At 32.5% G+C, this 110,956-nt stretch overlaps 9 protein-coding genes and 1 pseudogene across 23 annotated transcripts; 3 read left to right on the forward strand and 7 right to left on the reverse strand.

Annotated features, from left to right (window-relative positions):
- Window positions 1-19,531: 19,531 nt before the first annotated feature.
- Window positions 19,532-25,651, forward strand: LOC121231837 (ethylene-responsive transcription factor-like protein At4g13040). 2 transcript variants are annotated; one of them, XM_041116665.1, is made up of 7 exons: window positions 19,532-19,955; window positions 20,995-21,108; window positions 21,307-21,437; window positions 22,746-22,830; window positions 24,276-24,456; window positions 25,026-25,147; window positions 25,239-25,651. In XM_041116665.1, exons 2-7 carry the CDS (start codon window positions 21,066-21,068, stop codon window positions 25,304-25,306), a joined length of 630 nt encoding a protein of 209 aa, XP_040972599.1. In that variant the 5' UTR covers window positions 19,532-19,955; window positions 20,995-21,065; the 3' UTR covers window positions 25,307-25,651. The 2 variants fall into 2 exon arrangements, with proteins under 2 accessions (XP_040972599.1, XP_040972600.1); XM_041116666.1 differs by having other exon boundaries at window positions 19,534-19,955; window positions 21,002-21,108.
- Window positions 25,652-29,401: 3,750 nt separating this feature from the next.
- On the reverse strand, window positions 29,402-31,359 carry LOC121231838 (NAC domain-containing protein 4). Its single transcript, XM_041116667.1, has 5 exons — window positions 31,051-31,359; window positions 30,673-30,959; window positions 30,377-30,589; window positions 30,067-30,300; window positions 29,402-29,983 (listed from the first exon to the last, which is right to left on the reverse strand). The coding sequence occupies exons 1-5, from the start codon at window positions 31,202-31,204 to the stop codon at window positions 29,660-29,662; spliced, it is 1,212 nt and encodes a 403-aa protein (XP_040972601.1). The 5' UTR covers window positions 31,205-31,359; the 3' UTR covers window positions 29,402-29,659.
- A 1,257-nt stretch (window positions 31,360-32,616) lies between these two features.
- Window positions 32,617-36,238, reverse strand: LOC107925759 (FHA domain-containing protein FHA2). The gene is made up of 3 exons (XM_041116668.1): window positions 35,397-36,238; window positions 33,806-33,972; window positions 32,617-33,046 (listed from the first exon to the last, which is right to left on the reverse strand). The coding sequence occupies exons 1-3, from the start codon at window positions 36,058-36,060 to the stop codon at window positions 32,837-32,839; spliced, it is 1,041 nt and encodes a 346-aa protein (XP_040972602.1). The 5' UTR covers window positions 36,061-36,238; the 3' UTR covers window positions 32,617-32,836.
- A 4,245-nt stretch (window positions 36,239-40,483) lies between these two features.
- LOC121203052 (uncharacterized) lies at window positions 40,484-43,441 on the reverse strand. Of its 10 annotated transcripts, none has more exons than XR_005929922.1 (5): window positions 42,873-43,438; window positions 42,677-42,786; window positions 42,251-42,308; window positions 40,966-41,829; window positions 40,484-40,737 (listed from the first exon to the last, which is right to left on the reverse strand). XR_005929922.1 is itself a non-coding variant. In XM_041116671.1 (5 exons), the coding sequence occupies exons 2-5, from the start codon at window positions 42,991-42,993 to the stop codon at window positions 41,693-41,695; spliced, it is 426 nt and encodes a 141-aa protein (XP_040972605.1). In that variant the 5' UTR covers window positions 42,994-43,003; window positions 43,076-43,431; the 3' UTR covers window positions 40,914-41,692. The 10 variants fall into 10 exon arrangements, 7 of the variants coding, with proteins under 7 accessions (XP_040972605.1, XP_040972609.1, XP_040972608.1 ...); XR_005929925.1 differs by lacking the exon at window positions 40,484-40,737 and adding an exon at window positions 42,092-42,187 and having other exon boundaries at window positions 40,914-41,230; XR_005929924.1 differs by lacking the exon at window positions 40,484-40,737 and adding an exon at window positions 42,092-42,187 and having other exon boundaries at window positions 40,914-41,829.
- Window positions 43,442-46,294: 2,853 nt separating this feature from the next.
- Window positions 46,295-48,581, forward strand: LOC121231839 (dolichol-phosphate mannose synthase subunit 3). 2 transcript variants are annotated; one of them, XM_041116677.1, is made up of 4 exons: window positions 46,295-46,479; window positions 47,552-47,684; window positions 47,776-47,883; window positions 48,167-48,581. In XM_041116677.1, the coding sequence occupies exons 2-4, from the start codon at window positions 47,583-47,585 to the stop codon at window positions 48,224-48,226; spliced, it is 270 nt and encodes an 89-aa protein (XP_040972611.1). In that variant the 5' UTR covers window positions 46,295-46,479; window positions 47,552-47,582; the 3' UTR covers window positions 48,227-48,581. The 2 variants fall into 2 exon arrangements, with proteins under 2 accessions (XP_040972611.1, XP_040972612.1); XM_041116678.1 differs by having other exon boundaries at window positions 46,302-46,479; window positions 47,496-47,684.
- Window positions 48,582-53,454: 4,873 nt separating this feature from the next.
- On the forward strand, window positions 53,455-57,365 carry LOC107925906 (uncharacterized). Its single transcript, XM_016856651.2, has 2 exons — window positions 53,455-54,205; window positions 55,686-57,365. The coding sequence occupies exons 1-2, from the start codon at window positions 53,946-53,948 to the stop codon at window positions 57,079-57,081; spliced, it is 1,656 nt and encodes a 551-aa protein (XP_016712140.2). The 5' UTR covers window positions 53,455-53,945; the 3' UTR covers window positions 57,082-57,365.
- A 298-nt stretch (window positions 57,366-57,663) lies between these two features.
- Window positions 57,664-61,071, reverse strand: LOC107925907 (E3 ubiquitin-protein ligase RNF4). Of its 4 annotated transcripts, none has more exons than XM_041116679.1 (7): window positions 60,875-61,064; window positions 59,905-60,187; window positions 59,733-59,787; window positions 58,695-58,810; window positions 58,545-58,631; window positions 58,248-58,480; window positions 57,664-57,902 (listed from the first exon to the last, which is right to left on the reverse strand). In XM_041116679.1, exons 2-6 carry the CDS (start codon window positions 60,133-60,135, stop codon window positions 58,268-58,270), a joined length of 702 nt encoding a protein of 233 aa, XP_040972613.1. In that variant the 5' UTR covers window positions 60,136-60,187; window positions 60,875-61,064; the 3' UTR covers window positions 57,664-57,902; window positions 58,248-58,267. The 4 variants fall into 4 exon arrangements, with proteins under 4 accessions (XP_040972613.1, XP_040972615.1, XP_016712142.2 ...); XM_041116681.1 differs by having other exon boundaries at window positions 59,905-60,198; window positions 60,875-61,056; XM_016856653.2 differs by lacking the exon at window positions 58,545-58,631 and having other exon boundaries at window positions 60,875-61,071.
- A 7,517-nt stretch (window positions 61,072-68,588) lies between these two features.
- LOC107925715 (cell division control protein 45 homolog) lies at window positions 68,589-70,714 on the reverse strand (annotated as a pseudogene).
- A 23,192-nt stretch (window positions 70,715-93,906) lies between these two features.
- LOC107925704 (cell division control protein 45 homolog) lies at window positions 93,907-96,384 on the reverse strand. Its single transcript, XM_041116682.1, has 2 exons — window positions 96,136-96,384; window positions 93,907-95,819 (listed from the first exon to the last, which is right to left on the reverse strand). Exon 2 carries the CDS (start codon window positions 95,790-95,792, stop codon window positions 93,987-93,989), a length of 1,806 nt encoding a protein of 601 aa, XP_040972616.1. The 5' UTR covers window positions 95,793-95,819; window positions 96,136-96,384; the 3' UTR covers window positions 93,907-93,986.
- Window positions 96,385-98,360: 1,976 nt separating this feature from the next.
- LOC107944972 (RPM1-interacting protein 4) lies at window positions 98,361-101,059 on the reverse strand. Its single transcript, XM_016878785.2, has 4 exons — window positions 100,580-101,059; window positions 99,269-99,832; window positions 98,865-99,059; window positions 98,361-98,767 (listed from the first exon to the last, which is right to left on the reverse strand). Exons 1-4 carry the CDS (start codon window positions 100,583-100,585, stop codon window positions 98,738-98,740), a joined length of 795 nt encoding a protein of 264 aa, XP_016734274.2. The 5' UTR covers window positions 100,586-101,059; the 3' UTR covers window positions 98,361-98,737.
- Between the last annotated feature and the right edge of the window lie 9,897 nt (window positions 101,060-110,956).

The following is a 110,956-nucleotide window of genomic DNA, read 5'->3' on the forward strand; positions in this document are numbered from 1 at the left end:
TGCATAACTATTTCATGCTACATGTGACCTTTGTTCTTGTTTTTGTTTTTTCTTTTTTAATGTCATCAAACTCTACATTTCCTATTTAAATTCCTACTTAAGTGATTACCTAAAAAATAAAATGATTTAATTGTTATAAAATTAAGGACCACTTAAATATGTGAAAGATTTTTCTGTCGTAATTAAGATATTTACGGTCTAAAATATTCGATGATTTTATTTATAATTTATTAATAGTTTAAGGGTAGGTTTGGATGGGCGATTGAGTGCGGTGTGGTGCGTTTAGCTTATTTTTTGTATCATGTTACAGTATCACTATAATATCTTTCGCATTTGTTTTATGGTTTATGAAAATTAAATTTTTCGAGATTCATAATTATCTCTCCCAACAATATTATATTTAGAGGTTCAAACGAATTCTCAAAACATAAGTCTTATAACTATGAATAGTATTAAGTATAGATGTGATTGGGTGAGATCCACATGTAAAACATTTTAAAAAAAATAAACTTTGATAATCATACAAGATGAGATATTTCAGGTGACAAATTTCCTTAATTAAATTAGTTGATTTGATAAGATGTTCAGTATAATGTAAAACTATACCATATATGACATGATAGGATAACATCAACTCATATTTTTTAACCAATTTTATGAATATTTTGAATTTGGTATCTTTTAATGTGATATTTATATTAATGCCATCATCAAGTCTTACTTAAACTTTAAAAGTGAATGACTTAAATCAAAAGACAAGGTTTTCATAATTATATTGATCGAACCAACCAAGTCACATGTTCATTGATCTAATTAGTCTGATCAGTCGATCTAATTAATCATTAAATTTTTTATAAAAATAAAAAAATATATATTAAAAATTTCACTTCAACTGAATTTTTAGCTCAATTCAACTGGTTAGTATCGATTCCCAGGTCAATTGATCTTATATTTCTCTTTGGATTAATAATTCAATTGATTTTTGATCCAATCGGTCCAATCAAATAAGATCTAGTTCAAACAACTAAGAGAAAACCTCCGTGATATAAAAATAAAAGGGTAAACTACTTAGTTGGTCATCCAACTTATAGGGCACTTTCATTTTAGTCACTCAAGCATTAAATCTCTAATGGCGGTTAATTGTACACGTTACATCATGTTTAGACTTTCATTTTGGTCACCCAACTCTTAAGTTGCTTTTATTTTGATTACCCAAAAAATATTTTTTTTTAAGTATTGATTAGGGTAAAAAAAATTAAGGATTAAAGTGAAAAAGCAATAGAAACTAAAATAATAATAAAAAATCAAATTGTACTTGTTTATCCATTGTCAAAATTTTAAGTTGTAATTAATTAATTTTTTTTAATATTAAAATTTTAAATTTTAAATTTTAATATTAAATTAATTGCTTGTTATTTGTTCGGGTAAAGAAGTGATGAAAATTTATGAGTTTTGTTTGGAACGGAAGATAAAATTAATTAATTGCATGAATTTTTCTTTGGTTTTAGTTTAGTATGGAAGATTATAATCAAAAGAAATTTGGGTCTCGTACACAACTATTAAAGATAATAATGTTCATTAATGGTTTTTGAAAATAATATCAAAATAAAATAAATAAATTGTTGAAAAAAATTTATCCATTGATGAAAGTCAACCGATTTGCTATTATAATTTTAAATTTTAATATTTAAAAATTTATATTTCAAAAATCTAAATTAAGAATTTTCGGGATAAACAAATACAATTTGACAATATTTGTGTATTATTTTTAGTTTCTATAATTTTTCACTTTAATCTTTAAATTTTTTTACCCTAATCAATACTTAAAAAAGATATTTTTTGGATAACCAAAATGAAAACGACTTAAAAATTAGATGAATAAAATGAAAGTGCAAACATAATGTGATGTTTACAATTAACTGCTATTATGAATTTAACATTTGGGGACTAAAATGAAAACGCCCTAAATATTAGATAATCAAATTACAATAATTTTATTTTCAATGGCCAAAATGAAAATTGATATAAGTACTTTACCTAAAAAAGAAATTGGGAATTCAAAGAAGTTTTTGTCAGTTTTTTTTTTTTTTTGAAATGGAAGTTTTTGTAGTTATTCTGGCATTCACCAATTTTAATTTACAATCGACCTGTTATTTGATAATAGCCGTCCGATGCATTTCTAAAAAATTAAATCACGTGCCTGTCACCACAGAAGACCCCACAAATTCAATTTTGATTTTGACCACCAATCAAGTTAAGACTTTCAAAAAGTCAAATCATCGTGCGGTCCATTTAAACACATAAAACGACATATTTGTAAGTAGACTGGATTATAATCCCCCACTTGGAACTGGGTTTTGACTTTTGCTTAATATATCCTCTTGTAATGAAATTTAATGTCCTAATAATTAATAATAAGTTTTAATGAAATTTATATATATATCTGTAGTATTTTTATTAAATTAAAAATTGAAAATTAATATATTTTTATCTGCGATACACGTAATTTTATGTGTTTATTTTTGAATTTATTGAATAATATTTTTTACTATCTCAATAAATATATTTACTAATTAAATGGGGGATTTGTTTAATTTTTTAAAATTATTTAGAAAACAAAAATATTATTTTAAAAGTAATGAAAAAAAAGGACTAATTAATAATAAAATAGTAAGTAATTAGATAAAATAATTTAAATCAAACATAAAACCAATATTTAACAAAAAAAAGCAATTAAACATTGAATTAAGAAATAAATCTATTAAAAAATTGAAATATATAATAAAATAAATTATAATATTAAATTGAAGAAATAAATTAGCAAAGCAACATGCAACAATTATGGCAATAGTTAATGACAAATATGAAAAAGAATTAAGCAAACTTTATTGATTGTTTCGAGGACTAAAATGTAATAATTACTAGTAGACGAAATAACTCTTAAATAATTATATACTCACTACACAGCTAGAAATTTCTAGGGTCGGCAGGAACATTGCGGCTATTTGATTTCCTAAACTTGACAATTTACTATTGTTGTATCTATGAAGGCTTTATTCACGTTTTAGCCCTCAAATTATAACTTTTTTTTATATTGGTACTTCAATTTTATTTTTATTTTTTTACCTTTTTAAAGGTAAATTCATTAATTCATTTAATGAATGGAACCATACAATTCGAGAAAAAAAGAAAGAAAAGCAAACACTCGTTGTAGACGGTAAAGGATAAGCTCCATAAACACAATAAAGATTTTAGTATCAGCATTAATAGAACATTATGACACGTTGACAATTTGCTTTGTCATAACTGAAGCGCGACATATCTAGAATGATTGCAAGCACTTAATACAATAAGGAAATCAACCCCGAATGGTTTAAAGTAGCGAGCAAAAATTGATAAAAGAATCGAATATTCACCAAACTAGAGAGAACGCTAACAAAATCATATCTAAAATCACTTGCAAAACTAAGATTACATGCATAAATAAGAGTAAAAAACATGCTACAAGAGTAGATAAAAACTTCTAAAAACCGAAGACTTATTAAACAATGGAAAAATAAACAAAAAAAATATAAAGCTTAAGATAACATGGGTCCAAATCGACAAGTGAAATCATTTATTATTATAAAATTATCTCAAAACAAAAATAGATTAAGAAGTTAACGAAGAATCACCTACTTTCTAAGAAAAACTACTGGCAGCTGGTGAAGTTTTAGCGAACGACATACAAACTGGAAAGAGAAAAAATATATATAATGAATAAGAAGAAGAAAAAAAGAAAGAGTTGCTGGGAGAGAAAAATTGTGAGCGATAATAAACTCGGAAATTGATATTACCGTTGAACAAAACAAAATATAAAAAGTAAAATACATGGAAAAAAATGTTTTTAGGGTTTTCTCATTTATTTTGGTTACTTTACTTCTATTAATAGTTTTAGTTCAAAAGTCATACGGCGTTTAGAAAAAAAGGAAGGCCAATTAGATTTGGCCACGCGTTTCATATTTTCCAAGTCTATGTAGGATAAATGCTTTTATAAAAAATGAAATTATTTAATTTATAATATATATTTTTTTATCTCTTCTGTTTCTCCCTTTCTTTCTGTAGAATCAAACCAAAATCTGTAAAACCAGAATCACCATACCGCCGTGCCTACTGCCATGCCAACCACCGTCTTCGGTGGCCGACGAAGCCCAAAACTCATCTCACAACTCTTTTTTTCATGCTCTTTCTGAATATTTCATCAATATCAACATCGATTTTCCTAGATCTAAAATAAAATTTGCCATCTCTCTCCGATCTCCCTCTTCCACCGTCGGATCAACCCTCATTTTCGGCTTATTACTCGTCCACCATTAAACTTCCATTCCCCAGTTGGGATCTTCCAACCAAGACCCCAATCTGTCTTGACTCAAAAGAATCGAAACTAAACTCATTAAACCCATTTAAAATGTTTTTGGTTCTGCTGTATTTGGAAATGTATGGGTTGGCTTCGGTTTGCTGTAGTTGTTGAAGGAGTAATAAAATGATAATGGTGATGAGATGAAGTGAAAAATGTTGGGAATGGTGGGTCTGTACTTTATGATGGAATAAATGATGAGCTTGTGAGAGTGTCAGAAAGTTGTTAGGGTGAGCGAGAAAGAGAGAGAGAGAGACCAAATTGATAGGTTTTTAGTAGATGATGGTTTTGCATGAGAATGAATGAGGGATACGGAGCTGCTAAGGTTGAGGGAGATTGGAAATAGCAAATGATGGTTGTGATGATGATGGGAGGCAAGAGTTGAGGGAGTGAGGGGATTTGATTAAGAAATGATAAAAAAAAATTAAAATAATTTTTATTTGTTCTTTATCATAAAATACACATGTCAAAATCTGATTCGTCTTCCTTTTTTTGAAATGCGATTTGGGTTTTTTTCAGAAATTAGATCAATCTTACCTTTAACGTGTAATTTGAGATTTGAATTTTAATTTTGTATAATTATACAAATAAAATTTTGACTGTGATTTAATATATACATAAAACTTTAATTTTGATTCAATCACATACATTTATATAAATAAATATATCAATTTATTTTTATATTAGATAAATATAATAATTTGTGTATGCAAATATATAAACCTAAAATAAAGTTATATCAATAATTGTGTAAATAATTTGTGAGAATTTGATCAAATCAAAATTTCATTTATGAAATTGGACAAAATTAGAGTTCATGTATAAAATTACACATTAGACCAAAGTTGATTTATAATTTTGATATTTATCCCCCAAAAAATTAACAGAGACAAAGTTAAATTACATGCATTATGCAAGTGCAACATAAGAAAGTCTTCTTTTTTGTTGTTTATGCTTGTAATGATAGTGTTTCTCGTTGAGAGCTATGGTCTTACTTGTGTTTTATGAATGGCCAGGTTGGTGTTGCTTCATGGTTCTTGGGTGGTGACTTTAATGTCATGCTTTCGCCTGAGGAGAGTTCTTCTTTTAATAGTTCTCAGTTTTTTACTGTTGATATGAAGGATTTTCAAGCTTTGGTTAGGGAGATTGAAGTATTTGATCATGCTTATTTTGGTCATGTTTTCACTTGGTCTAATTATTAATTGAATAGGCCGATTGTGAAGAAAGCTTGACAGAATTCTTGTTAATGCAACTTGGTTGTGGTTTTTGCCTCTTTCACAGGATAAGTTTGCTGTGCCTGGTTGTTCGGATCATTGTCCTTCGATTGTCTGGTTGGAGCAGCCTATGTAATCCTTACCAAAGCCTTTTCGATTCTTTAATTTTTAGGTTAAGCATGATAGGTATTTACTACTATGTTCAAGTTATTTAGCAAGCTTAAAAGACTTAAGCATGTTTTGAAGATGCTCAATACTGAGGCTTTTGGTAATATTTGTGCTTGAGTTAAGGCCAAGGCTGAAAAGCTGAAAAGCTTGTAGCTTATTTGGTTGCGGGGTGATCTAGTTAGAAATTGTCATATTGATCATGTGAGAACTAATCTTTTAGTTTTGCAAGAGGTCGAAGCATGTTTTTATCGACAAAAAGCTCGGGTGCAGTGGATCAAGGAGGGGGGATCAGAACACTAATTTTTTTCATAGTACTGTTGTAGTTAAGAGGAATAAGCACATTGTTACTTCTTTTTTTGATGCAGCTCGTAATCAATTGGAACCTTTTGATCAAATTTCTGCAGAGATTTTAGGTTTTATCAAAATCTTCTTGGTGTAGTTGATTCTAATATTGTTGAGTGCCCAAATTCTTTACTTCAGGATTTACTGCTTAAACTGTCTAACGATGCTTACTGTGTGTTGACTAGCCCTATTACTAGTGAGGAGTTAAAGACAACTATTTTTGGGTAGGGGAATGAGAAAACCCCTAGTCCTAACGGTTTCACAGCTTTCTTCTTCAAATTTGCATGGGGTATAGTGGGGCTTGATTTTCTAGAGACTGTTTAGTATTTTTTTGCATCATCCACTCTCTTGGCTGCCTTTAATGCTACTTCAATTTCTTTGGTTCCCAAGTGTGATAATCCTGGCTATGCAAAGGATTTTTGGCTTATTTTTTGTTGCAACGCAGTTTATAAGTGCATAACCAATGTTTAGGTTAATAGAATGACTCTTTTTCTACCTGCTTTGATTTCTAATAGTCAGAGTGTCTTTATTAGATGGCGTAGTATCATTGATAATATCATGTTGGCTTATATGATAATGCAAGGGTATGGTAGAAGACATATTTCTCCTAGATGTGCCTTTTGCACTAAGGCTTTTTGCTTTGAGTACTTAGAGTTCAAGGGTTTTCTTGAAAAGTTCTTAAAGTGGATTGAAGTTTGCTTAACTATTCCTCCGTTCTCTATCTTCCTTAATAAAAGCCTTGTGGGGTTTTTTCGAGGGATGAGAAGTATTAAGCAGGGAGATCCTGTCTCTCCTTACCTCTTTGTGCATGCAATGGATGAATTATCAATGTTATGAGATGTTGATACCATAAATGCTCTTTTCAAGTATCATCCTAAGTGCCTTCGAGTGCAATTGACTCATCTTATGTTTGTCGATAATCTTCTTATTTTTTCTAAGGGTATTGCTGATTCGGTGGCTGGTGTTTATTATGTTCTTCTGCAATTTTACTTTCTTTTTGGGTTACAACTCAATGCCTCCAAAAGTGAATTATTTGTTGTTGGGGTGCCTCAATAGGAGTTGGCTCTCATTACTACTTGCACAGGGTTTAAAGTTGGTAGGTTGCTAGTGAGGTACCTTGGTGTTCCTCTTGTTTCTCGAAAGTTGTCTTGGTCTGGCTATGTTACTTTAACCAATAAGATTCTGGACAGGATTCAAGGGTAGTCTACTAAGCACTTGAGCTATGCTAGTAGATTGCAACTCATTAAGGTTGTGATATTTATTGTGCAAACTTATTGGAGTTGTCAATTTCTAATGCTTAAGAGTGTTCTCAAGAATGTTTGTCAATTTTGTCTTAGCTTCTTTTGGAAATGGGAGGTTGGCTCGGGTCGAGGGGCTTGTGTTTGTTGGAAGGTGATTTGCTTACCTAAATTTGGGAGGGGCTTAAGACTAAAAAATATGATAGAATGGAATCAAGCTTGTATTTTGCAGCTTACTTTACTTGCAGGAGAGGGGTTTCTTTGGATCGCTTGGGTTAGTGAATATGTATTAAAGGGTAGGAGTTTTCTAGATGTGACTCATATTTCAATGAGTAGTTGGAATTGGTGAAGGATGCTTAAGTTGAAGCCTTTGGTTACTGCCACTTATCAACAGTTTGCTAATGCAAAAGTGAGTGATTTTTTATTGTGGAAGGCAATTAGAACTCGTGGTATGAAGGTAGAATGACACTATTTGCTATGGTTTCGTTTACATATTCCCAAGCATTCTCTTATTGCATGGATGGTCATTCTTAATAGGCTCCCAACCTGGGATCGCATACTTGGTTTTGGGATTTCAATTTATACTTGTTGCTTTTTCTATATGGACGGTGCAGAGAGAAGTGATCACATTTTATTTGAGTGCAATTTTTCAAGGAAGGTGTGACAGTCAATTTTATACCATTGCTCTATTCTGGGGCTATGGGAACTTGGAGGCAAGAGTTAGCTTGGGCGATATTAAAACTTAATGGAAAGTCCTTGCTTGTTACTATACTCAAGCTTGCTTGAAGTGCACATTTGTATGTGATATAGAGATAGAGGAACAAGAGGTATTTTGGTGCACTTTCTTGACTGAAGATGCTATCTTAGTGCAGGTTAAAGAGATTGTGCGGGCTCGAATAGGAGGAAGACCAATCAATAGAACTGATCCTGTTAATGCTTCATTTTGTGCTTATTAAGGTATCATTGGTTAATTTGTTTGTATAGCTTAAAGTTATTATATAGTTTTTTTTTCTTTTTTCTTTTTTTTTTGTAGCAGTTTAACTGCATTCTTGTATTAATGAATTTCATTATTCATCCAAAAAAAAAGCTATAATTAAATGAGTAAAACCATCTATGGATCAAGCCAATGTGAAGTAAAAATAAGCTCAAAGTTTAAAGAAAATTTAAGTCTGGGAAGTCGATTTGTCTAATTGTCAATTAAGAAATCAAGTAGTTAAATATACCATAAGTCTTAATACTCTTCAAAAATTTAGAATTTAGTTCATATACTTACATTTCCAAGAATTTATCTCTCTATTTTTCAGAGTTAAAAATTTGAGTTCAACTATTAGCAATATTAAATATTTTTTTGTTAAATTCAATCCCATAACAATGCCATTTTTAATTACATAACTATCAAGTGATTATTCTTTGTTTATTTCAAAATGTCACACCAAAAAAATTAATAATATTAACAAATTGACCTAAATTTTGAAATTTGAAAATAGAGACTAAATTCCTGAAAATGAAAGTGTAATGGCTAAATTTTAAATTTTGAAAAGTACAAAGACCTATGACATATTTTAACTTTTATTTTTTCTTATATCCAAGATTACATATTGTAATGCCCCCACGCCCGAGACCGTCGCCGGAGTCGAGTATGAGGTGTTACTAAGCTTAATTTAACATATTTAGAACTTTGGATTATTTATTTCTACATTCACAGCTTTTAAGCTACTTGCATCACAGTCACAAGAAAAATCATATCTCGAGTTACGAAACTCGAAATCAAGATCTGTAAATTTTCCCTAAATCTAGACTCATACACCTATCTACTAATTTTTTTTCTATAATTTTTGGTTGGGCCAATTAGTACAGTTTATTAGTTAAAGTTACCCCTGTTTCAGGACTTGACTGGTCTGACCTCTGTTTACTACGAACCACATTTCTCTCTGTAAAAAATCCATATGACTATGAGGTTTGTTTCTAATGAAACTAGACTCAATAAGGATTCTGAGAATATAAAATAAACTACCTAATTATATCTTTACAATTTATGGTGAATTTCTAAAGTTGGAACAGGGGATTCAGAAACTGCTATGACCCTGTTTCACTAAAATTCAAATATCTTGTAACATATAATTCCTTTACCGGTTTCATTTGTTTCATGTGAAACTAGACATAATAAGCTTCAATTTGATATGTATTCCATCACCAAGTTCAATTTCTATGATTTTTAGTAAATTTTTAAACTCGCGTTAGTGTTGCTGCTGTATTCTGTTTATGGCAAATTTCATCCCTTTTATGAGTTTTTATGCACTAAGTATCTTAATAATTTTCCTTAACATCAAATATAATCTAAACTAAATATTTTCATAATTTATCATTATCAAGCATTTCCTCAACCATTCCATCACCATACCATAAGATCATTTACACAAAAAAAGTATATTACTATACATGCCATACTTAAATTTACAAGCTATTACCAAAAGTCTTCCGGATAGTGTGACTGAGCCTTCGACCTATCCCGACTCCTGAGCTGACTTGTCCAAAACTACAATGAGTAAGAAGGAGGGAGTAAGCATAAATGCTTAGTAAGTTCATATGCAAATAATAAGTAACATAACAAACAGTCATACCAATCAACATTAGCATGTATCACTAAAACATATATCACATTTTTAATCATTTTTCATCATCTTATTACCTTATCGTGGTTGTATCAATACTCAACCCGAGGGTTAAATACATACCTGTCCAAAATAACCATTTCACATCACTCACCAATACTTCTCTTTACATCTCGAATATTCCTCCATTGAGTAGAACTTTACCCGTTGAACACATTGGAATATAATTCGGATACATGGATAACTTGCACATAAGTGCCATATATGCAATCAAGCAATCATGTAACCCGCCCATAAGCGAACTCGGACTCAACTCAACGAGCTCAGGCGTTCGCATCCATAAGTGAACTCGGACTCAACTCAACGAGTTCGGATGCCTAGTTACATCTCACGAACTCGGACTCAACTCAACGAGTTCGGACATTCGCATCCATAAGTGAACTCGGACTCAACTCAACGAGTTCGGATGCTCAATCATCCTAGTGACATGTCACTTGTATCCTAATCTATTCCTAAGGTTCAAACGGGATTTTTCCTCGAACACTTATCCTTGCCGTCTTCCGTAGAATGCCGAAATCAATACTCGGTAACAATTATATTTAACAAGTAGTTCACATAATTTACATATTATTTGAAATTAACCACAAAGCATACATTTCATAATAAAATTCAGCATAACATATAATTAACATCAATAACTTAAAAATAACCATGATGATACATTATTTACACATGAACTTACCTTGGTACCAAAATACAAAGATTTTGCAATTTAGTCCACAATCTTTTCTTTTCCTCGATTGAGGTCGATTCCACGTCTTTCTTGATCTAAAATAACACATTTAGCTTATTTAATACTCACATTATCAAATTAATCCTTAACTCAAATTTTGGCAAAATTACAATTTTACCCCTAAACTTTTGCATATTTACATTTTTGCCTCTAGGCTCGGGATTAAAATTTATTCCTTATTCTTATGTTTTACAACATGCTGATCACTTTTCTCTTCTATGGCAACATCAAATTCTCACTCTAACATGTACTTGTGACTATTAGGTATTTTTACCGATTAAGCCCTTTTACTCGTTTTTGCTTAAAATCGAGTAGTACAAGTTGTCTAACATAATTTAAAACTTCATATTCTATCATAAAACATCAAAATACACAAATTTCACCTATGGGTATTTTTCCAAATATAAACCCTAGGTTAAATTATTGCTAACATAAGCTTTATCGAGTTACCGGGATCTCAAAATCATAAAAATCATTAAAAATGGGGCTTGGAATCACTTACTATGGAGCTTGGAAGCTTGAAACAAACCCTAGCTATGGAGAACCCTTGAAATTTCGACCTAATGAAGAAGATGGACAAAAATTGGCTTTTAATTTTGTTTTTAATTCATTTTGATAACTAAATGACCAAAATACCCTTACTACTAAACTTTCCAAAAATTCCTTCCATGTCCTAATTTTGTCCATGAACTTAAAATTGGTCAAATTGCTATTTAAGACCTCCTCATTAATATTCCAAAACAATTTCATACTAAAAACTTCTAGAATGCAAGTTTTGCAACTTATTCGATTTAGTCCCTACTTTCAATTTAAGCACTTTAGGCATAGAATTTCATCACGAAATTTCACACAATCATGCAATCATATCATAAACCTAAAAATAATTATAAAATAATTATTTCTATCTCGGATTTATGGTCACGAAACCACTATTCCGATTAGGCCCTAATTCGGGATATTACACATATTTTCCAAAACTAATAAGATAATATAGTAGCACTCTCATTATGAAACCATCTGCCCCATAATAAAATTCTTAATGCTGTCCCAACTTCAAATTACTTTTACCTCACTCTTATAACGTGAGTCTTATTTTTAGAGTTAAAATAAAATAGAAAAGAAAAAAATGTGAAATATGAATAGATATGTTTGGTTTGCAAAAAAAAAAGAAAAAAAAAGAGAAGATTAATATACATGTTTAATAATATAAAAATAATAAACGAATATTTGATATATTGTTACTGCATAATTTTCATGTACTGTTAGTAAATAATAGCACAATATTTCATCATTGGTGAAATAAGAAATAGTAGAAGACATAAAAATAAATACTAAAACTGAAACTCGAAATCTAAATTTTGAAACCTAAAACATGATATAAACCCTAAATTTTAAATCATAAACTCTAAATTATAACCCAAGAAAAATATAATAATTATAAACCCTAAATCTTAAATATTAAATCATTAAGCCTTTTTTAGATTTGTTACTTTCGCTATATAAATTGGTGCATTGGAGGAATTCTTTGTGAATTCTCAACTCTTTGGTCATGTTTGAAAGGAAAGTATAGCCTAAGACCATACAGATTGCGAGATTAAAGTTCTAGCCCCGTGACGTCAGTATCAGAGCTTAGGTTGCGAAGGCTGTTGGGAAATGTACCCATATTGTAGTAAGCATGTAATTGTTTTTTATGTATTTGAACGATGAATAGATAAATTTCACATTTCACTGGAATGTCTTTTATATTTTTATCTTTCATATTTTGCATGTATAGCTAAATTGTAACAAGCAAATATTAGCTCATTGATTGCCTAAGTTCAAACTGACAATAAGTGGCATTGTAAAAGCGTTTACATTGCGAGAAAGAAAACTTACTTCAGTAGATAATCTAAACGAGTCCGTAATCCTGTAAAAGAATTAAAGTGAGCATTTGATTTAAATACTGAAAATGATTATTATGTCATCTACAATTCCAATTGAGGAGATGACTAGTCTTGGTCATCGGAGCAGTTGACTCTATAGGTAGGGACATATATGTATTCATTGGCAAAATGAAACATTGGATTGGATCCAAGATGAATTAATTTTGAATCCATTTGTGAATTAATTCACTTATGACATTCATGGTGTGATTTCTACCAATTCAGTTTGGGACAGTGACAGATCAATCGGTTCGGTCTAGCCACCGATTGGACTGTCAGCCCGGTTTCATATACCAGGCCCGGTTAAACCAATTTTTGAGTTTTGGTCTCGGTTTTGGGCTCCCAGACCCAATTTATGATCTCAGGTCCAATTTTCAAGTTCAATTATCCATTAAGTTAATTGTCTAACTTGAAAATTAATTTTTAAAAATATCATATTAATTTTAATTAATTTGATTACTTTAATTTTACATGATCAAAATTAATTTTCCCAAAAATCACTTAGATTTTCCAGATTCATTTTTCAAGAAAATTCTTTAATCAAATTCCGTAGTTGAACAATTCTTACGACTGCTCAATTTAATTCCACATCGAATAAATCGACTAAATTAAATTATTTCCAAAGTCGTAGCATTTTCTTCTAATTCAAATGTAGTTCGATCTAGCTTTTGTTGAGCTAGCTGAGGGACCAATTGAACATATACAATTAGGCTTTAGTAATTGCAATTATGTCCAGAAGCATTGTTCCGATACTTCACAATTACTTAATCATGGAGTCAGTCTACAATAAGTACTATGATTAAAAACTCATTATTTCATACTCTTTACGAAAGCAATGAATCCAATTATTTTGTCCAATAACTCCATGTGTGTGTTACCCTCATATGATATCCTTAATTCCTTTAAGTTAAATCCGTTAACTCAATACAATCCTATTTTATCTCATTGTCACCATTGTGTATTCTTAATGATTAATATGATCATTGTCAACTAATGACTCTATTAAATTGCTCGTTCAAGAACAAATAATCCGTGGCCACGTTCCATATTTACCAATCCACACAATGCTAATAAGAAGATATCGTTAAATCTTTAATTGAGCTTTAAATTCCACTGTTGCTAGTAAAATCATGCCATAGACAAGTCATGAACCCAACATACCAACTATTAGCTCGATCATTTTTAGAGCATAAGCCTCCACTTATATCAAAGCACATGAGTTACATACGCATGTCAGTGACTAACTAGGATTTAGGTAAATCACACCATGAATGTTATAAGTGAATTAATTCATAGACGGATTTAGAATTAATTCGTCTTGAGTCCAGTCTATTGTATCATTCTACCAATGAATACATCTATGTCTCTACCCGTGGAGTCAACTACTCCGATAGCCAAGACTAGCCATCTCCTCAATTGGAATTGTAGACGACATAATGATCCTTTTAAATTTTTGAATCAAATGCTCACTTTGATTCTTTTACGGGACTACGGACTCGTTTAGATTATCTACTGAAGTAAGTTGTCTTTCTCGTAATGTAAACATTTTTACAATGCGACTTATCATCAGTTTGAACTTAGGCAATCAATGAGCTAATATTTGCTTGTCACAATTTCGCTATGTATACAAAATATGAAAGATAGAAATACAAAAGACATAATATGAATTTATTTATTCATCGTTCAAATATATAGAAAATAATTATATGTTTACTATAGTATGGGCACATTTCCCAACAGAAATGAGAAATTTAAGGGTTGGTTAGGGACATCCAAAAAATGATTTTTAGGGTTGGAAAAAATAAGTTTCCTTGGCTGTAAATACAGCCTCAAAATCAACACCAAAAAGAGAAAGAAAAAAAGGAGAAAAAGAGTATTTACCGGCACCACCATGAGTGGAGCAGTGGGGGTGACAATAGGTAGTAAACAGGGTTGATATGAACGGCAATAATGAGGGTTAGGGGTAGAAATAAGGACCGTTTAAGAGGTTAAAATACTCAGCAAGGTGGCTAGAAATTAGTAGCAAAGTATTTGACACGAAAATGGTGAAAATCACCATAGTTTAGACATCACAAGGAAGAGAAAGAAGAAATTTTGAGAAATGAGGAGTGGAACGACTAGGGTTGAGAAAAGATGAATAAATTCTAAAAAATGAACAAAAAATGTATTTATACCTAGGTTAACTAGGCTTGGGTGGCAAAAATAAGAGAGGGGGAAACTTTTAGCAAAAATTAAGCTAATTTGCATGGGAATGGAATCAAACTCGAGTTCCTAAGCAAATTGCACTATCTCATTGTTTCCTTTTAACCACTAAGCCAACCACTCAACCTTGATACAATTTTACAAACTTTAAGCCAAAAATTTGAGATGTTACAGCTTGCTCATTTTTGGTTAGATTAAAGACATGTTTAGGTTCATCTACTAATACAAGTTGTTCAAAAAATACAAGTATACTTGACAAAAATAATACACTAAGGGCACTAGATCCCAACACTGCTTCTATGATTTGAAGTCAGAGTGATTTTTCATGGAAGTAAGTTAATTCTAATAGTGATATTGATAGGAGTAGCAATAGTTATGCGAAGCCAAACAAAACAAACTCACATGCGATTTCAAATACAAACAACAGATTAATAAATTTGAATAATGGTAAATCTTATCTTAAAATATTGGACATTTCATTAAATATTTTCTTTTTATACAAAATATTAGTTTATAAGTAATATATTAATGTAATAATCAAATATATATTTGATATAAAAATATAAGGAATAATAAATATTGTTTTTACACATTTCATTACTCACATGTAAACCAAAATATTAAGGCATGTTTGTTTACATAGGTGCTCCAAAAATGCTCATCTAGATTTTCTTTCTTTCAAATATACTTTCTTTCACTCATCGAATTTCTTTTAAAATTAGGTGTCATATATTTACCATTTAAACCACAAAATAGCTTGAAAGAAAAGTTAATGGTCCATAGGCCCCGCATAGACCTATCCATGGCCAAGCTTTGGACAGAATAACTTTTTTTCCATTGGTTGGATGTAAATTCAAATTAAAAATTAAGATATATATATTTGTAAAATTGTATAAATTTTAATATTTTATAACATTTGAGCTCATGAACGTTTTAGTCTTTTGGGGTTAAAATCATAAAAAATACATAAAATTGAAAAATAAAAAGGAAAATTAGAACTGTGAGAATTTTAAAAATAAAAAAATAAGGTTCCTGAAGTCGTTGTCATCGTTGTTTAATCCAAAAATTAGAAAAAAAAATGTAATGTATTATGAAATACATTTATTTATTTTTATATTTTTTTACATAAATTATTATTTTTTAGGGTAAATTATCAAAATAGTCACTTATATTTGAATTATTACGTTTTAGCCACTTTCATTATCGTGTTGTAACATTTTAGTTACTAAGTTATTAATTGTTGTTAAGGGTGTAACGGTAAGTTGACGTGGCATGTTAAATTATCATTTCAAATAAAAATTTTAGGTTAAATTATACAATTGGTCGTCATATTTTTCATTTTGAGCAATTTAATTTTTTCTTTTATGTTCTTTTAACCTTCTGTTTTTTCTTTATTTTTCATTCTTTTCTGCTTCTCCCTCTATTTTCCTCATTTCTCCATCTCTTTTTATGTTATTTTTCTTTTTTTACATTCCCTTCTCCTATCCCCATATTCCAATGGAGGTTTCAAGAGCTGCCTCAAATGATTTTCGTGTAACTAGGCCATTAATCCATCATATGGTTAAATGCTACACATTAATAAATAACCTTGAGTTGACTGTTTGACATAATTTGCAGATGCTTCATGTTTGAAATCCCATTTCTTTGAATTAATTATGTGAAAAATAGAGATGGAGAAGGGAAAACAAAGGGAGAAGCAAAATAAAATAAAAAATAAAGAGAAAAAAATTAAATTAAAAGAAAAAATTAAATTGCTCAAAATGAAAAAATATGGGGACCGATTATATAATTTAACCTAAATTTTATTTTGAAATGATGATTTAGCGTGCCACGTCAACTTACCGTTGTACTATTAACGCCAATTGTGACTAAAATATTGCCACACGTTAACGTAAGTGATTAAAACATAACATTTCAAACATAAGTGACTAAAATATAACCTGAGATAAATAAAAGTGACAATTTAAGTAGTTTACCCTTTTTTATTTTCTTTAACAAATTTTTAATTTTAAAGTTGCAATTAATTTTAAATTTATCTCTGAAATAAAAACAAGATATTGAATTCACATTAAAACCCAATCTACAAATTCCATTATTAAGAATAAAAATATAAAAAAGAACATATATAGTTTTATTTTTAAATGAAAACTTATCGTCTTGTTTTTTCCGAATGGAGGTTTTTTTATCAATTGACTAATGTGAAAATGGAAAGATTTAAGCGTTCAAGATAGTTGAGTGACTCAAAAAAGATAAAATTGAATTATTGAGTGACCATTTAGCAACTTTTCATAGTTAAATAATTAAAAAAGAAATTTACTAATAATTCAATGACTATTTTATAATTTTTTAGATAATAAAAAAAACTCGTGGCTACTTTTTCAATAAAGAAAAAACAGATTTAACTAATAAAAAATAATGATTTGCAACTTTAAAAACCAAATTAAACTAAAAAATCCTTCAAATTTCAATATTTAGACTTTGGATCCAATAGGGGTGTGCCTGCCCTCAGATAATAAGTAATAAAGATGTATAGGTTGACGTTGGCGGGACATTATCCACACAACACCTGCTGCTTATATGGCGTGGCATTGACAGACCGCTCCACCAATCACCGCATCGTCGGTGGCCTTCGCTCACTACCAACCAGCCCACTTTTAATTATTTCTCTATCCCTTTTCTTTTCTTTCCTTTTAGTTTATTTTTTTACCCACCCTTAGCTTATAGATTTATAATAGTCACTACTTTTAGTACTTTGAATGTACTTGTTATGCTTAACAAATAACAACGTGACATGTGTACTTTGCTTTTCAAACTTATCCAAATAATAATATCTTGTTTTATATAAAAAATATTTAATAAAATTAATAATAGTTTGATTAATCTATTGTGTTTTGAAGAATGTTCGTCTTTGAATTTCACACAGACTAATAATGTAGTCTTGCTGATTGAGTCTTAACTCGATTAACATGAATATTAATGTCAATGCAGGAGGACGTAAATTTGAGTGCGTTAAAGCACATTGTCATCTTATTTATAGACTGGAAAGAGATTCAAAGTTTGATACTCATGTAACTGTGTTCTCTCCATTATTTAATAACAATTTTGAACTTGATTTTTAAATAATTTTTATTATTTAAAAAAATTATAATGATAAAATTAGCTTTTTAGTTTTATCTATTTTGTTAATTTGATTTTTTAAAGTTAGATTTGACTTTTAAATTGATCATCAACAGAGTCGAATCCAGGGGTTGGGACCCTACCAGCCCCCTCTAAAATGAAAATTATTGTTTTGACCATTTAGAAAAATTTAAAAATTTAAATAATAAAAGTAAAATTACACTTTGACCCCCTAAAATTATAAAAATTTAATTTAATTATTTAAAAATTATAAAGATATAGACTATTAAAAATTAAAATTTCATTTCAGCCCCTCTAAAAAAATTTTCTGGCTTAGCCCCTAATAACCAATCTTTCAAAAAAAAATTTAAAATTGTTATTTTTAATAGAAATATTAACTAAAATATTAAATGTTTAAACATAACAGCTTGTATAGTAATTCACGTGTATTTCGTGTTATTTATTTTTTTAATTTTATGAACTTTTTATATTTTTTGACTTTTGACTTTTTTTTATAATTTTTAAATTTTTTATTGATGTGATGTATAAGACAAATAATTCCGTATCAGCATGAAGTGCACGCAGACCGCTATGTCAATTGTCAAGATAGCATTGTTAAAAAAATATATTTTTAAAAAAAGATTTAACTCTTTTTGTAAAGTTAACGAGTAAATTTAACTCTAAAAAAATAATAGTCAAATTGACAAAAGATATAAATATTAGTAACTTTAAAAAATTTTAATAAAATATTATCACATAGATTGTATGGAGTAGGGCCTTTAAAATTTTTAAAATTTTAAATTAGTAAAGGTAAAATTATATTTTACCCCTTAAAAATAATAAAATTTTAATTTAATCATTTAAAAATTACATTTTTAGTATCGTAAAATTTTAATTTAATTTCGGCTTCCAAAAAATTTTCTGGATTCGCACTCTGTGTGAGTGATTGCATTGAAAAAAAATAGAATTATATTTGAAAATTATAAATCTAAGTATAATAAATAATAAAATCAATTAATGAGATCAAAATATTCAAACAAGAAACGAGCGAATTTCCAAATTTAAAAGATAATTGGTAGTATAAAAAAAGTTTAAATAATGAAAAAAACCTATAAATTTTATCATTTTATTTAGATAAATTTTATACTTCAAAATAAATTTTAAAATTATAATTTTAAACCCCAAAATATTATCCTTTAATTTATATTTAAAATTTTAAATAAAATTTATTTGAATGTAAATAAAAGATAAAACTTTACTTGAAAATTAATTAATGTTTATATTAATTTTTTTTATTATGTTGGTATTATAAATTAACTTGAAAAATATAATTTTTTAAAAATTAAATAATTTAAACTAAATCTAATAATAAAAAATTTAGATAATTAAAATTTTTTAAATACATGTTGGTTCTTTTTATATATATAAAATATTAATCTAGTAATAAGGCTAGGCTAAAGAAAAGAGGGGCAAAATAGGAAAGATAAAGTTTCACAAAATACAAGTAAACGTTCCCCTTCGCAAGTTCTTATTCATATTCTACATTCTCTCTCTATTTTCCCATAAAGACTTGGCCTTTGCCTTGGCTGTTGGCTTTGTTTGATTTTGATTTTGATTTTTATCTTTAATTTATCTCTCTACACCATAAAGCATCACCAGCAGCCTCACGACCCTTTCAGAAATATGAGCTTTCACTGAAAACTCGGAAAGATTTAACAAAAACAAACAAACAAAAGGTGGTAGATGCATGCGCCACTACCACAATACCAACTTCTTCAAATCACTCTTCTACTTCTTTCACCATCTTTCCCTTCATTCCCTTTTAGCAACAATGAATCTTGAATTTTCTTTTACCTGATTTTGGTTTTTAATCCTTTTTTTCTCTCTCTCTATCTGTTTCTCCTCGGTTTCTACGCTGTCTCAACCACCACCTTTGCTTTCCCTTTCTCAGGTACCAAACGATTGATACGAACAATGACTTTTTCTTTCTTTCTTTTCATTTTTTTTTGTTTATTTATGTTCTTCGCTGTAATGGATTGTTTTTGCTTTTCCTGGTTATGGAGTCATGACCAGTTTTTTTTTTTAGGCATAAAGGCTTTGGCTTTGTGTGGGTTTCTTTTTTTAACTTTGATTTTTATGTGTTTTGGGGGTTGGGTTTTTTGTGTTTTTCTTGTTTTTCAACTGCCTTCACTTCCATGAAAGGTGGTAGGTTGGTGGGTTTGACTTGTTTTTCAGGGAGAGATAATTGGGATTTTTATTGGGCAGACTCATTGGACATCTTTGTTAGCTTCAAATGATGAATGTTTTGGCATGAAAGTTTTGGCTTTACTTTATGCAAATTATGATGAATTTATCTTTTCATTTCTTGATTAAAAACTTCATGTCATCCTGCCCCCTTATCCGAAGCCTTGTTAACTTTAAGAACTGAATACATTCCATCTTAATAAGGGTTGACTGGAAACGTTTCGTCCGATTTGCATTGGTTTGTTCATATTTTTCTCTAATTTCATTTATGACTGATTCAACCTTCTTGTTTTTTCTTAGATGACTAATCCGTGCATGGGATTTAGATTTAACCCCCTGCTTTTCTATGTAGCATTACTGAAATCAAAATCTAACGTACGTGTAATGACAAACTAGTTGGTTTTCAGCCAAACGATTTCTGTAAGGAGTATGAGTGGTTGATATTAGTATTTTATAACAAAAGAGGATCAACATTTAGGAGTTTCACCAGGCACTTCTATTTTGCTTAGGTTCATTATCAGATTACTTGCTTTGACTCATAGTTCTGATGGCGTTCCTTGCATCTCTTGACCTTTTTTTCTTATTTTGCTATATAAGTGACTACAATAGGTGATATCTTAGATCCACTTATCTTACGAAGCTGTTTCCTATAGCCTTCTGTTTTTACCTGTCATCTTGTTTATTTTCTAACAGGTTCTTTCTTCTTTAATGCTCATCATTTTCTAATTGTTTAATCCACTTATAAGGCCACAGGCACAAGGATAGATGCAAAGGACGATCAATTAAGCCATCGTTCACTGAGTAAAAGGTTGCCAACATGGTGAGCTTACGCAGACGCAAGCTTTTGGGACTCTGCTCTGGTAAACTTTAGTTGATACGTACTTTATCGTGTATAACTAATTATATCCATTGATAGCAATGAGTAGGAAAATTACTATATTGTGTTACATAAAGTGTGCCCTTCAATCGGCCTTTTTGTTTAGCTATGATTGAATTGTAATCAAGTTCTAAATTATGATTGAATAATTTCATTCACCAAATTTAGTGACCTTTTGTAGGGAAGAATTCTGTTTTGACTCCACTTCATAGATTTTTTGGTAATGGAAATGCCCTTGAAACTTCAAGCCAGAATGCAAAATCAGTTAGTGTGCATCCTATTCCCTTAGATTCCATCAACCATGTGCATGGGGTAAGAGTGCATTATGAATCAATTGATCAAGTTTAGTATTAAATGGTTTCACTGTTTTAATTTCTCTTCTTACTTCTTAGTTGTGTTTGCATGTATTGTTTGTATTCCTGTTTCTTCTATCATATTGTATGAACTTGGCAGCTTGCTGATCCCACCCTCCCCCCTTCTTCTGGGGCTAGGGATGCTTCCCTAAATAATGTCTCACTAGTATTCTTGAAAAATGAAAAGAAAAAAAAAAAAAGAAAGAGAATATATTGGTATGGATCATGAATCATAGTTCTTTTCTCCAATCTTTTAAAGCTTTACTAATCTTAAACTGGTGTTGTAACTTAGCCTTGTCGACAATTATATATTTTCTTTATTTTTCCCCACTATATTATAATTCTAGGAATGATTCATTTCATCAGTCATCGTCCAAATTAAGAGAAGAAAAGAATCATCGGCCAAATTAAGAGAAGAAAAGAAAGACCATCCATCATTTTGGAAGAATTTTTCTTCCCCGTGTTGAACCTTCTTTATTTCCATATTTTAGGAAGGCTTGGTAATATGCAATTAAGCTGTGTTCGTAGTTGATGATTACTGATAGAGATTACATTTTACCTTCACCATTGCTTTTCTATCTATACTTGCATTGTAGGTGGTCACAACTTCAGCTTTTCATGTGATCGGTTGATATCCATGGTAGGGTTAGTAAATTTTAGTTATATGAACATCCAAGCCATTTATTTGGTGGCATGTGTGGTCATGTCTTACAGTAGTGAGCTAAAGGTTTTTCTATGAGAAAACATAGGACATGGTATGTGGCTATGTGCTACTTGTTTTGACTTCTTTAACAGAGCTGTATGAGAACCACTGAATAGAATGAATTATTTCTTTACTCATGATTGATAGGAAATATGCAATTGGTTGTATAGTATCTTTTCCTGTGTGTTTGCAGCTTTTCCATATATGTGATCCTAAGGAGTCCGGGGTTCCTCTGCCATTTTGGAGAAATAAAAAGAATATGATGAATCCGTTAACTGATAATGCCTGACCAGTTGAATGCATCTTGGGGCATTATTCTTACTAAATAGTCATTTAATGCCTCATGTTTCCTTGTTGATCTAGACTCACAGGATAAAATACTTGGCTGTCAATTTAAATGATATTTAAGTGCCCCCATATTTATTTAATTGGCATGCATTACATGCAACTTCATAATAAATATACTAAGTGATATAGATTCTTAATTTAATGATAGATAAATACTAAGTGACGTGTGCTGTCCAATTCTTACACTTAAAATGCAACTATTTGATACTCTCTCAGAAAAGCATTCCTATGGTTAGCTGTGGATCCCCAAATGTTTCTGGCTCTGGATCATCAAAAGAGCATCATAATCAACCTTTTCCAGGTTTGTCTCTCAGGAAACACGTTCCACATGTTTAGTTAATATTGTTAAGACTAGAAAATTTTACTTGTTTACGGCTTGGTCTTGGTCTTCCCTTCCTTTCTCCACCCCCTCCTCTCATTCTTTTTTCTTAACTCTTTTCTCTTTCATAGAGAATGAACAATAAAATTGTGCCTCTCTCTGACTTCTGTTTAATATACATGTGTACAAGCACATATAAATTAGATAATAAAATGATGGGATATTGTATTCTACAAGGAACTCAGGCATATGTGGAAGTACTAACATAAAAAGATGCTATTACAACATAAAGAATGAGGAGTCAAATAATGTTAAATCAATCACATTTTGCATGATCTTTGTTTGGGACCTTTTCTTTGCCTACTCCGATCCTATGGGAAAAGCTATTTTTGCTGGCTGTGTTGTATTCAAGTTTTGGGTTGTGAAGTGCAACTAATAGTTCGGTTGGAAGTTTCTTTCTGGTGTTTACCTATGAACTGAAGTTTCCTCGTTCTTATTCCACAAGAAAGCATAACTTGGAATTTGTTCAATGAGGATTACAGTGAAAATTCATGTGTTTTAAAATGATATTGGTGGGTTTACAGCCAAGTCCATACGCAGCTGTTTAAAAAGATAGTTTGGCTGGCAATACGTGCTCTTTGGGATTAATGGAACCAAAGCATTTTGAGATACTAGCTTCTAATCACTTATGTCAGACTTGTTTACTGTTCCTCCATATCAGATTTAAGTGGCTAGAAACAGGTACCTTCAGATTTAAATGGCTTGAAATATTTATTTCCTTGCTGTATTTGCATTTATGGTGGAAGTCTAAATTAACCTTGCAATGGTCCTTGTTCCACTGATTAGGCTAAAACTCTCCTAAGATCAAAAGCTTCCTTCTCTCATTCCCCTTTACTCCTGCATACCGTTCTTGCCTCTCACTTGTTGTGAACCCCAGATTTGACACCAGCACAGAAGCTTCTTTATGCCAAAGAAGAAAAATAAGATTATTTCACAATTCATTCGTCAAAGTTTGGTAGTATGGACAACTATTTCCAGTATTGCAGATTCGGAAATTACTGTATAGTGAATTCACATTATGAAATGATGTTATAAAATGCTTTGTTCTGCCAATGTTTAATGTCCAAAATTGGTACTGTTTTGTATTATATAGTAGAATCCTTGTGACAAGCAAGTTTTGGACTTTTATCTCCCTTTGGGCTCTCTCAGGGTGCTGCTTCTGACAAATGGCATGTTTGATATAAATAGAGAAGTATTGTGAGGAAGTGTCGGTGTTTTAACTTTTACCCCTTTTGTTAGTTAGAATAAAGAAGAAATTACATATCTCAGAACTGAGTCCATGCCATGCTGCTTCCATATTAAACATGTAATTACTTCTTAACATCTTCGTTACGACTGATGTCTGTGGACAATGTTATCGTCTGTAGGGCAACTGATCAAACGGAGAAAGCGGCACCGAAGGAAGCATGTTCAAAACCAAGAACCTTGTCTGATGAGGGGTGTATACTTCAAAAATATGAAATGGCAAGCTGCAATAAAAGTCGACAAGAAACAGATTCACTTAGGCACTGTTGGTTCACAAGAAGAAGCTGCCCGCTTATATGACAGGTAATAATTTGGCTTTTATCTTGCTTGTAATGACTACTACTAGAATTACTTCAAAAATTCTTATCACTACCTATACAAATATTGTTTTTCAGTAGCACACAGTAAGAAGGTTGGATAGTTTGATATGGATGCAAAATAACCTTTAAGCTTTATATATCAATGTCTGATATGAAGAAGCCATATTCATTTGTTTTCACTCTTAACTTGGTGGTATGAAGGATAATTGTACGTTCTCATTGGTATTAATGAATTTCTTTGAAAGTATTCATGTATAGTGATGATAAATACAAAGAAGCGCTATTCATATGCAAGTTCCACAAGAATATGGGATGGAATGTATGAAAAAGCGTTGAAGTCGTATGCAGTTCCTAGCGTCTTTATATTAAGGATTAGTAAAGTGTTCTCATTTGTTTGTTTTTTCTTTTATGTTTCTTCATCGACTATAAGTAAACAATGCCTGGTTTCTACCATTTCGTATTTTACTGAGACGGTTTCCTAGTGTTGATTTTTAGGTGATATAACTTACTTACTGAGTAGTTATGTTGATAGATAATATTTTTTATATGTAGAGCTGCTTTCATGTGTGGAAGGGAGCCTAACTTCGAGCTTTCAGAGGAGGAAAAACAAGAGCTTAGGAATTTCAAGTGGGATGAGTTTTTGGCATATACTCGCCATTCAATTACCAATAAAAGTAAACCCTCAGTGTATTGCTTTTCTATTTTTATTACCTCAGCTGCTATAAATTAAATATTCGATGTGTTTATTTTGAATGTTGATTACAGAATCCAAGCGAAGGCTCGGCATCAGACCACAGAAAAGCTCTGAACCAGCAATAGAGAATGGTCAGTGACAGGGCAAAGCAGACAAAAGAGTCAATAGTTTCTCAGCTTCAAAACAGGCGGCACTAGACTCTTGAGCCTCATGAAAAGATGATGGTTCCAGAGGAAGGCTGAATAATCTGGTTTTAGTTATTAAACTCTAGTTGCTGAGTCTCCATTTTTGGGTGTATAAAGGGCCCCTATTAGGGCAAGAAGCAATGATAAATCCCATTATTATCATTTTCTGGTAAGCAGATATCAATAGTTTTAAACTTAAACCGAAATAAGTGGTAAATATTAGTTACATCATCAGCCTGACAACGAATCACCATTGTTATTAAGACAGATGAAAGGCATGCATAAAGATAATTGCAGAACTCCGAACTTGTTTTCATGTCATTTGTTCTGCCCATGTAGAGGAAAAAATGCAGAATTTGCTCAAAATGCCTTTACTAGCATTGATCCTTAGTCACATACAGTTAAGCCAATTGCATATGCTTAGGGATGCCAAAAAAGCCTGAAACCTATGGTTCCGAGCTGATCCAACCCGATAAGGTCAGTTTTTTCTCTTGAAATCAGGTTTCAGGGCGGGGCGGTTTAGCTTTAGAGAATGGTCGGGTTGGGGTCAGGTTTAGCGTGAGACCGCCCTGCCCCAAGATATTTATGAAATTACCCTTTTATGTTTTATTAAATATTAATTAGGTTAAAAAGTCCATAAAATTTATCACTTAATATCATTTTGCTAACTTTACTCATTACACGCTAGTTTCTTTCCTCTCATTTTAATTTATTTTTTCAAGTCTCCCTTCTCATTTCCCTTCCTTTTTTATCTATGATGTAATTTTAGTCATCTCAAGCATGGTTTTTTTTATTATTAATTTTTGGGTTCGGGGTAAGTTAAATTTTTTTAAAGTCAAGGTTGGGTTGGTGTCGAGGCATCTTATCCGCTATTCGGGGTGAGTATAGGATACAAGTATTTGTTGTACATAGATGTTTTCAATTGTCTATGCATATGTACTATTGGAGAAAATTTCTTTTCTTTTTTCTCCCAAGTTTTCTCCTGCCTTTTATCAGTTGAATTAGTTCTTGTCCAGTTCAAGTAAAAAGGACTACGATTTTTGGCTGAACAAAGCTAACTTGATGAAGACTGGGTTTTCATCTATAAGCATCAGTCTTTACTATATCAACTTGATGAACACCGTCTCCAACAGATCTTGCTTGCAATGGTCTGGTTTTTTATTGCATGTGTTTTACATTTTAAGGCTTTGGTAATTGGCATCAACATCACCATATTTATTGTGAACTGATTACTTGAATTGGGAACTGTAAATAATGCCTTTGATAATCTGGCAGGGAGTGGCACTGCAATCTGCATTGCCACTCCAGGTGTTGTTTAAGCACTTAAAAGTGCATAACTTGCTTGATTGTCTCCTTTATTATCCCTCATGCTAATTTGGTGCTTATCACCATTCACTCATTTGCTCTTACTGGGACTACAGTTGATTTTGCTGCACTTAAAGTGAGACCAAAATTTGGTTCTTTATCACTATTCACTCATGGTTGCTCTCAAAATCAAGAGGATTGAATATTGCTGTACTTATATCTTGCAAATCCACTTTCCGTGCCTATAACCTGGTAGGTCAACACCTTTGACTAAGGAGCATCATCTTGCGACTTGAAGCACCGACGAGCCTGTCCATTGAGACCACATACCTAACTTAAATAAGAAATCTATTACTTACACGTCATATATATTCATTCCCTAGAGACAGCCCGGACATTAAAACTTATCTAAGATAACTTGATGATAAGATATTAGTAGACTAAATAATTTGGAGGGAGTCTAAAAGCAATATGAGAACCACACGTGGCATCTTATGAGCTATCAAAGAAAACCCATTTAAAAGCCTTTGGATTTTGAGAAAAGGGGGCAAGGCATCTCTCCTAATTAAACTTCAACTCACCCCTATTCTTGTCTTCTCTCTAATATTCTCTCGATACTCATGTTCTAGTTGTTCTAACTTATCTATAGTTCTCCGCTCTCTTGGTAAACCATCACAAACCATCACAAATTAATTCTTATATCAACAATTAGTATCATGAGTATGGGGCTCATTCTCGACCTTAAAATTTAGTCGAATGATGGCTTCTCCCAACATCAACTTTCCCAATAACAAACTTTCTAAACAACCTCAACAACCAAAATTTTTCAAGCTTTCCTAGCAACTAAAACTTTCCCAACTTTCAAAACCAAGCGGACCAGAAAGGTCAAGTCCCCTGGGGAAACAACAATCTTAGCCAACAATACCATTATCCCTATAGTATGTTCAATCAACAACAGTATTACCCTCAGTACAACCATTCCCTAGGATATTATGGTCTTGCCCTAAGTAATCTAGCTTCGGGACACCGAGTCCCAAACTAGAACTCTATCCCACCACAATTCTAAGAGCTATATATACATCCATTTTTGTTCGGGGCAAAGGGCGTACAACACCAAGAATCTAGCCCACTCTTCATTTGGCCCATGAAAATCCTCTTCACCGTATCATCTTTGTCAAAATAGTTTGGCCACATGCTATTTCGTGTAGGCTCTAAGTCTCCTCTCCAAGTTCTTATCTATATAACCATCGGGACTCTTTCACCACAAGCAATGCATATAAGCATTCCTTAAGGTAATCACCTTCTCCATCTCCAAATGGCTACCTTAGCGCAGCTTGTAAAATTGCCTCATCACAAATTCATCAGTCAAAGGCAGTATGTGATCGTAGGTATCATTGTCCGGGAGTTTATATCTCATAGGAAAAGGGAACTCTTCGGAAAATTGGTGGCGAATTAAAATAAACTTCTTCTTGTCTAAGCAAAGATTGGATGTATGGGTATTTAGGATATGTTTGACCAACATCCCATCCTTACCCTACTTTGTGAAATACAACATCTCTTGCATACTTCGATCTTTCCTTTGATTTGTCAATGTAAGTTTAAAAAGGTTTAGAAAAGTGGACAAGCATGGAGACTTCTTATGAGCATGTGGCAAAAGCTATCAAATAAGTCACCTCTCAGACTAATAAAAGAGTGACACGTAACCCACCACTTAGTACAATCTCCTCTCATATTAATTATGTCAACTGTAGTGCACATCGCCCCTTAAATCGCTCTTATCAAAATAGCATTTATTTTAAATATTTTTAAAACTTGAAAGCTCCTAAAATGTCCTTGAAATATTTCTAACTCCAAATACCCATAATCCTTATGAGCATGTGGCCTCCCAATAGAAAGTTCACCTCACACCAACAAGTACCTCACAACAGTGCAAGTCACCATTCAATACCCAAACAGGTTGTAAAAGCTTAATGTCTCAGGGAATGCGAATTTATAACCTCCCTATCGACCAAGGACAATTGTTATGCTTATACCTCGTGAGTTCACTTCGAGTTCCTATCATCTAGTGGGTTAATGTCTTTAACTAAAGAGGACTATCTTGCAAGCTTAAAACCTCACGAGCCTATCTATTAGGACTACATACTTGAATGATATGGACAAGACACTTGTCATTCATATGTTACGTATATTTATTCTGCAAATATAACAATCTAAATATTAACATGTTCAAAACAACCTACAATAATGAGACAATAAACCAACTAATTTGCAAGAAATCTGGAACCAATATGAGGGCAACAAGTGACACCTTAGGAATTATAAGAGAAAACACCCTTTAAAGGCCTTGGACCCAAAGAAAAGAGGTCAAGACCCCTCTAATAACTAAACCTTCAACTATCCATACTCGTCCTTTCTGTTATCTTCTTTTGATACTCATATTTAGATCATTTTAACTTACCTACAACTTTTTAAATTTCGAGTAAATTGTCTCAAACCACTACAACCTAATTCTTGTATCAACAAATATATATATGCATATATTTATGTGATTTATTTCGCTTAATTCTTGTATCAGCAAATATATATATGTATGTATTTACATATATGGCTCATTTAGCTTAATCTTTAGTGCTTATCTAATTATCAAACATGGTAAAGCTTTTGGATAATGTTAGTTCAGCTTCTTGGCAGCTAATATTTCATCCGCGAAGTCTAAAGGACAGACAGCAGCAACATAGTTTGAATTCAAGCTGTAATATTTCAGACAACTTTCTCCATTAAGTTAAGCTGTAATTTGGAATGGCATCATTCAAGTAGATGATGGTCAACCCTTCATACACTATCTTACATTAGGTTACATATAGCATCACTTGTAATTCTTATTTTACAGTCCAAAAACCCTTCAAACATCAAAAATGCAAAATAGCAATACAAAAAAAACAGGAATATTCTTTACTGTCTGCAATATATGCTAATAACATTTGAGCATCTCTTGCTCTTTGCTACTGCTGGTAGCTGATACTTCCTCCAGCTCGAGCCTCTGTGGTCTCTACATGATCGTCATGTGAAAGACGCGGCCTTTTACTAGGTTTCTCCATCGAATCAGATGATCCCACTGCACCTAAGACTTCATTATCAGCAGCAGATGGATACGGTCTGTTTTCTTCTAGGAGGTAGGCTTCATCATTGTCAACAAAACTTGAATTCAAGAACTCAACATCATCTGGGTTGGTGATAGATTGATCTTGAATCCAATTAGAGTTATTAGTTGCCTGTGGTACTTCTAATAACTCATCAAACGATAACCCCTCATTGTAGAAAAATTCCTGAAACGTATGCAAAAACAGCTTTACTTTTTATCTTCATCATAATCTGCAGGAATAAATAACTAAGAGAAACAGATTTTTACCGCCGGAATTAAAACCTCATCGCCAAGATACTCGAAACTAGAAGGTATTCCTAATCCCTCAATTGCAACAACTACATTATTTTGATCGCTTCTTTCGACGGTGATGGTTTCATCACCATTAGTAAGAACCGAACTACAGGACTTATCATCCTTTTCAATGATGCTATTCAGTTTTTGAACCCCACTGTTGCCTTCGGGTTCATTGCATTCTTTTGACCTCTCGTGTAAATTTCCCTGAATCAAAGAAATGAGCATTTAGTCATCATCTAAACAGATAAATGATTAAGAAATTCTGCATTAAGCATCTTACCTTCGAAATCGCATCATCCAGATCATGAGACGATAAATTAGAGACTACATCATCATTGGCTATATTATGTTGACTACTTATTTCTCCGGCATAACTCTCAATGCCGGATTGATTATGAACAACATCATCACAGTCCTTATGCTGACTTGATTGCCCAGCATCAGTGCAGGAAATATCAACCCTTTTCTTCAATTTACAAAGGTTGAATGTTTTCTACAACAAATCAAAGCAAATAAACAAAAAATCGAACATAATAAAAGCTAAAATATATTAATTCAAATGAAATAGTGACTTACCCGATCAGTGTCAGTGGAGTTAGGGGCAGCCACGAGTTCATACTCATGCATAACCCAGCAAGTCTTGATTTTGTCTTTATCATTACATTGGCCTTTATAGTAAACCAAGGTCTTCTTGGTGCCAATCACCTTCCCTGTTTTAGGGTCTATAATTTTCCGAGCATTGCCCGTAGGTTTCCAATAACCTTCCCGGGTGGTCCGGTTAATTCGTTTACTATTCCGGTACTTATATGTCGGTGTATATATGAAGTACCATAATCGATCCCCAGTTTGCAATTTGGAACTCTCTGAAACACCAAAACATACATACATATATTTCACCAAAATGGATATAAAAAAAAGTCCCAACAAGTTCACCATACATATATAAAAGATTACCAGCTAGTTGCCAAGGCTCCCACTGGCAGATGTCCGGTACTTGATCAATAACTTGGACGAGAGAATCACGGTCGACGCAGAAGGTTACGAGGAGCAGATACTCGATGAGTTCTTCGTCGGTTGGGTGAAATCTGAAACCTTTAACTGTGTTCATTTTGTTTCAAAAAGATTGCTAAAGGAAACTAGAAGTAAAAAAAAAATGGCTGAAGGAGTTGAAATGAACCAAGAGAGCATAGGAAAGTTTGTGCCAAAATATTAACATCCTCTCCATGTATATAAATATACAGAGAGTGGAAGACTGAGGCAGTAATTACACTCTCCTTGCTTACTAAGTTGTAGTACAAATACTTCAAGTGGATCCCACTATACGTGTCAGTTCCTCTTCGGATCACTATTATTCTTTTTCTTTGCTACAAGGACCACTATAATTCTTGGCCTTCCTGGCTAAGTTTGTAATTTCAATAATCTTTTATATTTTTCTATTTTTAATTTTAAAATTTCATTCTGTAACCCAAATAGATAAAATTCATGGCCTATATTATTTTATTGTGCTAATCTAATAATTATCAATATTATTTTTCTTAATAGTTTTAATTTATATAGATTTTTCTCATTTATGTATTTGACACACATTTAAATAGTGCTTTGAAATAATACAAATCCAAACCCTATCTTCCAGTATCCATCAATATTTTCCTTGCATTTGCTAGGAACTTGACGTCGACCCCTTCCGAAAGTGCTTGACTCAAAGCTCCCTTTGTTTGCTTGGAATCAAGCCAAGGAATTATCAATTCACTTGGTCACCAAGGAAACACTTTTGGTCAACTTTTTACCGGTTGAATTTTATTATAGGTGTAATCATTAGATTCTCCATCTCATCTAAACAAATTGCTTTTAGTTAAAATTTTTGATTTTTTACAAGTACTTTTAAAAAATATTAAAAATTAAAATTTTTAATTTTTTTCTCCCAAAACTATTTTTGATGCTTAATTACTTTTTCACTCTTCAATAATGTAGTATTTTCTTTTTTTTTTCTTAGTACTTAACTACAAATGTGTTTAAATCATTAATTAAAAATAAAAAAATATTTTTAAAATAATAATTACACATATTTAATGGTTATATTTAAATATTTAAAATATAGTTTATATATTTTAATTAAATTTTATAAATAATTAATATTTATTGCTTAAAAATATTTAGAATTTATATTTCATATATTAAAATATTAACAATAAATTATAATAATTTTTTTTATTCTTACTAAAATATAATAATATTAACTAATTTAAATATTATTTAAATGTATATTTGTTACTTAATAATAACATTCTAAAATGAATATTTTATTTCTCAAAAATATTTTTTAACAGCAATACTAAACACTCAAATTTTAAACTAATCTTTTCAAAATCATTTTTACACAGTACTTTTCAAAAGTATTGCTAAACTAGCCCTAAATCTTGCAAAAACTGCTACTATATTTCAAGTAGATATCCTGGAAAGGGAAGTTTCATTCCCAGCATAAAATGTGCAGAGCAATTCATCTAAATAAAAGCAAAATAATAAATGAAAATTGATGTCAATATATCTTAAAATCCATAAAATCCAGGTGCATTTAGCCAGCAAAGCCAGTTCAGAGCTCAAAGTGGGTGGATCTAAAAGATAAGAACAACATTAGTATCATGATATTCTACACTTTGCAACTTCTTTGTCTTCCCAAACATGGCATATGTAAGATGACCATGCAAGGGGAAGTGTCATTTGGTGCTTCATTAGCATTCTTCTACGAAAGCAAAGATACAAGAGAGACGAACTCCAATGTTATCCGACCCTTGGATCTTGTGTTAATGACAAAGTGTTCAGGATATTTTCTCAACAACATAAGCAGACCGTACCATGGTTTCCCCTTGGATTCAGGACCGGGCCAGTCCTCGGATGTAAGGTATCTTCTAACTCTGCTGTGATGCCAGACGCTACTAAACTGTTCAACTAACTGTAACAAGAAAGGCAAGGAAAGTAAGCAATCTTGTAAACTATTAAGGTTCAAGAATCACAAGAATGGGATAAACCAAATGAGAGGAGAAAAAATGCAGGCAAGAGAAATCAGAACTCTTTAAGCAAACATTAGCCAATGGACTTTGTTCTTTCCTAAATTTCTGTAAACTTTCCAGACATCAAATACAAATATGCTAAGGAGATCTTACAACCACGAATTCATTGAATTTGTAGCCACTTTAAACAAAGGAAAGTTAGGAGCGGAAATAATCTGTGAAATTTGAAATCAATAAATCAGAATTACAAACTGACTAGATCTTGTTCGCCCCTCTAAATTGCAGGAGCTAAAAAGAAAGGCGCGCGAGGAGAAGGAAAATAAGTAGCACTACTAGCGTGGGTTGTTGTCATTATCATTCGCTTACAAGGACTCTTCCTTTTTCTTTCTCCAATACATGTACATTGATTTTGTGGCCTTTTTGATAGCGTGACATCACAATCGAGCAAGAAAAGTCTTAGCTCCTAATTACACTCCTACTCTATCAAAATTTCGGAGCAAATTATAGAAGAACCATTTCCATGCCAAAATCTAAAAAGCATGGTAAAGCACATTAATAAAGGGAGAATCAAAATAAAGCATCAGTGCTACTGTCAACTGGTCAGGGATGTCATCAGCAAAAAATAATTATATTTATGCAAATGTCAAAAGCCCAAACTGGAACTAACATAAGATTTAGATCACTATAAGCTTAAAACTAACCTCAGCGTGGAGTTTCTCCATGGCCATCCATTCTCCAGGACCACAAAGATCTGAAAGCACAGTAGCTACAGAAGAAACCACATCCTTCTCTTCCAACTGCATAAGTTGTTGATTATCAGATTCTCGGTCAACTCTAGATCTTCCCTCTCCCTTCTTCTCTACAGGAACTGCAGATGATACCATGGCAATCAAACAGAATTTATTGTCCATCAAGTAAATAAAGGAGGAACTTTTAGTTCCTGTTCGGGTAAAATATTGAAAGAAAAATATTGATGAATTGAATGAGAACAGCATTAAGGAACGAAAGTTCATGCTCAAGGATGTAAAACTGGTTGATGAAATCCTAGATATCATTTTGGTGCCATAAAAATCAAAAGTAACTTTTTGAAATGATAGAGTCAGTAATTCGTGGCTGACTTATCATAAATTATATACCTAAAACATCATAGATAACATGGAAACTGGAAAATATACTTAGGCTACTAGAGGATTGCTTATTTCCAGGTTGAGAGAGCAGGACATGTTACCTAGACATAATCTGATGGATACCAAGTAATAGGCTTAATAACGAAGAGTCAGATGAAAAGGAAGAAGAAACGGCCAATAGTAGTCTGAGACAGGGAAATGAACGCTGAGCATGCAAGTCCTGGTTGAGCAAATGCAGAAAAGAACAAGAAGTGCCACAAAACCAAAATTACGCCCATCCATGACTAACCAATTATGGCAAATTTTAACATCTATAAAGTATTAAACTAGTGTCAATTAGTACTTCCAAACATCATCCTTCATCTTCTCTCTTCAACAAGGCTTTGTCACTAGTTTCATTAAAGGCTTCAAGATGACTACATTGGATGTTCTTCTGAAAATGCAGAGGGGAATCCCCAACAACTACCAAAGAAATAAAGGTAAGTCAAAGCCAGGATAATCCAATGAATTGGGGTGGTTCTCCAAAACCAGATCAGATTCGCTAGATGAGGCAGAATGAGGAAAAATGGTAAGGACCGGTGATGAATTATGGAATGCAATGGGAAACTCCTTGAACAGGAAATCGACAAGAACAAAGCTATGCAAGCAAAATACCACCAGGAAAAAAGGATCCAGGTTCAATTTAGCAAAGTATTTTGAATGCTGCATGCGTGCAACCACAATTAATTAACAAAGTGAGTTTCTAATTGCCAGAAAAACCACGACAAATAGCATTGGAAAGAATGAACCAAGGAGCTAAATAGTTCAGGCAAGTGTAGCAAACTCAAACATAGCTATTCTCAGAAAACAAGATCTATCATTCTTCTCAACTAGACAGATAAATGTCGTTTGCAATCTAACAAATGTCACAATATTCTAAATACAAAAAGGGTAGAAATAATCCCAAAACATCAGTATCCTAAAACATCAAGCAAATTCAATTCTACATCATCAAAAACTAAATATTTACAAAACAATGAACTTTAAAAAGCAATGGTTGAAGAATGACAAATTTTCTTCCTACAATTCCATAATAACTAGGAACAAATAACAACAGACAAAAATTGATCAAACGATCGAATAAATGATAAATTTTAATAAAAAACCAATAGTCATTTATACTAACCTAATGCTCCGGCCAACCCCACCTTCCCTCCGGAACCGGCCTCGGTTCCACTATACCAATCTTCCCTTCTAACCTTCTTCCCACCACTCCCAACATCCTCTTCCTCCCCGTACTCATCCTCATAATACTCTCTTCCTCTCCCTTTCTTTGCTCCCGCTGCCACCACAGCAGAACCCGCCACGGACCCCACCGTCCTCCCCATCTCCGCCCCGCCATGGTGACCATAGTGCGGTACACCTCCAGCCGCTGACCCAGCACCCGCGGTCTGGTAAATCGAAACATGGTGCCTAGGCGCAAGGGCTCCCCCGAGAATACTCCTCACGGGGAGAAGAAAGTAAAATTGTTTATCTCCAATTTGGAGGAGGTCTTGTGAATCCAGCTTGACGGGAGGGTTACCAGGAAGGTGGAGGACGCCTTCGACGAGGCAGCCGTTTTTTCCGAGGACTTCAAGGGCGAAACGACGTCGGGTGAAGTCGTAGAAGATGCGAGCATGGTGGCGGGAAATGTTCATACCGCCGCCGAGGCTGGCTAAGTCGACGTCGACGGTGGATTTCTTGGAGTTGCGGCCGAGCATTATGGAGTAGGTTTGCATGTAGTATTCGAAGTCTTCGCCTTGTAGCTTGGCGAATCCCGCCTCCACGTCGCTCCCACCCGTCGTGCCCATTGCCGATTTCGGTTTCGATTGAATTATTGATTGATCCAATGCCTTGTTCCAATAATCAAAAGGGTGTCGGAGTTTCCAGGATGGTTTCCCCTTCCCGCTTTAGCCCCTTCCTATTCTCTCATTTTTTTCCTTGATACCCTTTTCTAACTTTGGTCTAAATCTGATTTTAGTCCCTTTACTGTGCTAAAATTCATATATAGATCCTTCTACTTTAATATGATCAAATTTAGTCCTTTGCTTTTATAATGTAATTAGTAGGATGGTTAATTGTTGTAGATAAAGTGATTAGATTGATTTTTCTTTAAACATTATTTAATCATATAAGTAGCGATACCTACAAAAATAATTAATCATGTTAAATTAATAATATTTCTATATATAAGTAAATATATAAAAATATTTTTTTAATAAATTTTACATTATCATTTTAAAGACAACGACTAAGGGTGAGTTTGGATGGACAGTGTGTTTACATGCGGTTAGTGTAAAAACAGCGGTGGCGGTGAGATTAAATACTGTAGCGATATTGTAGCGTGAGATAAAAAGTAAGCTAAATGCACCGCACCGCACTGCATTGCACCGCCGCCCCAAACGAAGCCTAAAAGAGTCGTCAAAAGATATGCTAATAAAATTATAAAAATAAATCATCAAATCATGTCAAATTTAGAATAAAAAGATTAAATCTTTAATTTTAACACAAAAGACTAAAACCTAATTTAGATTTTTTATTTTCCAAAACAACTGAAATAGCAAGATTGAAGTTGAAATCTTGATGTTCCAAGTTCTAAGTGTTATCGTATGTATTATCTCTGGGTTCTTTTTTAGCTTTGTTCTAGTTTTAAGTCTTATTAAATATAAATTCAGATATATTTTAATTTTTAGTTTGATTATGCTTTTTACACTAACCTAATTCTTATGTCACAGGTTGCAGATTAAAGCTTATGATGAATGCACACAAAACGTTCTATGAAAGTCAATTGATTAAGTGGAGCTCATTTGACCCATTTGAACTGGCCCGTTTTGTGAAACATATGAAGAAGCTCATATACTTAAAGCTTTAGTGGTCTAATGGAACACTCCATTCAGAGTTATTAGATATACTTTGAGAGCATTTACTCAAACACTTGACATGTTATTGTTTTCTTATGGCTTTTTTGTTCAATTCGAGTTCTTTTGTCTTGAGTTGCTTCCGCTTTATCTTGATGCCTTTGAGAATTTCCTTTATGAATTCTCATCTTTCGAGAATTAGGCAGATTCGAAGCAAAGGAAACTCCTAAGGTTGCACGGTTTGCCAAACTAAAGTTTTAGCATTGTGACAGTTGATATTAAAGCCAGTGTTTGAAAGTGGCAATTGAGATGACAAAAATAGTAGACAAGCAGAATGTCCCGGGGGAGACCCGTAGAAGGGGTAGGAAAAATAATAGATCAAGGGATATTGTGTCAGTTTTGGAAAGTTAAGTGGTCAACCTGTAGGAATCCATGGGTGGTGTGAAAGAAACACTCAAGGTAGTTGAGGGACGCATCAATGAAAGAGCAGTTCAAAAACTATGTGTCAAAGGCTCTCAATACCAATTTGGATGCGATGAAAAGGGCCTTCAATGCCGCCGTGTATGATCAAATGTAGAAAAATAATGCTCTCAAAGCCATGGTAACAACTTTGAAGGATCAAGTTGTGGAGCTTACTATCCACATGGTTGTTTTAGGTAATAGGATGTTGGTTTTAGTTCCTAAACAGAGTAAAATGAATGTTCCCAAATCGAAAGAGTTTAAGAGGATGAGGACCACAAGGGACGTGGACAATTTTCTATGGGGGATGGAACAGTACTTTTGTGCAATTGGCATTGAGGATAATGTCACTAAGGTAAACATTGGTCCAGTTTATTTTACTGATGTCGCTCTTTTATGGTGGCGTTGTAGATCCACAGATGAGAGACGATGTGTTACTGCTATTGAGACTTGGAAACAATTTTACCTACAGTATGCCGATAAGGAGGCTCGAGCTAAGTTGTGTCAGCTTATGCAACAAGGCACAGTTCAAGAGTATTGTTGTAAAAAATTCGGTTCGAAAACGATTTTCTTATACAGTGAAAAATAAAAAATTTGAAAATCGGGTCAATTTGTTATATTTATAGCAACAAACCTTTTCCCGAAATAATATATGTGCTTTGAGCGAGACAAATCCTAAACATTCCTGCTTTCGACAAAATGGTCTTCTCCACTATTCTCGTATCACAAATTGCTTCAAGTGTGAGCTCAAAAAATTTCGAATCAAACATAGAACCAAAAATAAATTTATTGCTTTCAGTAGGGAAGTGAATCTCTCTCTTATAGAAATTGATAAAATTGTCATTCCCGAAAAGTAGAATTTATACCTAAAAATAAATACTTACTATTTTCGAGCAAAATAATAATATTTCAAAGTTGTGTATTTAATACATATTAAATAGATAAACAACTCCCTAATTAAACTAGGAGAGTGAGACAGCTAATAAGATGTGTTTCCCCACATATGTATTATGATGGGGATTCGAGTTTTTCTTAAATTTGATCCAATTATATAAATTTAAACAAATAAGGGCTATGCCTTGAAATTACCCCTCCAAATTAGTTTTGTTGATTTATATTTTGAAAAATAACATATGAATTAATAATGTTTTTTCTTACTATCGGTATTTTCTTTTTTTGAGAAAAGTTTGGCCTGCTTTTATTAAGTAAATAAAAATCCACATACAAAGAAAAACAAATCAAATAAAAGAGAATAAGGCCGAGGCCCAAAAGCATAAAACAGAACTCATAAACAATAATCAAAATGCCTAACAAACCCTAAATATCAACTGCCAATCTTCATTCATTTGATGAATCCCTTTCTTCTTTCACACTTTCTGCATTTCATATCTAGATAGATTCGTTAACAAACCAAGAAAGCAATGACTCAAATATCCCTTCAAAGAGCGAATTTATTCGCTAAATAGTTACTCTGGTGTAAGAGCAAATTGAGCCAGATATTATCACTGTCAAAACATTCCTTTTCCCCAATATTCAAAGGACTCAATATAGGCATTCTTGTTTTACCATTTTCATGTCATATCGTCGATGATTCTTTATCCCCAACTTGAACTCGTTGATTATGTTCTCCTTCCATCACGTTTAATTATGTAATTTTGTATTAAAAATGAATTAAATATATATTTTCTAGAAATGATGTAATTTTGTATTATTTTAATGAATAACATGCGGATGTAGGAGTTGATAGACTATATTAAGATGAAAATTAAACTCATCACGAGTTCGTCGTTTAGCCTGATTGAAGGTTGATTCGAAAAATTGGAGGGTTTAAATAAAAATTTAGGTTTGAAAATAGATTTTGACGAAAAATAAGACTCGTTTTCTAGACGGGTCGGACCTCAGGTAAGAATTTTTCAACCCAAGTTGAATGAATTAACTATTTTTTAATAAAAATTTATATTGCTGTTTTTTTTTGTTCTTAGGCCACGTTTGGTTCAGTGTAATGGAATAGGGTTGTAATGGAATAGAACTGTAATGGAATAGAGTTGTAATAGAATAGAACTGTAATAACAATTCAATTGTTTGGTTGAATGGAATGGAATAGTACTGTAATAATATTCTTGTGTTTGGTTGAATGGAATAAAGTTGTAATAGCATAAGAAAAGAAGCTGAAATGACCAGCGTACCCTTAGCAGAAATTTTGTTAAAAGGATGATTATTGTTATTAAATTTAATAGGATTATTATTAGATATAATTTAATAAAAATAATAATACATAATTTAACCCTATTTTAATAAATTTATTATTAATTATAATTTAACAATAATAATATATAATTTAATAATATTCTTAATATAGCAATTATTAAAATATAAATTAATAAAAATAATATATAATATTACAAAAAATAATATACAACCTACTTTATTATTTTTAAAATATAATGCATATTTAATGTGTTAGAATATTATTAGCAAAACAAATAATTTAGCATATATATCATAATATCTATGTTACTTAAAGAATAATTTAAAAGAATAATTTAAAAAATATATTGTTTCAAATATTTTTACTCATAGACAGATATTGATATACAGCAAAAGAACTAATGAAATTGTTATATTGTGTATATATATTTTTAACATATTTTCGTTAATTTATTTATGCTGCTAGACGTGTATAATATAAAAATTTCATGTAAAAGTAAAAATGAACAATATAGATTTAAATTTGTAATCACAAACTCTCATGCAACTTCATTTTTACATGTGCCAAACTTCACAAAGAACATTGATTGAAAGTATCTATTCACAAAGAATAGCATTAAGGTTCCTTTAAAATATTGACCGTGAGTATTCTATAGAATCAAATATGATAATACAAGACTATTTTAATATAATATATATTAATAGAAAATTATTAAACATATAAAGCTTCCCTGCATCAATGACTGAATGTATTTTAGAAGCTGGAAAATACAAAGCAAGAATACCAATAGACTGAATATACTTGAATAACATGCAACCATTGGCTCCTCTTCTTGAAAATTTGTAAAACTTTGCAGTTGCAATCAATGGAAACTCGGTATCCTAAGCTACCCATTTGTTAAATCCAATAAATTAGTTACAGCAATTGGAAAAGAACCAACGATGGCTACTGCATACACTTCCCTCTAAAAGAAAATAGTAATAATAACAACTCAAGGTCAGGGTCAATACAAGCCAACATAATAACATACAATAGTGAATCTAGGCAGAAAAGTAGTCACTTGAATATCTTTCAAGTAGCCTCTAAAATGAGATAAGATACAAATCAAAAAAAGAAAAAGAAAAGAAAAGAACATATATAATGATAAACCAAAAAGTGTTTGAATTCAATCATGGCAGAACAGTATTCACCTTGGCATCTTTCCCCCAATCCGTAATGTAAGATATAACATAAATGTGAATGAAACATAGAATGTTGAATCAATAGTGAAATACATCTGCATTGTTCATTAGATAAACAAAGGCATTAGAATTCAATCATGGCAGAGCGGTATTCATGTCGGCATCTTCCCCCCAAACCGTAACATAAGATATAGATACAAGTTGGCTAAAAGAGTGTCCAAATAGTAAAAGATGCGAGACAAGTTAAGTACGGCCATTGCAAACCAATCTGTTACTGCATCAACAGAGAGCTCAATCTCAAACCCATACAATAGTGTCAATTTAATATATCAGCAGTACAGAAAAAAATTGTAACAAGTACAGAAGACATTTAATTACAGTAATTGGAGATATAGAAAAATGTATAATGTAAACATAAAAACAAAGATATTGCTTTTCACTATATAAAAAAACCAGTGCTTCATGTATTTTACTTATCCTTTATTAGTACTTATCCTTTTTCTCTTTTGAATTCAAACCTCAAATGTATCTTACTGGATAAGACAGTCTGAAGTTTTACAACCACTGAAGGAAGACTTATATACATTATTATTAAGTTAAACTGAAGGTAGAAGTGCTTGGTCATGCTGAAGTTAAAGTTTCAAAAGGATAAATGAAAAAACAGCAGTTTCCAGTTGTGAGTGGTATAGCATCTACTTGGGGGAGAAGAAAGTATGCCGAAGAGAACTTAGCTAGTTCATACAGAAAGAAACATAAATTGCTTCCATTCAGAGAATACAATCTGAATTCCTCCATCATTTGGCTGCTTCATGGCACCAACATTTCGCTCAATAATTGGCATAATTGGCAGCACAATAGTGGGGATTATATCATCTTCATCACAAAACCATGACTTTGTCATTCAAGATTGCTAGGTATAAGGCATACACACTGCTGATATTAATGCAACTGACAACTTTAATATAAATAAGTTCAGTCTTCATCGAAGAAAATCAAGCGAAGTTATGTTCATCTAACAATTTCTACCAATCAGGGAACTCCCTCTATATTCCAGTAAACTGTCTTAAAAATTAACACTAAAAACAGTAATAGGGAGCAAAGTTATATTTTAGCAGGTTATAAGAGTACCACTAACCATTCCTGAAGAAGAACCAGCCCACTGGTTTTCTCTCAGAAAGGTAGGCCGGAACTTGAACCTCACCATGTCATAGATAACTAAGAACTGTCACATCTACATTGTAATGAGCAAATAAATATTCTTACTAGATCTCAAACTTTCAGCAAAAGAGCATACCAATTCTTTTCCACGAATTAGCAAATTGAGCAGATTGACTGCTGCCAGATGAATACACCTAAATGTAAATATCATTAGAATTTATTATGATTTAGTAAATCATTATGGGGGGGTTGAACCGCAGATAATCCATGATAAAATTGCATAAGCAGTAACTGGTAATAGTAAATCTAAAATCCATAACCAAAAGCAAACAGAACATGCATATTCACCAGTGTAAAGGCTCCACAAGAATTCAAGCTAAATGAGTAGTGTGTTAATTCACAACTGTAAAATCTACTGCATATCTGCTCATATAATTCACAACTGATACAATACTTGAGTTTAGAAATTCAATTGAGAGAACTTTACTCATTCAAATTGCACCTCTGCATGCATGTATTTCCTCATGAGTCGAATAATAGATGAGGTGAATTTGGCAAATACCTGGCATTCCTTGTGTGGCTTGGCTTTTGAAATAACCCTAAAAATAATAATTTTCTTAAGATTTGGGCATCGTTTTAGCAGCTCCTCTACCTTCCTCCCTTTTCCTTCTCCTAAAAAATACGAAAAGGTATACATATACAAAAAAAAACCGGTAGGGGAAAATATGTGCAGAATCGATTAGCTTCAGGTACTGTACCTGAAGGAGAATCAAATTGGATGACTTGATTCAATTTGTCTATGATTTTAGCCGAATCTTTGAGAGGAGGAGTTGACTCGAATAATGAATCGATCTCCTCGTGAACAGTTGCAGAATCCATTTCAATTCCCCTTGGACAAATCATCAGAAACAAAAAAAAATCAATCAAAATGCAAAACAAACCCTAGTTGAATTGAACTTACAACAAAATCTAGTTGATTTGGCCTTCAAGTTGATCTGCTTCCTTTTAGATTGATTTGAGCTTGAGATTGTCGAATGACCAAAAGAAAACAAAAGTTGAAACCGTTAGAGAAAATTTAATCTAAGAAAGGGTATTTTTGGAGGAGAAAAAAAGGGTCATTCGATGGAGAGGTTGGAATAGCCATTCGGCACCTCCTCCCCGGAATGGCTATTCGGCGATTTTTAGAATGAACCTGTAATCTCCATTCGACGTTTTGAGCATTCAGCCAACCAAATGGCTGTTTTCCTTTAAAGTTTTGAACCGTGTCGTAATGGAATAGCAATTCCATTGAACCAAACATAGTGTTAGTGTTTTGGTGCTGTTTTTTCCATTATTTTTAATGTCGTTTTTGTTGTTATTTTTAATGTCGTTTTTGTTGTTTGGGTGTTGTTTTTTGTGCACTTTTACTATTGTTTCACTGCTATTTTTAATGTTGTTTCGTTATCTTTTTTAATATTAATTGCATATTGTAGAACTTATGATTTATTGTTACTTTTGCCACTATTTTAGTTGCAACTATATGAGTATAAAGAATTTTTAATGTATTTTCAATTTGTTTGTTGCTTTAATATTTATTTTAATATTTTTAGGTGTATTTGATATATTATATATTTTTTAAATTTGTTATATGTAATAAAATAATCTAAAAAAATTAATACGAGCCAATCTCGGGTTTGACTTTTATAATTCGGGTCGAGTCTGGATAAAATTTTAGACACATTTTTTAGGCCGAACTAGGCCCAAACCTGAAAAACAAGCCTAAAAATTTGTTGAAGCCCGACTTGGCCCACCATCAACTTTAATGCAAATCATAATATTTAATTTATTGCTTAATATATAAACATATTTGTTCATTAATTTTTTAGGTTAATCTTTTTGTAATTTCTTTTAGATTGTTATAATTTTTAAAATAAAATAATAAATATAATCAACTCATGCATCCCATAGAACAAAAATTAGAATAAATTATAATTTCATTTCAGCAAAAAATAATAATACTAAAAAATTGTATCATTCATAATATATTATGTAATATTAATAATATATTAAGCTATCAGTGTTAACTTAAAGCTTCTACTTGATTTTAGCATCATGAGTTAATTGAATATCAACTTATTAAAAAAATAAAAAATTTAAAAATATATATTACCATGGTAATTAATATTACTTTGTTACTGTCACATGATTATCGATTAATATACTAATAAATTATTTTTAATGTCAATTTAATAATATGGTGAAAAGTAAAATGTATACTCCTTACTTCAAAAGTTTTTTTAAACTCGTGTTTTATATTGGGAGAATATTTAGTACACTGCGAGTGTGTTTTTTTATTCCACAAGTCTTTAAAAAATTTGTATGTGTCTTTTTTTTTTAAATATTTATTTTTTTAATATTTTATTATACTCCTATAAGACACTTGTCAACCTCCTAACCATGATCGTGGAGTTTAAAAATCCTATTGGCAATGTATTAAATATTTTCTCTTTTATATACGTTGTAAATATAAATTTATTATACATTTATTTTTCGCATATAGTAAGTTTACCATAATTTAAATTTATATTATTTGTTTTTACTCGTGTAGTGATTGTGCACATTAAGAAAATAGATGAGGTTAGCCTCGAGACATATCATACCTTAAGACACAAGTTATAGTGTCTCAAGACATTAACTTCGAAGCAAAATTTTTCTAGATTAAAATGAGGCATGTCTTGAGACACGAAGTTCCCTATCTTGAGACATAACATTAAAAATTGATAATTGAAATTGGATTCGAGTTCTAACTCTGAATTTAACTTTGCATAACCATGTAACTTGATGAATTAGAATCATTGACATTATGAGTGTAAGTGTGTGAATATGATGGATGATTAATTGGATCTTAATGATAATGAGGAAACTAAATTTATGAACATGTATCAAGTTAGTTTGAGTTGTTTTGACAACGTAAAGTGACATCACACATTTGAATCCAACGACCAAATCGAATGTGAAATGTTACAGAAAAAATGTTGTCATTACAATTGTTGAAAAATATGGATATCACATATGTAATAATAGTAATTACATATTATTTATTATTATAAAAGATTAGCCTAAATTAAAAGTGATCGGTTAAGGTTTATTAGTATGAGTCAAATATATATAGATACTTTAATAATTAATTTCTAATTAATGATGAGCTGATTAGAAATTAGAGGTAATGTGCAAAAGTTATATATTAGTATTATGATCTTCAAATTACATATACCTAAATTTTTTTCCTAATATCCCATCTTTAGAAAAGAGAGAGTCACTTTCTCAGAATTACTTGTGTTCTAATTTGGAAGATCAAAACCATAACATTCGAAGATTTCAAGAAATTGATGAATTCAAATACGCTTTCGCATCTAGTTTTGTTCTTAACTTATTCTAGATGATTTGACATGATATATCTTAATTTATGATTTGTTAGGTTTTATATCAAATCTTGTTTTATGATTCTTACAACAATAACGTTTGGTCAAGCCAAAAATCGAGTTTAGAATAGAGAGAAAATTAATTTCTAAAGTGAAGGAAGAGAAAATTAATGAGGCTACCATGTTTATATGAACAATGTATAAAAAGAAGTATAGCATCATGCTTGGCTATATAATTTCTAAGATTTATCAATTAACCATTGTTTTTGATTTAGATAAACTCATAATTAAATATTGTGGATAAAGGAAAACCCAATTTTTGCTTCTTTAAATTAAAATTAAAGCTCTGATAAAAAAATTTAATATTAAATTAAAGCTTTAAATATTAATATTTAATATTTTTAATAATTTTATTTTTTTCTATTTTTCTAATATTTTTACATTTTTATAATAATGTTATTAATTTCAACTATTTTTTCAATTATCTTATTTTTTAAAATTTATATATATTTATAATTTTTTTTCTAGATTATAAATATGATTTTTTTTATATATTTCTTTATTTTTTTATTTTTACACATATTTATAAAAAATCTTATTTTTTATAAAAATATGCCACATGGGTCATCAATTTTTTTTTTAACTCAGTTAAAAAATGGGAAAAACTAGTCAACTTCATATATCAAATTGGACAAAAAAAATTTAAGTACCAAAATGAAAAAATAGGTATAGTTTAGTGGGCACATCGTAAATTAAGCGTTCTTCATTTGACAAAAGCCCAACTTTATCCATTTGCCTTCTTCAAAATCTGGAAGCAGCCCAAATGACCCAAGTTTCGTGGCTGAACATACCAGGTAACCAGACCAGTCGAAACCACTTCTCTCTCTCTCTCTCTCTGCTTTTGTTCTTGCTTTCCTGTTTGATTTTCTTCGGCTGCCGTCCCGTCTTGACTCTTCCCCTCAAGGTATATATATTATTTCTTCACTCGATTTACTCCTTTTTTTCATCTGATTGTTCAATTCCTTGCGGATAAAAGAAATCTTAAATTGAAACTGCCAAGTTATTTTTTGATTGGGAAAATTTTCGCTAGGCTTTCAGTTCATCTGATGCGAAAATCAGATTTTGACTTTGAAATTAACGAAGGATTTTTCAATTAGGTATTCTATCTAATGGCAGTTTATAGTTGGTGATCTGTTTGAGTTCCTTTTTCTTTTCTTCTCTTTTGTCTGTGTTTATTTTTTTCATCAATTCAATTGTTTTGAGGCGTTTAGCTAAGTAACTTATATCTGAGAAATGGCTGATTCCTTAACTTATTTTTTGGGCTAGGGCTTTGAGTTCCTTGATCTTGGAACAATAATTAGCATATAATATCAGCACCATCTCTTTCAATGGCAATAAAACTTCATTTGTTTTTCTTTATATGTCTGTGTTTCTAGTTTTGCTGGATTTGCCATGTCAAACAGTTTTTTTTTTTCTTTTTGTGTGTGTGCGTATGTCTGTGTTCTCTTCAGCTTTGAAGGATGGACCTAATAATTGTACAAAGGGACAATCTAAACTCTATTACTGCTGATTTTTTGTTAGATTAGAGTGAAGTAGATATTAAAGACGGGTTTGCTAACGAGTCCCCTTAAGGGACTCTTTAGACTTAGTTAATATACTAGTTATAGTCATAACATTATATTGAATGTAGTCGTTGATAACTTACCATTTCCAATGCATTGTATGAATGTCAGTAGGGCACTTGTTAGCACAATCTGTTAAAGATTTCAGTAAGACCTTCTTTGTTTATTTCTTAAGCATGTTAGTTGTTGCCTTCTGTACTTGTGTTTTTCGGTTTTTTTTTTTTTTTCCGACTGATAGTGAAGAGTTGACAAAACGGATTGTTGTTTCTGTTTATATCTAGAATCCCTTTCTTGGTGATTTTTTTCTACTTCATTTTGCAGTTTAATCTTCTCATTGCTTATACATTTTGTTTTTCAGCTACAAGCCATTTTCCTTATTTGTTTAAAGATTTAAGTGGTTTGATATAAAATCAGGACTTCTGAGTTAATTAGCATTGCCAATCCGATGAAGCATGTTTTAAAGCTTTTCTCTCTGTTGGTGGTCATCTCTGCACTTTGGATTGGCCTTTTGCAGGCATCCATAATACCACGAAGCCATACTTGGTTGGTGAGTTTCTTTCTTTGCTTTGATGTTCTGTTATTCATGTCCAATTATTCTAATGCATTGTCACTAAATGTTGTGCTATAAAAATTTTCAGCTGCCAATTTATTTTATTGTGTCACTTGGATGCTATGGCTTATTAATGGTTGGAGTTGGACTAATGCGATTCCCTACTTGCCCTCGAGAAGCATTGCTGCTGCAGAAGGTATTTTATTTCTCTCTCACTCTCTCATTTTTCTCATGGACGTTTTAAATTGTTCATAAGCATTGAAATCATATATGACTAATTAGTGATGAATCTCTTCCCCTTTTCCTTTCCTTTTGTTTTTCCACCATGTGCTTAAGCAGTGTGGTAATATCTACTGTGGTTGGGACATGAGTTTTCTTCTTAACATCTTTTGAGAAGTTTGAACAAGTTCGATTGTGACACTTATTATAATTTACTGGTCTGATTTGTTTTTTCGGCTCCATATGCTGTATGTTTATAGGACATTGCTGAAGCCAAGGATTTTCTGAAACAAAAGGGGGTTGATGTTGGTTCCGATTGATGGTTGCTCCATAACATCTCTTCGTGGAACCAAGTGAGAACAAATTTCTGCAAGCTTTACCAATGGACCTGTCTTGGACCAGAGAGAAAAAGGTACAGATTGGGAACTAACTTCCAAGTCCGGAAAACTTTCATAGAAGAATCATATTGCCTTTGTGTCTAACATTGAGGAGTACTTTTGGTAAAAGAATTGAGTTACCATTTTTTTCAGCTCTCATAGATTGTCTACATACGACATTTTTTTATCATACTTCTTGATTAAAATTTTCCCTCACTATAACACATTGAAAGTCTGGAACAAAGCTTCAGTGTCCTTCATACTTTGGCATATATCTTATTTCAAGGGTTTAGTTTCATGATCTCAGAAGTGCTTAATGTCTCTATGAATTGGGGTTTTGGGTCTTCATCAGTGTCTTTATGATTACGGGTTACACTAGATTTCAGGTACAAAAATGGTGAGATTAAAGCAGTGAATTTGTAGAGGCACTGAACTTTAAGTTACATTTTGATACATTGATAACTTCATTTTCTCTTGAACTCGTATTTGTTGATTTAGAAACCGAAACCCATCTTGAAGTACCAACTTCGATAGTCTGCTTTTCCTCACAAATTTCTAACTTCTCGTTTCACCATCAAGAATATTCTTCCTCGTCAACTAGCCACTAGTGTAGCGACAAATGACTTGGAATGCTTAAGTTCTTATTGACATTAAGTCTCGGGTTCAAACCTAGACAACCCCTTCGCTATCCATGATAAGAGGAGGAATATCCTTCCTCATTGTTTATTTTATTACAATCTTTGTTATGGTTCTTTGACCTTCAATCCTCAAAGAAATGATTTGATTTTAGCCATTTCCTTGCCCATCATGAGGTGGAAAATGTGTTGCTTTGAGGTGCATAAGTTTTGAAGAAAGGTCATTGTCTTTAGCTGCAAGTCAAAATTTCTAGGTTTTTATGGCCCATTTCCATGTTACTTGCCATTGGCTTTGTTCAATTTGTGATAAATCTCATTTGTTTATGGGGGAAAAAAAAGGAAAATAAATTGTTTTCATGGTTTATTTTTCTTAGTGCATAAATATTAAAAAATGGATATGCAAACATCTTTGTTCTTTGGTACAGCAATTGTATATATACCCCAACATATTTCCATGCAATTATTACATATCACATGTTTTGTTCCACTGACAGCTTATTCATGCCTGAGAAAATAATATATATATATATATATATATAAAAGAAAGGAAAATCTCTTTCATGGTACATGTTCTTTCATGTGCTTAATAAAATAGAATTAAATATCTTCAGCAAGCCGATCGATTCCGTGAAGGTATTTCACTTTTCTGGCAACAAAGTAATCATAGCTACCATTTTCTCTTAGGAATTTACACATTCATGAGGCATTCATATGATACAAAATTTGAAATATTTCATATATTTGTTTTATTTTTACATTAACATTTAAGCGGAATGTTGTTTTAGCGAATAATATTTATTTAAAATAAAAAAAGTATTCATAACATTAAAAACTAATATCAATGTCGTACAAATAAACTAAATGTTAAAAACATTTTGTGTTGAGGAAAATATTACTAAGATTATTTAAAAGTTAAATTAGATTCGGGTTCTCTATATATATAAATAATTAAATTTATATTTATAATTTTTTTAAAATATATAAACAGATAATGAAATTTTTTTAGTAATAAATTATAAGAAATGTCATTAAAAAGTTAAAATTAATATTTATGAAAATTTATATGCAATATCATTAAAAAAATTACCATATATCATCACAATAGGTATATCAAGTAGCAAGACAATAGGTTATTCATGTGAATTGAATATAAAAATTACCATGCGTTAACTTTTATTTTACTTTTACTATTGCTAACTAATATAAAAACCTTTTAATGATGAGTATTGAATATATTAAAAAAAATTCACTTGCTAATCATAAATGTGTTTATTTAATTTGTAATTTTGATCAAAATGCTTTATAATAAATATGTATACTTGAATGTCTATGGTTATATTTATTGACTATTTAATAATTTTTTTAAAATCTTATTATACTTCATAAATATGCATTCTAAAAATGTACACTTTAAAAGTTTAATAAAGTAAAGATTGTTGGCTAGTTTCAGATTAATTGGTATTGATATTGTTGTTAGTGTAGGAAGGCGTGGGTTTTAGTACGCTAAAGCGCATTATCTTTCTATTTAAAAGTTGGGGAGAAACTGAGTATTGTATAAAAAAAACAGATATGATAAGAAATTATAATGAAATTAATATTAAAAAAACTTAATAAATATTAATTCATTTTATTTTCGATGGAAGTGCCGAACCAAAAGAAAAAAAAAGAAAGAAAAGATTAATAATGATGCTATTTTTGAAGATAAAATTTAAATAGTCTAAGAATTACTTCACTATGTGGAAGTATTTGATAAAAAGTTCAAATGAATGTTATACTGATAGATAGTGATTTTTTTTAATTATATATTGTGCATGTTTGTTGTGTTATTCATATTTTGGGTTTGTAGTTGTCTCTTTTAACAATATTATTTTTAAGATTCAAACCTATTTGTTCTCTTTAGGAATGTAATGTGCCTTAAAAATTAATGTGCCCATGTTCATGGAATACGATTCACTTTCAAGATGCCTTGGTGGTGAAATGGTAGACATGCGAGACTCAAAATCTTGTGCTAAAGAGCGTGGAGGTTCAAGTCCTCTTCAAGGCATAATATTGAGAATGCTCATTGAATTGGAATAAGTTCGACAACGGATCATGAGATCTTGGTGATCTTCTCTATTTAATGAGTGAGGAGTTCGCTTTGAAATCGTTCGCCTTATACCCACCCCCGAGTATATGCTTCAACAGGAATCATGCACACAAGGATAGATTGAAACAATAAATCACGAACACAAGGGTAGATTGATACAATATAAACCTTTGGTAAAATGTCCCCTGGTAACCCAGCAGATAAAGTACATTACATAGTCCATTTTAGAGATTGACGACTAACCCATTCCATGACTTTGGCCCTAGGATCCTCTAATATTTTTTCGTTAAAAAACAATATATATTTAAATTTTTGTTAATCATAAATCTTTAGAATTTAATGGATAATAAATATTATAGAAAAATTATTTTATAGAACTGAAAAATTCATAATTTTTTTATAAAATTATAATATGGTTTTTTAAATACCTAAGAAAAGAGCAAACGGAATAAAACAAAAAAAATTGAAAAACTTGAAAATATTGGTGGAGATTAAGTTCTAATTACCATTAGCATCTTTTATTATGATAATTAAAAGTTAGTATTATTAGATAAAAAAGTCCAAATTGCAATTTTATTACTCCTATCTATATATATTAGATAAAAATAAAAAAATTGAAGATACCGTCGCTTGACGCAAATATAAAGTATGTACTCTGTTATATTAACTATATATATGATTTTAAACACAACAAATAAACACGAAAATAATATAATAAATTGGATACAATATATATATATATTTGAATATGATTAAACCATAAAATTAATGTAAAAGAATATGGGAGTGAACAAATGCGCTGATACATTAGTACGGTTAAAGAATAATTTTCAATCTAGTTCTCTATCGAATGGTTTTTTTTTTCTATTTTATTTATTGTTTGTAGCACTTCTTTTTTAAGGATGTTCAAACGAATAATCGAATTCAACTAGTATTAATTGAATTAATCGAGTTGTATAATTTTTTAACCGTTAATTAAATTAAAAATTTTTCAAAAAAATTAATCGAACCGAAACATTTATATGTTTTTGTCTTTTGGTTAAAACAAGTATGAAACATATAAAAAAATACATTGATAATGTTCATTTGTCTTGAAAGTTAATCGAATTAATTGAAAATTTAAGTCTTGAAACACTACATAAATTATTAAGTTTGGTTAATTTAGTTAATTACTCGATTTGAAATTGAATTAATCAATAATTGAAATTCTAAAAAACCATTAATCGACCTCCAACCGAACTAAGTTCGACCATCTACTAATTAACCAAATTAGATTGATTCGGTTAGTTAATTCAGTTTTAACCAAAATTTAAACATCTGTAACTCCTTCTAGTAGCTTGGAGCTTTTATTATTAACTGATAAATAATGATGTATTATGTATCGAACTTAACTCTTTTGAAGTGATTTGAATTTAAATTCCTTTTTCACAAAAAAAATATTGGAGGGTGGAAATCAAATGAGCCTTTCAAACTCTGTTTTTTTTTTTAAAAAAAGATCTATTTTTAAATTTAAAATTGTGTTATATAAATCAATCAATATATATTAAATTTTATCATACCTATAATATGAGTGAAAAATGTCCGAAATAAAAATTTTAAAAATAACATAATAAGAAAAAATCGTTTTGGTTGAAATGGTAAAATTAAAAGATATATCACCATGTTTTGAGTTCAAACCTAATTATATGCAAATTTTTTATGAAAAGATAAAATTATCCTCAAAATAATATCTATTATTTAGTAAAAGTGAGGAGCATTTAGTAAATTCATTATTGAATCGATTAAATGTGATATCAACCCATTAAAACACTTAAATATGGTAATATATTTTAAAATCCAAGGCACGTCGTGATGGTTGCTTACCACGTCCCTTAATTAAACGGATTCGATCCTACTTATAAAAATGGATTATATTTTGTGACTGATTTCTTTTTTCGTTCGAGAAAAATTAAAAATATTCAAATAAAATGTTTTTCTCGTTAAATTTTGTTAAATTTATGAAACAACGCAAACATCAATTTCCTTTACAATTCCCCCCTAAAAAAAAGAAAAAGAAAAACAAAGAAACTAGTACTAAAATGAATTGTCCGAAAAAGACTGAATGGTCCACTAGCAAGCAGCTGTCATTTGCATAATCTTAATTGTCTTTTTCATATTTTTCCTTTGGAAAAATTATACTAGCGGTCACTCAATTTTGGTTAAAATAACATTTCAGTCACTAAATTTTTAAAAAAGACAATCCAGTCATTAAATTTTATGAAAATTCAAGGTTTAAGTTGTAACAATAAATTGTTTAGGGTTGTAAGTTTAGTGACCGAGTTATCACTTTTGAAAGTTTTGTGACTGAAATATTATTTTAACCAAAGTTAAGTGACTACCGCAGGAATTTTCCCTTTTCTTTTTTATCATTACAACATAAACCTTGAATCGTAGCTTTGTTACGGCGATATTTGTCTCTACATATTTGTTTTAAGTAAGAACAAATTAGCTTGTGATTAAAATTGATAATAATAATGTTAAAGCTTTAAACACAAGTCATTAATATTTAAGTAAAATATTAAGCTCGAATTTTGTGAACCATCGGCGTTAATGCAAAAACTTACGACACAAGTCAAAAAATTCAACATTCCAGCTCTCCATTTGCCTTCAAATTTTCATTTTCTTTAGCCCGACAGTACAGAGATTCCAGCTAAAAGAAGAGAGCCCCCTTTTCCCTTTACTAATTTCACGACCATCTCGTCTCTCCCTTCACTTCCTCCCGCTCTATTTTTATCTTTTATTTTATGTTTCTCAGTGAAGCATACTTTCAAACAGTTTACATTCTTCAATAGTTTCAATGTCACTCATTCTAGATCCAGCCCTTTGATAAAAAAAAAAAACAGAAGAACCCAAATCCAATTTCTCTGGACTAGTGAGAATTTAAAACACGAACAAAAGAAAAATGGGTGGTTTAAGAGAGTCATGGTGTTTTTGCAAAGGAGTAAGCAAGACGGAAAGAATGAAGGGCACCATTTTCTCAAGTAAAGCTCCAGCAATGGCCAGAATCACCGGCGCCGCCGCTGATGGAATCTCTGTTACCGGATTCCTCATCCACCGGAATCTTCTCTTAACTACTCACGTTAACCTCCCTTCCGTAGCTGCTGCTGAGAGCTCCGAGATCCGGCTCCAAAATGGCGTTGCTGCCACTCTCGTACCTCAAAGGTATGTTTTTTTTGGTTTATAATAAGGGAAAAAACGAGGGATTATAATGCTGTTTACTTTATGTTGCTATGAATTACTATTATGGAAATGGTATTGAATTATGATAAATTGATTAAAGAAACGTGGGTCAAGATTGATAGCTCTAGAATTGGTACAATTCTCAACTTTGAGATTTGATTGAGGAAATTAATTTGGCTTTGCCTTTTGTGCTTATATTTCATGACATGTCAAAACTTCTTAGTTGTAAAGTTTACATTATTAAAAGAACATTCTTTGTTAATCTTTATTATCATTTTCAAGCTTTTTCTTTATTTCTTTCTTTCTTTTTTTGACATTTCACCGACATAATTTTACTTTGATTCTCTAGACAGTGCTATTTATGCTTCATTTCACCTAGTAGTTAAATTTTTAGCTCTTTAAAGTGTCATAATACTTCACCTTAACTAGAAGATATGCAGCCTAGGCTTCATTATTGGATTTTGATGGATTAGTATAAGGTGCTGATGGTTTTGTTTAATTTATTTAATTTTGAAAATTTTATCCCTGTGGGTACAAAGGTGTGATAACTCTTTGAGTATCTCGATCCCACAACGTGGGTATGGGGTGAACGCCCTTGGCCAATAGACAATGGGGTTTCAGTGCTGTAGCTCATCAGCATCATTAGGTGTCACTCCCAAGCTAGTCCTAAAGCCTTACTCTTTCTTTTCAATATGTGTCACACATGACACGACATTATCCTTTGATTTGTTCACCTATATGTTAGATAATATATAAAAAGGTATTACAAGTATTCAGTGATAACATGTTTTTCTTCAGAGGAAATATAAATGTATGTGTATATATGTATATATAGTCATCTGTGCGTCTTGATACTGTGATCAATAATATACTGTTAAATAGCATTTTCATTGTCTCAATGCAGTGGTGATATTTCTTAATTTATCAATCCTAGCTAAAATGGAAGTTTATTTATTTTTTTGATAAATAAAATGGAAGTTTATTGATAATGGTCTGTGGGACTATTCTCTCCTTGACTTTTAACACCTAATGATGAAACAAGCATCTTGGATTGGGTGTATTATTGATTTCCTTTGCATATGGTGTCTTGCCTTTGAACTCCATGTTTCATTATTGAAGGCAAGTTCTTTCCCTTTGGAAGTCGTCAGGTAGTGGTGACTATAGGTGATATGCTCGTTAGTTCACTCAGTCGCAGAGATGTTGGAAACTCTTGAAAATTGATTAGAAATTGGAAAGATAGTCTAATGCCTTCGGTCTAATTGGCTTGTCCTAGTTAAGTTGATGTTATGATTGTTCTCTAGGCTGACCCGTTTTGTGGTTTAAGAGTTTCACGATTGAGATTCCTCTTCTAATTTACTGATTTTATGTATGGTTTAAGGACAAGGTCGCAGAACTCCTGAAATATTTCTTTCTTTTATTTAGCATGCTTCGAGTTTAATTCCTGTCTTTAATCTGGTTGCAGGTTTTTCATTACCAGTTCTGTTTTAGATCTAACAATAGTGGGCTTAGATGCCGTGGATGGAGAATCAAATACCCAGGGGCACCAACCTCATTACTTGAAGACGTGTTCTAAACCAAATTTATATCTAGGAAGTGCCGTTTACCTTCTAGGTTACACCGAGAAACAAGAAGTGATAGTAGGTGAAGGAAAGGTGGTGATTGCCACGGACAATCTCATAAAACTGTCAACCGATGGAATAACATGGAACCCTGGCTCTGCCGGATTTGATTCACATGGGAACCTTGCATTCATGATCTGTGATCCTATGAAGCTAGCTACCTCTCCTAATACCAAGTCATCTGGGACTTCTTCTTCATCCTCATCATCATGGAAGAAAGATACACCTATGCAGTTTGGTATTCCCATACCCGTCATTTGCGATTGGTTAAACCAACATTGGGAAGGAAGTCTTGATGAAGTTACCAAACCCAAGCTACCAATTATTAGATTGATGTCTTCAGGCCAGAAGAGTGAGCATTCTTCTGCATCCTTTACAATGCGCCAGGTTTTCAAGTCAACAGGAGACGATAATGACATAACACCATCTTCATCAAATGTAATCACAAAAACTAGGGATCAACCAGGACCCAGCTCTTCTGCTGCAGTGAACACTATCGAAGAAGAGACGCTATGTTCTCATCCACATACTGCGCATGTGCAAGGAATTCCAACTCCTGAAATATATGAATCCCCAAAGCTGACATCAGTCCCTCTTAGGAAGAAAGAGACCACCCCAGTTCAGCTTTTGAATATAAATTTTCCTCCCAGGCTTGTGAAAACTGCTATAGTTTTGGAGCCTGCCAAACAACAGCTTCTGAATTCAGATGAGAATGCTTTGAAGGAGCTTCCATCAGAAAGCCCATTGATTGAAGATCATATCAAGAATAGAGTACAGATAAGTCCTAGTGAGGATGCTGATGTTGCCTCGATGGCATCTGTAAATGGGGCCCAGAGTGAGGTTCAGTCTAGTTCATCTCTGGTTGAACAACATCCGGAGATGTATAATGGGTACAGTAGTGAGGGGGAGACCATGTACTCTGCCGAAACTGCTGAGAGTAGAAACTACACAAGTCCTAGAGAAGGGAAGTTTCAGCAAGTGGGAAGGAGCCAGAGCTGTGTGGGTTACACAAGGTGGGGAGCAGTTCAAAGAAATCCGGTGGCTCGCAGGGCATTGCTAGAAAAGCAGAGGAGCTTTATACATGGAAAGAAGACTTACTCACAAGGGGCAACTTCTCAAAGAAGTAACGACTACTTCAGCCCAACAGTTTCCTCAATCATGAAGAAAAGAAACAACCCAGAGCAGCCACCAAGCAAACCACGTCAAAGCATCGTTCATTCATCCCCAAGATGGCATTGATGAGTATGATACGGAAATGAGGCCACCAAGCTAACAACAAATATATAGATGTTTACACTCCTCTATAAAAGAAAATGCCTTTTATTATTTGCATATAGTGCAAACTAATTTGTCATGACACTGTGCAGACTGATTCAAGATGAAAAGAAAAGATTCGGCTACCGTACCATGTAGTTCTTATCATTGATCCAAGTAACCACATTGCTTATTCAATTGCATTTTCAGGGTAAGTAGCTTTGACAACAACTATTTTAAGCATAAATGGAGACTGCATTTTCCCTGGAGTTATTGCCTCATAAATCAATGATAAGTTGGATGGGTTATGCGGTTATAGGATTCATTATAGAACTTCTTGGACTGTAAATTAGGGGGACTGATCTCTAGTTAAGTGAATTTGGACTTGACTGTTCCTCCTTTCCCTTATATCCATCTCCAGGATTTCAAATGGTCAAAGCAGGTCTCTTTAAGTAGCATCCTTACAATTTGAAGTCCTGTTGTTAAAGTTGGAGTATTTTCATGTCATGTTAGATTAGAATTTAGGATTAGGGCTTAGGGGTAAAAAACAAAAAAGGCCTGCTGAGGTAACTAATCAAAAAAATTATCCACTCAAATATACTATAAAACTACAAGTCAAGTTCCAATATTCAGAAACGGATTTGCTTAACCCGTGCCTCTAGGCATTAATCAAGGTTTTTTTTTAATCTTTTTTTGGTTAGGCCATGTGCAAATTAAGCACTAGTTAACATTCACTTTAAGAAATTGTTCCATTGACATGCAAACTCCATTGATTCTGCTTCTTTTCAAGGCAGTTTGTACTATCCCTGAAATAAAACAACAATCATATCATCAGAACATAATTTAAAAGAACAAATAATAGCAGTCACAAAGCTGCCGTATATCAACAGAATACAATGAATACCATCAAAGTTCATACCACTACAGTGAGTAAAATGCTTTAGGAAAATAGCAGAGCAACATATCAGACATTGATTTGTACACAACCCTCATTCAAGAAAATACAGCATCTAATTCCAAGCACATGAGAAAGAATAAAAATGCACATATTTGTTGTACAAACAACATTAAGTTTTAACAACCTACGATTTCATTTTCTTTCGCTAATGGAAATTTAACATTAAAATAAAGATATGTAATAGTGAACTTACAGTTTGAGCGGAGCTCATATTTAACTAGCAGAAGGAAGGAAGACCCTAAATAGTTCCTTCACAGTGACTTTTTTCCTGCAAGTTGGGCATTTTCTCTGGACAGCTATTGCAGCTTTAATGCATGCCTTGCAGAATATGTGTCCACACCTTGTCGACATCTCCTCGGTTAATGGACCCATACAAATTGGACAATTGAAGGTTGGAGGTGGTTGCGGCTTTAGAATTTCCTTGACCTTCCAATAGAATAGTTAATGAGACTTAAAACATTCATAGATATAACAAAACACAGAGATGCACCTGCGTGAAAACACTGTATGGACAAAATAACAAGAAATGTCCAATCACAATGTCTTTAGATCTGATGACCAGCCAAACATGTCTTTCCTGAAAAATATTTTAAATTACCTCTTCTGAATTTGACTAATGAACTAGTGCAAGAGCTCTTACAATAAATTGCGGCGTGCTTTCCAAATTAATGTAATGATCACAATTGATAACTGTTTGGCTCGGAGGAGGTCTTCTATGTTTGTTCTGATTATTATTAGTTGACCTAGTCAGCCATCCTGGAAGGACAGAGTTGTGAGATACACCAACTTCAGACATATGGAGTAATCTAGGGTTTGAAAGATAAATGAAGTAAACAAACAACCACCATTTCCTAAACTGGTTGACCTGGGCAATGACATAAGTAACATAAGATGGACCAGACGCCAAGCAATAGCATCTACTTCAGTTAAGGTCGTATTTGTTTTATTCTACTGCTTAAGCCATCGACTATCAGTAAACCCCACTTTAGAAGCCCCGGATAAGGGCAAGCAGCTAGCTGCAAAAACCAGAAAAATGCGTATATCTACTATAATCCCCTCAATAAACTAGTACAGACCACAGAGTTATCAACTACATCAGTAGACTACCAGAGTTTAAAGCTCAGTGCTCACTAGTTCTTAGTACAAACCATCAGTTCCAAACAGAGGATATCATAACACAAATTAAATTCAACAGTGCTTGCAGTTTTATTTGCATTTTCTTAGTGCAATTCAAATATGTACATAATTTTGATCCATCAGCTTCTTCTAATCACTTACACGGCAGATGATTTCACCTAGATTTTGCCTGGGTTAAGTGTGTTTGGTTAATTGATTATTCTGTTTCTAATTTGTAACCTTCCAGAAATTCATTTGCAGAAAGTGCACACAGGTTCCTTTCCTACTCTTGTAAATCATTTGATAACTAAACAATACAAGGTACCTGAACCTAGCCAGGGATTGAAATGAACAGGACATATACCTCCATATTCTCAAGTTAACAAACAAGTCAACAATGTAATTAACAAGGAATATTTTGACTTCATGCAGATAAATGGAATGAATTTACAAGGTGGTGCATCAACATAAGCTTTGTCATGCAACAAGCATATAGCAATCTAGGTAGCACGACATAGAAAAGGAAATATTATAAATGTCTTTCGCCAATAAATAAAACTACCTGAATCTACATCAACAACAGTCCTTCCACTGCTCCTCCTTGAGTTGTTTTTAGCCTGACATAAAATCCCAAGAAAATTAGTGACACTCGTGATTGAAATGAATCTACAAAACAGATTTCACGAGCTGTAAACGTGAAGAAAGAAAAAAATTATTGAACAAGAGAAGCACACCTCTGCAAATGCTGTAGCAGAAGTTTCAGTTACATCATCATCAATAACTTCAACATCAATAGTAGCAGGTGATGCAGGATGTACGGGTTGGCAGGCCACTTCCTTGAGGCCAACCTGTTCTGAAGTACCCTCCTGTTCTATGATTTCACAGGGAGGAGCATTTAGATCTAGCACTACCTTCCTCCATTGATATCCTCTAAGAGAAGGACCCCTCGATCCAATAGTGTTCATGTCTGTTTATGGTTTCCTATGCACTACCTAAATATCACAGCCTCACTAAAACCTAAAAGACAGCTAAAAAACAACTTTCTCAGATATGTTTCACCATATATATATAATAAAATTTTCACTAAACACATATCAATTTTTTTTCTCGGTTGTTTCACGAGAAAAATAACAATGGACGGTCTAAGAAACTTGCTAGCATTTACACATAAAGAGTTCAATCTGAATAATAACACCTCCAAAGTAACCAAAAGAAAAAAAATCCAGAAAATGCACAGGCTGGCACTTCATTCTTCAATTTAAAAAAATAAAAAATAAAAAAAGGGACAGAGATATTTTAGCCCCAAAAGAACCACAAACTTTGCTACCCTCAAAGTCTAAATAGCAACAAATGAGTTGAGCTATTGATTGACATGTTTCCAGTTGAATTTTGTTTATTAAAAGAAATATGAAAAACTACAGGATATAATGAACAAACACTTGACATGAAAGCCATTATTCTAAAACGGGGTTAAATCTAATCAAAATTCAAACTCGAACCACTGGCAAGAAAGAAAAAAAAAACAGCAACATTAAAAAACAGATAGAACACAGATCAATCGAATAGGCAAAATGCAAGCTTTAAGAAACCCTAAAAACAATGGAACATGAATCGATAGTACTTCCGATCCTTAAATCAAAGCTAATAGGAATAAGAAAACAATTGATAAGAGAAAGAAAGAGAGTTGAGAGGTCAAAATCTTACCTTGAAATCCAGGGCGAATACAATCGCTTTCAAAATTTTCCAGTCAAAACAAACAAAAATGAAAATCTCAGAAAACGAGTTTATCTCAGAAAACTTCGGAAGGTCTCCCTGTTGAAGTTGTTAATCTCAAGTAAATTTGAGAGAAACCGCAACGCACGAACAGAGGTCACATCATGTTTGTATCCCAGGGATAAACTTCACAGTTTAATTATTTAAATAAAAAGGTAAACTAAACTGTTAGTCACTCAACTTTCATAAATTTTCATTTTGGGTACCAAAAATAAAAAAATTGCAAATTAAGCATTACCATTAACAACAGTTTTCATTTTAGTCACCCAACTTTAATAAGTTTTAAATTTTGTCACCCGTCGTTAATTCAATGTTATTGTACACTTATTTTAGTTACCCAAATTTAATAAATTTTTATTTTGGTTTCTCATTAATTTTTATTTTGGTTTCTCATGTTATCTTTTCAAAAAATTAATATTATTATTATTTTTAAAATTAATTTTAGGCTATTCTGTAAAAGAGAAAAACTTGAGGTTTTATAGGGAATTTCCTGAGTTTTATAGGGATTTTTTATCTTTTTAATTTTCTTTATTTTTTCCCCTTTTTTAGAATTAACTTTATGAGTTTTTATAGGAAAAATCAATTTTTATTTTTACTTTTTTAGAATTAATTTTAGTTTTTTCCCAATAAGAGAGAAAAGTTAGGGTTTTATAGAAAATTACTTGGGGTTTTTATATGAAAATAGTATTTTATCTTTTTAAAAAATTATTAAAGTTGGGTGACCAATTGTATAGTTTACCTTAAATAAAAAAATATTTTTTTTCCATTTAAAAAATATAAATCATTTTTAAAAGTAATAAAAAACTAAATATGGCAAAAATAATTATATAATAAATTTATAAAATATTAATAAAAACCTTAAAAATCATCTTGGATGAGATGGTGAGGAGGTAGGAGTAAAAAATATATATATATTTTGCGTTCAAATCCATTCATTAATTATATAAGAATGTTTATATTGCGAGAAAGACACCTTACTTCAGTAGATAATTTAAATGAGTCTATAATCTTGTAAAAGAATCAAAGTGAGCATTTGATTCAAATACTTAGAAGGATTTTTATCTCGCCTACAATTTCAATTAGAGAGATGGCTAGTTTTTGCTATCGGAGTAGTTCACTTCATGGGTAGAGACATAGATGTACTCATTAAAAGAATGATAATACATTGGACTGGACCTAAGTTGAATTAATTCTAAATTCGTTTGTGAATTTATTCACTTGTGACGTTTATGGTGTGATTTACCTAAATCTTGAGTTAGTCACTAATCATGTATATGTAACTCATGTGCTTTGATATAAGTGGAGGCTTATACTCTAAAGATAATCGAGTCCATGCCGGTATGTTGGGTATATGACTTGTGTATAACATGGTTTTAGTAGCAACAATGGAATTCATAACTCGATTAAAGAGTTAACGATATCCTCTCATAGGCATTTTGTGGATTGATAAATATGAAATGTGGCCACGGGTTGCTCGTTCTTGAACAAGCAATTTATCACAATCATTTGTTGAAAGTGGTCATATTAATCATTAAAAAGACACAATGGTGACAATAAGATAAAATATGATTGTATTGAATGAACAAATTTAACTCAAAAGAATCAAATATATTATATGAGGGTAACACACACATTGGATAAAATAGTTGGATGAATTGCTTTCGTAAAGAGTATACAATAAGAAATTTTCAATCATGGTACTTTTTGTGGATTGACTTCATGATTAAGTAAATTGCAAATTACTAGAACGATACTTTTGGACATAATTGCAATTACTAGAGCCTAATTATATATGTTTAATTGGTCCCTCTGCTAGCTCAACAAAAGCTTGATCGGACTACATTTGAATTAGAAGAAAATTCTATAACTTTAAAAATAATTTAATTGAGTCAATTTATTCAATGTGGAATTAAATTGGGGTGTTGTGAGAATAATTAGAGAATTTGATTAAAGAATTTTATTGAAAAATTAATTTTGGAAATTCTCAATATTTTTGAAAAAATTAATTTTGATCAAGCAAATTTAAATTAATCAAATTAATTAAAATAAATATAATATTTTGAAAATTAATTTTCAAGTCAGATAATTGGTTCAATGGGTAATTGAATTTAAAAATTGGACCTGAGATCGAAAGTTGAAACTAAGAACCCAAAAATCGAGATCAAGACCCAAAATTGGTCGAATTGGGCCTGGTATGTAAAATCGGGCAGATGGTCCAATCGATGGCTGGATCGAACCAGTTGGGCCGTTAGTGGCTCGGACCGAATTGGCAACAATCGAACTAGCTCGAGGTGCTGTGAGGATGTCGCACTTGCAATGCCACCATCAGATACAACGGTGTCGACAACGGCGTTGATGACGACATTCCGATGGCTAAGTTCTTCGGTGGTTGAACAGTGGAAGAATTATACTTCTACTGAGACTCTACCAGATAATTTGATTTCAGATTAACTATTTCAAAAATAATATTATTTTAATAGTTTTACTATTAAATTTAATTTAATAATTTTCTTAATAGTATTTTAGTAATTTAATATTAAAGTGATTATCTTAATGTTAAATTTAATTTAATATTTATCCTGTAGATAAATATTCTATTAATTTAATAAATTTAATATTAAAATGATTAAGTTTAATTATAGTTGAACTCTCTAAGCTCTCCTTATATAAAGAGAGTCATGAATCATTATTTTTTACATACTTGAATTCAAGATAAAGTTGTAGAGAAAAAATTCGCTGAAAAAATTATTTCAATAGATTTCTAGAGATATTTTTTCTTATGAAGTTTAGAGAAATTATGAAATTACTCCATTGGTAATTTTGTGGAAAAATTTTTATTTGAAGTGAGCCCATATTCGGTAGAAGTGAGCTTGAGGATAGTAGAGAAGATTACTCGGTTGAAGCGTTCATCCTAGACGAATCAAAAAAGTATAGTTTTGGCTATGTATTTATTATTTTAGATATCACAACCAAGTTCTAGTTTTGGAAAAAAAATTAAAACTTTGTTTTTTCCTTCTTTTTTTTTTAATTTTTCGTTGCATTTTCCAAACTTGATTTTTCAATAATTTCATCATTACATTCCATATCAATTATCAATAAGCAAAGTGTATGTTTTATAATCCCTATTAACTAGACACAGACTCAAGATGGATACATGGATCATCAAGCCATCATATCCGACACTCAGTGCCTCATCGTACGTCCGAAGTATAATATGTGCTCCACACCTCATTGGTATAAACCGAAGTATATAAATATGCCTAACATCTAGACTTGATCATGGATCAGGCCACCTACCCAGGCCTAAAGGCTCGCCCATAAAGTGAGAGGGTTTGGGAAAAAATATAGGCCCGAAAAATGGGTTTAGACAAAAAATAAGGCCCATTTTCTAAATGAGTCGAGCATTGAGCAAATTTTTTTTGGCCTAGGCCTGATTTTAACTTTTTTTTTCTACTACTGTTTGGTTTTTATTGTATGGATATTATACAACTCTTGTTTTATTGTTAATTTTGCTACTATTTTAGAGGCATTTGTTTGCTAAGTTGTTATTTAAGTATAAAGACTTTTTTAAATGTATTTTCAATTTGTTGGAGAACATTTATTTTAATGTTTTTAGTGGATTTGATGTTTTATATGTTCTTAATTTATTTTTATATAAAAAATCTAAAAAAATTAATACAGGCGAGTCTTGCCGGATTCGGGTTTAGCCTTTTTTATCTAGGTCGGGATTGGGCAAAATTTTAGACCCATTTTTTGGATTGGGCTTAAGCCTAGAAAATGGGCCTAAAATTTTACATTAGCTCGGCTTGAACTCAACCTGGCTCGACCCATGACCAGGTCTACTAGCACTTTTTCAGTACATCCAAAGTATAATATGCTCTCTACACTTCATCGATATAAATCGAAGTAAAATCTCGTACACTAATCCTATGGTATGCCAACTATACCCGACTCTATTTGAGACCGCTAATAAGGTATTCGATGTTTCAAAGCATATAAGATTCACATGTCACAAGCCATTACATAGTAAATTCATTTCATACTCAATCATTTGTTTAGCATTTCATATCATTACTATATTTCTATTTCATGTACAATCTACATGGTAATCTTACACATTAATATTTTAGTTGATCTTCTATATGCCATTTACATATGAGTCCATATTTTTAATTTCAATTACCTCATGTATCTGATGATCATATGTTGACATATTTATATCAAGTCATCATATTCATATAATCATTTATGTTATCATAACATCTTTCATCAAGTAACAATTTCAATTAAATAACAAACCATAGGTAAAACTTATTTTTTATGAGACAAAGCACCAAATTCATCTTACTCAATTTAATACTTAGTCAAACTATGAACTAAACAAGTCATGAAAGCATAAATCGGGATAGGCTACTCGTCTATGGCCTTCGCTATTCCTTTATTCTACAATGTCTCGACGTTATCTTTAACTACATACGATAATTCGATTATAAAAAACAATATTAGCTTTCATACAATCACATGTAACTACATTAATTAAACATAGTTTTTATTTTATTCATTTTAATCCCTATATCCAAAATGTTCATATCATTTGATATTTAGTATCGAATCAAAATTCAATTTTATATTCTTTCACTAGAGACCTTGTATTTTTAATCTATAGTATAATTTTTTTAATAAGTTTCAATTTATTCAATTTAGTCTCTAATGTCATAACATTAACTATTTAACTTAACTTTAAATTGAAGCTAAATTCACTACTTTCTAACATTTTTCTAACATGATCTAAGCTTATCACTCATCAACCTATTATTACGATGCTTGATTTCGCCGACATCCATTAATGGTAACTTAACCTAATGGCTATGGTAGCTTCACCAAATTTCTTTCTTTATTTTATAATGTTGGACCGTAATGTACGAAAGAAAGAAGATGATCTTTTACTCCCCCCCCACACTCTCTCTATATATATTTATCTTTTTTTATGAAAAAAAACACTAGATAAGTACAATTATCTAGTAATATCCAAAGGATTCTCTGTAAATAGTTGTAAACCTTTATTTCTTACAAATGCCATCTTGGTAATGGAGTCAGCTTCTAAGTTCTTTTCTCTGGGAATATAGTCAAGCTCCCAATGTCCTACTTCCTGCAATAGCTTGTGAATATGTCTGATAAGAGCTGAAAAATATGTCAATGAGAATGCTCCATGGATGGCCTGAAGAACCTCCATATTGTCCGTCCGGATCAACACTTTATCACAATGTCTATTTTGTAATAGAAGCAGACTATCTAGAATACCCCATAAATCAGCATTGAAAACAGAGCATTGACCTAACCTTCTGTTAAATCCAGGAATCCACATCCCTTGATCGTCCCTAATCACTCCCCCAGCAGCAACATCTCCCGAGTCAACCATAATCGCACCATCTAAATAGAGGTGTGTCAAATTTTCTGTCCTATGTAAGGACCTCTATGAACTAGGCATTTTGTTTATATTAATTAAATACTTAACATGTTTCTTATGTGGTCAAATATCAATATAGTCCTTGGTCAAATTGCCAAGTAAACCTATTTGCATTTTTAAATTAAAACTCAATAATGATTAAACTTTTATAATTTAGTCCATGTACTATAATTAATTGTTTTCTCAATTTAATTACTAGACCAACCGCTAATACATTTTCAAGTTAAACACGTAAATTCTTCTATTTATCATTTCAATAACTCAATTTACAAAATTGAATCTCAAAATTACATTTTTCAACACTAGCTAAATTTGAGTCACTATAGTGAAGATCAAAACAAATAAAACATACCTCTAAATGAGAAAATTGAGGATGTGGAAGATGCCCTACATTTAGTTGTATCCTATTGAGGTTTGTACTCAAGGGATTTATGAATAATGCAAGTTGTCTTATGAAGACCTCACATAAATACTTGAGGAAGACTTACAACTCTGTAAAAGACTTCCAATAACACTAAAGTTGAGTTGTGAGTCTAAAGGTGATGTATGGGTATGAAGATGATCTATGTCGTGATTTGTGTAATAACAAAAAGATACTTACGGCCTTAAGTCTAAATTATTTTAAAATATAAGCTCAAAAGAGTCAGGCCAATGGGGTAGGCTAGGTTACATAGCCCATAAACACTTTTTTTAACCATTTAAGGAGTAAATAACATTTTTTTTTGAAAATTAGAACATTTTTGCATTTTTTATTTTTTTCATAATTTTTTATTCTTTTTAAAAGAATTTTTATATAAAATATGAATTTTTTTATTTTTAAACTTTTTTATGTTGTTTTAAAGCATAGGATCAAATTAATAAAATTTATAAACATTGAAGGCTAAAAAATTATTTTATCATTTGTAAATGTTAAATTAATAATTTTAACGGAAAATTTAGGAAAAGGGTCAATATTTTCAAATCAGAAAAAGTAGAGGGAATCAATGTGTTGAAATTTAATTATAGGGACTAAATTTTAAATTTCAAAAGAATAGAGGGGTCTCTAGCAAATTTAAACCAAAAAAAGGGCGCCATTCGATTCTCTTCAAGTCGGTTTAACTAAAGAGCCGTTGGGGGGCGGGGGACGTTTATAAAAGCAGAAGAGTTCGTTCTTGAATTCCCTGTCTGCGTTTCACTTCCCTCGTTGAAATTGAGATCACCCACACTCATACTTGCTTCCAAAGTTTTTCTTCAATGGCTTCACTCTACGTTAGATCCCATCGTGTTTATTTAGTCAACATCATATCCCAAGCCCGGCGCCGTACAGTACCTCCCCGTTTGATGGAAATCGTGTTAACCATCAACGTTGGCTACTGTTCCAATTTGACCCCCACTCATCCTTTCTTCTCACAACGAACCCTTTGTTTCCGTCTTACCCATCTGCAACACCGCGGCATGCTTCGCCAAGTTCTTGCTCCCACGCTCGCGGAACTCGGAATCAACCCATCCTCTACAGATTGTCAAAGGGTCCTTCAACAAATCATGGAAAGTGGACTCAGATTTGTGAATGGAACGTTGAGCAGGGGATATCACTGTAAAGCCTTGCATCTTCAGTCTATGATACTTGTGGGACCCAGGACGACCAACCAGGAGTCTTTGATGACCGCAGCTGCTTTGGCCATATCTGAGTCGGAGTTCGAAAGCAATAACTACGGCATGGTAGCCGCTACTGAGTCCTCTGTAAAAGAGATGCTGAAGAGGTTCAAAGTAGAAGATGGTGAGCAACAAGACTGCATGGTGTGCTTGGAGGAACTAGGGGTTGGATTTGAAGCGTCTCGGATGCCTTGTTCTCATATTTTCCATGGCGATTGCATCGGAAAATGGTTGCAGCAAAGCCATTACTGCCCTATTTGTCGATTTGAGATGCCGACTCATTAAACAGATAGATGACGACTCTGTTTAGTGCCTAACTTCTTTATTCATTCGTTCATTTGTTTCTTGTAGAAGCTCGTATTTAGTTTGTAAGTTGATATACCAAATTCTTTTTACCCACAAAAGGGTTAGTAATATAAATAGACAGAAATATTCATTCTCAATGTTGACAGTGTTAGTCAACATTTCCAACAAATTTGCATTTGCAGCAAATTAGATTTTTATTTATGAATCATTTTAAACAAGCTAAAAAATATTACTTCAAAGTAATCAGCAAATGTTTTCATTTAAAAAGAAAAGAAAAAAACAAAGTTACAATTACCGTCACTCATAATCCAAAGCTTTACATCAAAGCCTTTCAGTTAGTTTGATCATGAAGGAATTAACAACGCCAGCATCCAACACAATCCATGAAGTTTCAAAAAACTCATGGAAGAATTGAGCTCTGGTTTCCTCGGCAGCTTTCCAGAATGCAAGACCGAACGCATTCCCTTGAAGTGCTCCAAGACGAGGCTTTCCGCAGACCCCAACAATCAACACCTTAGATGGCTCTTGCAACATGCATGCACAAAGCAAAGGCTTCAACTCAGCTCCGTTCTCCTTCAAGGCATCCATTAGAAAGTAACAGAACTTGGTGCGGGACTTGGGGTGACCCAACAGCTTTGTATCTACTGAATCTTCAAGCTTCACCCACCTAAACTTTCACCCACTATTTGTTATTGCAGCACTCCCTTGTCTAAGAATAGCCCTTTGTATCTTGATCGCCTGTTGCATTCCGGATTTCATCTTATCAAGATTGCTTAGGGACAGCGCATCATATGCCACCCCAAACTGCTTCAATGCACACAAGCCATCTGATTGCACGAACGATTCAAGCAGTGCAGTGACCCCATATACCATGTCTGCAGCTGAAACCCTCGAAGTATAACCATGAAGACGCAAGAAACTTTTGTAGTAGAAATCATTAAGCCCATATTCAGGCAAAATTTGCTCGAATTGATTTTTCATCCTCTGTTTTACTACATGATTCATGTACTGAAACTTCCGCTGGCAATCCACAAGTGCAAATCCCAGCCTTGCAAGGAGAAGCTTAAGCTTTTTCATGCCATTATCACTCCAGGTCTTCAACTTTGGGGCAATGTATGAGGAACACAGCATTGAATCAAATAAATTCCACTCTCTTAACGGCATTAGTCTTGGTTCTTCTTCATCGGCAATTCTTGAGGAATCAGGTGCTCGAACCTTGGTACCGTCTTTAAGTGTCACCGAAGTAACGCATCTAGATTCCCTAAACTGTTGCTGAAGCTCCATAACCCCTCACATCTGTTAGCCTCTCATGAACAGACTGATCCGCAAGTGAAACACAAACCAGCCACAGCAACTCATTTGTGTTTTTCCTCAAACAATGCGACAAATCATACATCAAACACCCTGATGGCTTCCCATGGAATGTTCCCATCCGATAATACTCCCTTTTCAGTTTCTTAAAATGCCGGGCCGGTGGCTCTTCTTCACCTTCTGAAGACAGTCTTCTTCTTTTCCTAGAACCATCCCTGGCTTTCCCTTCCACCTCTTCATCCTCATCATCACTTTCACTATCTTCATCTTCTTCGCTATCCAACTCTGAATTCTGCAAACAATAGCTAGCATTTGCCAACGCCATAACTTCAAAATCATAGGCGAGATCAGCCAACCGCTCATCATCATTAGTATAAAGAACAACCAAATTTGCAAATGAATCGGCCTATGGCTATCAACAACAAAAACCCTGGCAGCTGACCCTAACTTAAGATCCTCCTGGAGGTCACGGTGGCACCCCCAGTTTACCAAAAGCATAGTAACGGGCTCCTCAGATGAAGAGCTCAATTCAGACGCAGCTTATTCTCTGATTTCTTGAAAAGAAGACACCGGATAACACGAGTACCGGACTGAATCAGATTCAAGAATGTGGAAAATGATTTTGAGAGCACATAGAGAGTCAACATCAGATGTTGACGGGAATATGAGTAAAGGCGAGAGAGACGATGCCCTAAGCCTTGCGCAAAATGACCCCGCTCTTTCCTCCCTCACCATTTTCTTTCGTTCCCCTCAATTTCGGTACTGAGATTGGATGAAAATATTGAAATTTTTCTCTAGAAAGTAACAAAAACTGAGGCTTTGTTGGGGAAAAAAAACCCTTAAGAACCACAAAGAAAATTCCCTCTATTTTTTCACGTAATTTCGCTAGATTGCATCCTAAATCCATGATCTAAAACAAACAACTCGAAGTATAATTTGATACATACTAAAAAAATTAGATTTTTGTTTATGAATCAATTTAAACAAACTAAAAAAAATTACTTCTTCGTTTAAAAAGAAAAGAAAAAACAAAGTTACAATTTCCTATTTTACAATTATATCATGTATACATCATTCTATCATATCATAATTTGTTCACAAATACCATTTATATTTCTTATTTTACAATTAGTATGAGTGAAACATTTTTTACTTTTTAGTAACTAAAATCAAATTAGTATAACGCGAGAAAGATTGTATGAAACTGTGATTTTAGGTCAGCATTATCTATTTATAATAGGAGAATAACAAATTAGAATAACAATTTTGAAACCGAAGGTACAGTTTAACTAAATCGAGTTACAACGATTTTAAAAACTTAAAATTTAGGAAAAACCGACCTAGAAATCACTTACATTCATGGGATGAATGCTTGAAGATAAAAAATGGCTTCCCTTGGTTCTTTTATGCAAATAGTGAAGATAAAAATAAAAATGGAATATGACTATAACAACCCGTTTTTCAATGGTGTCAAAAATAGTGGTTTTGCGGCCATAAAAAATTTCGACGAGTGAGCCCGTACATATTATTATTTAATATTTATGAGTTAACTATAGTATTATATTAAATTTTAATTTGATAATTTTTTCTATTTGAGTGAATAGTCAAGTTCAAGTGGTTTGTCCGTAAAGTCAAGTGGTTTTATAAAATGAGGTGTTGGGACCTCGCTTCTATAAAATGAGCCCGTAAATATTTTATTAAATATTTGCAGAGTGATTATATAGGGCTATTGAAATTTGGTTTAAAAATTTTGACGTTTGGATAACTAATTAAGGAAAAATGACTCGTAAAAGTTACAAAATTTATATTCTATTGATTTCTATTAACTAAAAAGCATAATTAAAGATTTCTGAAAGTTTTAAACGGTAAATAAACCATTTTTAAAAGTGTTGGATGGGATTATTTAGTTAAAAAGTAATGTTTATTATAATATAAAACATTATATTATATGTTATAGGAGTTAATAAAACAAGAAAAGAAATAAAAAAAGATAATCCATTCATCTTCTTCACCTTATAATCGAATCAAAAAGGGGAGAAGTAGACCAAGCTCATATCTACCTTCAAGCTTCAATTGGTAAGCTGTTTTTTATTGGTTTTTTTTTATAATTTTTATGTTTTTGAGATCGTTGTAACTAGGTCCAGTTAATCCATATCTATCAATTGGTAAGTTGATAGAGAAAATAAAATAAAATAATATGTAATGTAATAAAATGAAAACATATTCGAAATTGCAAAAATAAATTTAAGCAAATAAAATAAATGAGTAAATAAATATTTTAAAGTTTAGCCTTATCCTCGGTACACCCTGAACTTGAACCGATCCTTAAATGAAGGTTTTTCTTTCCAACCGATAAGGTGGTTATAGCAATCAAAGACGTCTCAAACCACCAAATTTTCCTCTTGTAGTCAGTTTCGACACAACTTGAAAATCGACCCTTGTCGAATTTCTAACCACGTGACACGTGCCCATAATTTAAAACTTCGACAGCCTTGCAATCTGAAAAGCCCAACTCGAATCAATGGTCTCAACCGTGTGGGTCATTTAAATCTGATCACTATCTCATTTGACAGAATCCAACTAGCCTTTCCCACTTGGACACGCCAATTTGTTCATAGGATTTTGAATACAGCACAGTCGACTCAACTTCCCAACTGTATGCCAAATGATTCCAACTCAACGCGCGCTTTTTGAATTGAAATTGAATCAACTTTAAGGGATGAATTTGTACTATCACATATTATACCAGAGAGATAGTGAATACCGAATTGCAAAGTATTTAGTGTGGGTTTATATCTCACGATTACTTTGTCGGAGCGATAATCGGACTAAGGCTAAAAAGGACATAATTAATCATAAAATAAATCATGCTAGATGGAGTATAGAAGCGGCTTTTAATAGAAATTGTGGAAAGGGGAAAGGGCTTGGAAGGCAAATTAACCAAATTATTGAAATTTGGAAAAAAAAATTGGCAGAATGCCAAATGCTTACTAATGCCGAAATTGAAAAGGCCAAGTCTGCTCAGTGGTTATAGCCGCCAGGTATTTTTACATACTTCTAATGCTAAAACTTACCTGGATTTTTCCTAAACATTATCACTAGATAAATCAAATTTTAAAAATCAAATTTAAACTAATTACAAATTTTTAACAATATCAAAAATAATTTGATCTTTATCCAGCCAATTTTTTTAATCTTTAGCCCTTCAATTTTTATCCAACCAACTTTAAATCTTCAACCTTTCAATCTAGCATTCTTCTTTGCTTTTTGTTCCAATTAGCCCTTTTTTTATGTATGAATTTGAATTTTGGTACACTAATTTCATTCTTGATAAGAAAAATCCAAGTTTAGTAGCTTCTTATTCAATAATTAGCCAAAAGTAAATGTATTAAAAATACGAATTTATCTTACTATCAATGGTTTAGTCACTTTATGTTCGATAAGTTTACGTTTAATATTTATACGATCTTATTAAACATTATTGTTTATGTTAGTTTTTTTTTCTTTTCTTGTAGATTATCCAAAAGCTTGATCGGTTGGAATCGCGTTGAAGCACAATCACACTATCCATTCGTCATATCGGTAGTTTTGATTTACGGTTATAAATGGCATGTAATAGGAGTTTTTATGTTATTTATCAATGTGATGTGGTTTAAACTTATTTACCTATATGCCTTTAATGTTCGCTTATAAATATAAATATGTAAGCATATATTTTGGTCACTTGTGAATGCCTTGAGATTTAGATGGCTTTTGGTTCATTGAAGTGTGAATGAACTGGTTAAATGGCAGGTGTGTGATGTGTAATAGCCCGTTTTTTAGTGGTGTCGGAACAACGGTTTTGAGACCATAAATTTTGACATGTCGATCCATAAATATTAGTTGTTTAATATTTACGAGGTCATTAGTGTCACATTAAATTTTGGTCTAGTAATTTTAATATTTAAATAATCAATTAAGTAAAAATGATTAAGTTGTAAGAGTTACGAAAGTTAGTATTTATTAATTAAAAGTGTTAAATAGCTATTAAACTTTGAAATTGTGGCTTTAAATGGTAATTATACCTATTCTAATTGTAGTGGACGACTAAGGACAAGATGTTTGTTAAATTTGCATGTTTTATTAAAGGACAAATAAATAATCTATTAAATAAAACTTAAATTTAATATATGCAAGGATAGTATCATCTTCCTTAGTGGAATTCTCCACCTAAAAATCAGAATAGAACCATCAACGAAGGTGCTTGGTTTTGGCTTGACTAAAATCTAATTGCATGGTATGTAAATTCTTGCCAATTTCTTGTAATTTTTATATTTTTGTGATCGTTGTATTGATATCTAACTAGTTTAGGAACTAATTTATGAAGTTATTAAAGTTTAGAAAAATTACCATTGATTTTCTTGAGTTATTCTTGATGTTTGTTCTTAAGCATGAAGCTTGATGATAATTTTTATTTAATTTGTAAAGTGATTTTTAAAAAATTTCATGATTAGGGATTAAATTGAAAATAAATTAAAATAAACATGGTTTTTCTTGATAAACTCAAAATCATAGGGCTGTTTTAGAATGTTTAAAATTGGGTTCAATGGGTTTAAAGTTTAATTATGTAAAATAAGATAGTTTTGGTCTTAAGGGCCAAATTGAATAAAATGTAAATGTTTGGGGTCTAATGTGAAAATTATAAATAGAAAGTTATATGTATTAAATTGAATAGTATATGAAATTGAGGCTAATAATTGAAATAAATTATATCATAGATCAAGAACAAGTAGATAACCAAGGAAAATGAAACGTTTAATAGTCCCTGAATCTTTGTCGTTACTGCAATTTAGTCGTGGTAAGTTCGTTCTGTTTATTTTGATATAAATTGAAATATAAATTTAATGAGGTATTGAATGTTGAATTTTGAAATGAATGTTTTAATGTTAATTTAATATGAATTGAGGTAATAAATTTCTTTGATCTGTGTTTTACAAAAATAACTACTGAGCCGGATGAACGTAGGATAGAGTACGATTGGTATGCCAATAGGTTATAGTGCGCGTTGTTCGGGATTGGTTTGAGATGAGATGATGATTCTTGTTTATTTCCTATTCACTGAATATACTAAACTCCAGCATTTTTTGCAGACTATCGTGTTATATTTACAGTGTTTCTGGTGTGTTACTGGAGGCGGATGTAAAGCCTTTGGGCTTGTCACTTGGTGTCGAGGCGTGTTATCAGTTGGATTGGCTCGTTTGAGCGTTTAGTGTGTTTTGGATGGATAATTGTATACTCATTTAACACCCTTAACCTATATCCGTTGCCAGAACAAGGTTATGGAGCATTACCAGACTTTACAGATTAATTACGAACATTTCATAATCTTTAATACATATATCATAACTCATTCATAAAACACTCATATGGTCCCTTATATGGGCCCTCGAAGCCCAAGATAGGCGTTAAAAGTAAATCAGGACTCGACTGGAGACTTCAAGAATTTTTCGCAAAATGTCAAAAATTTTCTTAGAAACAGGGGACACACGGCCGTGTGGCTCACACAACCGTGTCCTAGCCCATGTTCTTACCCGTGTAACTCTCTGACTTGTGCCACACGACCAACCACACGCCAGTGTCCTAGGCCGTCTGCAAAAACCTAGACAATTTGTTTTGAAATTTCAAAATACGGGGGACACACGGCAAGACCACATGCTCATGTGCCAGGCCGTCTGCCACACACGGCTGAGACATACGCTTGTGTGGACGAAAATAGGTCATTTTAATGTCACTTTTCTGACCCTTTATAATATCAACCTGCACACAACACTTTCATATACAAATATATCTCAACCAGACAACCAATACAAGCCAAAACATATTCTCAATATGACATAACATCACCAACACTTCATTTACTTATACTTACATATTTAACTCCATTCATTGATTTATTAAATGCCACTACTAATTGCATGCATACAAATATATATATGTATCATTCACAATCATATTTCAAGTTTAACTCTTTTCTAACTTAACCTTATACATGCCATATAACCATAGGTTGTATTACAAAATCTACCGGAGAAATCTGGATAGTGTGGCCCGATATGTTGATCCGATCATCCAATCTTACGTTAATCTACAAGAAACACTAAACAACACGAGTAAGCTTAATGAAGCTTAGTAAGTTCATTAGTTTTAAAGTTAAATCTTACCGAACATACTATAACAAATCATAAAACATGCAATTCACTAACACTTCCTGGCAATCACAATTTCAAATGATGTCCAATCATTGTCAAATTAGAGACTGTATTACGGAATTGAGTGCATCATTTTCTTGATACCGTAGTCTAACTATGGTCTTACACGTATATTACCATGGCCCTGCCATAGTCTTACACTTGTAATGCCATAACCCAGTTATGGTCTTATCATCAGGATGTCATAGCCCAGTTATGGTCTTACATATATACATATACCACCATGGTCCAACCATGGTCTTACGTTTACGGTGTCATAACCCAATTATGGTCTTTTCACTAAAATGCCATAACCCAGTTATGATATTTTCACTAAAATGTCATAGCCCAGTTCTGGTCTTACCTTTAAACATTATCATAGTCTAACCATGGTCTTATCCATCAATTCATCTTCTATCACTTACCGAAGTGAGTGAAACACAAGTACTTAAGGAATATAAACCACCAATTTCATATCCGGTAAAGTTGAAGAAAGACTGTATGGATTCTCAATTTGGTAAATTTCTTGAAGTTTTTAAACAATTGCATATTAACTTGCCTTTTGTTGAAGCTATTTCTCAGATGCCTACATATGCAAAATTTTTGAAAGAGCTATTAACAAATAAAAGGAAGTTTGAAGAGCTATCCACTGTAGAACTCAACGAGGAATGTTCAGCTATTCTTCAAAATAAACTACCAATCAAACTAAAAAATCCAATAAGTTTTACTATTCCCTGTTTAATTGGTAGTTTAAATATTGAGAAATCATTAGCTGATTTAGGTGCTAGCATTAATCTGATGCCTTATAAAATGTTCAAACAACTTGTTCTTGGGGAACCAAAACCCACTAGGATGAGTATTTAATTAGCGGATAGATATGTTAAATATCCTAAGGGTATTATTGAAGATGTGCTTGTAAAAGTATATAAATTCATATTCCTTGTTGATTTTGTTGTGCTTGACATGAATGAGGATGTTGAGGTACCTTTAATTTTAGGTCGCCCATTTTTAGCCATTGTTAGGGTTGTTATTGATGTAGGTGACAGTAAACTTGTGCTTAGGGTAGGTGACGAAGAGATTATTTTTAAAATCTATGATGCCATGAGATTCTCTAGAGAACAAGATGACTCCTGTTATTTTATCGATTTTATTGATCATGTTATTCAAGATTCTTTACAGGAAATTGTTCATAAGAACACATTGGAACTGTATCTTGTTTAAGAATAAGAGGTGGATAACGATGATGCTGTGATAGGTAAGACAAGAGTTGATTTAGATTTTAATGAGTCTTCACTGAGACAAAAGAATTATGAGGGCATTGAGGTAAACAATTATTTGAAATTAAAAACCTCTATTAAAGAACCCCCAAGTTGGAACTGAAACAATTACCAAATCACTTAGAATATGCGTTTCTTGGAATTAATTCTACATTACTAGTGATTATTGCTTCAGATTTGCAGTCAAATGAGAAGGATGAGTTATTACAGGTATTAAAGGAGCATAAAAGGGTCATAGCTTGGAAGATTTCTGACATTAAAGGGATTAGTCCTTCTTTTTGCACCCATAAAATTTTAATAGAGGATGAATAGAAACCATGTGTGCAAGCTCAAAGACGATTGAATCCTAACATGAAAGAAGTCATTAAGGCTGAGGTAATTAAACTTCTAGATGCTGGAGTTATTTATCCTATTTCTGACAATACTTGGGTGAGTCCTGTACAGGTTGTTACTAAGAAGGGAGGCATGACTATTGTAGCGAATGATAAGAATAAGTTGATTCTAACAAGAATAGTCACGGAATGGAGAGTTTGCATTGACTATAGGAAGTTGAACAATGCCACAAGAAAAGTTCACTTTCTTTTGCTATTCATTGATCAAATGTTAGAAAGATTATCTGGACATATGTATTATTGTTTCCTAGATGGACTCTCTGGCTACTTTAAAATCTCGATAGCTCCCAAAGACCAAGAAAAAATGACATTTACATGTCTATATGGCACGTTTGCTTACCGAAGAATGCTTTTTGGATTATGTAATGCTTATGCTACTTTTCAGCGCTGCATGTTGGCCATCTTTTACGAACTCGTAGAAGACATTATAAAGGTTTTTATGGACAACTTCTCGCTATTCGGTAATTCTTATTATCTTTGTCTTAAAATTTTAAAACGAGTTCTAATGAGATGTGAGGAAATGAACCTTATACTTAATTAGGAAAAATGTCACTTCATGGTTCGAGAAGGGATTGTGTTAGGTCATAAAGTTTCTAGTAAAAGGATTAAGGTTGATAGAGCGAAAATTGAAACCATTGAAAAATTACCTCCCCCTAGCTCAGTTAAGGTGATTCGAAGCTTTTTAGGACATGCTGAATTTTAGAGAAGATTTATCAAAATTTTTCTAAAATAGCTAAGCCTTTAACGAATTTGCTAGAAAAAGATATGTCTTTCAATTTTAGTCAAAAATGTTTAGAAGCATTTAATACTCTTAAAGGAAAATTAATTAATGCTTCATAGTTGCACCTGATTGGAATTTACCCTTTGAACTAATGTATGATGCGAGTGATTTTGCAATAGGTGCAGTTCTTGTACAGCAAACAAACAAGCATTTTCAAACGGTTTATTTATGCTAGCAGGACATTGATAGCTGCACAAGAAAACTACACTACTATAGAAAAAGAATTGCTAGTTGTGGTCTTTGCATTCGATAAATTTAGGCTATATTTGATATTATCTAAAGTTTTCGTTTACACTGACCAATTGGCTCTTCGTTATCTCACCACTAAATCAGATACAAAACCTCGACTTATAAGATGGATTTTATTATTGCAGAAATTCTATTTAGAAATTTAAGACAGGAAAGGAGCTAAAAATCTTGCAGCGGATCACCTTTCCAGGTTAGAGAATTCACATATCAAGGAGCTTGATGAAAATGAGATAAATGACTCGTTTCCTGAGGAACAACTCTTGGTTATAACTGACTCTGAAGTTCATTGGTTTGCGGATATTGTGAATTACCTAGCTGCTAACATCCTACCAAAAGGGTTGACACATCATCAAAAGAAGTAATTCTTTGCCGATGTGAAACATTATTTTTGGAAAGATCTTTTTCTTTTTCATGAATGTGCAGATTAAGTAATTCGGAGATGTGCTACAAAATTAGAAGCGAGTAAAATCTTGGAACACTGTCACTTAGGACCAACAAGAGGACATTACAGTGAGACTAAGATAGCACATAAAACGCTTGAATCAGGTTTTTTTGGCCCACACTGTTCAAAGACCCTAACAGGTATGTTACTTCTTGTGATAGATGCCAGAGAGTAAGTAATATCTCTAAACGTGATGAAATGCCTTAAAATTATATCCTCTCATGTGAAATATTTGATGTCTGGGGCATTGATTTTATGGGCCCATTTCTTAGCTCGTTTGGTAATAAATACATCCTAGTAGCAGTCGATTATATGTCAAAATGAGTAGAAGCTCAGGCTTTACCCACTAATGATGCTAAAGTGATAGTTAGATTTCTCAAGAAGCTCTTTTCTCAATTCGGAACACCTAGAGCAATTATTAGTGATAGGGGTACACATTTTTGTAACGCTCAATTTGATAAAGTTTTTAAGAAGTATAGAGTACATCATAGGACAGCTACCCCTTATCACCCTCAAACCAGTGGACAAGTTGAAGTCGCAAATAGAGAGCTTAAAAGCATCCTAGAGAAAATAGTAAAATAAAATAGGAGGGATTGAGCGATGAAAGTAGATGATGCTTTATGGGCCTATAGAACTGCTTTTAAAACACCCATAGAAACATCTCCTTACAAACTTGTTTACAGAAAAAGTTGTCATTTACCATTTGAATTAGAGCACACAGCATTCTGGGCTATAAAATTCCTAAACTATGATCTCAAACCTTTTAATCCTCAACCTTTATTTAATTTTCATTTTTTTGTCTTCTTCTTCACCTATTTTTCCCCTTAGCCGCCCTCCTATTTCCGTTACCTTCTCTAATCGCAGTTCCTCCGAGTAAGACCAATGTCTCATTTTTGTCTCACCTTTGCTTCCCCCTCACACCCTCATTTTCCCTTCCCCTCCCTCCGTGCGCCCCATCCTCGTCCGGCCTCCCCTTCTCTTTCCCTTTCTCACGCCCCCATCGCACACCCCCTAACTTGCGCATGACCCACTCCACCTCCGCAACCTATCGGACCTTGTAACCCACCCCTAACCCTCACCCTTCCCCTTGTCGCATGCCAACCCCGAACCACCTCCCTCCCTTCTTCCTCTCATCCTTCCTTCCACTCCCCCCATTCTCTTATCCCTTCACCCACACTTTTTACCCGATTGACTAGCTACCTCACACACGTTCAGTTTCGAACCACTTCACCCCTTCACTCAGACCACCATTCCTACCGCCATCGGTCCCCATCTTCCCGCTTATGCTATTTTTTTATTATTCTTATATTTCTTTAAGAATGTTATTATTATTATTCTTTTATTTTTATTAGTTTTAATAATTTTATTTAGTTCTTTATGTATTCTTATTTCTTCAGTTCCTTTACTGTTGATTCTTTGTTTCTTCTTGAAGTTCTAAACATTTTTTATATTGGTTTAGATTTGATTTTATTTTTTTTATTCGACAATATTGTACATGTCTTTTGATTTAGTTTATTTGAGTTGTGTTTTGATTTTGTTCTTACTAGTCTGCTTCTTCATGTTTATTCTTTCTCATTATCAGCTCTTTAATTGATCCATTATGATGAACACACGCGACAAGACTAAAACTATCGTCTCCGCTTCGAAAAAGTGGACGCCATCTCTATCTCCAATTTACGATGAGGCCCCAAGAGGATTTATATCAGCTCTTTTGAGTACATCCACTCGCCCTAGGCCGCTGCATTGATTGGGTCGTATTGGAACAGGTCCAACTCACTAATGACGTATGCGCCATTATCACCACAGCTTCGTGAGATATATTCTTTGCTATCATCGAGCTAACCTACATGGAGCTGACGTTGGAATTTTGCTCCACGTTTCCTGGTACAGCAGGTCATGACAGTTCATGATGAGCCAGGCACCATCAGTTTTTTTCTTGGTAGTTTGGTGCGCCACATGAGCATCCCCGAGTTCGGTGCGGCCATAGGACTCTACACAGACGACTTTATGAGCACCGAGGACTTCTTTTGACTTCATCGACACATCCATTACTCTCCATCTCATTATTGGATTGAGCTTATAGGGAGTTTGACACCATATAACATGAGTCACTCTAAGGCGACTTCTCTCTTCGGCCTTACGGTACATTCACGCCCTTTTAGCTCACACTCTGATAGGTCGGAGAGAGAGCATCAAAGTCGTTAGCACTCACGACACTTACTTTCTATGGAGCATGGCGCACGGACACATATTTGACTTGGCATACTTCATCGCTTTAGCATTCCGCCATTAGACTGGTCGCTATAAGAAAGGCCCTATCTACTTAGGCCCTTACGTGACTTGCCTAGCTCGACACTTCGATCCCCTTGACACACCAGAGCAGTCCTCTACACTCACACTAGTCGGCCAGATGTCCCCTCAAAGCATCTCAAGCATGATACATATGAGGATGGTCGAGCAGCGTCGTGGAGTATATCCTCATCAGTACAGATTGTTTCACTGTGACGCTTAGAATGAACCCGAGGACTTCATTGATGATGTTCCTCCCCATCATGAGGACCCACCGCAGCATCCACCTCGAGTCACCGACCTGTTCCTTTTGCTGCTAACTTCTGAGGAATATCCACCGAGGAGTTCACTAGCTTTCGTCAGTACTACGTTCAGAGGTTCAACCGTATTGATGCAACATTGCAGCAGATTTGTCAGCATTTCCATATTGCTCCTCCAACACTGATGACTCACGATGCTGATGCATCTAATGATGAGGACCATTGAGTCCATTTAATTTTATTTTCTTTTATTTTTAATTTTATTTTCCTGTTTATTTGTTTTTTCCCAAACTTGTTCGCTTTTATATTTTGAACTATGTTTTATCTATTATGGTTGTTTCTAATCGAGTAACCCTTTAATCTTCTTTAGCATTGTGTTTATTTTCTTATCAGTTGCTCAGAATCATGCTCTACATCTACATTTATCTACAATTTCGCTTTTCACTATTTTGGGAATTTCATCCAATTTTCAGGGCAGTTTCAATTCTCTCCCTTTCTTATGATATTTTTGTTTCTACTATGACTATCTATTTTTGTACATTGAGGATAATGTATATCTTAAGTGTGGGGAGGTTATTTATACGATTATTAAAAATTCCTTGAATTATGTCTTGTGTTCAAGTAATTTTCTCATTTTACTATTAAAATGAATTCTTATCGATTTGTGATTTTTATTGATATGTTTTACATTAAATTCATAGGTAATTGTGCATTGATTGTTAAACTTTAAGGCATGAAAGAACTAAGCATGATAAGTCTATTTTCAGAATAAAAAAATTGCTATGTTGTTTCCCTAAATTGATGTATTACCTTAAAGTTTGAGATTTGCAAGATTGATATCAAAAACCATAATTTTTGTGAGATTTTCAGCCTTTAGAGCATACACATTTCTTTCTCACATTATTATTGGTTATGAGTGTGTCAATACTGATTGGTTATTCTAGAACTTGCTTCGATTATACATGTCAAAACCATACCTTTGATTTGATATACTGAGATGATAAAAGCACCTAGGTTTTAAGCCACTTATCTCAAAAAGCCTACCTTCATAATTAACCCTTAATGAACCCCTTTGAGCCTAATAGACCGTTTCTTGATCTACCCTTAATATTAACCCATAACTCATTCTTTTTGATTCATTGAGAATTTTCCCTATTTTATTGACTCTCTTTTTGTCGAGATTTGATTTGATCAGTTGCCTAATTATGTTCTTTTGTTTCATTTATTAAATTATCTCTTATTATCCATAATTCAAAAAAAAAGTGAAAAACAATGTATATTTGTTTTTATTATTACTAGTTCTATGTTATTTGAGCTTAAACGGTTAATTTCACATTTTTAAAAGAAGTTCATGTTATTATTGATAATTTCGATTGATGTAATTATTCAACATTAATTTATTTTTCTAGTTAGGTGATTTATCAATTCAATCTCGATTCTAACCCTCTTTTTCAGCCTTTATCCACACCTTTAACCCAAGCCCCATTACAACCCTTTAAAGACTTTTTGATTTGTGTATCATCTTATTTTATAGTGGTAGAGATTTGATTTTCATGCAAGCCTATGGTAATGACTTTTCATATATGACTTTTGAGTGCTTATTTTTGAACCTTAAACAACTTGAGTGATTTGAGTGAATCTTTAGTGAGGATGACAATTCTCGTCGGTTTTGAATTAAAGGTAATTACTTAGATAAGGGGAAATACCTATGTTTTCATGCTTTAAAAATGGGTGACTTGGATTGTTTGAATCTTTAGTGCTCTTTTAGTTGATTTATCAATGTATGATTATTTTTGAATTATGACAAAACATTATTGATGAGAATTATGAATTGAGAAAGTTTAATTTTTAATTGTGAGTTGAGGATTTTGCTTGAGGACAAGCAAACACTTAAGTGTGGAGATATTTGATAAGCCATCAAAGTAACATATTTTAATCCCATTCTTGATACGTTTTTGGATGATTTATTATTTAATTTAGTGAATTTGATGCTCTTAATCCTTTAATTTAATGAATTATGACAAAAGTATGAAACCTATGATGGATCTTGTTATTTAATTATTCTGAATTACATGATAAATACTTGATTTCTTGATCTCAATTATGTGTACTTATTCTATGTTTTAATGTTTTCAGGATATTAATTCATGATTGATGTGCTTAATTCAGTAGAGCAAAAGTCCTTGTTTAAGAGTAGATCTGGTATAATTGAGTGGAGTTGCATGCAATCCTAGAAATAGGACGACATAAATCTATCGGATTAGAGTCAAATCTAATAAGGGAATCCATAGATCGAGTTAATGTGACAATAGGGGTTTTAATTAGAGAGAGATTTCAATTAATCAACCTAGAGTTAGTTATTTTTACTCTCGAAAGAGATATTACTATAATTTAAGGATTTCTACGGATCAAGGCAAGTGAATAAATCCTTTAATTCAGATTTAGAATAATAAGTGAAGTCTAGGTGGATTCTTTCCTGGGTATTGTCTCTCATATTTGTTTATTCGCTTATTTTCTTACTTTATTCTCTGTCGAGTTCTTAATACTTAGTTTAGATAATTTTAGATTAAAAACAAACTTCTTCAATTTACTGGCTACATAATAGAAAGATAGTAAGTACTAGTACTTTTAGTCCCAGTGGATACGAAATTCCCAACTCACCATAACTATACTATTAGTCGATAGGTGCGCTTGCCTTTGTCGTGATTTTAGTTAGTTAAGTGAATCATCATCAATTAATTTGTTAAATTTTCGAACTTACTCGTCAGATTTAGTGATCTCGAATCCCTGTTTTCGACCGCTGAAAATTGGAATGTTACAACTCATATCCGTATATCATTATTGGGCAATGTTTCTTGTGTTAAATGTCTTATTATTGAATTGTTGACCGATTATTCATGAATCTCCTAATAACATTGTGGTTTGATAGTGAATGATCTCATACTTGTTTATGTATAAACTCACTTGTTGTGGATTGGTGATTGACAGGAGACTCTAACTTTTAATGTTGTTATTAAAATTGTTATATTTAATTTGGTAAGCTTTATTGTTTTAACCATTAAACTTACTAAGCTCTAGTGAAGCTTACTCGTGCTCTTTTCTGTTCCTTATAGATAACATTTTGTGGAGCGGGTGATCGAATCAACTTGAAGATCACACTACTCAGATACATTTTGGTAGATTTTGATATGTTTATTTTGGGTTATATGGCATGTAATAGGTGTTTTGTATATGTTTAGATGTTTATTACAAATGTTATGTTTTAAGCTTGGTATGAGCTTACTTGTGTATGTACCTTTAATCTTGGTGTGAATATGTTCATATAAAGTTGTTTTGGTCATATGATATAAACCTTATTTAAATGTTTGAATCATGGTATGAATGAATGTAAATGATTAAAAAGAAATGATAAGTTTGGCACGAGTTTTATATATGAACTTATGAACTTGAATGCAAATTAGTTGACATGTCATGTGAATTGAGGTTGATAATTGAATTGTGGTGTCAATAATGACACATTGCTTAGGCACTTAGGTTGATTGTTTTGGCATGTTTTAGGCTTGTTTAAATGTGTTTTTGAAGTATGGAAATGGTTTATTTTGATTTGACTTGGAACCTAAGTGTTGGATGAAAGTTTTGCCTTGTTTTGGAAGCTTTTTAAGGTGCACATGGCCTGGGCTATGCCATACAACCTTGTGACACACACGACCATATGTCTTATTAATTTTTAGGTGCAAGATTTTTCACATGGGCACAGTTAATTACACGGTCTGGCCACACGGGCGTGTGAGGAGGCCACACAACCATGTGTGAAGCCACACGGCCGGGCTATTTCACACAGGCATGTGACCCTTGTTTCTAAAATTTTCAAATTTTTGCATGTTTTTCTATTTTGATTCAAATCAGTCCCTGATTGTTCCCAAACCATTTTTAGAGCCCTATAAGCTCGGTTTAAGGCTCGTAAGTGTATTTACCTTGATTTTTATAAGTTATTGATTATTATCATTTATTTTATAGTTTTTTTTGTTTGATGATAAATGTCTTGATTTGTACTGTAACACTCTATAACCCCAATCTAGTAACGAATACGAGTTAGATGTGTTTCATGATGTAAGTTTAAGGTATGAAATTATGGAATTGGATTTGAGTTTATTTGGATGTTAACTTGTGGTACCAATGAGGGTACATTAGATGAACATTTAGATTAAATAATATATGTGAGCTTTGGCATGTAATAGGGTTAAAATATCATTTTAGCATTTTGGCTTGTTTTAAATTGTGCTAAGCTTGTGGTGATTAATGTTGTTGGTTGCGGTATCTGTATAAAGATGTAAATAGGTGAATGTGGGCCCTTATGTATGCTCTATTGACAATGTATATTGTATGTTAGAATGACATGTTCTTGAGTGGTTATTTGGCATGATTGATATAGGTATAAGTTAGAAACTTGTAATGTTGAATGGGATTAAATTTGATTTGTACTTGTGGTGCCCTTTGTTAGCATATTGGTTATGTATTATAAAATGGTTGATTTGGTATGTTTTGAAGTGTGTTTGATGATGTTTTGGTCATATGAGTGCATATGAGAATGGTGTGTCTTGGTGTGCAAGAATTGGGTATGTAATGGCTTCTTTTTGGAGTTAAAAATGAAGCACACAGCCTGGGAAACAAACTATCACACGGCCGTGTGTCATTTATATTTTAGGTACAGGTTTCACACAGTCTAGCACACGACCTGCAACACGGCCGTGTGACGCTTTTTCGAATGCACACACGGGCGGATACACGAGCTGGGACATGGTTATGTGTCCTTACTTCAAATGTCCACACGGTCTGGGCTAAGTCACTCTGTCGTGTGTTTCCCCCCTTTTTTTTACTTTTTCCAAAATTTTTTATTTATTTCGAAATGGTCCTTAAATGTTCCCAAACTATTTTTTGGGCTCCGTAGGCTCGGTTTAAGGTCCATAAGTATTTTTATGCTATAATTAAATTGAACTATTATTTATTGATATTAAGTAGTATAATTGTTCTATATTGAAGATAACTGTTATGTTTTGTACGGTAATGCTTCATAACCCTAATTCGACGATAGAGACGGGTTAGGGTGTTACAATGACTTTGCTTATTTTAACATATAATTATAATAATTAAATTTTATAATTTAACTTAAACCCTCAAACATTTATTAATGAAACATTTTAATTAATAAAAATCAATACCAATTAATTTTTATGGTTTTTCTGATTTAGTCCTTACACCTTAATTAACTATCAAATCACTAAAACCTTTGGTCCAGAACTCATTTCACCTATATAATAAATCCGGGATAAATTTGCCAAAACGAGGTCTCGAAGCCTCATTTTTCAAAAACGACTAATTTTAGGGTCGAACCACTTGTACTTTAACTAATTGTCCAATTAGAAAATTTATCAGATCAAAATTTAATATAACACTAATATTGACTCGTAAATATTAAATAATAATATTTATGGACTCACTCGTCGGAATTGGGGTCTCAAAACCACAATTCCGACACCACTAGAATCAAGTTGTTACAAAAACATAGTTTTTATTTTATTCATTTTAGTCCATGTATCTAAAATGTTCATATCTTTCGATATTTAGTATCGAATCAGAATTCAATTTTTTATTCTTTCACTAGAGACCTTATATTTTTTATTTATAATATAATTTTTTTAATAAATTTCAATTTATTCAATGTAGTCTCTAATGTCATAACATTAACTATTTAACTTAACTTTAAATTTAAGCTAAATTCACTACTTTCTAACATGTTTCTAACTTGATCTAAGCTTACCACTCATAAACCCATTATTACCATGCTTGATTTCACCAACATCCATTAATGGTAACTTTACCTAATGGCTATAGTAGCTTCACCAAATTTCTTTCTTTCTTTTATAATGTTGGACTGCAATGTGCCAAAGAAAGAAGATGATCTTTCACTTCTCACTCTTTCTTTCTCTCTCTCTCTATATATATTTATCTTCTTCTTTTCTGTGATAAAAAAACTAGATAAGTTACGTACAATTATCTACTAATATCTAAAAGATTTTCTATAAATAGTTATAAACCTTCATTTTTTACAAACGTCATATTGGTAATGGAGTTAGCTTTTAAGTTCCCTTCTCTGGGAATATACTCAAGCTCCCAATGTCCTACTTCCTGCAACAGCTTGTGAATACATCTGATAAGAGCTGAAAAAGATGTCAAAGAGAATGCTTATGGATAGCCTGAAGGACCTTTGTACTTTCCATCCAGATCAACACTTTATCACAACGCCTATTTTGTAATAGAAGCATATCATCTAGAATATCCCAAAATTCAGCATTGAAAATAAAGCATTGACCCAACCATCTGTTAAATCCAAGAATCCACCTCCCTTTATTATCCCTAATCACTCCCCCAACAGCAACATCTCCTGAGTCAACCTTAACTGCAACATCTGAATAGAGGTAACTTTCTATCCTTTTTGAAGACCTCTGTGAACTAGGCATTATGTTTATATTAATTAAATACTTGACATGTTTCTTTTGTGGTCAAATATATATATAGTCCTTGGTTAAATTGCCACGTAAACCTACTTGTATTTTTTAAATTAAAACTCAAAAGCAAGTAAATCTACTCAAAAGCCATTACTGCCCTATTTGTCGATTTGAGATGCCGACTCATTAAACAGATAGATGACGACTCTGTTTAGTGCCTAACTTCTTTATTCATTCGTGTTGTTCCAATAGGGTCGGAAGCGTGTAAATTATTGTACTAAAAAATCACACAAAGTTCAATTCCCAGGGAAGAGAGGTGGATCACATGGATCTCTTAAATACCAAGTCTTTCTTAGACAGAATATCCCTTCTATAGTAATTTAATAGCACAATTAAATACTACTATTATACCCTCAAATATTGAAAGAAAAATAGGACAAGAAAGAACACAAGAGATTTAACGAGGTTCGGTAAATTATACCTACGTCCTCGGGCACTAACACCAGATGATAACTTTACTATCTCCAAAGTATTACAAACAAATAGAATTCCTTAAGAATTCTCAAATGGGAGAAGAGAGAAAACTAAGAGAGAAAGATTGGTTGGGATGAATTGAAATGAGAAATGAGAAGGCCTATTTATAGTTGAGGTTCAAGGACCAAACAATAAATAGCCCATTATCTCAAGGACCAAAAAAAATTATCCCATGCCACTTTTTCAAAGTTGGTGGTTGTCATTATTGATTGTCTCCCATTAATGTTAATGGCAACCATTATTAATTGTCTTCCATTAATGTTAACAATCTCCACCTTGAAGATTTGATTAGGATAATCACATCTTCACACACTTCCTTCAACTCCCCAAATTCGATAAAGCTATCTTTTGTAGTGCCTACAAATGCGCTCTCGAGCGCCATACACCTGAAGGTGCTCAAATTCTCAGGATGTTAATCAAGTTCAAACAATGATTAAACTTGATTGTTGTTACCACCTTGGTCATCATATCTGCGGGATTATCTGCTGTCGGAATCTTCTGAAGTAGAATTTTTCCTTTTTCAAAGACTTCCCGCACAAAGTGATATCTTACATCGATATGCTTGGTTCTTGAATGATAGACTTGATTTTTCGCTAAATGAATAGCGCTCTGACTGTCACAATATAAACTTATGTGACTTTGAACAACTCCTAAGTCTTTCAACAATCCATTAAGCCAAATAGCCTCCTTAACAGCTTCTGTAACTGCCATATATTCTGCCTCTGTAGTAGACACAGCTACTGTAGACTGTAAGGTAGACTTCCAACTCACTGGGGCTTTCGCAAGAGTAAACAGATACCCCGTAGTTGAACGACGTTTATCTAAATCACCAGCAAAGTCGGAATCAACATATCCAACTACAAACTGACCAAGTGCTTCATCCTGTTCAAAAATTAAACCAACATCTACGGTTTTTCGAAGATACCGTAGAATCCATTTCACAGCTTGCCAATGTCCTTTTCCAGGATCATGCATATACCTGCTCACAACTCCAACAGCTTGTGAAATGTCAGGCCTCGTACACACCATCGCATACATCAAACTCCCAACTGTATTAGCATATGGGACTTTCGCCATATATTCTCTTTCATCTTCAGTCTTCGGAGATAATTGAGCACTAAGTTTCAAATGAGAAGCAAGTGGGGTACTTACATGTTTTGTGTTTTCATTTACACCAAAACATTGTAATACCTTTTTCAGATATTGCTTCTGATTTAAACAGAGCTTGCCTCTCGGTCTATCTCTACTTATCTCCATGCCGAGAATCTTCTTGGCCTCACCTAGATCTTTCATCTCGAACTCTTGATTCAACTGAGCCTTCAGCTTATCTATCTCATTTTGGCTCTTCGAAGCGATTAACATATCATCAACATACAAGAGTAGATAAATGAAAGATCCGTCATGCAGCTTCTGCAAATATACACAATTGTCATATTTGCTTCTTGTGTACTTCTGCCTTCTCATAAAGCTATCAAATCGCTTGTACCACTGCCTCGGGGATTGCTTCAATCCATATAGCGATTTGTTAAGCTTACAAACCCAATTTCTACCACCAGCATCTGTGTATCCTTCGGGCTGAGTCATATAGATCTCCTCTTCTAACTCACCATGCAAGAAAGCCGTCTTAACATCAAGTTGAGCTAGTTCCAAATTCAACTGTCCTACCAAGGCCAACAAAATTCTAATGGAGGAATGCTTCACAACAGGGGAAAATATATCATTGTAGTCAATTCCCTCCTTCTGAGCGTAGCCTTTAGCTACCAATCTTGCTTTGTAGCGAATATCCTTCTTGCTAGGAGATCCATCTTTCTTTGCGAATACCCACTTGCATCCGATTGCCCTTTTACCTTTCGATAATTGCGCCAATTCCCAAGTATTGTTCTTCAGGAGAGACTGCATTTCTTCATCCATGGCACTTTTCCATTTATCACTTTCTAAGCTTTGCATTGCTTCTTGATAAGTGATAGGAATATCATCAACAACGGGAAGGGCGTAGGCCACCATATCAATAAATCGAGCAGGTTTACGAATTTCTCTCTGTGGCCTTGCAACTGCAACTGGTTCTGGTGTACTTAGTGGTTCTTGGGTCAGAACCTCTTCAACCTCTAATTCCTCTATTGTGGCTGGAGAATTAGACTTATTAACTGGGCAAATCCCCATCTGCTCAAACTCCACCTGTTTTGGAGTACACTCCACCTGCTGTGGAGTATTGCTCGTCTGAATATCTTTATCTGCTACCTTTTTCAATGTGGCAGATTCATCAAAGGTAACATCTCTGCTACAGATCATTTTCTTTGTGCTTAAGCACCAAAGACGAAATCCCTTCACTCCAGAAGTGATTCCCATAAAGAGAGCTTTCTTTGCCCTCGGATCTAACTTTGACTCCTTCACATGGTAATATGCAGTGGTTCCAAACACATGTAAGGAATCATAATCTGTAGTCGGTTTTCCAGACCATACTTCCATAGGAGTTTTTCTTTCTAATGCAGATGATGGCAAACGATTAACAAGATGGCCAGCGTATGTCACAGCCTCAACCCAAAATTGCTTGCCCAACCCAGCATTGGACAACATACATCGAACTTTCTCCAGCAATGTTTGATTCATACGCTCTGCCAATCCATTCTGCTGTGGTGTATCCCTAACTGTGAAGTGTCGAACAATACCATACTCTTGGCACACATCGAAGAACGGATCACTTTTATATTCCCCTCCATTGTCCGTCCTAAGCCGCTTGATTTTCTTGCCAGTCTGGTTTTCGATCATAGTTTTCCATTTAAAAAAAACTCTAAGCACTTCATCTTTAGTTCTCATGGTATACACCCAAACTCTTCTGGAAAAGTCATCAACAAAAGTAACAAAGTAGTGTTTTCCTCCCAATGAAGGTGTCTTGGAAGGCCCCCACACATCTGAGTGAACATATTCCAAAATACCTTTTGTATTATGGATAGCAGTACCGAATTTCACTCTCTTTTGCTTTCCCAGAACACAATGCTCGCAAAATTTTAATTTGTAAGCCTTTGCACCTTTCAACAATCCTTGCTTTGCCAGAATTTGCAAGGATTTTTCGCTGGCATGTCCCAACTTCATATGCCACAACTGCATTGAGTCCAATTCTTTATTGCCGGAAGCTGCAGCGACTGCTCCAATAACTGTACTACCTTGGTAGTAATACAAGTTATTTTTCCTGATGCCCTTCAATATCACAAGTGCGCCAGATGTCACTTTCAAAACCCCATCTCTCATAGTAACAAATGAACCATTGGATTCCAAGGCTCCCAATGAGATGAGATTTTTCTTCAAACTGGGCACGTACCGAACATCAGTCAGAACTCTGGTTGATCCATCTTTATTCTTTAATTGGATTGAACCTATCCCAACAGTTTTACAGGCATTGTCATTGCCCATATAAACAACTCCTCCATTTAGTTCTACTAAATCAGAGAACCACTCCCGGTTAGGGGACATATGATAGGTACAACCCGAATCCAATATCCACTCATCTGAATGGAACGACGATGATGATGCAACCAGTGATAGTTCAGAGTCACTGGTATCATGCTTTGCAACACAAGCATCTACAGCAGCTTTTCCCTTATTCTTCAACTTTGGACAATTTTTCTTCCAGTGGCCTTTCTCATGACAAAAAGCACATTCATCTTTCCCGAGTCTGGACTTTGACTTTGATCTCTCCTTTTGAGTTTTCTTCCGAGTGTATGAACGACCTCGGACTACTAAAGCTTCTGTATCTCTGATTGAGTTTTTCTGTTTGTCCTTCTTTCTCTGTTCATAACTGTATAAGGCCGCACAGACTTCGCTCAGAGATATATCACTCCTGCCATGAAGTAGAGTAGTTTCTAGGAACTCAAACTCCTCAGGAAGTGACCCCAACAGCATCAAAGCCAAATCTTCATCTTTGAATGTCTCATCCATATTCAGCAAATCAGTGACTAACTGATTAAATTTGGTGATGTGATCATTCATTGTGGTACTTGGGACGTATGTGAAGCGAAACAGTCTTTTCTTCAAGTGGAGCTTATTTTGACTGTTTTTCTTCAAAAAAATTTCTTCAAGTGTCACCAACAACTTATTTACAGAAGTCTCCTTTGAAAAAGCATACCTCTGCTCTCAAGAAAGGCATGATCGAATTGTGCCACATGCCAACTGATTGATCGCCTTCCAATCTTTCTCCTGTACATCATCTGGTTTCTCTTCATCAATGGCAATGTCTAGACCCTGCTGAAAAAGGGCATCTAGAACCTCACTTTGCCACATACCAAAATGGCCCGTGCCATCAAAGATCTCCACGGCCAGTCTTGCATTTGCAATTGTCGGTCTTGTCCACATGGACGATGTTGAAGCTCCTACACCGACCGTTTTCTCCATAATCTTTCAATATACCTAAGGAAATCTTTTCTAATGTGGAAGATCAGTTCAAACTGCAACCACAGAGCATACTACGATTAACCTTCGGCTCTTGATACCACTTGTTGTTCCAATAGGGTCGGAAGCGTGTAAATTATTGTACTAAAAAATCACACAAAGTTCAATTCCCAGGGAAGAGAGGTGGATCACATGGATCTCTTAAATACCAAGTCTTTCCTTAGACAGAATATCCCTTCTATAGTAATTTAATAGCACAATTAAATACTACTATTATACCCTCAAATATTGAAAGAAAAATAGGATAAGAAAGAACACAAGAGATTTAACGAGGTTCGGTAAATTATACCTACGTCCTCGGGCACTAACACCAGATGATAACTTTACTATCTCCAAAGTATTACAAACAAATAGAATTCCTTAAGAATTCTCAAATGGGAGAAGAGAGAAAACTAAGAGAGAAAGATTGGTTGGGATGAATTGAAATGAGAAATGAGAAGGCCTATTTATAGTTGAGGTTCAAGGACCAAACAATAAATAGCCCATTATCTCAAGGACCAAAAAAAAATTATCCCATGCCACTTTTTCAAAGTTGTTAGTTGTCATTATTGATTGTCTCCCATTAATGTTAATGGCAACCATTATTAATTGTCTTCTATTAATGTTAACAATTCGTTCATTTGTTTCTTGTAGAAACTCGTATTTAGTTTGTAAGTTGATACCAAATTCTTTTTTACCCACAAAAAGGGTTAGTAATATAAATAAAAATGGACAGAGAAATATTCATTCTCAATGTTGATAGTGTTAGTCAACATTTCCAACAAATTTTCATATCATTTACATTTGCACCAAATTAGATTTTTATTCATTGAATCATTTTAAGCAAACTAAAAAAATTACTTCAAAGTAATGAACAAATGTTTTCATTTAAAAAGAAAAGAAAAAACAAAGTTACAATTACCGTCACTCATAATCCAAAGCTTTACATCAAAGCCTTTCAGTTAATTTGACCATGAAGGAATTAACAACGCCAGCATCCAATACAATCCATGAAGATTCGAAAAGCTCATGGAAGAATTCAGCTCCGGTTTCCTCGGCAGCATTCCTGAATGCAAGACCGAACACATTCCCTTGAAGTGCTCCAAGACGAGGCTTTCCGCAGACCCCAACAATCAACACCTTAGATGGCTCTTGCAACATGCAAGCACAAAGCAAAGGCTTCAACTTAGCTCCTTTCTCCTTCAAGGCATCCATTAGAAAGTAACAGAACTTGGTGAGGGCCTGGGGGTGACCCAACAGCTTTGTATCTACTGAATCTTCAAGCTTCACCCACCTAAACTTTCTCCCACTCCTGATGCACCCACTCTTTGTTATTGCAGCACTTCCTTGCCTAAGAATAGCCCTTTGTATCTTGATCGCCTGTTGCATTCCGGATTTCAGCTTATCAAGATTGCTTAGGGACAGCGCATCGTATGCCACCCCAAACTGCTTCAAAGCACACGAGCCATCTGATTGCACAAAAGATTCAAGCAGTGCAGTGACCCCATATACCATGTCTGCAGCTGAAACCCTCGACGTATAACCATGAAGACGCAAGAAACTTTTGTAGTAGAAATCATCAAGTCCATAATCAGGCAAAATTTGTTCGAATTGATCTTTCATCTTCTGTTTTACTTCATGATTCATGTACTGAAACTTCTGCTGGCAATCCACAAGTGCAAATCCCATCCTTGCAAGGAGAAGCTTAAGCTTTTTCATGCCATTATCACTCCAGGTCTTCAACTTTGGGGCAATGTACGAGGAACACAGCATTGAATCAAATAAATTCCACTCTCTTAACAGCATAAGTCTTGGTTCTTCTTCATAGGCAATTCTTGAGGAATCAGGTGCTCGAACCTTGGTACCGTCTTTAAGCATCACCGAAGTAACCGCATCCAGATTCCCTAAACTGTTAATATGCTGCTGAAGCTCCATAACCCCTGCTTCATACCTCTCATCTGTTAGCCTCTCATGAACAAACTGATCTGTAAGTGAAACACAAGCCAGCCACAGCAACTCATTTGTGTTTTTCCTCAAACAATGCGACAAATCATACATCAAACAACCTGATGGCTTCCCATGGAATGTTCCCATCCGATAATACTCCCTTTTCAGTTTCTTAAAACGCCTGGCCGGTGGCTCTTCTTCACCTTCTGAAGACAGTCTTCTTCTTTTCCTAGAACCATCCCTGGCTTTCCCTTCCACCTCTTCATCCTCATCATCATCATCATCCTCACTTTCACTATCTTCATCTTCTTCGCCATCCAACTCCGAATTATGCAAACAATAGCTAGCATTTGCCAACTCCATAACTTCAAAATCATATGCGAGATAAGCCAACCGCTCATCATCATTAGTATAAAGAACAACCACCTGATCATTCTGATCACTCAAATTATGCAAATGAATCGGCCTATGACTATCAACAACAAAAACCCTGGCAGCTGACCCTAACTTAAGATCCTCCTGTAGGTCACGGTGGCACCCCCAGTTTATCAAAAGCATAGTAACGGGCTCCTCAGATGAAGAGCTCAACTCAGAAGCAGCGTATTCTCTGATTTCTTGAAAAGAAGACACCGGATAACACGAGTACCGGACTGAATCAGATTCAAGAATGTGGAAAATGATTTTGAGAGCACATAGAGAGTCAACATCAGACGTTGACGGGAATATGAGTAAAGGCGAGAGAGACGATGCCCTAGCCGATTCCCTTAGCCTCGCGTAAAATGACTCCACTCTTTCCTCCCTCACCATTTTCTTTCGTTCCCCTCAATTTCGGTACTGAAATTGGATGAAAATATTGAAACTTTCTCTGGAAAGTAACTAAAACTGAGGCTTTGGTGGTGAAAAAAAAAAACCCTTAAGACACAGAAAGAAAATTCCCTCTCTTTTTTCACGTTATTTCGCTAGATTGCATCCTAAATCCAAGATCCAAAAGAAACAACTCGTAGTATAATTTGATACATATTAAGCTTAATTAAGTATCAAAATTTCATAAAATAGACGCAATTCCAAACAAACAATAAAATGAAAACCAACAATACAATTGGTAATCTAATACAAATAAACCTGAAATTAAATATTGCTTTTGAAGTACCTGGGATCGAAGAAGAAAAGGGAATGGTGAAATTTCTCAGCTTTTTTCTTCTCTTTTTTGCTTATTTTGAAATTCAGATCTGAGAGAGCAAAAGAAAAGAGAGTGAGAAACGGAAGGGGGAAGCGCTGTCTTTTTGCTTTAACTTGTGATGTTCATTTGGTTTTTGAATTTTGGTGGAACTTTTTCGTTAAAATTTTGAATTGTTTTTAGCGACCGCGAAATTTTGGCGCTCTTCAGTTTCACTGACGCCGTAGGAATTTTTTTTTTCTTTTCGATCTGTTTTTGTTTGGTTTTTAAAAAAAAAAATTCAAACGGTCAGGATTTGATTGCCTTCGCGTCCAACATGATTAGTTTAAAACAGCAAAATATAAAAAGGAAGTAACGTGATAGAGTTTCGATTGTCTATAACTAGTAACATGCTTTTTTATAAAAACATCTAAAAGTTTTAATTATTTACAAAAATGACTCATCTTAAAAATTATGTACGTAAATGACTCGTTGAATAATAAACTTCGGTGTTGCCATTGGTATTTATTGAAAAAAATAATATTTTTTAATAAGTGTCATCAATGTCAACGACACCACCAAAAAATTTAAAAAAGAAACACTAGTGTTGCCGTTGACATTGGCATCACCTGTTAAAAACATATTTTTAAGAAATACGAATATTTTAAACGAGTGGGTATATGTGTACTCATACTGGTGCCGCCAATATCAACAACGGTATCCAAAGAAATTATTTTTTTATTTTCACGAGCCAATCATTGACTAATTGTGACGAATGATACTGCCGATAACAATAATGACACTAAAATTTACTATTTAAAACGAATCATTTATTTATATAACTTTTAAAATAAGTGATTTGGTGAATTGTAGCTTTTTTTCTTGTTGACCAGTCAATAATTTCAAACTTCCAAGCAACTGTACTAGGAATGTACATAATTCATCATACATCAGGAAGGTCAAAAGCTTTGGAAATGGGATTCAAAGCTTAATTTTGCTAAATCTGCTTGAAATCTTTTGGGAGAGAAATTGGGATTTCGTAAGTTAGAAAAATATAAATATGTTTATTTTTGTACTTTTTTAGCTCCTGCAATATTGAATAATTGTATTAGATTTCAACTGAATTTAAAATTAAATTTATGAGAGATAAAACTTTTTCAATGTTCTCTTCTTCATTTATAAAACTCAAAACATTATTTAAGTGTATTTAGATCTCGATAAAAAAATATTTATATGATAAGCGGTAAGATCAAATTTAGATCTGATTAATATAATACTAAAATTATACATGCATAATTAAGTCTAACTCAAGAATATATTTCTTAAATTTTATTCAACCAGATCCAACTCAATAAATTAATGATTAAAATACTTTTATTTTATTATGTAAATTGTATTATATTGAAGATATTTTTTTATCGATTTATATCTTTTATATAAGAAAATTAAAAAAAAATTGTTTATTTTTTACATAATCTTCAACATTTATATCAATTTTACATAATCTTCAACATTTATATCTTTTATATCTTTTACATAATCTTCAACATTTATACTTTACCATAGGAGCCAGATCTTGTTTATTTTTTATATCAATTTTCTATAAAAATATATTTATTTAAATAATGGCAGAACCAAAAAAAAATTATAAAGAGAAATTGTATATTTTTATAAGACCTAAAATGCAATTTCACAATTTTAATAGCTTATATATTTACAATTCTTCAAAAGATTAAATTGAAATTTATCATTTTGGGAGAGGGCAATGTTTAATTTTTCCATTTACTGACATAAAATTATACAAAACTTAAAGGATTAAAAATTAAATTTCACATTTTAGAGGCACAGGTGCCCGTCAACCCCCTCCCGCCATCCCATTCATAACATGAATGTGATATATTATAATTATATTTAGTATATAAAAATTAAAATTTATATGACTTATACATTTAAAAAGCCTTAAAACCACAATCACTTATTTAAAATTCCATCTCATCAAAAAATACCAATTAATTAAATATAAAAAAAACTCTGCTGTTCTTTTTCCCTTCCCAACTCATAAATTAAAGAATAATGCACTTCAGCGCACTTCAACTCACGTCCTCTTATATTGACAACAATGTGCATATCAATTGAACTAAGACTCAATCGATTAATCATTAAATAGTTATAATGCATGCACAACATAGAATCTTAACAATCCTGACCAGACAAACGAGTTAAAAATCATCAACCATCATTAGCCAGACGGTTTTGAAAGCTCAACAATGGACACCATACATTTAGAATAGAAATAAAAGAATATGCGTCTGCTGTTGGTTTTTGTTTTTTTTTTTTTTTTCCTCTAACCAAAACATAATTGCGATGTGAAGTGGTATACAAAAAAAGATAATCTAAGAGAGAAAGGGGAAAGAGCAAAAACATAACAAAACATATTCAACAAACATAATACTATGTTTGTCATTACAAGATACACACACACATACATAACAATGATAATCCGCAACTGCAGTGAAATTACTCTGCTCTGAAGGCGCCTTCAATGTATTTACAGTGTTCCATGCGAACTGATAAGGAATCTGCGAATTCACAGATCTTATTTCCTCCAAAATGGGAAGCAACAGCCCTGGGGGAAATGAAGAAATACAGAATTAAACGTTTATATATATCTGATTTTCAGAAACGACAATTGAACTACTTGATGAGGTTCCCGAACAATGTACCTTTGCACTGTTGTTAGTGGGTTTCCGATTGCGGCCAGTGTTGTATGGAGATTGCTGACCAGGCATGCCTGGTACCCTGCCTCCATTGTTCCGCTCTTCTCGCACCTGATTAAAAATGTGAGTGTAGCCATCAGCGGATGACGGGTTATTCTCATCCCAGTCACCGAATTTTGGAACAGCAGCAGCTTTATCAGGCTGTCACACCAGAAACCAGATTATTAGCAACAAGCCTAAGTCACAAAGAGCGAGACAGACATAATGCATTATCAATTCCAAGGAACATGTAATCATGATCTAAGATAGCGAAGACTTTCATGAAGGAAGGGCCATGTAGTCTGCCAATCATGAAGACTTTCAAGTTGTTGATAAGCTATGCATATGACGGGAATAAGAAAGATGATTACACTTTCATCGCCTTTATTTGGCCTCAATTTGGATCTCCCAGGAGTACCATGGCTGCTATCATACGAAGTCTTTCCTTCCCACGCAGGTGATGCCATGCTACCCCTCCCTGTTCCCCGTGCAGGGTGGAGTGGTGATTTATCTATGCTGTTTTCAGATCCAATACTTGTTCTCGTGGAACGTTTCTGGGCTTCCCCGGAACTTACTCCACGACCATAACGAGAAGGTGTAGAGTCTCCAGAAGCTCTGCGGTTGACATTCTCGTGACGTGCTGGAGAGTCAGCATATTGTCTGAGGTCACCTTCTTCCCTGCTCCTTCCTCGTTCGTGTCCCCTTCTTGCAGGTCCATGTCCTATTGGTTCATCCGATTCTGATTTTGGTCGTGAAGCAGGGGGAGCTCTAGTCGGAGCTCCGTAATCTTGATGTAATTCCGGACTCTCTTGGGGATCGTTTGGGTTCACAATCTTTCCTCCATTGCGACCCTGACGTGCCTTATCGAAATAAGCTGTGTAAGGAACATTACCTTCACTCTCCCAATTGCCAAACTTGGGTACACGAGAACGTTGCTGCAATGGCAACAAAAGCTCGTTACAGATAAAACACAAACAAAATTCCCCTCCATCAACAATGAGGATTAAGTTTAGCAGATCAGAGATGGGGCAAAAACAAAATCTTTACACTTTATCACCTCCAAACGAATCAAACAAGGAAATAGTGAAGTAGTTCAATTGAAAAGGGAGGCTGGAAACAATATTATTATTGCTTCAAAGAAATCAAACAAAAATTTTTGCTTCAAAGAAATCAATCAAAAATTTTTCTTTACTGATGAATGTAATCAATTGTATTACAATTATTGGGTTTTCTTTTTTTTTTTAATTCAATCAATTTTCGAATCAAGCCGGCCATTCATGGAACCTTAGGTTGAACAGACATACAAGGTCAACCAATTCATCTTCCATGGGGGAATTCAATATAATTGAGGAAACCAAATGAGCACTAAAGAAAGCTAACATTCCAACATGAACTTATTAGGCATGAGAATTAAGTAATCTAATCATGATTCTTCATACGATTCCAAAAGAGTTTTAGTCACAAACAAATTATAGAAGATCGGAGGAGATCGAGAATACGAAAAGTGAACAGTAACATGGCTTAAACGTTAAAACCTCAGACTCCATAATTCTCGGCGTTCTTTTTGTCTTTGGCAAATTTTCTCAGGAAACAAACAGAAGCATAGCGAAAACTAAACCAAAGCAAAAACAACAAACGACAGAGAAAGAAAAGGAGATTAAAAGGAGAAAAAAGAAACTTACTGCCATTTATCTCTCGAGCAAACTTGAGAAAGAAAACCCAGAAATCCACAAAATAACCCAAAAAAGAAAAAAAAATCAGTTTCTTTTGGTAATCAAACGAATTACAAACAAAAACCCAAAAAAGTTCTACGACCAAAAGAACCTTTCAACACAAATTCAAAGACAAAAAGAGAGAGAAATAAGGGAGAGAGATGAAGAGAGCTTTAAAGAGAGAGAGAGGGGGGGAATATCAACCATTGACCGGCGCCACCGGTAATGTTTGACCATTCTTCCCCCTCTCTCTCTGTAAAAATCTATGCTTCCTCTCATTTTCAGATGTCTCTCTCAAAGTCTCTAAAAACCAAGTCGCCGTAGGTTCACTATCTTCCAATTTCGATTTCTATTTTTCTTTTAACAATACTATAATTATTTTTCACTCCTTCCACGCCAAATGTAACAAAGATTCCAAGATCACTGCTGTCATTCGAGACGGGAAGGGATAAATTTGGTGCTGCAGATAGTACTCCTTATGTAATGATTCTTTAAAGGGTTAATTCCATTAAAACACCATCCAACTATCGCATAAATTTTAAATTGATCCTTTAAAAGTTTTAATTAATTCTTCAAAGTATCACTATCCTATCAATAATATTCTTCCATAGTTCAAATGTATATTTAAAACTTGTTAAGATTTTTAATTTCTAAACGAATAATTAGGTTGACAGAAGAGCTTAATTTGTATGATATTTATATTTTATGGGCTGAATTAAAATATTTTAAAATTTGAAGACTAATATAAATTTTAAATCATAATTTAAAGACATATCATGCAAATAACTCTTATCCTAAATTTAATTATATTTATGTTATAAATTAATAAAAGAATTTTTTTCTCCTTCATACTAAGGCCCCCTTTGGATGCAATTGATCCCTGCATTCAGATTTCAAGCCAAAATTTACTCCAACTGAAAAGTGGCTCAGTTTAGCTTTCATTGGAGATGTGTTTAGATAACACTCTAGTTTCAAATTCTAAAGGAATTGGAGTCCTAAATTCTACTCGGAAAACTAAAACCCCATTGAAAGTAAAAAAATCCGCTTTACCCATTTCGTTTGCATTCATTTTTAATATTTATTTTAACATAAATTTTAATGATTATTATTTAAAATAAATATGATTTTTTTCTATATATAAATATCATTTAATAAATTTTAATGACTATTATTTAACATAAATATAATTTTGATATATATAATTAATATATAATTAATATATTTTTTATTAATCAATGTAAATAAAATTTAGTTATCTATTATATTTAAATACATATTTTAATCTAATATCCTTATAATGGTCATTTCATATTCTCACATCACCGCTATAGTTGTGTTTGAATCAAAACACACACCCCATCGTTGTTTCAAATTTCATTACTACAATATCAAATCTCATCATCACTGTTACTTTTAACTTCACTGGAAATAAACACGTCAACCATCCAAACTAAGCCTAAAAATGACAATAAAAAAGATAATTTTTTTACCCTAATCTCGTCCTAATTTTTATACATTCTGCTCCAACACCATCATGAACTCCATTTTATTTAAAATTTTCTCCCTCAATCTTTTCATTTAAAATTTTGAGTAAAACAGGAGAGGAGCAAATTATTCGTAATCCAAACTCCGAGGGGGTAAGTCGGAAAATTCCCCAAGGTATTAAAATTAACGCGAAGAAATTCAAATTAAGCCCAAACTGAGTCTTATATTTAACGCCGTTACAGTTAGTGGCGGCTGACTTGTTCATAATAACAGCTGGGAGTTCGCCTTTCCCTACGGTTAATAATAATGTTATTATTTTTTTTAAAAATTTCATTTGTCGGCTTATGTCCAGACATTCCAGATTCTCTATTTCTCTTCTAGGTATTTATACCTTTTCAAAATATTGCTTAATTTAGTTTTTTTTCCTTTTTTAAACTAAATTTTCAATTTAATCCTTGTTTAAGGCTTAAGCCTTCATTTTTTTATATATTTCTTAAAATAAGCACATGTCCACTTCTAGATTTTTATTTCATAATAATATTAGTATGGTTTCACCCACGCTTCGCGTTGGGTTAATTATTTATTTATTAATTAAATTATAGTGTAAAATTTTAAATATTATAAATTATTTTAAAATTTTGTACTCTTCGTATATTTGAAATTTAATCTCTATAATTTTGCTTTTAGAAATTTAGTCTCTTTACTTTTCGAGTTTAAAAAGTTAGATCCATTTGTTAACATTGTTAAAAAAGTTTTGCATTGGTGTGGTATTTTGAGAAGAAAACAAAAAACTTCGTTCCTATGTAGGAAAAGAATAACACTGTAACGAACTTGAATTTACTAAAGAATTTTAATGGTACTAACAATTTTTAAAATTTCATATCATCATTTTAATTAGAATAAAGTATTTAGACTAACTAATTGTAATACCCCTCACTCGACTCAATTGTCAAACCCGAGTTACGGGATGCTACAGCAAACATCAAAATATTCACACACAAATTATAACATTGAATTCAATTTAAATCATTAAATTAATTCAAATTCATGCATAATAGAAGTTATTAGTAATACAGGGACCAAATCAAGCATACAAATATAGTTCAATAGATTCGAACATGATTAAGGACCAATCTGAAAACTTTTAAACCTTTGGAACTAGGTATCACTACTTGACCATATGAACAATTTTAAAACAAACAGAATGTCATTTAGGAAAAAAAATTAGTCTCTCTACTTATCGAATTTAAAAAGTTAGGTCAATTTGTTAATATTGTTAAAAAAAATTTTGCGTCGGTGTGGCATTTTGAAAAGAATAAAAGACTTCGTACCCCACGTAGGAAAAAAAAAACAATGTAATGAACTTGAATTTAATAAAGAAATTTAACAGTACTAACAAATTTTAAATTTTCACATCATCGTTTTAATTAGAATAAAGTATTTAGACTAACTAATGACATTATAAAAGCTAATATTAAATATTAAATCTCAAATTTGAGCGAAATATAATGATTAAATTGAAATTTACCCATTCTTATAATCTAAAAAATAAAGGGATTGAAATTGAAATTTATTCTTATAATCTAATAAATAAAGGGATTGAAATTGAAATTTACTCATGATGTTAGAGCCTACCTTTTATATATAATTGTATAGATATCATAGATTAGATTTTAATGTGAACTTAAAAACAAAATTTTCTTTGCAATTGGAAGTTAATTTTTTTACAAATAAATATATTTTAAACTTTTTTTTTTATCTTGACAAACTTTCTTCAGCCATTTGAGGAGGTGAGAAGTTAGAAAAAAAATTTAGGGTTAAAATTAAATTGTAATTTTTATAATAGTGAAAATATAATTTTTATTATTTTAATAGTTTATATATTTATAATTTTTAAAAGATTAAATTAAAATTTTATTATTTTTAGAGGGTTAAAATATAAATTTATTTTTATTATTTTAAAATTATAAAAAATTAAAAGACTTAAATAGTCAGTCCCTAACTACCCCTGCATTTGAGAATAATGGAAGTTAAATTAATCAATGCGATTATTATATAAACTCTATTATTTGTAAAATTTCAGTTTCCTTAAAAAAAATAACGGGAAGAATTAAAATTAGTCTGGTTTCAGAAAATATCATTTTTTTTAAATTATGAAAATAAGTCGAATTTTTGAAAATTTATAGGAATGGGTTGGTTTTGGTAAAACCCTTCCAGCATTTTCAAAATTTCGGTTTATTTCCGTAATTTTTCTTTTAAATGACATGTTTTGGTATTTCGGTCTTAAAATTATTTTTTTACGCAAATTAATATTGTAATCCGCCTCGTCATAAAATTTTAATTAATCTATTTTATTTGTTATATAAATTTCCAAATTATATAAATTATTTTTTAAAAAATAATTTTAATTCATTATTTTTTTCAAACATATTATTTATACTAAATCTTATCACACCCATAATGTGAATAAACGAAAATATTTATATTAAAAGTATATTTATAAAAATATTTCAACAAATAATTATTAATGGAGTGACTATATGTTTTATATAAAATTGTTGCTTTTGTGTTCAGTTATTTGTTAATGTTTTTCAATTATTTTATTTTAGTGTTTTTACAGTTGGGCTCGTGTCTAGTTGGTTCGTGATCAACCATTTTATATATAGTATAGATAAAACTATACGGTAAAGTTTGTTTGGATTTTACTTTATGAAATATTTTCACTCAGAGAAATAATGTTGAATTAATCTTATGGATAAAATAAAAGATTAATCGCCCAACTATTCAATCTATTATATTTTGGCCATCAAACTATTAATTTTTTTTGTTTCAGTCACTCTTCCGTTAGTTACCTAACAGAACTCTAATGCGGGCTTTGCTTTGTTGGCCTAAAAACAAATTTAGTTCTTTAATATTTACAAATTCCATCAATTCGATTCTAAAAATAAAAAATTTAACAAATTTAGCCCCTCAATATTTACAAGATTTTTCTTTTTGGTCCTATTTATAAAAATTTTTAGAAAAATCTTAAATTTTTAAAAAGTAAATATAAATGATAAAATAAAATTATTTAAAAAGTAAATATAAAAATATTTTAAAGGCTTTTTGACTTTCAACAATATCTTCTACTTTGTTATTTCTTTCGTTCAATTGACAAAGTTAGAAATATCAAATGTCATTACCTTGACTTACAATCTCTCCAATACTTTAGCTAGAAATAATAAAGACACGAGAATGCTAAAGCTTGGAGTTGATATCATCTTTGCAATAAAGAGTAAGGCCGTAGGAGTTGGTGTCGTCAACCCAATCATTTTTGGGTTTATAAATTTGTTAATTTTGAGCTTCTTTGGGGGGTTTTAATTTGAACTAGATTGACAAATTTTGTAAACATTGAGAGCTAAAATTGTCAATTTTTTTAGATTTATGATCAAGTTGACAAAATTATTTAAACATTAGAGGTATAAATTTATTATTATGCCAATAAAAAAGCCCACTTTAGATTTTCATTACTAAGTTAACGGAAAGAGTGACAAAAATATTTAATTTCAAAAAGTTAAATGGCTAAATTGAAAAATGAATAATTAGGTGAATAAAATAGAACAAACCAAATAGTTAGATGACTATTGTTATACTTTACCCTAATTTTATATGAAGAACGTTGAGAAATTTTATTAAAATTTTTAACATGTAATTTTATAAAAGCAATGTATTTAATAAATATATATTTAAGACATTGAAAATATGACTAAGTTTAGTCGTGGAAAGAAAAATATTTGAGTTATAAGTTTTTTTTATTAAAAATAAAAATAATGTGAGCATTGTGTATTGTTCTGCAGAGGTGAATCCAAAGCGCTTGCAGTGCTTTAACCCTTTAAATGAAAAATTATTATTTTAACTTTTTAAAAAATTTTAAAATTTTAAATTAGTAAAGATAAAATTATACTTTGACCCCCAAAAATTATGAAGATTTAATTTAATTTAATTCTTTAAAATGTATAAAGATATAAACTATTAAAAATTAAAACTTTATTTCACCCCAAAAAAATTATCTGGCTTCGCCCCTATTGATCTAATGATCAGGGCGTTCTATCACTTCAAGTGTGACTTGAGTTCGAGTCACACTTACATTATTGTTAGAGCTTTATCCTCCTTTATAATTCAAAATATATATTTTATAAAACAATACATTAATTTTACTTAATTCACATTTTTATCTATCAAACATTAATTTATGTTATTAAATAATAATAAAAAAGAGAGAGAGAGAGAGACGTAACTGTTTTAAAAAAGCTTAGTAATCTTCATTTATGTTGCAAGCTGTTTTAGAGAAAGGGTGGTTGATGTGACTTGTCCGCATTGCCAGACTTTTTCCTTTGATTGTACTACTTCAATTATTATTCATTTAATATCAACATAAGCTGTTTTGGCCAAAATTAAGCGTATATCTCGGTTTAAAAGAAAAAGTAGGGTTTTTTCTTGAAAAATAATGAAACAGATCGATCATAAGGAGAGAACGTATAACGTATAAATGAGTCTTGTAGGATGCTTTAAGTGAAGCGGCATAAGGCCGATAAAAAACGCACCATGTATGTAGGATGCATTTTTCAGTGACGTGGAGAAGAAAAGGTGAAAATGCGTCTTATAAGATCACCAGTACAAGTTGTAGGGAGTATATCATTCGTTATTAACAATCATATGTAAAAACTCAATATTCACTACACCAAAACAGGTTTTTAGCGGCGTTTTTTTAGGCCTTTAGCGGCGCTTTTTAACGCCACTAAAGATATTTGCGGCGCTTCTTAAAGCGCCGGAAAAAATGCCGCTAATGAAAACGTCGCAAATGTTTGCAGCGTTTACAAACAAAAACGCCGCTAAAGATCATGTTCTTTAGCGGCGCTTAGAAAAAACGCCGCTAAAGATCATGTTCTTTAGCGGCGCTTAGAAAAAAACGCCGCTAAAGAACATGTTCTTTAGCGGCGTTTGTAAAAAAATGCCACTAAAGACCATGTTCTTTAGCGGCGCTTAGAAAAAAACGCCGCTAAAGAACATGTTCTTTAGCGGCGCTTAAGGGAAAACGCCGCTAAAGATCATGTTCTTTAATGGGATTTTTACAAACGCCGCAAAAGAACATGTTCTTTAGTGGCGCTTTTATACAAAAACGCCACTATTTTTGGGATTTTTTTATTAAATTTTTCATTTTTTCTGCCCTCCTGTAGCAAAATTTCAAAAGCAACATTTCAAAAGCAACCAATAGCAATAAATTTATATAATATTTTAACATAAGGGAATAAAATAATATTAATATCAATAAATAAAAGTGAATTCATATTGTTTTTGCAAAAAATGTTAAATGTTAAATGTTAAAATGATAAAAATATTTATGTCATACACTATGAAGGTGGAAGTTGCGACTTAAACATCTTCATCATAATCTGAAGCTGCTGCTGAAGTTCGTCGTACTTTTTGCTCTGCTCTGCTTCTCTTGCTGCAGCCTCCGCTTCCCTCGCTGCAGTCGCTGCTTCCCTCGCTTCCGCCTCTGCTTTAAGTTGTAGCTGGAGTTCTTCATATTTCCTTTGAACCTCAATTGTAGTCGCTTGCATCTGAGCCATTTGGTCTTTTAACCTCTGAACTTCAGCTTGAGCCTGACTCCCCGAAGCCATGTATTGGTGGGAGCTGGATCCAAAATATTGGGTTGGGCTAACAAAAGATCCTTGAAATCGAACCCGACCATACCTTTCAGGACCCAAAACTTCAGTAATAATCCGATTATCAATATCTTCAAGATGAACCGAACTATCACTAGAAGCAATTGCTTCGTACTCCGCCTTTTTATCATTTAGTTTTTCCTAATAAATATATCACATAGTTAGGAACACAATATTATATATTGAAAAACATATGCAACATAACAATAGTCGCATTAACTGCAATGAATTAAACCATTAGAAAATAAACACTATAAATAACTAAAATAAGTCAAATCGTATTAAGTAAACGTACCATTATTTCAGCAGCTTCAGGAGTCATGGGAGATCCATCTTTCTTCCTATGTGTAATTTCAAAAAGTTGAAGGCGTCCAACTTTTTGACCGGACGACCGTTCCTACAATATAGTAGTATAAATATTATTTAATAGAAAGTTATACATATTCGACAATATTAAAAAATTTAAAAATACCTCCGCCTCAGCTACACATGCGAAACTTCTCGACCCGGCTGTGTGGGTGAATTTTTGTTTCTGCCTGCTGCTTATTCCAACTTGTTCACGATCCTACGCTATGAAATTTTTTAGTACGTAAATAGAAAATACTATAAACCAAAATAATTACAATAGTTTAGAAGGACGTCAGACCTCGCCTTTATTCGAATGCCAAAATCTAACCGCATCTTCCCATTGGTACCTCAACATACCCGGCGGGACATTTTGCAATTTCTCATCGAGGGTTGTTTTTGTCTTATAATAATTTTTCTTCAAAGTACTTTTGTTGTCTCTCCATCTTTTTCCCAATGCCTTCTTTACATAAGCATCCGAGACCTCTAAAGCAAACCTCGCCTGCAAAAAACAAAAAACACAAGTTAATAAAGTAAATATAAATGAAACTATTTCCCAAGCATTATAGATGACATTAACATTTTGTTACCTTAATATTATCGAGGGCTTGGTTTTTGTTGCTATCGGGCATTTGATGCCATGACTCGTAGTTTATAGGTAACATATTCGGATTTCGTGCTAAAATGCCCATGTATCCAGCTAAAAGTCGAGCTTCTGATCCAACAGGCTGACCAAAACTGTTTCGTCCAACTTTGACACGCTCGACTGAATCTAACTCGTACAACTCTCTAAGTAGCGTACGTCCTCGACCTCTGCGCGTCCCACCATTTTCAGCTACAAATGGTATATTATAATATAAGAATTTGAAAAATAAATCAACTATGACAGAAACACGCATGTAAATTAAATGAAAAATTACTTTGAACTTCTGTAGGATCCTCAGCTGTAATCGGAACATTTGAAGATCCAACTGCTGTCTGTTGTTCAGTACTATTAGTTTCTGTCGAGTTTGGATTATTTTGAACAATGCTTCCCCTTAGAATTTTTCTTCTAGGCATTTTATCTACAATACACATAAAATAGTTAATAACTTAATAGCTAATTACAACAATAACAGCACATATAAAACAGTTGAAACATATAATAAGACGAAGATTTAAATTATGATATTATATATAATTAAACAATCGTAAAATCTTACTACATCATTATTCGTAAATATCTTCATCGGTATCCTGACGAACCCATCCAAATTGTGCACTAGTACTAGGGATATTATCGTTTAAGTTTAGTTCTGGAAAGGGTAAAGTTACTGATCTATCTTCGATGTTATCTCTACTTCCACTGCCCATATCAAACAAGTCTCTAGGGATGTTACGGAGTACAACGTACCAACCCTCATCAGTTGGATCTTTTGAGTAAAAAACTTGTTTGACTTGAGATGAGAATACATACGGCTCATCTATCAGTTGTTGTCCTGTGTGAATCAATCGGTCAAAGTTCACCATTGTAAAACCAAATTGATCTTGCTTAATTCCACGAGCTGTATTAACATCGGCCCAATCACCACGAAATAAGACAACTTTCCATTTGCCGTAGTAATCCAACTCAATTATGTCAGTAAGTTGTCCGAAATATTCCACATTTCCCTCGACAGGATTATTGTCCCTAGCACTAGCATAACTCGTAATTGCAGAATTGACAACAATTCCACAATTTTGCGTTCTCCTCAACCTCTCGCGATATTTTGTATGAAATCTGAATCCGTTGATGAGGAACGCACTATATCTTTTAACCACTCGATTTGGACCTTGGGAATGATTCGACACCATGATTGTGCATATTAAATGCATCCCGCAACATACCTTCCATGTCATCCCCTCTACCAGACTGATGGTAAGCAGTATCAGGATAAGTTACATCCATACTTGAAGAGGAAGTACTAGGCGGGCATTCTCCATGAAATAACCATTGTTTATAACCCCGAACAAACCCATCAACAATTAGATGCTCGTATACAACTTCACGATAATGCCAGTTTATGTTGACACACTTCTTACACGGGCAAAGAATCATGTTCTCTTGGCTTGCATATTGAAATGCAAAATTTAGAAAAGTCTGTACTCCATTTCGATAACCGTCGCTTACCCTTAACAAATTCATCCAAGACCGGTCCATTTCTTAGATCTTGAAGTCTGATTTTCACCAGAAATTGCAATGGTAAGTTATGTAAGTTATGTAAGTTAAATGTATTATGTAAGTTAAATGTAAGTTGTAAGTTATTATGTATTATGTAAGTTGTAAGTTAAATGTATTGTGTAAGTTGTAAGTTAAATGTATTATGTAAGTTGTAAGTTATTATGTATTATGTAAGTTGTAAGTTATTATGTATTGTGTAAGTTGCAAGTTAAATGTATTATGTAAGTTGTAAGTTATTATGTATTATGTAAGTTGTAAGTTATTATGTATTGTGTAAGTTGTAAGTTATTATGTATTATGTAAGTTGTAAGTTATTATGTATTGTGTAAGTTGTAAGTTAAATGTATTATGTCAGTCAAATGTATTATGTAAGTTGTAAGTTAAATGTATTATGTAAGTTGTAAGTTATTATGTATTATGTAAGTAATGTAAGTTAAATGTATTATGTAAGTTGTAAGTTATTATGTATTATTTAATAAAATAATATATAATTTAATAACATTACTAATATAATTATTAATAATATTTAATAAAATAACATTTTATTTTAATAGTCAATTTTAATATTCCACATATTTTTTTTATAATTATTAATAATATTTAATAAAATAA

Source organism: Gossypium hirsutum, chromosome A07 (genome assembly GCF_007990345.1).
Source record: "Gossypium hirsutum isolate 1008001.06 chromosome A07, Gossypium_hirsutum_v2.1, whole genome shotgun sequence".
In the NCBI taxonomy this organism is placed as follows: domain Eukaryota; kingdom Viridiplantae; phylum Streptophyta; class Magnoliopsida; order Malvales; family Malvaceae; genus Gossypium; species Gossypium hirsutum.

What these genes read in the sequence shown, in the direction of transcription:
- LOC121231837 (XM_041116665.1), top strand. Translation starts at nt 21,066, where the DNA reads ATGGTGAGCTTACGCAGACGCAAGCTTTTGGGACTCTGCTCTG. An exon ending in CCATCAACCATGTGCATGGG is followed by an intron (nt 21,438 to 22,745) that starts GTAAGAGTGCAT and finishes ATACTCTCTCAG; the next exon opens with AAAAGCATTCCTATGGTTAG. An exon ending in CCATTCAATTACCAATAAAA is followed by an intron (nt 25,148 to 25,238) that starts GTAAACCCTCAG and finishes TGTTGATTACAG; the next exon opens with AATCCAAGCGAAGGCTCGGC.
- LOC121231838 (XM_041116667.1), bottom strand. Translation starts at nt 31,204, where the DNA reads ATGAACACAGTTAAAGGTTTCAGATTTCACCCAACCGACGAAGAACTC. An exon ending in GGAGCCTTGGCAACTAGCTG is followed by an intron (nt 30,960 to 31,050) that starts GTAATCTTTTAT and finishes TTGGTGTTTCAG; the next exon opens with AGAGTTCCAAATTGCAAACT. An exon ending in TGGATGATGCGATTTCGAAG is followed by an intron (nt 30,301 to 30,376) that starts GTAAGATGCTTA and finishes TCTTTGATTCAG; the next exon opens with GGAAATTTACACGAGAGGTC.
- LOC107925759 (XM_041116668.1), bottom strand. Translation starts at nt 36,060, where the DNA reads ATGGGCACGACGGGTGGGAGCGACGTGGAGGCGGGATTCGCCAAGCTA. An exon ending in GGGGTTGGCCGGAGCATTAG is followed by an intron (nt 33,973 to 35,396) that starts GTTAGTATAAAT and finishes TATCATCTGCAG; the next exon opens with TTCCTGTAGAGAAGAAGGGA. An exon ending in TGGAGAAACTCCACGCTGAG is followed by an intron (nt 33,047 to 33,805) that starts GTTAGTTTTAAG and finishes TTCTTGTTACAG; the next exon opens with TTAGTTGAACAGTTTAGTAG.
- LOC121203052 (XM_041116669.1), bottom strand. Translation starts at nt 43,017, where the DNA reads ATGATTTGTCCAAGGGGAATTGAAATGGATTCTGCAACTGTTCACGAG. An exon ending in CCAATTTGATTCTCCTTCAG is followed by an intron (nt 42,787 to 42,872) that starts GTACAGTACCTG and finishes CGTATTTTTTAG; the next exon opens with GAGAAGGAAAAGGGAGGAAG. An exon ending in TAATTCGTGGAAAAGAATTG is followed by an intron (nt 41,830 to 42,250) that starts GTATGCTCTTTT and finishes TTTGTGATGAAG; the next exon opens with ATGATATAATCCCCACTATT.
- LOC121231839 (XM_041116677.1), top strand. Translation starts at nt 47,583, where the DNA reads ATGAAGCATGTTTTAAAGCTTTTCTCTCTGTTGGTGGTCATCTCTGCA. An exon ending in CACGAAGCCATACTTGGTTG is followed by an intron (nt 47,685 to 47,775) that starts GTGAGTTTCTTT and finishes AAAAATTTTCAG; the next exon opens with CTGCCAATTTATTTTATTGT. An exon ending in AAGCATTGCTGCTGCAGAAG is followed by an intron (nt 47,884 to 48,166) that starts GTATTTTATTTC and finishes GTATGTTTATAG; the next exon opens with GACATTGCTGAAGCCAAGGA.
- LOC107925906 (XM_016856651.2), top strand. Translation starts at nt 53,946, where the DNA reads ATGGGTGGTTTAAGAGAGTCATGGTGTTTTTGCAAAGGAGTAAGCAAG. An exon ending in GCCACTCTCGTACCTCAAAG is followed by an intron (nt 54,206 to 55,685) that starts GTATGTTTTTTT and finishes ATCTGGTTGCAG; the next exon opens with GTTTTTCATTACCAGTTCTG.
- LOC107925907 (XM_041116679.1), bottom strand. Translation starts at nt 60,135, where the DNA reads ATGAACACTATTGGATCGAGGGGTCCTTCTCTTAGAGGATATCAATGG. An exon ending in CTGCTACAGCATTTGCAGAG is followed by an intron (nt 59,788 to 59,904) that starts GTGTGCTTCTCT and finishes ATTTTATGTCAG; the next exon opens with GCTAAAAACAACTCAAGGAG. An exon ending in CATACAGTGTTTTCACGCAG is followed by an intron (nt 58,481 to 58,544) that starts GTGCATCTCTGT and finishes TTCTATTGGAAG; the next exon opens with GTCAAGGAAATTCTAAAGCC.
- LOC107925704 (XM_041116682.1), bottom strand. Translation starts at nt 95,792, where the DNA reads ATGGTGAGGGAGGAAAGAGTGGAGTCATTTTACGCGAGGCTAAGGGAA.
- LOC107944972 (XM_016878785.2), bottom strand. An exon ending in CAAATAAAGGCGATGAAAGT is followed by an intron (nt 99,060 to 99,268) that starts GTAATCATCTTT and finishes CTGGTGTGACAG; the next exon opens with CCTGATAAAGCTGCTGCTGT. An exon ending in CCACTAACAACAGTGCAAAG is followed by an intron (nt 98,768 to 98,864) that starts GTACATTGTTCG and finishes CATTTCCCCCAG; the next exon opens with GGCTGTTGCTTCCCATTTTG.